General features: G+C 46.7%; 3 protein-coding genes across 4 annotated transcripts; 2 read left to right on the top strand and 1 right to left on the bottom strand.

Moving 5' to 3' along the window:
- Positions 1-53,481: 53,481 nt before the first annotated feature.
- On the top strand, positions 53,482-55,842 carry HSD17B10 (hydroxysteroid 17-beta dehydrogenase 10; the record flags this gene model as incomplete). The annotated part of the gene is made up of 6 exons (XM_080719191.1): positions 53,482-53,508; positions 53,850-54,014; positions 54,855-55,019; positions 55,155-55,283; positions 55,373-55,481; positions 55,652-55,842. The coding sequence occupies 6 exons, from the start codon at positions 53,482-53,484 to the stop codon at positions 55,840-55,842; spliced, it is 786 nt and encodes a 261-aa protein (XP_080575317.1).
- Positions 55,843-56,279: 437 nt separating this feature from the next.
- Positions 56,280-67,218, bottom strand: RIBC1 (RIB43A domain with coiled-coils 1; the record flags this gene model as incomplete). 2 transcript variants are annotated; one of them, XM_080719116.1, is made up of 7 exons in its annotated part: positions 56,280-56,361; positions 56,477-56,871; positions 57,404-57,522; positions 62,643-62,987; positions 63,188-63,269; positions 64,376-64,492; positions 67,146-67,218. In XM_080719116.1, 6 exons carry the CDS (start codon positions 64,490-64,492, stop codon positions 56,280-56,282), a joined length of 1,140 nt encoding a protein of 379 aa, XP_080575242.1. The 2 variants fall into 2 exon arrangements, with proteins under 2 accessions (XP_080575242.1, XP_080575241.1); XM_080719115.1 differs by lacking the exons at positions 56,280-56,361; positions 62,643-62,987; positions 67,146-67,218 and having other exon boundaries at positions 56,473-56,871.
- A 351-nt stretch (positions 67,219-67,569) lies between these two features.
- SMC1A (structural maintenance of chromosomes 1A) lies at positions 67,570-113,008 on the top strand (the record flags this gene model as incomplete). The annotated part of the gene is made up of 25 exons (XM_080719058.1): positions 67,570-67,678; positions 75,115-75,303; positions 75,410-75,522; positions 76,480-76,683; positions 77,000-77,238; positions 77,889-78,147; positions 78,237-78,377; positions 80,058-80,140; positions 80,250-80,457; positions 83,895-84,080; positions 84,163-84,342; positions 84,434-84,580; positions 84,675-84,812; positions 85,804-85,924; positions 86,029-86,131; positions 90,655-90,796; positions 95,350-95,495; positions 95,566-95,719; positions 98,156-98,266; positions 109,810-109,966; positions 110,589-110,743; positions 110,854-111,005; positions 112,089-112,158; positions 112,426-112,536; positions 112,925-113,008. The coding sequence occupies 25 exons, from the start codon at positions 67,570-67,572 to the stop codon at positions 113,006-113,008; spliced, it is 3,702 nt and encodes a 1,233-aa protein (XP_080575184.1).
- Positions 113,009-142,500: the final 29,492 nt, after the last annotated feature.

The following is a 142,500-nucleotide window of genomic DNA, read 5'->3' as shown; positions in this document are numbered from 1 at the left end:
ACCACCAAAAAAGAAAAAGAAAAAAGAAAAACATTGGTATTGATAGGTTCACATATATATGTGCATAGGAGTTTGAACTCCACTGTCTACCTTTACTTTCTGAGGCTGGCTAACCTCACTTACCAAAATAGTCTCTATTTCCATCTATTTTCCTACCAATGACATCATTTTTTAAGGCTCAGTAAAATTTAATTGTGTGTGTATGTATATATATATTTTTTTTTTCAGTACTAGAGATTGAACCCAGAGGCATTCTACATCCGAGCTATACCTCAAGCCCTATTTTTTTTTACGATACTAAGGGTGGAACCCAGAGACCTTCTACCACTGAGCTACACCCCCAGTGCTATTTATTTATTTATTTATTTATTTATTTATTTATTTATTTAATTTGTGGTACCAGGGATGGAACCCAGGGGTATTCTACCTTCGAGCTTCACCCCTAGCCTTATTTTTTATTCTTTATTTTGAAATGGCATCTCACTGAGTTGCACCTTAGTGAATTGCAGAGGGCCTCACTAAGTAGTAGCTGAGGCTGTGCATAAACCACGAACCTCCTGTCTCAGCCTCCCAAGTACCGAGATGATAGGCATGTGCCACCACGCCCGGTGTCAAGCCCTATTTTATTTTTATTTTTGCGGTATCAGTGATGGAACTCAGAGTCATTCTATCTCCCTACACCCCTTGTCCTATGTATGTATGTATGTATGTATGTATGTATGTATGTATGTATTGGTGGTACTGGGGTTCCTGGAAGCCCTTCTACTTCCAGGCTACACTCCCAGACCTATTTTATATTTTTTTTGGAAACAGGGTCTCCTAAGCCAGCGAGGCTGGCCTTGAACCAGCGCGATTCTCCTGTCTCTGCCTCCCCAGCACGGGGATTAAAAGCGTGTGCCACCACACCTGGCTATTATTTTTTATTTTGAAACAGGATCTAAGTTGCAGAAGGCCTCACTAAGTATCTGAGGCTGGCCGCAAACCTGCAGTCCTCCTCCCAAGGACTGAGAGTACAAGTACGTGCGACCATGCTCAGCTTTATTCTTTTTTTTTTTTTGCGGGTCTAGGGATGGAACCCAGGGGCATTCGACCTCTGAGCGACACCCCCTGCCCTAGTTTTTATTCTTTATTTTGAAACAGAGTCTCACTAAGTTGTGAAAGGCCTAAGTAGCTGAGGCTTGCCGTGAATCTGTGAGCCTCCTGTCTCAGCCCCCCAAGTACTTTGATTACAAGTGCGCACCTCCACACCTGGCCCATTTTTTATTCTTTACTTTTATTTATTTATCCTTTTATGGTGCTTGGGATTGAACCCAGGAGCATTCTACCTCCGAGTTACACCCCCAGCCCAAGTTTTTATTCTTTATTACTATTATTATTATTATTATTATTATTATTATTATTTTCCAGGTCTGGGGATGGAGCCCAGGGGCATTCGATCTCCCAGCTACATCCCCTGCTCTATTTCTTATTCTTTATTTTGAAACAGGGTCCTCACTAAGTAGCTGAGGCTGTCCACGAACTGCAATCCTCAGGTCTCAACCTCCCGAATGCTGGGATTACAAGCGTGCGCCACCACGCCCAGCTTTATACTACAGATTTTTTATGATTTTATACATCTTTTTATGTTTTATTTTTTAAATTTTTATGTGGATCATATTGAAATTGGCATACATTCAAACTGTGCTTGGTGCCCTCTCCCCTCCACTTCTCCTTCCCCCCCCATAAGATAGTTTTCTTTCTTTTTTTTTTTTTGTGGTCCTGGGGTTCCTGGAAGCCCTTCTACCTCCAGGCTACACTCCCAGGCCTATTTTATATTTTTATTTGGAAACAGGGTCTCTTAAGCCAGCGCGGCTGGCTTCGAACCTGCGCGATCCTCCTGTCTCCGCCTCCCGAGCACGGGGATTACAAGCGTGCGCCACCACGGGCGGCTTCATACGATAGTTTTCTAACCCATTTGTCCATCATTTGGCTCTTGTGAATTTGGCTGCTATAAACATGAATGTGCGTGTATCATAATATTTGCCTTTGATTCCTTTGGGAAGATGCCCAGGAGTGGCACCGCTGAATCATATGGTGCTTCCATTTGCTTTCCTCCGAGCACCCCCCACACTGCTCTCAGAGGCTACACTCATTTTCAGTCCCACTAACAGCAAAATGGGGTTCCTATTTCCCACACTTGTTATTGTTTGAGGGTTGGTTTTTTTTTTTTTTTTTTTTTGGTGGTACTGGGGATAGAACCCATTCCATACCTCCCAGCAGTATTTTTAATTCTTTATTTTGAAACAGGGTCTCAGTGAGTTGCAAAGGGTCTCACTAAATAGCTGAGGCTGCTGCAAACCACGATCCCCCAGCCTTGGCCTCCTTTAGTAAGTTTTAAAGCCCATTGTATATTTCATTTCTTTTTTGTGGTGCTGGGGATGGAACCCAGGGGCATTCTACCATCAGGCTACACCTCTAGCCCAATTTTTTATTCTTTATTTTGAAACAGGGGCTCACTAAGTTGCGGAGGGCCTCACTAAGTAGCTGAGGCTGGCTGAGAGCCTGCAGCCCTCCTGTCTCAGCCTCTCAAGTACTGGGATTACAAGCGTGCACCACACCTGGCTCAAAGCTCTTCTATATTTTAGATATTAGTCCTCTATCAGGGGAATAGTTGCTAAAAGATTTTTCCCATTCTGTAAGCTCTCTCTTTAGGTTCTTGATGGTTTCCTTTGCTGCAGAGCTTTTTAATTTAATTCCATTTATTGATTCTTGTTTTTATTTCCTGAGCTTTGGGGCTCTCTTTAAGGGAGTGTCTACTGGTATCTCTATGTAGGAGAGTTGGTCCCTATGTCTCTATGTCTTCATCTGGTAATTGCAAAGCCTCTGTTTTTGTTTTTGTTTTTCAGTACTGGGGATGAAACCCAGGGGCATTCTACCTCTGATCTTCACCCCCAGTCCTATTTTTTATTCTTTATTCTGAAACAGGGTCTCACTGAGTTGCAAAGGGCCTCACTAAGTAGCTGAGGCTGCCTGCTAACCCAGATCTTCCTGTCTCAGCTTCCCAAATGCTGGGATTACAAGCGTGCGCCACCATTTCCAGCTTCTCTTTTCTAATTTATAGGTCTTTTATTCATCTTGAGTTGACTCTTGTAGAACATGAGAGATTAGGCTCCAATTCTGTTCTTATTCATGTAAATAATCCGTTTTCTTAGCACTATTTGTTGAAAAATCTGTATTTTCCCCAGTGTTTTCGGCACTTTTGTCAAAAATCAACTGGCTAAGCCAAGCATGGTGGCGCACGCTTGTAATCCCAGTACTTGGGAGGTTGAGACACGAGGATCACAGGTTTGCAGCCAGCCTCAGCTACTTATGATCTATGCAACTTCGTGAGACCCTGTTTCCAAATAAAAAATAAAATAGGACTGGGGGTGTAGCTCAGATGTAGACTGTCCCTGGGTTTCATCCCCAGTGATACACACACACACACACACACACACACACACACACACACTAGCTATAAGCATGAGGATTTTTTTCTATATCTTCTAGTCTTTTCCATTGGTCTATGTATTTGTCCTTGTGCCAATAACATGCTTTTTTTTTTTATTTCTATAGCTCTGTAGTATAAGTTAAAGTCAGGTACTGTGATGCTTCCATTGTGCTGCTGCTTCTTTTTTAATTTTATTTATTTATTTATTTATTTATTTATTTGGTGGTACTGGGTATTGCACCCAGGGACATTCTCCTCGAGCGGGTTTCTTCGAAACCCGCATGACTCCGTATCCTTGTTGACTCTGGGCCAAGGATAGTCAAGAGTGCACTCTGGTTATAAGCAAAGCAAAGGGAATTGAAGGCCTTAAATGGCTTCTCACAGAGGCCGGCCTCAGACACTTCGTGAGACTCTTAGCCACTGAGTGGGATTTTGTTTAAAAATAAAATTAGCTGGGCATGGTGGCTGGTGCACGCTTGTAATCCCCGCGCTTGGGAGGCTGAAACAGGAGGATCGCACAGGTTCCAAGCCAGCCTCAGCTATTGAGTGAGGCTCTCGGCAACTTAGTGAGACCCTGTTTCCAAATAAAGTATAAAAAATAGGTCTGGGAGTATAACCCAGAGGTAGAAGAGCCCCTGGGTTCCACCCCCAGTATCACCAAAAATAAATAAATAAATAAATAAATAAATAAATAAATAAATAAATAGGAAGAGCTGGAGGTGTAGTTCTGAGGTAGAATGCCCCTGGGTTCAATTCCCAGTGTCAAAAAAGAAAAAAAGAACGTGAATATGTACAGAAGGGTTTGCGTGGACGCTGACTGGTCAAAGGGGTGGACGGTGCCGCTTCCACATCTTTGCCTGTCCTTCGTACCTGCTTTGTGATAACGGATTTGACTCATCTAAATATTTTTTCTTTGCCAGCTGGAACTGAAGCTTCGCCCGTAGAGGGCACGGGAAAGAAACTGCCTGAAGGGAAGGGGTTTTATTTTCCAGTTCTGCAGTGCCCACTGAGCAGGTGCCTGCAGCACCTGCAGCTTTCTGCAGCATCGGGGGCCTGCAGCACGCAGAGCCTCCCTGGCACCTGGCTCCCGCACTGCATGGTGACCTGGAGCACCCAGAGGCCACAGCTGCCACCCGGAATCCCTCAGCAGATGGGCTAGTAGCCATTTGCTTCTAGCTCTGGAAGTATTGTTTTGGTTTGGGTTTGCAACGTCCCCTCAAAAAAGAAAAAAACTCATGTTTAAAGCATGGTTTTCAGTGCAGCAACGTTCAAAGGTGGGACTTGTCTGGGGGAGGTGGTTCACTGGGGGTGTGATATAGAGAACAACTATTTATGTCCCTAGTCCTCTCCTCTCTTCTCTTCTCTTCTCTTCTTCTTCTTCTTCTTCTTCTTCTTCTTCTTCTTCTTCTTCTTCTTCTTCTTCTTCTTCTCTCTCTCTCTCTCTCTCTCTCTCTCTCTCTCTCTCTCTCTCTCTCTCATCTCCTTCTTGCCACCACGAGTTGAGTAGCTTTCTTCTACCATGCTCTGCTGCTGTGATGTTTCTACCTTAGAGCTGCCCAATCGTGGACTGATCTGAAACCATGGGCCAAATAAACCTTTAAGTTATCTTATGCACTAGTGATATATGCTTATAATTTCATCTACTAGGGTAGCTGAGGCAGAAGGATCCTAAGTTTGAGGACAATCTGGGCAACATAGTGAGACCCTGTCTCCGAATAAAATTTAAAGCCAGGTGTGGTGGTACACACCTGTAATCCCAGCATTCGGGAGGCAGAGACCTGAGGGTCGAGGTTCGCGGACAGCCTCAGCTACATCGTGAGGCCTTTCGCAACTCAGTGAGACCCTGTTTCAAAAATAAAAAGACTAAAAAAAAAAATAGGTATAGGGGTATAGCCTGAAGGTAGAATGCCCCTGAGTTCCATTCCCAGTAACCCCCTCCCAAAAAATAGGGCTGGCGTGTAGCTCAAAGGTGGAATGCTCCTGGGTTCCATCCCTAGTACTGAAAAATAAATTTAAAAATCCAGATAAATAAATAAATAAATATATATAAAACAAAATAAAATTTAAAAAGGGCAGGGGGTGAGAGGCGTGGTGGCGCACGCTTGTAATCTCCGTGCTTGGGAGACAGAAACAGGAGGATCACACAGGTTTGAAGCCAGCCTCTCTGGTTTAAGAGACCCTGTTTCCAAATAAAAATATAAAATAGATCTGGGAGTGTAGCCCGGAGGTAGAAGGGCTTCCAGGAACTCCAGTACCACTACTACTACTACTACTACTACTACTACTACTAATAATAATAATAATAATAATAAAAAGGGCAGGGGTTTAGCCGGTGTGATGATGCACGCTTGTAATCCCAGTACTTGGGAGGCTGAGACATGAGGATCTGGGTTTGTATCCAGCCTCAGCTACTTAGTGAGGCTCTCCACAACTTAGTGAGCCCCTGTTTCAAAAAATAAAAGAATAAAATATAGGGCTGGAGGTGCAGCTTAGAGGTAGAATTCCCTGGGTTCAATCCCCAGCACGACACACACACACAAAAGGCAGGGGTGTTCCGATGTGGTGGCGCATGCCTGTAATCCCAGTTCTTGGGAGGCTGAGACAGGAAGGTTGCAGGTTTGAGGTCAACCTCAGCAACTTAGAACCTGTTTTAAAATAAAAAATAGCTGGATGTGGTGGCGCACGCTTGTAATCCCCGCGCTTGGGAGGCTGAGACAGGAGGATCGCGCAAGTTCGAAGCCAGCCTCAGCTACTTAGTGAGGCTCTCAGCAACTTAGTGAGACCCTGTTTCCAAATAAAACAGAAAATAGGTCTGGGAGTAGAGCCCAGAGGTAGAAAGCCTCTGGGTTCCACCCCCAGTATCACAAACAAACAAACAAACAATCAAACAAAAGGAAGTGCCCTATGTACTGATTTGGAAAGATTTCCAGGGTACATTGCAAATCAAAGACACAGACCAGTGTAAAGAATATACGCTTTGTGAGCCGGGCGTGGTGGCGCGTGCTTGTAATCCCAGCATTCGGGAGGCTGAGACCGGAGGATCGCAGTTTGTGGACAGCCTCCACTACTCAGTGAGGCCTCTGCAACTCAGTGAGACCCGGTTTCAAAATAAAGAATAAAAAATAGGGCAGGGGTATGGCTCGGAGGTCAAATGCCCCTGGGTTCCATCCCCAGACCTGAAAAAAAAAAGAAATATACTCTGTGTGTGTGTGCATGTGCGTGTGTGCATGTGCGTGTGTGTGTGTGTGTGTGTGTGTGTCTGTGTGTGGTATTCGAAATTGAACCTAGGGGCATTCTACCTCTGAGACACACCCCAGCCCTATCTTCTACTTTTATTTTATTATTTTATTTATTTATTTTTTTTGGTGGTACTGGGGTTCCTGGAAACCCTTCTACCTCCGGGCTACACTCCCAGACCCATTTTTTAATATTTTTATTTGGAAACAGGGTCTCGTAAGCCAGCAAAACTGGCTTTGAACCTGCGCGATCCTCCTGTCTCCGCCTCCCAAGCAAGGAGATTACAAGCGTGCGCCACCACGCCCGGCTTCTATTTTTATTTTGAAGCAGGGTCTTATTAAGTTGTAGAGGGCCTCACTAAATAGCTGAGGCTGGCCGCAAACCTGTGGTGCACCTGTATCAGCCTCCCAAGTCCTAGGATTACAGGAGTGCACCACCACACCTGGCTAGGCATCGGAAATCCTAAATAATTGTCAGATTTTTTTCTTTTTCTGTGCCGGGGATTGAACCCAGTGGCATTCTATCTTGGAACTATACCCCCAGTCCTATTTTTTAATATTTATTTTGAAACGGGGTCTCAGTAGGTTGCTGAGAGTCTTACTACTTGATGAGGCTGGCCTCAAACCCAAGATCCTCCTGCCTCGGCCTACCAAGTATTAAGATTATAGGTGTGAGCCACTACACCCAGCTATATGCTGTCTTTTGTGAAGAAAGGGGATATGTATTTGTACTTGCTTGTATATGCATAAGAAATTCTGGACAAATGCACATTGAACAAATCAAGGTGGTTGCCAAAGAAAACCCAACATCATTGGCCTGAAAAACAAGCCCTTTGCCACTAGGCTGTCTCTCTCTCCCTTTTTTTTTTTTTTTTTTTTGTACTGGGGATGGAACCCAGGGGCATTCGACCTCCGAGCTACACCCCCAGCCCTATTTTTTATTCTTTATTTTGAAACAGGGTCTCACTGAGTTGCAGAGGGCCTCACTAAGTAGCTGAGGCTGTCCGCGAACCGCGATCCTCTAGTCTCAGCCTCCCGAATGCTGGGATTCCAAGCGTGCGCCACCACGCCCGGCTTCCGTCTGCCTCTTTGGTACAGGAAATTGGGTAAGTTACTGTTTCCTCATCTACAACACAAGTTGTGAAGGTTCAGTGCATCAACACACACGAAGACTGAGGCCCATAGTTAGCATTCGCTAAACTTTAGCTAGACTGGGTATGCAGCGCAGTGATAGAGCGCAGGCTCCCAATGCATGAGGCCCTGGGTTCGATCCCCGGGGCGGGGGGAGGGATAGATATTAGCTAATGTCTAATGGCTGGTAACTGACTCTGGCTGATCTTTCTACCCATGTCCTCACAGCTCTCCTACAGCTGACTCTCAAGCCCAGCTGCAGTTACAGTCACCTGGAGAAATCTGAAGCCACTGTGCAAACAATATATATCAATGCCTGGGCCCCACTCCCAGACCATGGAAATCAGAATCTCGTGTCCTGGGCGCCGAGCCAGGGCCTCACGCCTGCTGAGCGGGCACTGTATGCTCTATCACCTGCTGCCTACAGGCTAAAAGGTCCTGGGCAGGCAAACAGCTCCAACTTCCCTGGGCTTGCTCTTTCTTTTTCTTTTTTCTTTTTCCTTTTTTTGTGTGGAGGGGGTCTGGGGATAAAATCCAGGGGCATTCTATGTCCGAGCTACACCCCCAGCCCTATTTTTTTATTCTTTATTATTTATTTATTTATTATTATTATTGGTGGTGGTACTGGGGTTCCTGGAAACCCTTCTACCTCTGGGCTACACTCCCAGACCTATTTTTTATACTTTTTAATTTGGAAACAGTCTCTTAAACCAGCGCGGTTCGAACCTGCGCGATCCTCCTGTCTCTGCCTCCCAAGCACGGGGATTACAAGCTTGTGCCACCACGCCTGGTAGCCAAGGCTGTCCATGAACCATGATCCTCAGGTCTCAGCCTCTCAAATGCTGGGATTACAAGCATACGCCACCACGCCCGGCTTCTTTCTTTCTCTCTCTCTCTCTCTCTCTCTCTCTCTCTCTCTCCCCCTCAATCTCCCTTTCTCTCCCTCTCTCTCTGATATATATCTATATATCTATATCTATCATCTATCTATCTATCATCTCACTATGTTGCTGACACTGCTCTCCAACTTGCAATCCTCCAGAGTAGCTGGGACAACAGGTGTGCATCACCACACCTGGCCATTCCAACCCTTATCACCTGCTTCTCTCCACCCGTGTTTGACCACGCCAAACCATCTGGCCTTCTGCAGCTACGCTTCTGCTTCAGTCTCACCCGGCTTCCTACCCCCGAGCTTCAGCCAGCTCTTACTCATCCTTCAAGATTCTGCTGGCCCACGCCTGTAACCCCAGTGATTGGGAGACTGAGATGGGAGGACTGCAGCTTTGAGGTGAGCCTCAGCAATTTAGCGAGTCCCCATTTCAAAATAGAAAATAAAAGGACTGGGGGTAGCTCAGCATGATGGTGCACACCTGTAATTCCAGTTCTTGACAGGTTGAGACAGGAGGATTAGCAAGTTGGAAATCAGCCTCAGCAATTTAGTGAGGCTCTCAGTAATAATTTTTTTTTTTGTGGTACTGGGGGTGGAACCCAGGGGCTTTCTACCTCTGGGCTACACTCCCAGGCCTATTTTTATACTTTATTTGGAAACAGGGTCTCACTAAGTTGCTGAGAGCCTAAGTAGCTGAGGCTGGCTTTGAACCTGTGCCATCCTGTCTCAGCCTCCCAAGAGCGGGGATTACAAGCGTGTGCCACCACGCCCTAACTTCTTAGTGAGACCTTGTTTCTTTTTTCTTTTTCTCTTCTTTTCTTTTTTCCCTCTTTCTTTTCTTTTTTCTTTTTTTCGTTGCGGGACTGGGGATGGAACCCAGAGGCATTTGACCTCTGAGCTACATCCCATGCCCATTTTTTTATTCTTTATTTTGAAACTGGGTCTCACTGAGTTGCAGAGGGCCTAAGTAGCTGAGGTTGTCCATGAACCTCGATCCTCCGGTCTCAGTCTCCCGAATGCTGGGATTACAAGCGTGCGCCACCACGCCTGGCACCCAACTTTTTACTCTTTATTTTGAAACAAGGTCTCACTGAGTTGCGGAGGGCCTCACTAAGTAGCTGAGGCTGTCCGCGAACCGTGATCCTCCAGTCTCAGCCTCCCAAATGCTGGGATTCCAAGCGTGCGCCACCACGCCCGGCTTTGTCTTTCTTTCTTTTTGGGCATTCAAACTCTGAGCTATACTCCCAGCTCTAATTTTTATTTTTAGTTTGAAACAAGTTCTCATTAGATTGATGAGTCTCACTACTTGCTGAGGCTGTCCTGAAACCTCTGAACTACTGTGGTTACAAGCATGTGCTACCACACCCAGTGAGACCCTGTTTCAAACAAAACATAAAATAGGGCTTGGGGTATAGCTCAGAGGTAGAATGCCCCTGAGTTCAATTCCCACTAAAACAAAAAAATTTTTTTTTAATTTTGTGGTACTGAGGATTAAACCCAGGGGCATTCTATCTCCGAGCTACACCCCAGCCCTATTTTTTATTCTTTAGTCTGAAACAGGGTCTCACTGAGTTGCGGAGGGCCTCACTAAGTAGCTGAGGCTGTCCGCGAACCGCGATCCTCCTGTCTCAGCCTCCCAAATGCTGGGATTACAAGCGTGCACCACCATGCCAGGTTCAAAAATATTTTTTTGGTGGTACTGGGGGTGGAAACCAGAGGCTTTCTACCTCCAGGCTATACTCCCAGACCTATTTTATACTTTATTTGGAAACAGGGTCTCACTAAGTTGCTGAGAGCCTCACTAAGTAGCTGAGGCTGGCTTCGAACCCGTGCGATCCTCCTGTCTCAGCCTCCCAAGCGCGGGGATTACAAGTGTGTGCCACCACGCCCAGACAGGCTCAAAAAAATTTTTTTGGGGGGGTTCCTGGAAGCCCTACTACCTCCGGACTACACTCCCAGACCTATTTTTACATTTTTATTTGGAAACAGGGTCTCCTAAGCCAGCGCGCGCGGCTGGCTTCGAACCTACGCGATCCTCCTGTCTCTGCCTCCCAAGCGCGGGGATTACAAGCGTGCGTACCACGCCCGGCCTTCAAAAATTTTTTAAATGAGGTTTAAAATACTTTAAACCAGGTGCAGTGGCTCACATCTGTAGTTCCAGTACTCGGGAAACTGAGGTGGGAGTACCACAGGTTTCAGGACAGCCCTCAGCAATTTAGGGAGACCCTCTGCTATATACTGAGACCCTGTTTCAAAATAAAAAGGGCTGAGAAGGTGGGCCCAGTATGCCGTGCCCAGGAGTTCTGTTTTGCCTGTAGGCAGCAGTGTTTGAGTGTGGGGAGCCATTAAGGTTTTCCCCTAAAAGAATACTCCTGACTGTCCTTTGCCCAGAGTCAATAAGGTTTGGGGTCACGGAAAGTTCAAGGTCTGAGAGAAGCTCAGGTGGGATTGATTGACCTGACCCTTATGCGCACAGGTGGAGACGGCACGAGGGTTGATTGACCTGGATCTGTATGAATAGGACGAGAGTGACAAACCCGGGATCGGTCAGTAGAGATATCGACCCGGGAGTTTACTAGCGATCCTTCCATGATGGAACTAAATATTTTTGAATCAAATTCTTAGAATTGAATTCTTTTCATCCTCACTCCTCTCTTCGGAACCCGTACTTTTGCCGGCTGGCTCCGGCATTTGAGAACACTGAGCTCCAATCCCCAGCCCACCGCCCCCACAGGCTCTGCTTCCAGCAGACCATTTGCCTAGCTTGTGGGGAGCCTTGGGTTTTGGGGGGAGGGGTACTGGGGATTGAACCCAGGGACATTCTACCTCCCAGCCCTTTTTATCTATTTATTTATTATTTATTTGTTTGTTTTGTTTTTCTTTTTGCGGTACTGGAGGTGGAACCCAAGGGCATCCTACCTCCGAGCTATACTCCCAGCTCTATTTTTTTATTTATTTTTTTCTTTCTTTATTTATTTTGGTGGTACTTGGGGCAGAACCCAGAGGCTTTCTAACTTGAGGCTATACTCCCAGACCTATTTTCTATTTTCTTTAGAAACAGGGTCTCACTAAGTTGCTGAGAGCCTCACTAAGTAGCTGAGGTTGGCTTTGAACCAGCGCGATCCTCCTGTCTCAGACTTCCAAGCGCGGGGATTACAAGTGTGGGCCACCACGCCCAGCTTGTTCTTTATTTTATTTTATTTATTTTGGTGGTACTGGGGTTCCCGGAAACCCTTCTCCCTCCGGGCTACACTCCCAGACCTAGTTTTTTATTTTTATTTGGAAACAGGGTCTTTTAAACCAGTGTAGCTGGCTTCGAACCTACGCAATCCTCCTGTCTCTGCCTCTCAAATTTAGGGATTACAAGCGTGTGCCACCACGCCCGGGGCTTGTTCTTTATTTTAAAACAGGGTTTCACTGTGTTGCAAAGAGCCTCGGTAAGTAGGAGGTGAGGCTGTCTTTGAATTGCGATCCTCTTTCAGCCTCCCAAATGTTGAGATTACAGGCGTGCGCCACCACGCCCGGCTTATTTGTATTTATTTTGAAATAAGCTCTCACTATACTATAGCGGCTGGCCTTGAATCTGTGATCCTCCTGTTGTCTCAGCCTCCCAAGTACTGGGATTACAGGTGGGCACCACACCTGGTTAAAGACCTGGGTTTGATCCCCAGTGTGCACGTGCTCATGCACACATTCAGCTCTCCCTGTACACACACACACACACACACACACACACACACACACACACACACACACACCACACCACACACGTATGTGCCCAGTTTGCCTGTAGCCCTCTACTGAAGCTCTCACTTAGCCCCAGCTCCCGCAGGAGAAGGACTGCAATAAAGGAAGGACTTCAGCCAGCGTGGTGGCGCACGCTTGTAATCCCAGCATTCGGGAGGCTGAGACCTGGAGGATCGCGGTTCGCGGACAGCCTCAGCTACTTAGTGAGGCCCTCTGCAACTCAGAGACCCCGTTTCAAAATAAAGAATAAAAAATAGGGCAGGGGGTGTATAGCTCGGAGGTAGAACGCCCCTCGGTTCCATCCCCAGACCCACAAAAATAAATAATAAATAAATAAAGGAAGGAAGGACTTGGGATGTTCGCTGAATTCCATTACCCTGTGGGGGTGGTCGGCATTCCTCAGGAGAACTGCTGCTGTCTCCCCCATGAGGAAGTCCCGATGCCTGAGCACTATGTGCTAAGACTAGAAGGAGCCTCGCTGGAAACCAGAGCAGCACCTCCTTCCTTTTAGTCCATTTCTACTGATAGAATCTGGGCCTCAGATCTCAGGCTGCATTCCATTGCATCGGCGAGCCAGCCCTCCAGGTACGATCTTATTAATGCTAACAAGCCGGCCGCCCCTCAGCCAATCCACTGCCCACAAACGGCTTCGCTTACTCAGTGGGTCGCAGCCAGGCTAGACATTCAGCTCAGCCGGGGAGCTTTTAAACACCTCCTGCTCAGGCCTCCCCGTGGGCCAATCGTTTTAGAACCTCTGGGGGCGGGCCCAGGCATCAGTTTTATGAGTTTTTTTTTTTTGATACTTGGGATATCAGGGGCATTCTACGCCTGAGCTACACCTCCAGTCCCCCACCACTTCCTTTTTGGTGCTGGAGATTGAACCCAGGGGCATTCTACCTTTGAACTACACCCCCAGCTCTATTTTTTATCCTTTATTTATTTATTTATTTATTTATTTTTTGTGGTACTGGGATGGAACCCAGGGGCTTTCTACCTTCAGGCTACAGCCCCCAGATGTCTCTATTTTATTTTTATTTGGAAACAGGGTCTCACTAAATTGCTGAGAGCCTCACTAAGTAGCTGAGGCTGGCTTTGAACCTGGGTTTGAACCTGTGCGCCCCCCCCCCAAGCACTGGGATTACAAACGTGTGCTACCACGCCCAGCCTTTATCCTGTATTTTAAAACAGTGTCTCAGCCGGGCGTGGTGGCGCACACTTGTAATCCCCACACTTGAGAGGCAGAGACAGGAGGATTGGGCAGGTTCGAAGCCAGCCGCGCTGGCTTAAGAGACCCTGTTTCCAAATAAAATATAAATAGGTCTGGAAGTATAGCCTGGAGGTAGAAGGGTTTTATCCCCAGTACCACACACACACACACACACAAAAAAAAAAAAAAAACCACCAATGCCTCACTAAGTAGCTGAGGCTGGCCAGAAGAGCAGTCCTCCTGTCTCAGCCTCCCAGATACTGGGATTACTAGCATGTGCCACCACGCCCGGCTCTCCAGTCCCTTTTAATTTCTGTTTTTGTTTTGTTTTGTTTTGCAGTACTAAGGGGTGGAACCCAAGGACATTAGACCTCTGAGCTACACCCCCAGCCCTATTTTTTATTTTTTATTGAAACAGGGTCTCACTGAGTTGCAGAGGGCCTCAGTAAGTAGCTGAGGCTATCCGTGAACCACGATCCTCCGGTTTCAGCCTCCCGAATGCTGGGATTACAAGCGTGCGCCACCACGCCTGATTTAATTTCTGTTTTAAAAAAACAGGGTCTTTCTAGGCTGCTGAGGGTTTGGCCACACTGCCGAGGCTGGCTTCAATCCTGGAATCCTCCTGTCTCCGCTTCCCAAGTACTGGGATTACAGGTATGTGCCACGGCATCAGGCTCTTTCTACGTATTTCTTTTATTTCTTCTGTCCTACCTCACTCTCTTCCCCTCCACCCTCCGCTCCTTCCCCCGGCCTGCCTGCCCTCCTCTGCCTGCTCCCTGCTGCTGTCGGATGAAGTTCGTTCTTAAACACTGGAGAGCTCCGTGTATCTGTAAGGGCTATCTAGAGCTGTGCGTACTAGCATACACAGGATGAGAAATGACGTGACCCGCTGGAGGGCCATACGTTGTCAATACAGGTCTAAGGTTCAAGACAGGCAAAACAAGACCATGTCATGCTTAAGTCTGTGTCTTATTACCCAGGAACGTGTAGTTCTGGTACTTGGAGGCTGAGACAGGAGGATCGCAGGCTTGAGGCGAGCCTCAGCAACTTACTGAGACCCTGTTTCATGATAAAAAATTAAAAGTTGCAGGGCGTGGCGGTGCACGCTTGTAATCCCAGCATTCACGAGTCTGAGACTGGAGGATCGTGGTTCGCGGACAGCCTCAGCTTATACTTAGGCCCTTTGCAACTCAGTGAGACCCTGTTTCAATAAAAAATAAAAAATAGGGCTGGGGGTGTAGCTCGGAGGTAGAATGCCCCCGAGTTCCATCCCCAGACCCGCCAAACAAAAAATAGCAATGGGCAGGAGCTGTAGCTCAATAATAGAGCACTGGCCTACCATTCACAAAACCCTGCGTTCAGTCCCCAACACTACAGAGAAGAAAAATAAATTTGAAAAAAATATATAAATTTGAAGTAGATATGGTGAAATGTGAAGGTCTGAGAAAACTTGGGAGATGTTTTACATTATTCTCTCTCTCTCTCTCTCTCTCTCTCTCTCTCTCTCTCTCTCTCTCTTTCAGTACCGGGGATGGAACCCGGAACACTCTACTTCCGAGCTACAGCCAGAACCCTATTTTTTACTCTTTCAGAGTCTCACTGAATTGCAGAGGGCCTCACTAAATAGCAGAGGTTGTCTTCGAATCGAGATGCTCCTGTTTCAGACTCCCAAATACTGGGATTACAAGCATGTGCCACCATGCCCAGCCCTTTTTATTTATTTTATTTTATTTTGTGGTACTGGGGATGGAACCCAGGGGCATTCAACCTCCAAGCTACACTCCCAGCCTTGTTTTTTATTCTTAATTTTGAAAGAGAGTCTCACTGAGTTGCAAAGAGGGCCTCATTAAGCATCTGAGACTGTGAACTGCTTATTCTTTATTTTGAAACAGGATCTCACTAAGTTGTGGAGGGTCTCACTAAGTACTGAGGCTGGCCACAAACACATGATCCTTCCGTCTCAGCCCCAAGTACTGGGATTACAAGCGTGCGCCACCACGTCCAGCTAACATAAACATTTTTTAAGGCAAAATAAAAGATATTCTTATCTCAGCCTAGCTTATTTCTATTGTCTATCTGAGATAGTGTCAGGAAAATGATAAATCTGGGAATTGACGACTACATCAAATCCTTTTTGTAACATAGAACATAGACATGTATAAATTGATACCGCAACTCTTTAATCTTTTATCTGACTGTGGAGACATTTTTGAGGACTTTTATTTTTCAGTACTGAGAACTGAAGGCAAGGTGTGTAGAGAAGCATTGTGCCACTGACCTTAAAACAGCCACAAGAAGCCAGGTGTGGTGGCGCATGCTTGTAATTCTAGTACTTGGGAGGCTGAGACAGGAGGATCCATGTTCAAGACCAGCTTCAGCAAGTGGCGAGACTATCAGCTACCTAGTGAGATCTTGTTTCATAATAAAAATAAAAGCTAGGCAGCCAGGCATGGTGGCGCACACTTGTAATCCCAGAATTTGGGAGGCTGAAACAGGAGGATTGCGTTTTGTGGACAGCCTCAGCTACTTAGTAAGGCCCTTTACAACTCAGTGAGGCCCTGTTTCAAAATATAGAATTAAAAATAGGGCTGGGAGTGTAGCTCAGAGGTAGAATGCTCCTGGGTTCCATCCCCAGTACCGGAAAGAAAAAAAAAAAGCTGGGCATAGTGGCACACACTTATAATCTTAGTACTTGGGAGGCTGAGACAGGAGGATCCCAGGTTCCAGGACAGCCTCAGGGAGTAGTGAGAGTCTCATCAAGCTAGTAACAAGGCCTTGTTTCCAAAGAAGAAATAAAATTGATCTGAGGATGCACAATGTCAACTGATCTCAGAGGTACAATATCTCTGATTTCAATTCTCAGTACCACACACAAAAAAGAATGAAAAAATAATAAATAAATAAATAAATAATAAATAGGGCTGGGCGTGTAGCTCAGAGGTAGAGTGCCCCTGAGTTCAACATCTAGTACCACCTCAAAAAAATTAAAAAATAAGCCAGGCGTGGTGGCGCATGCTTGTAATCTCAGCCTTTGGGAGGCTGAGACGGGAGGATCGTGGTTCACGGCCAGCCTCAGCTACTTAGTGAGGCCCTCTGCAACTTAGTGAGACCTTGTTTCAAAAAATAAAGAATAAAAAATAGGGCAGGGGGGTGTAGCTCGGAGGTAAATGTTCTTGGGTTCCATCCCCAGACCTGCAAAAGGAAAAGAAAAGAAAAGAAAAGAAAAGAAAAGAAAGAATTAAAAATAGGCCGGGTGTGGTGGCACACACTTGTAATCCCCGCACTTGGGAGGCGGAGACAGGAGGATCACACAGGTTTGAAGCCAGCGACGCTGGCTTAAGAGACCCTGTTTCCAAGTAAAAAATGTATAAAATAGGTCTGGGAGTGTAGCCCAAAGATAGAAGGGCTTCCAGGAACCCCAGTACCACACACACACACACAAAAAAAAAAAAGAATTAAAAATAGATCTGAGGAGGTAGCTCAGAAGTAGAATGCCCCTGGGTTCCATCCCCAGTACAAAAAAATAAAGTAACTGCGATTTTTCCTTGTGGCTGTTTTGATAGCAAGGAGACTTTTCCTGCTTTTTTTTTTTTGAAGATTTAAAGTTTATTAGAAAGATAGAAATATAGAGGATAGGTACAGCTCCATACCAGACTGGCATGGAGGGGTGACTCGAATGAATACACCCTGCTTTCTTTCCTATTTTGCTTTTTTGCTATATCTTTCTCTCTCTTCCCCCTCCCTCCCTTTCTCTCTCTCTCTCTCTCTCTCTCTCTCTCTCTCTCTCTCCCTCTCGGGATGGAACCCAGGGGCATTCGACCTCCTGCCCTATTTTTTGTTCTTTATTTTGATAAAGGGTCTCACTGAGTTGCAGAGGGCCTCACTAAGTAGCTGAGGCTGTCTGTGAACCAGGATCCTCCAGTCTCAGACTCCCAACTTCTAGGATTATAAACCTGTGCTACCACACTCGACTTATGTTTTTATTTTGAAATAGGATCATGCTAAGTTACTGAAAGTCTCGCTACATTGCTAAGGCTGTCTTGAAACCTGCTATCCTCCTGTCTCAGCCTCTCAAGTTTGTATTCTTTTTTTTTTTTTTTTTTTTTTTGCGGGTCTGGGGATGGAACCCAGAGGCATTCAACCTCCGAGCTACACCCCCTGTCCTTTTTTTTATTATTTTTTATTGGTGCATTGTATTCATACATCATATTGGGGTAAAAAACTTGTGTGTACATACATGTACACATCACCGATTTAACCCCTACCCAATTCCCACCCCATTCCCTCCCTGTCCGTCCTACCCTTGCTTGGCTTAGTGGTTGACTTCGATATGTTTAAGTGCATTGTGTGTTTTAGAGATTTTCCTCCCCCCCTCCTTTCTCCTCCTTTAGGTTGTCTTGTTTGCTCCTCTATAGGATTTCCTTTGTCATCTAGAGTTCCTCCTATGACACATTTCTCCCTAACTCTCACATATTAGGGAAAGCATCTGATTTCTTATTTTTTGTGACTGACTAATCTCACTTAGCATAATGTCCTCCAGTTCCATCCATTTACCTGAAAATGATCTAATTGAGTTTTTTTAATGGCTGAATAAAATTCCATTGCCCTGCCCTATTTTTTCTTTCTTTCTTTCTTTCTTTCTTTCTTTCTTTCTTTCTTTCTTTCTTCTTTCTTCCTTTCTTTCTTTCTTTTTTTTTTTTGGTGGTACTGGGATTCCTGGAAGCCCTTGTATCTCCGGGCTACACTCCCAGACCTATTTTATATCTTTTGTTTGGAAACAGGGTCTCTTAAGCCAGCACGCTGCGTGATCCTCCTGTCTCTGCCTCCCAAGCGCGGGGATTACAAGCGTGCGCCACCACGCCCGGCCACCCTGCCCTATTTTTTATTCTTTATTTTGAAACCGGGTCTCTCTGAGTTGCAGAGGGGCCTCACTAAGTAGTTGACGCTATCCGGGAACCGCGATCCTCCCGTCTGAGCCTCCCAAATGCTGGGATTACAAGCATGCGCCACCACGTCCAGCCCAGTTTGTATTCTTTTTTTTTGTGATTGGAACCCAGGGGCTTTTCTATCTCTGGGCTATACTCCCAGACCTAATATATATATATATATATTTTTTTTTTTTTTAAATTTGAAGACAGGGTCTCACTAAGTTGCTGAGAACTTCACTAAATAGCTGAGGCTGGCTTCCAACCTGTGCCATCCTCCTGTCTCAGCCTCCCAAGCGCTGGGATGACAAGTGTGTGCCACCACACCCGGCTTCAGTTTGTATTCTTGATGATGGCTATTCGTTTTTTTTTGTTGTTGGTTTTTTTTTTTTTTTTTTTTGCAGGTCTGGGGATGGAACCCAGGGGTATTTGACCTCTGAGCTACACCCCCTGTCCTATTTTTTATTCTTTATTTTGAAACAGGGTCTCACTAAGTTCCGGAGGGCCTCACTAAGTAGGTGAGGCTGTCCGCAAACTCCAATCCTCTGGTCTCAGCCTCCCGAATGCTGGGATTACAAGCGTGTGCCACCACGCCCAGCTGATTGCTATTCTAACTGGAATAAAACTAGTAGAGTTGGGTATGGTGAGACACTGTGGGAAGCCATTAAGGTTTTCCCCTAAAAGAATATTTCTGACTCAGCTGACTGTCCTTCGCCCAGAGTCAACAAGGTTTGGCGTCATGGAAAGTTCAGAGTAAAAGGTCTGGGAGAAGATCAGGTGGTGACGGCAGGAGGGTATTGATTAACCTACCTGTAATGTATGTGCTTTGGATTGGTCTTTATTATAGTCTGGTGGTTATAGCGTGAGGATATTGATTGACCTGTAACTGTATAAATACCTCTAGTGAAATAAACCCAGAGGCGGCCCAATAGAGAATAATGACCCAGGAGCAGTCGTCGACCAGCAGAGATATTGACCCAGGAGCAGGGGTTGGCCAGTAGAGATAGTAGGCTGGTGGTCCCCCATGTTAGTATTAAAAAGTTCTTGGAATCAAATTCTTAAATGTTGAATTCTTCATCCTCACGCCTCTCTTCGGAACCCATACTTTTGCCGGCATGACACACACCTGTAATCCCAGTACTTGGGAGGCTGAGACAAAAGGATCGCAGGCTCAAGGCCAGCCTCAGAAGCTTAGTGAGGCTCTCAGAAACTTAGCAAGACTGTTTCCAAATAAAAAATAAAATAGGTGAGACAGGAGGATCACGGTTCAAGGACAGCCTGAGCTACTTCCCAAGGCCCTTTGCAACTCAGTGAGAACCCGTTTCAAAACAAAGAATAAAAAATAGTGCTGGGGGTGTTGCTGGGAGGTAGAATGCCCCTGGGTTCCATCCCTAGTACTGCAAAAAATAAAATAGGGAAGGAATACAGATGGAAGGTAGAGTGTCTCTGGGTTCAATTCCCATCACACACACACACACAAAATGAAACCTTGCTGGGCGTGGTGGCACATGCTTATAATCCCAGCATTTGGGAGGCTGAGACAGGAGGACCAAGGTTCACGGACAGCCTCAGCTATTTAGTGAGACCCTCCGCAACTCAGTGAGACCCTGTTTCAAAATAAAGAATAAAAAATAAGGCCAGGTGCCGAAGACCAGCTCTGGCCAAGTCAGGGGTTCTCGAAGGTGGGCGAGGAGTCGGCGCTCTGAAGGAATGAGAGACAGCCGTTTTCAGATGTGTGACTCTGCCATTCGGAGTCAAAGCTTTATTTTTATATGCTTTTACACAGAAGTATTTGGTATTAACAACTTTTGGCAAAACATGTTTTTACACAAATTTCTCAGCACACTTGGGTACAAACAACTTTTGGCAAAACTCTCAGCAAACACCTGCCCTGATGAGCTCATATGTCATGGTTGGGTAAACACCCGAAGCCGTCCAAATTAACATCATACAATTCATTCTGGTTGCTTAGCCACAAAAGCAATTCTATTTAATATTAACCTAAACAACAATGTAATTCTGCATAGCTGCAGAGAGCATTCACACCCAAGGCTAAAGCAAAAGTAAAAAAAACAAGGGGCTTTCCATTTAAAAGGACACAAAGATTATAAAAGATCTTTAGAGGGCACAAGGCATTTTACTTTTATATTTCATATTTTAAAATACAAAGTGTACAATTTATTTTCTTAAATTCTTTTGATCTTTGGTCAGAAAACACCAAAATGGGGGCCCCACCTGGGCGGGTGCTCCATCACTTATAATAAACTTTAAACTTATCCTTAACTACTAAATACTATACTTACTATTTCTACTTCTAAAATTAACTGCTAATTTTATCTGTTATTTTTGACCACTAGGTACTCTATTAACTTATTCTAACCCAACCACCAAACCAAAACCATCAAACCATACTGAACTTATTCTAACATACAATGTCTACACCAATTTTTCTATAATGCCTATCAGATTGTTTACTAAAAGAATTCTTTTGTGCTTTTGAGGAGATAGAAAGGAAATAGGCAGATAGGGAAAAGGCCTTGGTAGAAAAAAAGCTAATTTTCTGAGTTCCCTGAGGGGCAACAAATGCCTGAAATTCCAAAGGCTCAGGAGATAAGAAGGCCAGAGCTTCACAAAGCCATCCTGAGTTTCCTAATCAACAAACCCACCGAGCAAGTCTGGCATTCCTGAAAGGAGACCCTTCAAAGGACTTGCAAATGTCCTATGAAAATTCTCCTTAAAATCTCAAAGTCACCCTAACCACAAACGGACTTGCAAGTGGTCAGGCATCGGCCAGTCAGATGGCAAAAGGGGGGGGGGGGACTTCCCGCTCGGGACCCCCCTCCCCTTTTGGGGAGCTGTTCTCTCTCTTGCAGGTCATGTTAGCCCTGAGAGAAGGCAGAGTGCATCTGAGGGCACGTGGCTTGGGCGACTCTCGAGTAGTGACCTGAAGGCCTCTGCTGGACATCAAGGCTGGCCAGGCCCCTAGGGGTGACCTGTACCTCTTTTCTGGCAGATCGCGTGGACTCTGGGAGAAAGTAGTTTGCAACTGATGGGCACTTGGCTCGGGCGACACTCGGGTAGTGACCCTGAAGGCAGCTACTGGACCCTGGAGTTCCGACAGCCCTATGGGGTGTTCGGCCACTTTTCTCTATACCCTTCTGGCAGATCGCGTAGACTCCGGAAGAAAGCAGCCTGCACCTGAAGGCAGTTCGGCTTGGGCTACTCTCAAGTATTGTCCTGAAGGCAGCTGCTGGACCCCAGAGTCCCAGCCCCTTTGGGGGTGTTCAGCCACCCTTGCCCCATTCCCTGCTGCTTCCAATAAACCTTTTACTCCCCTTCCTGAGGTCTGCGGGTGTCATTCTTCGTTCTCCATAGACAAGAACTCGCCGGGGTTTTCTCTCAAGAAACCCCCGTTTCACTTTAGTGAGCAGGCACCAAGAAGATCCCTGCCTGCCCGACCTCTGCACAAATGTCTATTTTTGTGCCAAACTCAGTTTTTCTTAACCCTTACTATCCACGCTCCATCCTATATTATTCCTATAAAGGGTGGGGGGCTATGTATAATTAGCTCCGGCCCCCCGAAGTGGCAGCCATGGACGCTGTTTGATCATATAAGCTGACTCAATTAATTCTGCAGGCATCACATCAGGCTTTTTCTCAAAAGACTCAGGATCGCTGGGCGTGGTGGCGCACGCTTGCAATCCCAGCACTTGGGAGGCTGAGACAGGAGGATCACACAGGCTTGACGTCCGCCTCAGCTACTTAGTGAGGCTCTCAGCAACTTAGACCCTGTTTCCAAATAAAATATAAAATAGGTCTGGGAGTATAGCCCAGAGGTAGAAGGCCCCAGTATCTCAAAAAAAAAAAAAAAAAAAGAAAAGAAAAAAAAAGACTCAGGATCTATAAACAACTATAATTGTTTCAATTTCTATTAGCCAGAGTCTTACTATTTGGGACTTTATGAATTTCTGAGCAATTCCCAGGTTTCTTAATACCCTTTTCTTGTACATCTTCATATACAAAGAACAGCATGTCTCACTGAGACCACCCAGATCATTTGGCTTGATTAATAATCCCATTAGAACACAGAACAAAACAGGGTCAATGTGAGCATAGCCATCATCCTCCTGCCTTGCAGGAGTCCTCCTCTGGCTGGGACCCTGCCAAACAGTTTGAGGGACCCCAGGCCTCGCCAGCCGGGCATGATGGCGCACGCTTGTAATCCCAGCCCTTGGGAGGCTGAGACAGGAGGATCGTTCAGGTTAGAAGCTAGCCATAGCTACTGAGGCTCTCAGCAACTTAGTGAGACCCTATTTCCAATAAAATATAAAATAGGGCTGGTGTATAGCCTGGAGGGAAAGCCCCTGGGTTCCACCCCCAGTACCAGAAAAAAAGAATAAAAGAATAGGGCTGGGGGTGTAACTCAGAGGTAGAATGCTCCTAGGTTCCATCCCCAGTGCCACACACACACACACACACACACACACACACACACACACACGAGTGTAGTTGGCCATCTGTATTTCTTCTTTTGAGAAATATCTGTTTATATCAGTTGCCCGATTGTTGATTGTGTCATTTTTTGTTGTTGTTTTAAGGGTTTTTTTTTCTTTTCTTTTTTCTTTTTATTTTTTGGCTGTTGTTGTTTTGTACTGGGAAGTGAACCCAGGAGCATTCTGCCTCTGAGCTACATTCCTAGCCCTATTTTATTTTTTATTATGAAATAAGGTCTTTCTAAGTTTTGGAGGGCCTCACTAAGCTAGCTTTGAACCTGTGATCCTCTTGTCTCGGCCTCTCAAATACTGGATAGGCGTTCACTGCTACACCCAGCAAGGTGTTAAGTATTTTGGGCTGGGCATGGTGGCGCACGCTAGTAATTACTTGTAATCCTAACATTCGGGAGACCAGAGGATCACGGATCTCAGACAGCATCAGCTACTTAGGGAGGCCCTTTGCAATTCAGTGAGACCCCGTTTCAAAAGAAAGAGACTAAAATATAGGGCTGGGGGGGTAGCTCAGAGGTACAATGCCCCAGGGTTCCATCCCTGGTACCGCAAAAAAAGAAAAAAAAGATTTTTGGTTCTTCATATATCCAGGTTATTAATTCTCTGTCAGAGGAATATCTGGCAAAGATTTTCTTCCATCCTGCAGGCACTCTCTTCTCACTCTTGATAGTTTCCTTTGCTGTGTAGAAGTTCTTTAATACCATCCTCTTTATTGATTTCCCATTTTATTTCCTGAGCTTTGGGGGTCTTATTGTAGAAATCTGCCTATGCTTGTATACTGGAGAGCTGGTCCTATGTTTTCTTCTAGTAACTGGAGGGCTTCTGGTCTAATTCTTAGGTCTTTGATCCATTTGGAGTTGACTTCTGTGCAAATTCTCAGTCTAGTTTCATTTTTCCATATGTGCATATACAGTTTTCCCGGCAACATTTATTGAAAAGGCTATCTTTTCCCTAGCATATGCTTTTTTTAAAAATTTTTTTATCTTTTAATTTTTTTACATTAAAAATTTTTTTTTGGTGGTACTGGGGATGGAACCCTTCTACCTCTGGGCTACACTCCCAGACCTATTTTATATTTTATTTGGAAACAGGGTCTCTTAAGCCAGCGAGGCTGGCTCCGAAACAGTGCAATCCTCCTGTCTGCCTCCCAAGCACGGGGATTACAAGCGTGAGCCACGATGCCCGGCTAGCATATCCTTTTAAAAAGCACCTTTGTCAAGGATCAGCTGGCAGTAACTACAAATTTTTCTCTGTATCTTCTATTCTTTGGATCTGAGTGTTTTTATTCAAATACCATGCTGTTTTGTTACTATAGCTCTGTAGTATAATTTGAGATTAGGTAATGGGATGCCTCCTACACGGTTCTTATTGCTCAGAATTTATTTGGCTTTAACTGGGTGCGGTGGTGCATACTGGTAATCCCAGTACTTGGGAGGCTGAAACAGGAGGATTGCAGGTTCAAGACTAGCCTTGGCAATTTAGCGAGACTCTCAGCAACCTAGCTACAGTCTGTTTTAAAATAAAAAAACAAAAAATAAAACCTGGGGTGGTGGTACTCGCCTGTATTCCCAGTACTCCATAGGCTGAGACAGGAGGATTGCAAGTTCAAAGCTAGCCTCAGCAACTTAGTAAGGCTCTTGGCAACTTAGTGAGACCCTGTATCCAATAAAATAAAATAGGACTGGGGGTGTATCTTGGAGGTAGAATGCCCCTGGGCTCAAATCCCAGCACTAAAACAAATAAAATAAATAAAATAAAGGGCCAGGGTATAATTCGGAGGTAGAGTTCCTCTGAGCTCAATACTCAGTAAAACACACACACACACACACACACACACACACACACACACACACACACGGAAGAATTGCTTTGGATATTCTTTTGAGAAATGTCTATCTAGTTCAAATGTCCAGTGTATTCTTCATTAAAAATTTTAGGACTGGGTGTATTCATTTCGAGTCACTTTCTCCCCATGCCATTTTGGCGCCCAACGTCTTGGGGCAACGTGGGGCACGTGGCTCTGTACTTTTCACGGGACGTTTTGGCCTGTGGGTTGGCAGTTTTAGCTCCAGCTGTTGAGCTGTAAAACAACTAGAGAGCAGCCTTTGCATCACGGCATCTCTGAAAGTGAACTCCAGGGCATCTCGTCGGTGGTCCTAGTACCACTGCACCCCAAAAGGTATGTACCTTCCTGGAGCGAGAAGGAGTTCCCCAGAATGACCGTGATCGTCCGGCATCTGGGAGGCAATTCTGGCTTCGTGGGGAACCCCCGACCAAGAGATTAGCCCGCGGTCGAATCCCCTCCAGGAAGAAACCCCTTTAAATAGCGTAGGCTTGTTAGGCCCAATGAGTGCCCATCCATTCTGCCCACATCACAGATGGGACACTTTTAAAAGCCCTTATACAAGGTTAAATCTAAGAGAAATGCCCATGGCCCACCTCCAGAAAAATTCCCAAACAGGAGACACTAGCCAGCACCCATTTCTAAATAGCAGTGAGTTTTTTCCCCCGGCAATGGGAAACAGGTTCTAGGGAAATAAGCTAAAAGAGGGTAAATGGACAGAGAAAGCTCCCCAAACAGGAGACACAAGCCAGAAAATGGTAGTAAGTTGTTTTTTTTTTCTCGGTGGTTAACAACCAGTTCTAGGGAGATAAGCTAGTTTGGTTTTTAGCGGCAGGTTCTAGGAAGCACGGCCATTAGCAACTGCGGCCACGCGCACTTTGTTGGTCACTGTGGCAGGTCGTAGTCACCGGGAACTAGTGGAAGGCATAATGGATAAGCTTTTCCAAAAGCTCAAAAAGAAAGGGGAAAAAAAGCCAGCTAGTCAATCTCAGTTAGCTAACAGCCAGCCTTGCCTCTTCGGTGAGCGGCCGCACCCCGGAGGGATTGCCTGGTTGCAGGTAGCTGGCAGACACAGCTCTGTTGACATAAGAAAGCCCTCAGGAAAGGAAGCCAAAGAGTGAGAGAGCTACTCCGACTTCTTGTCAGCTAGGGATCCTTAGGCAAATTAATGCAGCAATATATTCATCTAGGAAAACTCCAGAGAAAAAGACAGGATTCAAAGGGAAGAAGGCCCAGAGGTAGGGCAGGAGCAAGAGTGGCAAAGCTTCAAGCCTACCCTGTCCTTCTGGTGGACGGCGAGGCCACTCTCGTGGCTCCAGCAACACAGGCATCCCAGCTGGACGCCCCCAGCTGGGCTACTAGCTTTAGGAAATGCAGGAAATTTCATCTGGACAGAGAAGGGCCACGCAGCTCAATTGGACAGGGGAATATGGAGCAAGGGGAAAGGGTGGCAAAGCCCCTTCCCATTTAATACCCTCCCGGTGGGCAGCAAACTGGTGGGAAATGAGGCCACCCTCAAGGCCCCCCACACATACAGGGTGCAGGGACAGGAGGATGACCTTCTGAGCACAAAGTACCTCTCTGTCTTAAGATGAGATCCTACTTCTTTTACTTGGAGCCCCCCCCCCCCCCCAAATGTGAGGATAGACTCCTGGAACTGCCTGGAGGATGGATACCTGGTGCACATGGTTACTGTTCAAATTTAGCCTTTCTTTTTGTGTGTGTGTGTGTATGGGGATGGAACCCAGGGGCATTCTACCTCTGAGCTATACCCCCAGCCCTATTTTTTATTCTTTTTCTTTCGTGGTACTGGGCGTGTAATCCAGGAGCTTTTCTACCTCCGGGCTATACTCCCAGACCTATTTTCTATTTTATTTGGAAACAGGGTCTCACTAAGTTGCTGAGAGCCTCACTAAGTATCTGAGGCTGGCTTCGAACCTGTGCGATCCTCCTGTCTCAGCCTCCCAAGCACAGGGATTACAAGTGTGTGCCACCATGCCTGGCTTATTCTTTATTTTGAAACAGATTCTCACTGAGTTGTAAAGGGCCTTACTAAGTAGCTAAGGCTGTCCTGTATCCTTGAAACATAATCCTCTTGTCTCAGCCTCCCGAATGCTGAGATTACAAGCGTGTGCCACCATGCCTGGCTCCCCAGCCCTATTTTTTAGTTTTTATTTTGAAACAGAGAGTCTTACTAAGTTGCAGAGGGCCTCACTAAGTAGCTGAGGCTGGCCATGAACCTGCGACCCTCTTGTCTCGGACTCCCAAGTAGTGGGATTACAAGCATGTGCCAGCATGTGCAATTTCTATTATATATATATATATATATATATATATATATATATATATATATATTTGTGTGTGTGTGTGTGTGTGTGTGTGTGTGTGTGGTACTGGGGGTGTAACCCAGGGGCTTTCTACCTTTGGGCTATACTCCCAGACCCATTTTATATTTTATTTGGAAACAGGGTCTCACTAAGTTGCTAAGAGCCTCACTAAGTATCTGAGGCTGGCTTCGAACCTGTGCGATCCTCCTGTCTCAGCCTCCCAAGCGCAGGAATTACAAGCGTGTGCCACCACACCCGGCTTCTATTTTTTATTTTGAAACATGGTCTTACTAAGTTGCTGAGGCTAGCCTCAAACCTATGATCCTCCTGTCTCAACCTTCCAAACAGTGGTTTTAAGGTGTGGCACAGCTGGCTTGTCCTCTGTTTTTGTATGTATGTATGTTTGTATGATCTATCATGGTTCTTGGAACAGCAACCTAGCAAGACTCTATTTCAAAACAAAAATAGAAGCTGGGTGTGGTGGTGCATGCTTGTGACCCTAGCATTTGGGAGGCTGAGACAGGAAGACTGCAGTTCGAGGACAGCCTTAGACACTTAGTGAGGCCCTCTGCAACTCAGTGAGACCCTGTTTCAAAATAAAGAATAAAAAATAGGGCAAGGAGACCTGGGGGTGGTGGTGCACGCTTGTAATCCCAGCATTCGGGAGGCTGAGACCTGGAGGATCGCGGTTCGTAGACAGCCTCAGCTACTTAGTGAGGCCCTCTGCAACTCAATGAGACCCTGTTTCAAAATAAAGAATAAAATAAAATAGGGCAGGGGTGTAGCTCAGAGGTCAAATGCCCCTGGGTTCCATCCCCAGACCCGCACCCCCCAAAAAAATAGTGTTGGGGGTGTAGCTCAGAGGTAGAATGCACCTGGGTTCCATCCCCAGTACTGCAAAATAAATAAATAAATAAATAAAACAAAAAATTAAAGGCAGGCATGGGAGCATGCACCTGAAATCTTAATACTTGGGAGGCTGATGCAGGAGGATTGCAGGTTCAAAGTCAGCCTCAGCAAGTAATGAGACTCTCATCAACCTAGCAAGGCCGTTTCAAAATAGGGATGGAGTGTAGCTTGGAGATAGAATGCCCCTGGGTTCAATCCCCAGCAGCACAAGAATGAATGAATGGATGGATGAAAAAATGAATGAATGAGTAAAGCCGGAGTATAGCTTGGAAGTAGAATGTCCTTGGGTTCAATCCCCAGTACCGCAATAAAGAAAAAGAAAAGAAAAGAAAAGAGAGTCTTACCAACTTGCTGAGGCCATCCGCAAACCTGCGATCCTCCAGTCTCAGCCTCCCAAGGACTGGGATTACAGATGTGTGCCATCGTCCAGGCAAAAGGACCAGCCACCACTGTAAGCCACCTCGACTCTACTCTGCGCCAGACTAAACTGCCTTGGGGGCTGCACTTGCCCTGTCTCCCTCTGTGACTTGAAGCCGTCATATTGGGCTTCAGCCCTGTCCCCTAACAGCCACTCCATTCTCTTTTCAACCACAGGCCGCGCTAGAGACACTCCTAGTGTCCGGGAAGCCAGCTGCGATGGCACAGGCAGCGCCATCGCCCCCCCAGGACAACACGCCAGGGTGGGGGAGCCGGGCTGGGGGGCACCGGGCGCATGCGCAGATGCGGTGCACTGCTCTAGGAAGAGGGGGCTGGTGGGTGGTTGCAAGAAGCTGAACCTGCCGGCCTCTGCCCCACTGCCGCCCTCCTTCTTCTCCCTAGGTCTTCCCACACTCACTCAGGTCTGTCTATAGGGGGATCTTGTGCTTGTGCTATGGTCCTTGTCTTTTTTTTTTTTTTTTTTTTTTTGTACTGGGGATGGAACCCAGGGGCATTATACCTCTGAGTTACACCTCCAGCCCTATTTTTTTTTTTTTGTGGTACTGGGTGGGGGGAACCCAGGGTCTTTTCTACCTCCAGGCGACACTCCCAGACCTACTTTATACTTCATTTGGAAACAGGGTCTCACTAAGTTGCTGAGAGCCTCACTAAGCAGCTGAGGCTGGTTTCGAACCTGCGCGATCCTCCTGTCTCGGCTTGCCAAGCGCTGGGATTACAAGCATGAGCCAGCATGCCCGGCTTTAGTCTTTATTTTAAAACAGAGCCGGGCGTGATGGCACATGCTTGTAATCTCCGCGCTTGGGAGGCGGAGACAGGAGGATCTAGCGGGTTCGAAGCCAGCCATGCTGGTTTAAGAGACCCTGTTTCCAAATAAATATATAAAAATAAGTCTGGGAGTGTAGCCCGGAGGTAGAAGGGCTTCCAGGAACCCCAGTATCACCGATAAATAAATTAAAATAAACAAATAAATAAACAGAGTCCACTGAGTTGTGGAGGGCCTTACTAAGTAGCTGAGGCTGGCCTCGAACCTCAATCCTCCTGTCTCAGCCTCCCAAATGCTGAGATTACAAGCATGTGCCACCACGCCTGGCATCCTCAGCCCTTTTTATTGTATATTTTGAAACAGAGTCTCACTAAGTTGCTGAGGCTAACTTTGAATCTGTGATCCTCCTGTCTTAGCTTCCCAAGTACTGGGCTTATGACATATCCTGTCCTGTAGTGCTTTTAAAAAATGGGGAGCCAGCCATGGTGGTTCATGCTTTAATCCCAACCCTTGAAAGGCTAAAACAGGAGGATTGCAGGTTCAAGGACAGCCTCAGCAAGCAGTGAAACTCTCATCAATCTAGTGAGATACTGGTTTTTTTTGTGTGTGTATGTGTGTGTGGTTTTGTGGTACTGGGGATAGAACCCAGGGGCATTCAACGTCGGAGCTACACCCCCCTGCCCTACTTTTTACTCTTTATTTTGAAACCGGGTCTCACTGAGTTGCAGAGGGCCTCACGAAGTAGCTGAGGCTGTCTGGGAACTGCAATACTCCTGTCTCAGTCTCCTAAATTCTGGGATTACAAGTGTGCACCATCACAGCCAGGCTCGAGATATTGTTTCAAAATAAAGAAAAAAATGAAGCTAGGAGGGTTCTTCATCTACTTAGTGAGGCTCTCTGCAACTTAGTAAGACCTTGTTTCCAAAAGAATAAAAAATGGGGCTGGAGGTATAGCTCAAAGGTAGAATGCCTCTGGGTTCCATACCTAGTACTGAAAAAGAGAGAACAAAAGAAAGAAAGGAAGGAAGGAAGGAAGGAAGGAAGGAAGGAAGGAAGGAAAAGGGCTGGGGTTGTAGCTTGGAAGTAGAATGTCTCTGAGCGGGGCGTGGTGGCACACACTTGTAATCCCAGCATTCGGGAGGCTGAGACTTCAGGTGGTTCAAGGACAGCCTCAGCTACTTAGTGAGGCCCTCTGCAACTTAGCAAGACCCTGCTTCAAAATAAAAATACAAAATAGGGCAGGAAGTGTAGCTCGGAGGTCAAATGTCCCTGGGTTCCATCCCCAGACCCGAAAAAAAAAAAAAAAAAAGTATGTCCCTGAGCTCAACTCCAGTACCAAATAAATAAATAAATAATAAAAAATATAAAATGCAATTAAAGCCAGACTAGAGGGAAACAGCATGAATCGGTTGATCTGTGACTCAGAATTCAACTAACCAGAAGAGTTGCTTCTTGGTAGAAGAAAAGCAGTCAGAACTCAAGAGAAGAAAGAGTAGAAACGTGGTAAAATTGGATGCAGCACAGAGAGCAGAGGGCTGGAAAGAGCCCTGTGTGGCTGGCCTGGTGAGCAGAGGTGCGCCATCTTGGCGAGCCTGTGCCAGGGCTGGCAGCTCCTCAGAGACCAACTCTAGCAAAGAAGCAGCATCTCATCAGGTCAGCGACTACAGAAAACTATCACCAAAAGCAATCATACTCCTCTCTGCTCTCCAATACCTCAAGACGCAACTCCCCAGTACACTCCACAAGACGGCCCAGGAAAATCCACCTCATCAAAACTGCTATGAATCTACAGACCAACCAGGCAAATCGCCCAGCGAAATCCTGGGGCTGTAGCTGACCTCCACCTTTCCTGTAGGGACTCAAGGGACACTCCTCAAGCTCCTGAATTTACAAAGTGCCCCTGCGTGGCTACAAGGGCTCGCATAGCAATGAACAGACCAGTGAGGTCTTGGAATTTGCAAATCATCCCTGCAGAGGTGGGAGCGTGATACAGCAGAAACAAGAATTAGCAGACAGTCCCTAGGGATATTCAGGAGGGAGAAACCTCGGAAGGCTACAAACCTAGGCCTGGTGGTGTTGGGCAGTACAGGCACCAAAGCCAGAGGCCAACAGCCTCATTGATCAACCACCCGCAGCCACAGCCGTGATGCTGGGCCTAAATAACTGAGCTACCCAAGCCCCAGGCTCAGAATCACGCCATCTCTCCCTGCTGGAGCTTTGACCTTGAAGAGAGTGGGTGGTCAATGACCAGCAGAGGGTCGCATGGTCACAGGCAGAGGCTAGGAACTCAATAATTTCTCTGCCAGCAGATCTGGTCCTGGCAGTTTGGTGCACCTGATCACAACCGGCAGATCAGCCGTGGGGTCCCTGGACCATCGAAGTTCAGCCAGCCAGGCTGAAAGCTCAGAACAGAGTATTCTCTGGTTCTGTTGAGCTTAGGCCCAGTGGCCACAGAGGCCAAAGACCAGTGCTCTGTAGAGTGTCACAGTTCGCAACCCGTGGAGCGGCAGTGGGTCTCTGGGGCATTAAATTCCAACTAGCGCGCTGGAGGCTCTGAATAGAACATCCTGGTGTCTGCTGGAGTTTGGGTCTGAAGAGCACAGGGACAGCAACCTGATGAGACCCTGTTTCAAAATAAAGAATACAAAAATAGGGCAGGGAGAGCTGGGCGTGGTGGCGCATGCGTGTTAATCCCAGCATTCGGGAGGCTGAGACCGGAGGATGACGGTTCGCAGGCAGCCTCAGCTACTTAGTGAGGCCCTCTGCAACTCAGTGAGACCCGGTTTCAAAAATAAAGAATACAAAATAGGGCTGGGACATAGCTCAGAGGTAGAATGCCCCTGGGTTCCACCCACAATACCGCAATAAATAATAAATAAATAATTTAATGATGGGGGGACGTGCACCAAATACTGTGTGGTTATATGCCGTTGTCAACATGATCCGCATCATGATGTGAGACTATGGTGCACCAATAAAATAAAAATTTTAAAAATGTAATGTTGAAAAAATGCAATAGCCAGGCATGGTGGCACATGCCTGTAATCCCAGTATTTGGGAGGCTAAGACAGGAAGATCGCAGGTTCACCGCCAGCTTTAGCTACTTAGTGAGACCTGTTTCAAAATAAAGAATAAGCCGGGTATGGTGGTGCATGCTTATAAATAATTCCAGTACTTGGGTGGTTCAAGGCTAGCCTCAGCTACTTAGTGAGGCCCTCCACAACTTAGTGAGACCCTGTCTTAAAGAATAAAAAAATAGGGCTGGGGTGTAGCTTGGGGGTAGAATGCCCCTGGGTTCAATCTCCAGTCCCACAAAAATAAATAAATAAGGGAAGGAAGGAAGGAAGGAAGGAAGGAAGGAAATAGGTCTGGAAGCCAGGCATGGTGGTGCACACTTGTAATCCCAGCATTTGGAAGGCTGAGACAGGAGGATTGCAGTTTGAAGACAGCCTCAGCTACTTAGTGAGGCCCTTTGCACCTCAGTGAAACCCTGTTTCAAAATTTAAAAAATTAAATTTTTTAATTTAAAAATTAAAAAATTAGGTCTGAGGGTGTAGCTCAGAGGTAGAATGCTCCTGGGTTCCATCTCCAGTACTGACACACACACAAAAAAATAGGGCTGGAGCTTGGAGGTAGAATGCCCCTCGGTTCAATCCCCAATTCCCAGCCGGGCGTGGTGGCGCACGCTTGTAATCCCCGCGCTTGGGAGGCAGAGACAGGAGGATCGCGCAGGTTCGAAGCCAGCCACGTGCGCTGGTTTAGGAGACCCTGTTTCCAAATAAAAATGTAAAAATGGGTCTGGGAGTGTAGCCCCGAGGTAGAAGGGCTTCCAGGAACCCCAGTACCACCAAAAAAAAAAAAAATCCCCAATTCCCCACCACACACACAGAAAAGAAAAAAGAAAGAAAAAGAAAAGAAAATGTAGCTGAGCGTGGTGGCTGAGCACCTGTAATCCCAGTACTCGGGAGGCTGAGTCAACAGGAGGATGGTAGGTAGGTTCAAGGTCAGGTACAGTAACTTAGCAAGAACCAATTTCAAAATGAAAAAAAAAATAGGTGTAGCTCAGAGGTGAAATGCCCTGGGTTCAATCCCTAGTAACACACACACACACACACACACACACACACACACAGGAATGACTGAGCATCTTGGTGCGCTCTTGTATCACCTGCTACACAGGAGGCCGAGGCAGGAGGCTCACTTGAGCCTAGGAGTTCAAGGGCTCCCTGAACAACATAGCGAGACACTGTCTCACAGAAGAAAGGAAGAAAAGAAGGAAGGAAGGGAAGGAGGAAAGAAGGAGGCTGGCCAGGTGTGCCGATGCATTCCTCTGATCCAGATATTTGGGAGGCTGACCTAAGAGGAGCGCAGATTCCAGGCCAGCCCTGGATACCTTAGTGAGACCCTGTTTCAAACTGAAAAATCATCTCGGGCTGGGCGGAGCTCAGAGGTAGAATGCCCCGGGGTCATTCTCTAGCGCCACACACAACATAAAAAGTATGAGCGAATGACAGACATGATGGCTCTTGGGCAGTCTTATAAACACTGCCATCCATCCAGTCCTTGGCTTCAGAGCAGGTGTCTTTTCTTCTTAACAAACATAACATAAATAAATTAGGAGTTTGCCTCCTGCCCGAATCCCTCACTCAATCTCCAACCCCCGTTTTTTTTTTTTTTTTTTTTTTTGAGCCCAGGGGAGTTTTACCTCCAAGCTAGACCCCCAGCCCTTTTTATTTTGAAGCAGGGCCTCCCACGTTGCTGAGGCTAGCCTCCAACCTACAATCCTCCTGCGTCAGCCTCCCAAATTACTGAGATGATAGGTGTGTATCACCACGCTGGGCTTCCTTCAGATCTTTTGAGGAGCTGAGCCACTTGGGGCTCCATGTGATGGTATATCAGAGTCTCCCCACTAACCTCCCTGCCCCTAACCCCCGTTTTGGGACAGCCTCGCACAGCATAAGTGGCCTGGGGTGGACCACTGAGCACGAGTACTGCTAGGGGTTGACCACCATTTTTTTGTGTGTGGTACTGGGGGTGGAACCCAGAGGCTTTCTATCTCCGGGCTATACTTCCAGACTTATTTTCTATTTTATTTGAAAACAAGGACTCACTAAGGTGCTGAGAGCCTCACTAAGTAGCTGAGGCTGGCTTCGAACCTGTGCTATCTTCCTGTCTCAGCCTCCCAAGTGCTGGGATTACACGCATGCGCCACCACGCCTGGCTGAGACTGACCACCTTTTAAGGACCAGGTGCCTTGCAGACACAGTCGGCTGGGATAGACCTGCTTCCCATTGGAGGAGATTGTGGCTGGTAGACTAGAAGTGACCCTGGCCCCACAGCCCGCCTGTTAATTGATGTGGGCTCTTGAAGCCTCGCACCCGAAGCGGGCGCTCCATCCCGCTAGCCTCCCGTTTCTGGCAGGGATTTTAACTGGCAGTTGCAACTCATCCGGGGGACCCATCAACCCATCTCTCCCACAGTCCTGGATTCTGTTCTGAGTCTTTCTTCTCTGCACCCTGCAGGCATGGGGCAGAAGGGATTATCACACACTCCGTCCTCCCGACCTGGCTCAGAAAATAATCTGCCTCCAGGGCTGGAGGGCTGCGAGGCCCATTGAGGCCTGTGACACCAGCGAGGGTGAACCCTGGGCGTCACCTCGTCAGCGGGGAGGGTGCTAAGGGGTTGGTACGCAGTTGGCTGGAGTTTTCCCCTGGTTGGCGCCCGCCCCCTGCCGGCGGCGGCCGGTACCCCTCGATCCAGCGTCTTCCCCTTCCTCCGGTTTTGCTTTCCGGCTTTCCTTAGGGCTTTCCATATCCACCCTCTTCATCCTTTGTTCCCCCTTTTGTTTTCCTCAAACTCCAAATCCCTAGGATCTGGACCTCTTGATTTTTTTTTTTTTTTTTGCAAGTCTGGGGATGTTCCATCCGAGCTACACCCCCTGCCCTATATTTTATTCTTTATCTTGAAACACGGTCTCACTGAGTTGCAGAGGGCCTCACTAAGTAGCTGAGGCTGTCCGCGAACCCCGATCCTCCTGTCTCAGCCTCCCGAATGCTGGGATTACAAGCATGTGCCACCACACCCGGCTTCCTTTTGATTTTTGAAACAAGGTTTTGCCAAGTTGCAGAGGCTGACCTCGAACCTGAGATCCTTATGCCTCACTCTACCAAGTATTGGGATTCCAAGTATGTACCACCAAGCTAGAATGCTTTACCAATTTTGCCTAGTTTTTTATATTTATTTATTTATTTATTTATTATTTACCTTGTGGTACTGTGGAAGGAACCCAGGGGCATTCTATCTCCGAGCTACACTCCCAGGCTATTTTTTTACTCTTTTTTTTTTTTTTTTTCGGGTCTGGGGATGGAACCCAGGGGCATTCGACCTCTGAACTACATCCCCAGCCCTATTTTTCATTCTTTATTTTAAAACAGTGTCTCACTGAATTGCAAAGGGCCTCACTAAGTAGTAGCTGAGGCTTATCTACAAACCGCGCTCCTCCTGTCCCAGCCTCCCGAATGCTGGGATTACAAGCCTGTGCCACCACGCCCGGCTATATTCTTTATTTTGAAACAATCTCACTAAGTTTCAGAAGGCTTCACTAAGTAGCTGACACTGGCAGCGAACCTGCGATCCTCCTGTCTCAGCCTCCCAAGTACTGGGATTACAAGTGTGTGCTACTATACTCGGCTGTTTTTACTTCGTTCTTTCTTTCTTTTTTTTGTGGGATTGGAGATGGAACCCAGGGGCATTCTACCTCTGAGCTACACCCCCAGCCCTATTTTTTATTCTTTATTTTGAAACAGGTTTTCACTGAGTTGCAAAGGGCCTCACTAAGTACCTGAGGCTGTCTGCGAACAGCGATCCTCCTGACTCAGCCTCCGGAATGCTGGGATTACAAGCGTGTGCCACCATTTTTAAATGAATGGGAGGAACTGTGTGGAATGTGCTTACTCTATCTTGTCTGGAATCAGACGGACATTAAAAGTTGCCGTTGCTGTGCCAGACATGGTGGTACATACCCGTAATCCCAGTACTTGGGAGCATGAGACAAGAGGCTCATGCAATCTCAGCAATTTCATCGATATATTTTTTTTGGGGGGGTTGGGGTACTGGGGTTCCTGGAAACCCTTCTACTTCTGGGCTACACTCCCAGACACCCATTTTTTATATTTTTATTTGGAAACAGGGTCTCTTAAGCCAGCAAGGCTGGCTTCGGACCTGCGCGATCCTCCTGTCTCCACCTCCCAAGCGCAGGGATTACAAGCGTGTGTCACCACGCCTGGCACTGCAATCTGAGCAGTTTAACAGACAGTCTCAGCAATTTAACCAGACCCCCAGGAATTTAGCAAGGCTCTGTTTCAAGGTTAAAAATAATAGAAGGCTGAGATAGGAGGATCACAGGTTCCCAGCCAGCCTCAACAACTTAGTGAGGCCATCTGCAACTTAGTGAGACTCTGTTTCCAAACAAAAAAATAAAGGAGGGTTGGGAGTGTAGTCAGAGGTAGAATGCCTCTGAGTTCCATCCCAGTACCACAAAGAAAAGCAAAAAATAAGATGGGCGTGAAGGTACCTCCCTGTAATCCTGATTCTTTGGAGGTTGAGATAGGAGGCCTGCAGGTTCACTGCCCACCTCAGCAATGTAGCCAGACCCTCACCAACTTAGTAAGACCCTGTTCCAAAACAAAAAATAGAAATGGGCTGGGGATGGAGCTTGAAGGTAGAACTCCCGCAGTTCAATTTCCCAGTACCAAAATAAATAAATAAATAAATAAGCCAGGCATGGTGTTGTATGCCTGTTATCCCAGTGCTTAGGAGGCTGAGACAGGAGGATTGCAAGTTTGAGGACACAATCAGCAACTTAGTAAGGTCTTCCACAACTTAGTGAAACCCTGTTTCAAAATTTAAAAAATGAAAAGAGCTGGAGGGTAGCTCAGAGGCAGAATGCCCTTGGGTTCAATCCCCAGCACCGCCATATATAGATAGATAGATAGATAGATAGATAGATAGATAGATATAGATATAGATATACAGAGAGAGAGTTGAATGAATATGAAAATATGTACATATATATGTTTTAATTGCTGGGGGTTTTTTTCTTTGTGGTATTGAGGATTGAACCCAGGAACATTCTATCTCCAAACTACACCCCCAGCCCTATTTTTTATTCTGAAACAGGGTCTCACTAAGTTGCAGAGGGCCTTACTATGTAGGTGAGGCTGGCCATAAACCTGCAATCCTCCTGTCTCAGCCTCCCAAGTGCTGAGATCACAAGCGTGGGCCACCACGCCCTGCTTCCCATCGTCTTTCCTTTTCTTTTTCTTTTTCTTTCTTTCTTTTTCTTTTTATTCGCGGGTCTGGGGATGGAACCCAGGGGCATTCGACCTATGAGCCACACCCCCTGCCCTATTTTTTATTCTTTATTTTGAAACCGGGTCTCACTGAGTTGCAGAGGGCCTCACTAAGTAGCTGAGGCTGGCCATAAACCTGCGATCCTCCAGGCTCAGCCTCCCGAATGCTGGGATTCCAAGCACGCGCCACCACGCCCGGCCCTCCTCGTCATCTTTCAATACCTCTTTTCTTTTGTAGCTACAGCCATCCTTAGCTCATCTCATCAGATAATGGAATCTTTCTTTTTCTTTTTCATTTATTTCTCTCTTTTTTTGCCACTACTGAAAATCAAACCCAGGGCACTCTACCATTGAGCTACATCCCCAGCCCTCTTTAACTTTTTAAAAAAATCTTTTTGTGGTTCTGAAGATGGAACCCAGGGGCTTTCTACCTCCGGGCCTCACTCCTAGACCTATTTTTTAAATATTTTATTTGGAAACAGGGTCTCACTAAGTTGCTGAGAGCCGCACTAAGTAGCTGAGGCTGGCTTCGAACCTGTGTGATCCTCCTGTCTCAGCCTCTTTTTTAAAATATTAACATGCTGTATCTGATCAAAAAGTTTTCCTAGGTTGCTTGGGCTGGCCTAGAACCTGTGATCTAAGGCCTCAGCCTTCCAAGTACTGGCATTACAGGAGTATGCAACCACACCATCTTTCTTGCTTGCCTTTCTTTCTTTCTTTCTTTCTTTCTTTCTTTCTTTCTTTCTTCCTTCTCTTTCTCTTCCTTCCTTCCTTCCTTCCTTCCTTCCTTCCTTCCTTCCTTCCTTTCTTTCTTTCTTCCTTCCTTTCTTTCTTTCTTTTGTGGTACTGGGGGTGGAACCCAGGGGCTTTTCTACCTCCGGGCTATACTCCCAGACCTATTTTTATACTTTATTTGGAAACAGGGCCTCACTAAGTTGCTGAGAACCTCACTAAGTAGCTGACGCTGGCCGTGAATCGCGAGCCTCCTGTCTCAGCTTCCCAAACACTGGGATTATAAGCATGCGCCACCACGCCCAGCTAACCACACCGTGTTTCTATAATGGCTTCTTTTTTGGAGGGGAGAGTACTGGGAATTGAATATAGGGGGTTCTATCTCCAGGCTACATTCCAGCCGTATTATTTATTTATTTTTTTTTAATTTTATTTTATTTTGCAAGTCTGGGGATAGAACACAGGAGTATTCAGCCTCCGAGCTCCACTCCCTGTATTTTTTTTAAACTGGGTCTCACTAGGTTGCTGAGGGTTTTGCTACATTTCTGGGTGGATGTGTGAACCATAATAATAATAAACCATACTTCACCGGGATGGTACAGGCAGGTGGATGTGCGTGGAGCTGACACTGGACTGATGGCATCGCTTATTGATTCCACCAGAAGAGGCAGGCTGACTGTGCTGTCACTTGTATGCATCCATTCACTCAACAAACAGTGCCCTCCGCCCTGTGCCAAGCCACGTATTTCTTAGCAAGGATACAGAGTAGATCCCCAGTCTCTCAGGAGTGTGGCTGCTGGTTCAGAGGTGGGCTTACGCAGGACGTAGGTCCCTGGGAAGGGATGTCTCATCACTCTGTGGAGCTGAGTTGCCAGATTCAGCAAAAACAAACCAAAAACAAGGTGGCCACAGATTTCAATTTCAGAAGAATAACAAATATTTTATTTACTTAGTTTGGTACTGAAGATGGAACTCAGGGGCCTTCTACCTCTGGGATACTCCATTTTTTGTTTGTTTATTTGTTTGTTTGTTTGTTTGTTTGAAACAAGGTCTCACGAAGTTGTGGAGGGCCTTACTAAATAGCTGAGGCTGGCCATGAACCTGTGATCCTCTTGTCTCAGCCTCCCAAGTACTGGGATTACAAGTGTGTGCCGCCACGACTGGCTTGTATGTTTTTTTTGAAACAAGGTCTCACTAAGTTGCAAAGAGCCTCATCAAACCTGTGACCCTCCTGTCTTAGCCTCCTAAGTACTGGGATTACACACCCGGCACAAATATTGGGGGGGGGGTGTCTGTGTGTCTGTGTGTTTTACTGGGGATTAAACCCAGGGACCTTCTACCTCTGAGCTACATCCCCAGCCTTACTTTATTTTTATTTGGAAACAGGGTCTCATGTCTGACTATTTGCTGAGACTGTTCTCGAAGCTGCCATCCTCCTGTCTCAGCCTCCCAAACACTGGGATTACAGTCGAGAACCACCATGCCCAGCTATACAAATATCTTTAAAGTATAAATATGTCTCAAATATTGCATGGAACAAACTTGTACTAAGACAAGTGCTCATGGTTCATCTTTTATTTTGTACCGGGGAATGAACCCAGGGGCATCCTCCCTTTGAGCTATGCCCTCAGCCATATTTTATTTTTTACTTTTTTTTGTGTAAAGTACTGAGGGTGGAACCCAGGGGCATTTCTACCTCCGGGCTATACTCCTAGACCTATGTAATACTCTATTTGGAAACAGGGTCTCACTAAGTTGCTGAGAGCCTCACTCAGTAGCTGAGGCTGGCTTCGAACCTATGTGATCCTCCTGTCTCAGCCTCCCAAGCGCGGGGATTACAAGCGTGCGCCACCACGCCTGGCTTATATTTTACTTTGAGACAGGATCTCGCTAAAGTTATGGAGGGCCTCACTAAGTTGTTGAGGCTAGCTAGCCTCAAACCTGTGATCCTTATGTCTCAGTCTCCCAAGTACTAGAATTACAGTGCTGTGCCACCTTGCCCGGCCCAAGGACTATTCAAAATTCTGTCTTTCCTTACATAGCTGTCAACTCATTTATCCCAAGCAACCTACAAGGTAATTACTTTAATTATACCATTTTACAGAAGAGGAAACTGAGGCACCAACATTAATTACCTTGTTCAAGTTCATTCAGCTAATTAATGATGGCGTAGAGATTCAAACCCAGGCCTTCTGGTTCCAGAGTCTGTGCTGAGGTCGAGGAGCTGAACTGGGATAATGTTAAGGAGCACCTGGGTTGAGGGAGGGGAAGAGTGGGAGAGGGTTTACACTGGCCAGAGGAAAAGTAGGAAGTGGGATTACCAGGCTTGGTAATTACAGTACTGGGAGGTCAAAACAGGATTGCAGGTTCGAGGACAGCCTCAGCAGCATATCCAGACTCTCAGTAACTTAGCAAAACCCTGTTTCAAAATATAAAGAATAATCCAGGTGTGGTGGTGCCTGCTTATAATCCCAGTATTTGGGAGGCTGAGATAGGAAAATCAAAAGTTTGTGGCCAGCTTCAGCTACTTAGGCCCTCCACAACTTAGTGAGACCCTGTATCAAAAATAAAGAATAAGGCCAGGCATGGTGGCGCATGCTTGCAATCCCTGCACTTGGGATGCAGAGACAGGAGGATCCCGCAGGTTCAAAGCCAGCCGCACTGGTTTAAGAGACCCTGTTTCCAAATAAAATAGTATAAAAATAGGTCTGGGAGTGTAGCCCAGAGGTAGAAGGGCTTCCAGGAACCCCAGTACCACCAAAAAAATAAATATATAAAAAATAAAGAATAAAAAAGTGCTAGGAGCCGGGCGTAGTGGCACACGCTTGTAATCTTAGCATTTGGGAGGCTGAGACAGGAGGATCGCGGTTCGCGGACAGCCTCAGCTACTTAGTGAGGCCTTTTGGAGCTCAGTGAGACCCTGTTTCAAAATAAGGAATAAGAAATAGGGCTGGGGTATAACTTGGAGGTAGACTGTCCCTGGGTTCCATCCCCAGTACCAAAAAAAAAAAAAGGACTAGGGATGTAACTCAGAGGTAGAATGCCCCTGGGTTCCAGCCTCAGTACTGAAAATAAAATAAAATAAAATAAAATAAGGCTAGGAGTGTAGTTCAGAGGTAGAAGGATCCTGGGTTCCATTCCCAGTAACACACACACACACACACACACACACACACACACACACACACACACAAATACTACTTGGGGCTAGAGCTACTCTGTTAGGATTTTTTTCTTTTGCGGGTCTGGGGATGGAACCCAAGGGCATTCTACCTCCGAGCTACACCTCCAGATCTATTTTTTATTCTTCATTTTGAAACAGGGTCTCACTGAGTTGCAGGGGGTCTCACTGAGTAGCTGAGGCTGTCCACGAACTGTGATCCTCCGGTCTCAGCCTCTCAAATGCTATGATTACAAGTGTGCGCCACCAAAGCCCGGCTGGAATTTTTTGTTTTATAATTTTTTAATTTATACTTTTCTTGCTGTATTATAGTCTCACATCATAATGTAGTTCCTAGTGATAATGACACCCCTACACACAGCACTGGGTGGGCTTTCCCCAGGCTGCCCCCCAATCCTCCTTTCTCCATATAGGACTTTTTTTTTTAGTAAGAGAGAAGCCAATTTTATTTGATATAAAGAAGAACTTTTCTCAAAATTAGAGTCATATCCAAAAAATAAACTTGACAATTTATGTTTCTGTGACTGTGACTCAAGTAGTCTTCAAATACAGGTCAGGGGTCATCATATAGGAGAGTGTAATAAATGGCCCCTGACATGAGTAGACTCTCCAGATACCCTCAGTAGGAGAAACATCCTCCTTTGTGACAAGGATTGAAGCCAGAAATATGCTACAGATCTGAAGTCCCATGAGCTAGAAAGCAAGGCAGGGGAGAGCCTTGGGAAGGAGATGCTAGCCTTCCTGGTAACATAGCTGCATTCTAGCATTTCTGGTAAAGTAGGATGAGAGCTCCTTTTTATTTTTAATTTTTTCGGGGTGTTACTATGGTTTCTGGAAGCCCTTCTACTTCTGGGCTACACTCCCAGACCTATTTTATATTTTTACTTGGAAACAGGGTCTCTTAAACCAGCGCGGCTCTCTTTGAATCTGTGCGATCCTCCTGTCTCCACCTCCCAAGCGCTGGGATTACAAGCGTGTGCCACCACGGCTGGCGGATGAGAGCTCCTTTAAGGTTCCAGCTCCATCAACAATTTAGGGACTCAGGAAGTCTTCAAATAATGCCATTGTAGCCAGGTGTGGTGGCACATGCTTGTAATCCCAGGATTTGGGAGACTGAGACAGGAGGATCGTGGTTTGTGGATAGCCTCAGCTACTTAGTGAGGCCCTGTTTCAAAATAAAGAATAAATATAGGGCTGGGGATGTAGCTTGGAGATAGAATGTCCCTGAGTTTAATCTCTAGTATTGCACAAATAAAATAAGTCAAGAGTAAAAAATAGGGCTGGGGGTATATCTGAGAGGTATAATGCCCCGGGTTTGATCCTCAGTACTGCAATAATTAATAATAATAATAATAATAATAATAATAATTTATGATAATAATACTAACAACAACAAAAAACAATAATACCACTGTGATTGTGATCTCTACAATATCAAATAATCTTTGTCCCTACAATAAAAACCAACTTGTTTTAAAATGGTTGGTCTGTCAGATTTTTAAAGCAATCTTATAGAAAATGGAATGTAGGGGACTTCCGGGAAGATGGCGACGGAGAAAAGCGGGGCTTACGAGCCCCACTAACAACCAATCCCTATTACCACAAAACCAGCACCTTTCATAGCCAGAAAACACCATCAGCAGAGAAATAAAAAAGCACCAGGCTCCAGAGAGGAGGGGAACTCAGAATGGAGCTCAGAGCCACAGAGGAGACACGCTGGCCTCATGGCCGAGGACGCGGCAGCAGCGCCTTACTGCTGGCGGCAGCGGCGAGTTCACCGGACAGCTACAGCTATAGACCAACGCACTCAACAGCCCACCAGGCTTCAGAGAGGAGCGGTGGGCAGAGAGCCGAGGTGAGCCGCTGCGGATCAGCCGGGCGGGATTCGGTAGATTTTTCGGCGTAGGGAGCATCTAAAGCTCCCAGGGGCTGGGCTCAGCACACCCTGCAGGGACTCAGAGCGGAGCTCCAAAACAGAGAAGAAATACAGCAGCCTCAGGGCCGAGGGTGTGACAGTGCGCCATATTGTCACCAGGGCGGCAGCAGCGAATTCACCAAGTCCACTACGGCTCCATCTACGCACTCAACAACAGTGAGTCAAATTGTGGCCCCTAGAGGAAAAACCCCAGTACTGACTCCCAGGGACTTGACCCAGTGGGGGAGTGGCGGTAGCAGAGATGTCACACTATAGTCACAACTCCATGCAGGAGAACACCCAGCCTGGCAACCCCCATGGTCTAAAGCATCCTCGATTGACTCCCTGGGTCTGAGACTTTGCGATACAACCCAGTAAAGGAGTAGTGGGGACTGAGATACCACAGACTCAAGATCCAGAGCACCTTAAGTGAAGTCATAGTGACCCAGGGAAGAACCCCGAGAAGGCACAAACTTCTGAAATCATGGGAAAGAGAAATAACAATGGAGCAGTGAATGCCCACAATTCCACAACATCAGAACCTGATAAAAGAGAAATTCAGAGATTTCTAGAAGATCAAATCAGGAAAATAACTGCAGAAATAATAGAGGTGTTTTGAAAAGAATTCAGAGAGAGCCAAAATGAGATAAAGGATGTAATCAATGAAGTAAAGGCCTCAATTCAAAGTATAAACAACCGATTAGACCACATGGAGAATAGAATCTCGCTCCTAGAAGATGATCACTCCAAATATGAACGCATAGTTTCTAATTTAGAAAAAAAATCCGACAGCAGGAATCTGATATTGAAGAAATATGGGTCCATTTTAAGAGAGCTAACCTAAGAATAATTGGAATAGAGGAGGGAAAAGAAAGTGAAACCAAAGGGATCAACAATCTCTTCAAGGAAGTAATAGCAGAAAATTTCCCAAACATAGAACAAGAGGCTGATACACAGGTCCAGGAAACTTATAGAACTCCCTTTAGACAGGATTGGAGAAGAGGCCACAATTGCCACATAACTGTCAAAATGACCAAGGTGGAAGCCAAGCAGAGAATCTTAAAGGCAACAAAAACAAAGAGCCAAGTGGCATTCAGAGGCAAACCAATTAGAATCACTCCAGACTTCCCAAACCAAGTCATGAGAGCCAGAAGGGCTTGGAGTAACATATTCCAAACTCTGAAAGAAAACAACTTCCAGCCAAAAATTTCCTACCCAGCAAAACTTTCTATCAAATTAGATGGAGAAATAAGAAGCTTCCATGACAAATAGAAACTGAAGGAATTTATGTCTTCAAAACCAGCACTACAGAAAATACTCAAAGAGATTAACTACAAAGAAGAAATAGGTAACACACACCAGAACCAGAGAAAAAAGATTTTCCATTCAACAGACAACTAAGATTGACTATCTTTGAAGATTCATTATTTATGTTAGTATTTTACCTATTTCTAAATTGTATTGTTTGCTTTTATTGTTGCTAATTTTTAGGATTTCTAGTTGGAATATTAATATACCTTCAGATATAGCATTTGGAAATATTTTATCCCATTCTATCAGTAACTTTTAACTCTGTCTACATTGTCTTTGGATATACAATATTTTTTTATTTTCTAGGGAGTTTGTTTACCCTTCTATTGCCTGTGCCATTGAAATCATATCCAAGAAATCACTGCCAATTTCAATGTTGTGAGGTTTTATGACCCAGATTTTCTCCTAAAAGTTTATAGTCTTAAGATTTATATTTAGGTCTTTTATCTATTTTGAGTTAATATTTGTATATGGTGTTAGGTAAGGGTCCAATTTTATTCTTTTTCATGTAATTATTATTTTTCAACAATATTCAGTTAAAAGATTATTATTTCCTCCACCAAATGTTCATGGAAACCTTGTCAAAAATAACTTGACAATATATGGAAGAATTTAGGTCTAGGCTTTTATTTAACTCCAATGGTTTATATAACAGTACTACACTGTTTCGATTATTGTAGATTTATATGGTTTGAACTGAGAAAATATACATCTTCTAGCTTTGTTCTTTTTCGAGATTGTTTTGTGTATCTAGAGGCCATATTCCATAGTAGGATAGATTTTCTCTGAAAAATAAATAAATGTGTGATAGTTTCACCTAAAAAAAAAAAAAAGAAAAAAATATTCTCTGGTAAGAAGGAAAGCAAAAATAAATATTGAAATGTTATCTTTAAGTCATCAAAAGCTTGGTATCAGACAAATGAAACTGTTTTGTGAGATTATCATTGTTAATTTTAGATAAATTGCTATAATACTAGATGTCAAACACTAAGCCAAGCATGGGAAGGAGGGATGGGGAGGGAATGGGTGGGGGCTAACTGGGCGATATGTGCATGTATGTCTACAAAAGTTTTTTATACCATTATGATGTATGAATACAGTGCACCAATAAAAAAATGTAAATTAAAGTAAAAAAAAGATTTTAAAAAAGTGAATGGAAGAAGTGGTATCTGAAAGGAAATATACCATGTAATGTGTGCATGTATGTTTGTATTACTTTGAATTTCATCATGATGTATAATTACATTGCACCAATAAAACTGTGTGTGTATATACAAAAAAAGAAAAGAGGACTTCCGGGAAGATGGCGACCGAGAAAAGCGGGGCTTAAGAGCCCCGCTAACAACCAATCTCCATTACCACAAAACCAGCGCCTTTCATAGCCAGAAAACACCAGCACCAGAAAAACAAAAAAACCACCAGGCTCCAGAGAGAAAGCGGACTGAGAACAGAGCTCAGGGCCACAGAGGAGACACACGCGCCCGAGAACGCGGCAGCAGCACCATACTGCCGGCGGCAGCGGCGAACTCAACGGACGGCTACAGCAAGCCGAGGTGAGCCGCTGAGGAACAGCCAGGCGGGATCTTTCAGCGCAGAGAGCATTTAAAGCTCCCAGTGGCCAAGCTCAGCACACGCTGCAGGGATTCAGAGTGGAAATCAAAACCAGAGAAGAAAAAATACGCCAGCCTCACGGCCGAGGGCGTGGCAGAGGCGCCATATTGCCACCGGCGGCGGCAGCAGCAGTGAATTCACCGAGTCCAGTACAGCTACATCTGCGTACTCAAGAACAGTGAGTCAAATTGCGGGCCACAGAGGAGAAATCCCAGTACTGTACCTCCTGGGACTTGACCCAGTGAGGGAGTGGTGGTGGCAGAGATATCACACCATAGGAGAACGTGCAACCTGGCACCCCCCCATAGTTTAAAGCAGCCTCTATCGACTCCCTGGGTCAGAGACTCTGTGATACAACCCAGTAAAGAAGTAGTGGGGTCTGAGATAATACAGACTCGAGATCCAGAGCACCTTAAGTGAAGCCATAGTGACCCAAGGGAAGAACCCAGAGAAGGCACAAACTTCCGAAACCATGGGAAAGAGCAATAACACTGGAGTAATGAATGCGCACAACCCCACAACATCAGAACCCGATAAAACAGAAAATCAGAGATTTCTAGAAGATCAAATCAGGAAAATAACTGTAGAAATAATAGAGGTGCTTCGAAAAGAACTCAGAGAGAGCCAAAAAGAGATAAAGGATGCAATTAATGAAGTAAAGGCCTCAATTCAAAGCACAAACAACCGATTAGACCACATGGAGAACAGAATCTCGCTCTTAGAAGATGAGCAATCCAAAAATGAACGCATAGTTTCTAATCTAGAAAAAAATATCCAACAGCAGGAATCTGACATTGAAGAAATATGGGCCCATCTTAAGAGAGCTAACCTAAGAATAATTGGAATAGAGGAGGGAAAAGAAAGTGAAACCAAAGGGATCAACAATCTCTTCAAGGAAGTAATAGCAGAAAATTTTCCAAATATAGAGCAAGAGGTTGATACACAGATCCAGGAAACTTATAGAACTCCCGTTAGAGAGGATCAGAGAAGAGGATCCCCACGCCACATAATTGTCAAAATGACCAATGTGGAAGCCAAGCAGAGAATCTTAAAGGCAACAAAAACAAAGGGCCAAGTGACATTCAGAGGCAAACCAATTAGAATCACTCCAGACTTCCCAAACCAAGTCATGAGAGCCAGAAGGGCTTGGAGTAACATATTCCAAACTCTGAAAGAAAACAACTTCCAGCCAAAAATTTCCTATCCAGCAAAACTTTCTATCAAATTAGATGGAAAAATAAGAAGCTTCCATGACAAACAGAAACTGAAGGAATTTATGTCTTCAAAACCAGCGCTAGAGAAAATACTCAAAGAGATTAACTACAGAGAAGAAATAGGTAACACTCACCAGAACCAGAGAAACAAGATTTTCCATCCAACAGACAACTAAGATTGGTTATCTGTGGAGATTCATTATTTATGTTAGTCTTTACCTATCTCTAAATTGTATTGTTTGCCTTTATTGTTGTTAATTTTTAGGATTTCTAGTTGGAATATTAATATACCTTCAGATATAGCATTTGGAAATATTTTATCCAATTCTGTTAGTAACTTTTAACTCTTTTTACATTGTCTTTGGATATACAATATTTTTTTTTATTTTTTAGGGAGTTTTTATATTCTTCTGTTGCCTGTGCCATTGAAATCATAACCAAGAAATCACTGCCAATTTCAATGTTGTGAGGTTTTATGACCCAGATTTTCTTCTAAAAGTTTATAGTCTTAAGATTTATATTTAGATCTTTTATCTATTTTGAGTTAATACTTGTATGTGGGATTAGGTAAGGGTCCAATTTTATTCTTTTCCATGTAAGTATTATTTTTCAACAATATTTAGTTAAAAGATTATTATTTCCACCACCAAATGTTCGTGGAAACCTTGTTAAAAATAACTTGACAATATAGGGAAGAATTTAGCTCTAGGCTTGTATTTAACTCCAATGGTTTATATATCTGCCTTTAGAACAGTATTACACTGTTTCAATTTTTGTAGCTTTATATGGTTTGAAATCAGAAAATATATATCTGCTAGCTTTGTTCTTTTTCAAGATCGTTTTGGGTATCTAGAATTCATATTCCATATTAGGATAGATTTTTTTTTCTGAAAAATAAATATATGAATATATGATAGTTTCACCTAAAAAAAAACAGAAAAAATATGCTCTGGTAGGAAAGAAAGCAAAAAGAAATATTGAAATGTTATCTTTAAGTTATCAAAAGCTTGGTATCAGACAAATGAAACTGTTATGTGAGATTAACATTTTTAATTTTGGATAAATTGCTATAATACTAGATGTCAACCACTAAGCCAAGCATGGGAAGGAGGGATGGGGAGGGAATGGGGTGGGGATCGGGTGGGGGCTGACTGGGCGATGTGTGCATGTATGTCTACAAAAGTTTGTATCCCACTATGATGTATGAATATAGTGCACCAATAAAATAAAATTAAAAAATTAAAAAAAAAAAAGAAAAGAAAAGAAAATGGAATGTAGCCGGGCGTGGTGGCGCACGTTTGTAATCCCAGCACTTGGGAGGCTGAGACCTGAGGATCACGGTTCGCGGACAGCCTCAGCTACTTAGTGAGGCCCTCTGCAACTCAGTGAGACCCTGTTTCAAAATAGAGAATAAAAAATAGGGCAGGGGGTGTAGCTCAGAGGTAAAATGCCTCTGGGTTCCATCCCCAGACCAGCGGAAAAAAGAAAGAAAGAAAGAAAGAAAGAAAGAAAGAAAGAAAGAAAGAAAGAAAGAGAGAAAGAAAGAGAAAATGAAATGTATGAGTTTTGTTAAAAGTGTTTTCAGCTGGGCATGGTGGCGCACGCTTGTAATCTCCGTGCTTGGGAGGCTGAGACAGGAGGATTGCACAAGTTCAAAGCCAACCTCAGCTACTTAGTGAGGCTCTCAGCAACTTAGTGAGACCCTGTTTCCAAATAAAATATAAAAAATAGGTCTGGGAGTATAGCCCGGAGGTAGAAAGCCCCTGGGTTCCACCCCCAGTAACACACACACACACACACACACACACACACACACACGTATGTGTTTTCTAGCCGGGTGTGGTGGTGCATGTTTATAATCCCAGCATTTGGGAGGCTGAGACCAGAGGATTGTGGTTCCCGGACAGCCTCAGCTACTTAGTGAGTACCTCCGTAACTTAGTGAGACCCTGTTTCAAAATAAAGAATAAAAAAATAGGATACTTACCTGGCAGGGGAGATACCATGATCACGAAGGTGGTTTTCCCAGGGCGAGGCTTATCCATTGCACTCCGGATGTGCTGACCCCTGCGATTTCCCCAAATGTGGGAAACTCAACTACATAATTTGTGGTAGTGGGGGACTGCGTTCACACTTTCCCCTGAACAAAAAAGAAGAAAGAAAGAAAGAAAGAAAGAAAGAAAGAAAGTAAGAAGAGAAAGGGGAAGAAATTAAGAAAGAAAGAAAGAAATTAAGAAAGAAAGCCAGAAGTTTAAAATTTGAAATGGAAATTAAGGGTAGTATTTATGAGGAAGTGCCAATTACTAAATCATTTCTATTTCTCTAGAGAGGGATCATTATACTTACATGGGTTCACTAGGTTGTTGAGAGTCTTGGTAAATTGCTAAGGCCGGCCGTGAGCCTGCTATTCTCCTGTCTCAGCTTCCCAAGTACTGCCATTACAGGTGTGTGCCATCATGCTTGGCTTCCCAGTACAACATATTATTTATTTTTATTTTTTTATTTTTTGGTGGTACTGGGGATGGAGCCCAGGGGCCCTCTACCTCTGGACTACACTTCCAGACCTATTTTATATTTTATTTGTATACAGGGTCTCTTAAGCCAGCTGAGGGTGGCTTTGAACCTGCGCGATCCTCCTGTCTCAGCCTCCGAAGCGCGGGGATTACAAGCGTGCGCCACCACGCCCGGCTTGCCCAGTACAACATATTAAAAGAATAATAATTTTTGCAGTGCTGGGGATGGAGCTCAGTGCCTTGCTCATGCTAGTCAAGTGCTCTTACTGCTCAGCTACCTCCCCCGGCCCTTTTATTTTTATTATTTTAGAGAGGGCCTTGTTAAGTTGCTCAGGCTGGCTATAAATTTGTGATCCTCCTGCCTCTGCCACCCAAATAACTGGTATTACAGGTATGTGTCACCATGAATTGTTAAAACATTTTTTAAGAAGCTCCTATTTATTGCTGGATGTGGTGGCGCACGCTTGTAATCCCAGCATTCGGGAGGCTGAGACAGGAGGATCGCAGTTCAAGGACAGCCTCAGCTACTTAGGGAAGCCCTTGGCAACTCAGCAAGACCCTGTTTCAAAATAAAGAATAAAAAATAGGGCTGGGGGGTATAGCTTGGAGGTAGAATGCCCCTGGGTTCCAGCCCTAGTACTGCAAAAGAAAGACATAAAGAAAGAAAGAAGGAAAGAAAGAAAGAAAGAAAGAAAGAAAGAAAGAAAGAAAGAAAAGCTCCTATTTAGCTGAGCATGGTGGTGCACACTTGTAATTCCAGTATTTGGGAGGATCTCAGGTTTGAGGACATCCTCAGCAAGTGGTAAGACTCTCATCAACCTAGCGAGACCCTGTTTCAAAATTAAAAAAATAAAATAGAGCTGAGGGTGTAGCTTGGAGGTACAATGTTTCTGAGTTCAATCCCCAGTACCAAAAATAATAATGATAAAAATAAGGCCGGGCGTGGTGGCGCACGCTTGTAATCCCCGCGCTTGGGAGGCAGAGACAGGAGGATCGCGCAAGTTCGAAGCCGCTGCACTGGCTTAAGAGACCCTGTTTCCAAATAAAATATAAAAATAGGTTCGGGAGTGTAGCCCGGAGGTAGAAGGGTTCCATCCCCAGTACCACCAAAAATAATAATAATGATAAAATAATAAAAATAAAGATAAAATAAGGCTAGGGGTTCAGCTCAGAGATTGAAAGCACCTGGGTTCAATCCCCTGTATCACATACACACACACACACACACACACACACACACACACCCCTACTTAATGAGCTGAAAAAAGACTCCTTTGTATTGTAGAACTAAGAACATCCTTGAGACTTCAGCATGCTCAGCCTTAAAAATTTCTGTATGTCTAATTGTATTTATTTTATGTAAATAAACTAGAACAATTATATAAGTTTCTGTGATGGCTGTAGATGAAAATAAGTTATGATCTGGCAAAATAAGTGGATTTCGTATCTGTTCCATAAAAAAAAAAAAACTAAAAAGGGTGGGGGCGTACCTCGGAGGTAGAATGCCCCTGGGTTCCATCCCCAGCACTGCAAAAATAAAAAGTTGATTTTCCTATGCCATGCTTGTCAGCTAAGAAGCAGGAGAAGGTCTGCTCCCAGACAGAGCTGTGAGAATCCAGGAGGCAAACCCAGTTTGAACAAGTGCCATTGTACTTCTGAGCTACACACCCCCAGACCTATTTTTTTTTGTCTTTTTATGTTTGAAACAGGGTCTCACTAAGTTACGAAGGGCCTTGCTAAGTAGATGAGGCTGGCCACAAATCGAGATCCTCCAGTCTCTGCCTCCCAAATGCTGAGATTACGAGCTTGCGCCACCGCCCGGCTCACTCCTACCCTTCTGATTTTTGTATTTTGAAACAGGGTCTTGTTAGGTCAAACGTCGAGAGTAACCAAGCTGGAAGAGGATGTGGGAGCAAAATTTCATGTGGATAGCTGCCAGAAGATGGGCTGAGGCCCAAGTGGCTGTTCAGCAGCAAAGGACAGGGTGGAGAGCTGTTTATAGGAGAGGGGCCCGCAAAGTCCCAGGTGGTCTGCAAAGCACTGGAAGCTGCACTTGTGAAATCAGATAGGGTCGGTTTCGGTGGAACCAGGTGAGGTAGGCTGGTCTGGGGCTTTAGATTATCTTTAAAACAGGCCCCTGCAAAGAAACTGGAGAAACTGGACAAAGGGCAATTGTCCCCTGGGGGAGACGGGTAGGAAGTTGCTGCAACCATTTATGACATTGGGCTTTATTGTGATCAGATTACATTGTCCGCACCGCAGTGGTCGAAGTTGCTGAGGGTCTTACGAAGTTGCTGAGGCTGGCCTCGAACTTGTGATCCTTCCAACTTACTCCCGCCAAGTATTGACGTTAGAGGTGTGCACCACCGTGCCCGGCTAGGCACGAAACTTTTATTATTTCTCTGGGTATCCCCAGTGCCTTACAGAGTCTGGCATATAGAAGTCCCAAATGGCTTTGCTTGCTTGCTTTTTCCGGCACTGGGGCTGGAACCTAGGACATTCTACCTCCAAGCTCTACAGCTCCTACAGCCCTATTTTTATTCTTTATCTTGAAACAAGGTCTCACTGAGTTGCAGAGGGCCTCACTAAGTAGCTGAGGCTGTCCATGAACCGTGATCCTCAGGTCTCAGCCTCCCGAATGCTGGGATTACAAATTTGCGCCACCACGCCCGGCTCTATTTTTAGATTTTTTTTTTTTTTTTTTTTTTTGCGGGTCTGGGGATGGAACCCAGGAGCATTTGACCTCCGAGTTACACCCCCTGCCCTATTTTTTATTCTTTATTTTGAAACGGGGTCTCACTGAGTTGCAAAGGGCCTCACTAAGTAGCTGAGGCTGGCCGCGAACCGCGATCCTCAGGTCTCAGCCTCCCGAATGCTGGGATTACAAACGTGCGCCACCACGCCCGGCTTCAAATACTTTTCTACTCTAAGACCTTTTCTGCAGAGAGAGGACTCACTTTCAATCCCCACCCTCCCTACCCCACGTGGAGCTGGCCCGCTAACCCCGCAGTTAGCGGGACCAAGGGGGTGTGTTGATTTTGCGCTGCTGCCATTGGGCTCTTTCTCGCAGTGAAAAAAAGTCTCTGTAAATGCCTGATAAGGACTTCGCCTTTGCGCCAAGGTCCGGGAACTGCAGGCCACGCCCCCGCGTCTCGCGCGGCGGACGTCCCAGCCCGTAGGCTCCGCCCACTCGCCCGCCCTCGACCAATCAGCAAGCGTTTGTGAAAAAGGACAAAAAGCCCTCCAGTGGCAGAGCCGGTGCAAAATGGCTGCGGCGTGTCGAAAAGTGAAGGTAGATTGCTCCTTTCCTCTAAAAAACGCCGCGCTCCGCGGGCTGGGATGGCGCGCGGCCGGGAACTGGGGAGAAGAGATTGGTGACGGGAGAAAGACTCGTGCTTATTTGGGTCTGGTATTGCAGCTGTTGGGCTCAGTAAAGTGAAAGGCAGCATTCCGTTGCATGTGTATGTGGGGTGCAGAACCGCTTTTCTGGGGATGAGACACCCCCCAGGTCTCTTGATTGAGGAGAAACACATCTGGGCCACGCCCCCTCCCCCGCAGAAGTGTGGAGAACCGGCAGGTGAAGGGGTGGGGTGGTCTGCACAGCGCAGCAGCTGGTCGTGTCCCTCTCCACAGGGCTTGGTCGCACTGATCACCGGAGGAGCCTCGGGTCTTGGCCTGGCCACGGCGGAGCGACTGGTGGGACAGGGGGCCTCTGCTGTGCTTCTGGATCTGCCCAACTCGGGTGGGGAGGACCAGGCTAAGAAGCTAGGAAGCAGCTGCGTGTTTGCCCCAGCCGACGTAAGTGGTGCTCTCCCGGGTGGGCACGAGGTCACTAACACTTTTCTGGGAACCCATGGGGGTCGCTTCCAGAAAGGTGTCCTCTATGGGGGTGATGAACCCATTACTTCGTTCCTTATGACCTGAGCCTTCAAGCACTGTGGGAGTACGGTAAGGATTCCCTAGCCAGGTGCAGTAGGCACATGCCTGTAATACTAGTGGAAGCTGAGATAGGAGAATCGCAGGTTCGAGGCCAGCCTGGGCAACTGAGAGAGCCCTTCAGCAACTTAGCAAGACCCTGTTTCAAAATAAAAAGGGAAAAGCAGCTGAGAGTGTAGCTTAGAGGTAGAATGCCCCTGGGTTAGATCCCCAGTACCAAAGGGAAAAAGAGGATTCTATAAAGCCAAGATTCACTACATAGTTTGAAAATGCGTATTGTGCCCTATAATCTCACATTTACAAAGTTGATAAACATTTTTTTCTATGAAACAAACCACAGAAAGTAGAGCCTGATGAAATAAATCATCTTAGCAAGTAGAGGCACAAAAAAGAAGCTAGTTTATATTCCTGTCACAGAGTCCTGAAACAGGTTTGTTAATACTCATCCACGGCAATTGAGAATCACCAGGAGTATCTGGATTTATCAAAAGAGGGTATTAGACTTAAAAACTGTTTTGCTACATGTCCCTACAGTACCTAACGTTTTCATCTTCACCCCCACTCTTCCAAAGTTTTCCCACACCTCTTTCTCTTGGCCTCTCTTTGGTCACACAGCTCTGTTCTCACCCAAGGACTGGGCCTCCTCTGCCCCAGGCTCAGTGGTGAGCAGTGAACACCTGTCCTCCACTTCTTCCTTTGAAGGTGACCTCTGAGAAGGACATTCAGGCAGCCCTGACTCTAGCAAAAGAAAAGTTTGGCCGAGTAGATGTGGCTGTCAACTGTGCAGGTATTGCAGTGGCCATTAAGACGTACAACTCAAAGAGGAAGGAGTCCCATGCCTTGGAGGAGTTCCAGCGAGTTCTCAATGTAAGTCTTTAGCAGTTTTCTAGGGGTGGGAATGAGAGCTATCTGTCTGGGGATACCCTCAAAGCTCTCAGGGAACAAAGGGCAGCCTCTGCCTCGGGCCCCACACCATACCATGTCGCTCTGCTCGTCCTCCAGGTGAATCTCGTGGGCACCTTCAATGTGATCCGTCTGGTTGCTGGTGAGATGGGCCAGAATGAACCAGACCAGGGAGGCCAGCGTGGGGTTATCATCAACACTGCCAGCGTGGCTGCCTTTGAGGGCCAGGTGTGTGGGCGGGTGCCTTCGAGGCACAGGTGTGACTCCTCTGAGGCTGAGTGAGGCTTTCCCAACTATGACCTCCACTTCTTTTCTAGGTTGGACAAGCTGCGTACTCCGCATCCAAGGGGGGCATAGTAGGCATGACGTTGCCCATCGCTCGGGATCTGGCTCCCATGGGCATCCGAGTGATGACCATTGCTCCAGGTACATGAACCCCTCTCCCCACCATCTCTGAGATTGGGTGGGGTCTCTGGGAGGTCGAGAGGGGACGGTATCTACCACCTAAGCGACAACAGCCTCCCATCTTGGGCCCTAGGAGGGTACCATGACGTAGGGCTAAGGTGAGGACGCAGCAGTGGGTCTCTCTTGTCTAGGTCTGTTTGGCACGCCACTGCTGACCAGCCTCCCAGAGAAGGTCCGCAACTTCCTGGCTAGCCAGGTGCCCTTCCCCAGCCGACTGGGTGACCCTGCTGAGTATGCTCATCTGGTTCAGACCATAATCGAGAACCCATTCCTCAACGGAGAGGTCATCCGGCTGGATGGAGCCATCCGCATGCAGCCCTGAAGGGAGGAGGAGTGTGCCCCTCTTCCCCCAGGGTACTGTTGTCCAGCTTGGGAAGGAAGCTCGGTCACCATTTCGTAATGCTGCCCACTGGTCACCCTCTGTGCCTAATAAAGTCTTTCACGCAAGATGTGGGCAGTGCTGTGTGCTGGGGGTCAAGCAAGGGGAAGAGAGGCGAGGGCTCTGACTAGGCTAGATGCTCAGAGCCTCAGGGGGAGGGGAGGCAGGCAGTACCTCTTCTGTTTATTTTGGTGTGTATGCACTGTTATAACACATGGCCTTGATTTTAGGGAATAACTTTATTACCTAGAGTGGAAGATGGGGGTATTGTCTTAGCTCTCTCCCGCTGGGAAATAGATGGGGAGGTATGTAGCACTTCTTTAGACTCCTAGCCATCTATGAACTTAATTGGAGAGACGGGAGAGATGACCATCCTGAGCTCAGCGGCTGCTGGTGTTGAACTGGAGATAATAATCAGCTGTAGGCTGGTTGGTGTAGATTAATGAATTCAGATAATTCTGGCTGTAAAAGAAGTCCGGAGGCCTCAGTGGATGTGCTCGCCCTCCCTCCCTGGTCCTTGCCATCCCTCCTGACCTCCCGCGGCCTTCCCGACCGGCTGCCAGCCCCGAGAACTCACTGGGCTTTTTGCTCACTGGCGAGGTGCTGGTTGAAGGAGCCTAGCCCCCTCCGGAATTCAGCACACAGTTCCCTCTCCTGCTCCTCCAGCTCCAGTGCCGCCTGAGCCAGCTGTGTGCTCTGGATCTCCCATTTTTTCTCCAGCGCCTGCTCGGCCTGGCGCCTCGCCTCCTTCTCCCGCCACTGTGCCTCCTGGACTTGCCTGATGGCAGATCGCTGCTCAGGGGTCATGCCCTTCCAGCAATAAGTCAGGACCCGGTGGGGAGCCATGGGGTGTTGGGCGACACGGGGGTTCTCAGTGAGTAGGTCACTGGTGACCTGGTTCTGGATCTCCGTGAAGTTGGCCTCCTGTTGGCGCTGATACTCGTGGCGCTGCCGCTCGGCCAGCTCAGCTGCCTGGTGGGGCCCCCAAATGTTAAGTGTTTGGGTGCCCAACCTCAGGGAAATCTAAGCTTCAGGGGTAGGAGAAACAGGGCCTTACCTACCCCTCCATCTTGGGGAAAGAAGGAAGAGACACTGCATGGCTTTTTTTTTGGTGTACTGGAGACTGAACCCAGGGGGGTCCTACCTCCGAGGTAAAACAGGGTCTCACTAAGTTGCTGAGGCTGGCCTTGAATCTGTGATCCTCCTGTTTCAGTCTCCCAAGTTCTGGGATTACAGGCCTGTACACCATGCATGGCCTTTTAATTACCTGAATGGTTGGGGGGTAGAAGGGGCAGGGGACTTCTCTGTGCCCAGGACTAGGGATGAGAGAGCAGTGTTCCATTCTCAAATTAGCCTGCACCTGGATGTGGAAAGGGGTGACTCATGGCAGGTTAGAGAGGGGTGACGTAAGTGGGTGGGGGGTCACCAGGAAGCTGAGGATGCTTGCTGGTCCTGATGTGAGGTGCGGGAAGGGGATCAGCCCTGGGGTTTGGGAGGGCCATACCTGAGCTCTGTTGGCATTGGCCGCAGCACACCTCATGCTGATGCGACAGGACTCCTCCAGTTTGGCAAGATGGGCGGCCTGCATGTCCATGGCTATGCGCAGCTGGTCACTGAGCATATCTGAATAGAGAGACACGGCCTGCTCCGTTCCTGCTTCGCTCACTCCGCCATTTCCACAACAAGCTTTCTGAATGCATATGTGGTATGGGAGGGGATGGCGTCCAAGCTCTAAGGATGTGGAAGGAGCTACTCTCTGGGGGTAGGGGCAGCCAAAGCGTGGCAGCGGGTTACAGTGCAGCTCTGCCACCTCTGAAATGCGTGGCCCTGGTAAACCGTTTCATCTCTCTGAGCCTCGGGATTAGGACCATGTGTTGGGTTCTGTCCCCCGGTCTACTAAGGGAGCCAAGTGAAACAGCTAATGAGACCACAGTCTGGCAGGGACAATAGCAGAGATGTGTGTGGGTGTTATGAAGGGTATGGGGACTGGGGATGGAGCTCAGACCTACTAGAGCATGTGCTTAGCATGCGCAAGGCCCTGGGTACAGTCAGCACTCAAACCAAACCAAAGGAAGAAACATGAAGTCAGCTCTGTGCATGGGAGGCTGAGACCAGAGACGGCAGGTTTAAGGCTAGCCTCGGCGACTTAGCAAGACCCCTGCGATCCTCCTGTCTCCGCCTTCCGAGTACTGGGACTACAGGCATGTGCCACCATGCCTGGCTCAAGGCCCTATTTAAAAATAAAAAGGGCTGAGGATGTAGCTTGGAAGTAGAATACCCCTGAGTGTAACCCCAATATAAATAATAAACACAGAGCATTTTGCATAAGGCAAAACGACTAAATAGCTTTCCAGGCTGCGGGCACAGCTCAACTGGACAGTTTTCCCACTCTAGCCACACACTGATCTCCTTTTCCTAGGACCTGGCAGGCACTGGTGATTTGAAAGGTGAACAGTGCAAGTAGATAACACATGGTCCTGTCCTTGAAGGGCTTCCTTTAGAGGGGAGGACATGACCATAGATAATATCATAATAGTGGCTTTTCTGGGTGATAGGGATTATTAAGTTCTATTTTGTGGTACTGGGATTGAACCCAGGACACTACCACTGAGCTATATTCCTAGCCCTCTTTAAAAGTTTGAAGCAGTGTCTCATGAACTTGCTGAGTCTTGCTAAGTTGCTGAGGCTGGCCTCAAACCTGTCACCCTCCTGTCTCAGCCTCCCAAGTCCTGGAATTGTAGGTGTGCCCTACCATGCCCGGTGTATTATCCCCAATTTTTTTTTGTGGTACTGGGGATAGAACCCAGGGGCATTCTACCTCTGAGCTACGCCCCCAGCCCCATTTTTTATTCTTTATTTTAAAACAGGGTTTCACTAAGTTGCAGAGTGTCTCACTAAATAGCCGAGGCTGGCCGTGAACCTCCTGTCTCAGCCTCCCAAGTACAGGGATTACAAGCATGTGCCACTATACCTGGTCCCAGTTTTTTTTTTTTTTTTGAGGGAGTACTAGAAGTTGAACCCAGATACCTTCTACTCTAAGCTCCACCCAGCCCTATTTATTTATTTATTTATTTATTTATTTATTTATTTATTTATTGGTGGTACGGGGGATTGAACCCTTCTACCTCCGGGCTACACTCCCAGACCTATTTTATATTTTATTTGGAAACAGGGTCTCTTAAGCCAGCGAGGCTGGCTTTGAACTCGCGCGATCCTCCTGTCTCTGCCTCCCAAGCGTGGGGATTACAAGCGTGTGCCACCACGCCCGGCTGAGATTTTTTATTTTGAAACAAGGTCTCAAGTGGGCATGGTGGTTCACACTTGTAATCCTAGTACTTGGGAGGCTGAGACAGGAGTTTCACAGGTTTGAGATCACCCTTGACAATTTAGTGAGGCTCTCAGCAACCTAGTGACACCCTCTTTCCAAATAAGAATTAAAATTGGTCTCAGAGGTAGAACACCTGTAGGGTCAATTCCAAGTACCACATAGACATAGACACACACAGACAGAATCAAGGTCTCAATAAGTTGCTGTGAGACTTTGCTTAATTGCTGAGGCTGGTCTCAAATCTGTGAAACTCCTGTCTCAGCCTCCTGTATTACAGGCATGTATTACTACATCCGACTACCCATGTGTGTGTGTGTGTTTGTGTGTGTGTTAGTTACTGGAGATTGAACCCAGGTGCATTCTACCTCTGAGCTACACCCCTAGCCCTTTTGCTGAGGCTGGCCTCAAACCTGTGAACTTTCTGTCTCAGCCTCCCAAGTACTAGGATTGCAGGTGTGTGCTACCATGTCCGGCAATTATATTTATTTATTTATTTGTGTTTATTTATTCTACCTCTGACCTAAACCTCCAGCCTGGTTTTATTTTGATGTTGAAACAAGGTCTTGCTAAATTGCTGAGGCTAGTCTCAAACTTTGTGCTCCTGTCTCAGCCCCCAAGCACTGGGATTACAGAAGAAAAAACAAAAATCCACCGTGTGTGAGCCAAGTGCGGTTGTAATTGCAATACTTGGGAGGCTGAGACAGAAGAATTACAGGTAAGCCAGGCGTGGTGGCGCAGGCTTGTAATCCCTGCGCTTGGGAGGCTGAGACAGGAGGATTCCACGGGTTCGAAGCCAGCCTCAGCTGGCTTAAGAGACTCTGTTTCCAAATAAAATATAAAATAGGTCTGGGAGTGTAGCCCAGAGGTAGAAGGGCCCTGGGTTCCATCCCCAGTACCACCAAAAAAAAAAAAAAAAAAAAAAGGATTACAGGTTTTTGGCCAGCCTCAGCTACTTAGTGAGACTTGTTTCAAAATAAATAAAATAGGGCTGGAATGTAGCTCAGAGGTACAATGCCCCTGTGTTCAATCTCAGTACCACCAAAAGAAAAAACAAAAACAAAAACCTGGGTGCGGTACTGCATGCCTGTTATCTCAGTACTTGAGAGGCTGAGGCAGAAGGATCCCAGGTTCAAGGCCTGACTCAGCAACTTAGTGAGACCCTGTTTCAAAATAAAAAAATAAAATAGGGTTGGGATTGTAGCTTGGAGGTAGAATTCCCTGGGTTCAATCTCCAGCACTACAAAAAAAAAAAAAAAAAAGACAAAAAGCTGGCTGGAGGTATAACTCAGTATTAAGACATATGCTTAGCATGCATGAGGCCCTGAGTTTGACCCCAAGCACCCCAAAACATTAAAAAAATTTACAAAAAGCTGGGTGTGGTGGCACACACCTGTAATCACAATATTTGAGAGACTGAAACAGGAGGATCCCAGGTTCAAGGTCAGCTTCAGCAAGCAGTGAGACTCGCATTAACCGAGTGAGACCCTGTTTCAAAATAAAACACATTAAAAATTATTTTTTAGGGCTGGAACTATCGCTTGGAGGTAGACTGCCCATGGGTTCAATCCCTACTACTACTACTACTACTACACACACACACACACACACACACACACACACACACACACACAATGAAGAGCCTGAGGCACAGAAAGCAACATTTCCTTGCCCAAACCAGCTAGGAAGCAGCAGAGCTGTTAGGTATGTGTGTACCTGAGGCTGCCCCAGGTAACAGAGTGCCAGGCTCATGAACAGCAGGCACAGTACATAAATTCCCAGAGTCAGTGATACCAGGCCTGGTGAAGAGCCATTAGGCTGATCTGGTGGGCAGTAGAAGAGGCAGGTGTAGTTTGGGGAATCAAATAAAAGTAGGGACAGTGGAGCCGTGGTGCTTGTAATCCCGGTGTGCTGGAGGCTGAGACAGGAAGACCGCAGGTTTGCAGCCAGTCTTAGCAACTTAGGGATACTCCAATCAACCTAACGAGCCCTTGTTTCAAAATATAAAATGAGCCAGGCTTGTAATTCCAGTATTTGGAAGGCTAGGACAGGAGGATCCCAGGTTCACAACCAGCCTCAGCTGCTTAGTGAGGCCCTCTGCAATTTAGTGAGACCCTGCTTCAAAGTAAGACAGGAGGATCGCACAGGTTCGAAGCCAGCCTCAGCTACTTGGCGAGGCTCTCCGCAACTTAGTGAGATCTGGTTTCAAAATAAAGAATAAAAAATAGGGCTGGGAGTGTAGCTCTGAGGTAGAATGCCCCTGGTTTCAGTCTTTAGTACTGCAAAAACAAACAAAATAATAAACAAAAAAATAGGGCTGGTGGTGTAGCTTGGAGGTAGAATGCCCCTAGGTTCCATCCCCAGTTCTGCAATAAAGTAAAAAATGATACATGAAAAGGGCTGGGGGAAGTTGGGCATGGTGCTGCATGCCTGTAATCCCAGTATGTTGGAGGCTGAGATAGGAGGATCGCAGGTTTGCAGCCAGCCTCAAATTCTCAGCAATCTAGCAAGACCCTGTTTTAAAAAATAAAATAGTTAAAAGGGTTGGGATATAGCTTGGAGGTAGAATGCCCCTAGGTTCAATCAATCTCAATCCCTCCCTCCCTCCCTCCCTCCCTCTCTCTCTCTCTCCCTCCTTCCCTCCCTCCCCTATTCTCTCTCTCTCTCTCTCTCTCTCTCTCTCTCTCTCTCTCTCTCTCTCTTTCTCTCTCTCTCACACACACACACACACACAGCTGGAGGAGCTGGGTGTGGTAGTGCACACTTGTAATCCTAGTACTTGGAAGGCTGAGACAGGATTGCCAACTTTTGGCCAGCTTCAGCAACTTCGTAAGACCCTGTCTCAAAATAAAATAAAAAGAGCCGGGGGCATAAGTTGGGCATGGTGGTGCACCCTTGTAATAACAGTAATTGGGAGGCTGAGATGGGAGGGTTGCAGGTTCACGGTCAGCTTCAGCAACTTAGAGAAGCCCTCTGTAATTTAGTGAGACCCTGTTTCAAAGTAAATAAAATAGAGCTGGGGGTGTAGCTCAGGGGTAGAATGCCCCTGGTATCACAAAATAAATCCCCAGTGCCACAATATAAATTAATAAATACGAGCTGAGGGTGTAGTTCTGAAATACAGTTCCTTGCGTTCAATCTCCACAACGAGGACTATTACTACAAATAATAATGGTGATGAGGGGGGCAATGGAAGTGCTGGGAGGGGCACAGTGATTTTTTTCTGAAAAGGGGCCATAAACCAATAAGCTTGGGACTCTCTGAGCCACACTGCCAGTTACTGAAGGAGGCTGGGGCCTGACAGCTCAAACCTACAGCATCTGCCCAGTAGGTGATGACGGCCTACAGAGTCTGGCTGCGGGGCGCTGTTCCCAGCTGAGGACAGCTCCCTGCTTGGCTGTAGGGCCTGGCCACTCACCTGTACCTTTCTCCTCGGCCCTGATTTGCTGGCGCTCCTGCATCTGCCTCTCCAGGTTGTACCTAACCTGCTCCTGCTGTATTCTCAGGTACTCAGCTCTGTCCAGGTCCTCCCCAAAGAAATACTGCATGCTGGCTGGGCCACAGAAGGCATTGTTGTTACTGAAATAGCCTGGAAACTCGGGCTGGAGTTGCTCTGGATCGCGAAAATCAACATTATATCTGTTTTTGAACTGCTGTTTCTGCTCCCGAAAAGCCTGGATTTTCTTGGCCATGCGACGTGACCGTTCTGCCTCTTCCTTCTCGAGCATCTGGGCTACCAGATCATACTGCGCCTGCTTGGCACCTGGGGGGATGGGCGTGGACATGGAGAAGGCACCCCAGGAGGGTCAGCACCCAGGCAACATGGCCTCTGTTCCCAAGGACCATCTGGTTGGTCTCACTCCCCCGGGATCCCGGGCTCCACCCACAGACAGAACTGCCCCGCCTCGGCCCACTCTCGCTCTTGCTTTAACACCTTCTTTGGCCCCAGCCTTGGGCATTTACCATAAGCCGCATCCTTTTGGCGCTCCGTTGCCTCCCGGAGCTTTTTCTCTTCTACCTGCTTGTTCAGGGCTTCAACATCCACCTGGAAAAAGAACACAGAACATCCACCTGGATCCCAAAGAAAGGAGCTACATCAGGGTAGGGGCCCAGCTGGGGCCTGGATCCTCCTACAGCTCCAAGCACCTACTGCATAAGGTCCAACCTCTGAGCATGGCTTAGAAGAATGTCCGTGGTCCAGCCTCCACATCCTTCCTTCTCCAGCCTCATCTTTACATCTTCTTTCTGTCTCCCCTCATACAAATCTTAGGAGCTGTACTTCCAGTTCCCTGCACATCTTTTATTGGGGGAGGGTATGGGGATTGAACCTAGAGGTATTCTACCTCCAAGCTACACCTCCAGTCCTTTTTATTATTATTTTTTGTGGTACTGGGGATGGAACCCAGGAGCAGTCTACCTCTGAGCTACAACCCCAGCCCTATTTTATATTCTTTATTTTGAAACAGGGACTCTCTGAGTTGCAGAGGGCCTCACTAAGTAGCTGAAGCTGACCACGAACCTGTGATCCTCCTGTCTCAGCCTCCCAAGTACTGGGATTTGTGTGTGCATTACACCCGGCTTATTTATTTATTTATTGCGGTACTGGGGATGGAACCCAGGGGCATCCTACCTCAGAACTACACTCCCAGCCCTATTTGTTATTCTTTTATTTTGAAACAGGATCTCTGAGTTGCAAGGGGCCTCACTAAGTAGCTGAGTCTGTCTGCAAACCACGATCCTCCTGTCTCAGCCTCCCTAATGCTGGGATTACAAGTGTGCGCCACCACACCCAGCTTATTTTCATTTTTGAAATAGGATCTTGCTGAGGCTGGCCTCTAGCCTGTGATCCTCCTGTGTCAGCCTCCTGAGTACTGGGATTACAGGCATGAGTCACCATGCCCGTCTAATAGTATTTCAGGCATATATAATCCCAAATATTCTTTAGGACTTTTTTGGCTCCATATTTCCTGTCTCAAGAATGAGGCCATACGGCCCAGAGCTGACCAGAAAAGAGCCTCCCCTTTCTTTGTATCTAGCTCTAGGGCCCGCTTGAATATGGGAAGGGCTATAATGGACAGTATTCCATTCCATTCCAGGCACAAGAGTGAGGTGACCCGAGTCCAGTGAAATAACCCCCCACTGCCCACTCACTCCCATGACTCGGTTCCGCACATTGAAGAATCGGCTTTGTCGTTCTTTTTCTCGATTTCTTCTAGCCTCAATGGCTGCCACCTCTTTGGGATCTGAAGACAGGTCTACTTTATACATCTAAAACAAAACAAGGGGGAAGTGGAATGGCCCATCAGTGTTGACAGCCATCTGTGACAATATCTCACCTCCATTCCTTCCACCTTATGACAGCTCACCAGTTACCGATTGCTACTGATGTCACTTACAAATAGATTTTATAGCTGTCTCTTCCATCTCACCTGTCACCACCCTAATTCAGGCCTCGCGGTCTGATGACAGGCAATGTTCCCAGGAGCCTCCTAACTGGTCCGCTGCTCCGAGGTTAACCTCTTTGCCCTGGCTGGCGGAGCGATCTTTTCAGAAAGCGAATCTAACGGTGACACTCCTCAGCTTAAAACCTATGTATTTTATGGATTGAACCCAGGGGCATTCTACTTCTGAGTTATACTCTTGGTCCTTTTTATTTTTTTATTTTGAAATAGGATCTCGCTAAGCTGCTGAGACTGTCCTTGACCCTGTGATCCTTCTGTCCCAGCTTTCCAAGTAGTGGGATTACAGGCGCGTGTCACTTGTAATGAGGTGCTAATGAGGTTTCATATCTTTTAATGTGTTCGACCATTTTTGTTCACTCTGTAAAGTGCCAATTCATATATTTTGTGTGTGTGTGTGTGTGTGTGTGTGTGTGTGTGTGTGTGTGTTTAATCTTTCAGTTTCTTTTGGCCGTAGGGATTGAACCAAGGGGCACTCTATGTCTGAGCTATACTCCCAGCTCTATATTGCTGAAGCTGGCCTTGGACCTACAACCCTCCAAAATACTGGAATTATGGGCCTGGCTTAAGTTTTATTTTTTAACTGATACACAGAGCTATAAATTTATACCTATTTATGGGGTATCATGTGGTGTTTCAAAACATGCATACATTATGTAATGTTCAAATCAGGATCTATCCTCTCAAAGGCTTATTTTTTTCATGTATTATGGGGACTGAACCCAGGGGCACTCCACCACTGAGCTACATCTCCTAGGGTCTCACTACATTTTCTAAGGCTGGCCTCAAACCTCCAATCCTTCTGTATCAGCCTCCCAAGTACTGGGATTGTAGGGGTGTGCCACCATGCCTGGCTAAATCTCTCTAAATCCAGTTTCTTCCATCTTTTTCTGTAGCAATTATAGTGAGCTGAGTTGTTCGTCCTGAAGTGTCCTAGTTTCTTAAACCCACATCATTCTGGCTCTCATCCATTCCATTCCCCTCAACTCACCCACTGCCCCAGCTCAGACATCCTTGTGTGTGTGAGGGGGGCATTGGGGATTCCATCTGTGGGTGCTCTACTTCTGAACTATAACCTCACCCCTTTTTATTTTGAAACAGGGCCCCACTAAGTTGCTGAGGCTGGCCTCTTCAGCCTGAGATTCTCCTGACTGAGCCTCCCACTTACTGGGATTACAGGTGCCTGGCTCAGACTGCCCTTTTTATTGTTTTGGTACTGGTAATTGGTCTTCATACACGCTAGACAATTGCTCTCCCAGCCTCACTGACTGCTTTTAATTTCTAGGTCTGAAAATGGCACCAACTCCTGACCACAGTGTGAGGTCACAAAGGTAGACATTTAAGTCATGACCTAGCCGGGCGTGGTGGCACACACTTGTAATCCCAGTACTCGGGAGGCTGAGACAGGAAGATCGTGAAGCCCTCTGCAACTTAGACCCTGTTTCAAAATAAAGAATAAGAAAACAGGTCTGGGGGTGTAGCTCAGAGGTAGAATGCTCCTCGGTTCAATCCTCAGTTCTGTAAAAATAAAGTCATGATCTTAGTAATGAGCAGGTGTAAAGAGATAGATGGTAGGGGGATGAAAGTATGATGAGGCTTTGAAAAGGTAGAGAACAGCCATGGTGGCGCACGCTTGTAATCCCGGCATTTGGGAGGCTTGAGACAGGAGGATTGCAGTTCGCTGACCGCCTCAGCTACTCACGGGAGGCCCTTTTCCAACTCAGTGAAAACCTGTTTCAAAATAAAGAATAAAAATTGGGCTGGGGATGTAGCTTAGAGGTAGAATGTCCCTGGGTTCCATCCCCAGACCTGCAAAAAGAAAAAAAAAAGAATAAAAATAGGGCTGGGGGTGTGGCTCGTAGGTAGAATGCCCCCGGGGTCCATCTTTAATGCCGCAGAAAAGAAAAAAGTAGGGAACTGGATAGAGGTGCAGGGAGGGGATCAGAGGAGGAAGGAGAAGGAAGTGGAGAGGTGAAGGGCAGAGAACAGAGACGGAAGAGGAAGAGGGAAGAAGGGGAAGGTGGCCGAAGTAGAATGGGAGAGGCGTAAAGGATGAACGTGGAAAGCACTAGCTTCGGGACCCTGGCTCCTAAAGGTTCACACAAAATACCTTTCTCAGTAATGAATCCCGATTTCGAAGCTCCTCGGTTGGATTCGGGCCCGAGTCTGTTCTTGGATTACAGCTTCAGTCTCTGAGCTCTGCTTGGAGGAACAGGAGGGAAACAGTATCTGAGGCCACTGCCCTCCCTAGCTTGTACCCCTGTCCACCTTCACACTCCATCTCGCTTCCAATGTCACCTCAACCAATGGGCAAAATCTGAGCTCTTTTAACACTGAATCCTCCCACCCTCCCTTCCTTCCCGTCCAGCCCTCCGCTGTCCCAGGTCCTTCCAATTCCCACCCCGGCCTGGTCCAAGCCTTCGGGCTGGCCAGACTAAATAAAGTCCCAGCAGAATTCCCACCTTTCACTTGCCCTGAGGGGCATAGCGTGGCTGTGACTTTCTAACTTGTCTCGGCAAGCGTGGGCTCAAGAGCCGCCTGCCTCTTCGGATCCCGAAAGCTGTTAGGAGTCCTCAGGGCAGCCACGCCTCTTTAACCGCTGTAGGTGCGGTCTGTGGTTGCCACGCAACAAGAATGGGGGGCGTGTCCAAACGCCAGCCTCACGCTCGCGCCCTGGTAACGGATCACCAAAAAAGTCACGTCCGACCGAAGTTCCCGCCCCTGGTTCTCGCTCGGGACGTCAGCCGGAAATCCCGTTCAGCCCGGACTTTTTATCGCGAGATTCCCCCTCCGCCCGGCCTGCACTGCGGCGTTTCCCGCGCGGGCTACCCCGGTTCCCAGGCGTACGGCGCGGCCTCTCCCAGGGCCGCCCGAGCCGCCGCAGCCATGGGGTTCCTGAAATTGATTGAGATCGAGAACTTTAAATCGTACAAGGGTCGACAGATTATCGGACCATTTCAGAGGTTCACCGCCATCATTGGACCCAATGGCTCTGGTGAGATAAACCCGGCTGCGGCCCTACCCACATCCCAGCTAGGACCCCCTATCCGGCACCGGAGTAGTACAGCCCAGCCCATGCCACCTTGAGCGTTGGGAACCCTAGAGAGTTCCTTGCCCCTTCTGGAACAGGGGTTCGGCTCCAGCCCGCCCTACCCGCTCAGGTGCTCTGACTTGAGCCCCTTCCCGAGGTGTCAGTTGCCCGAGTTTTGTGAGGTCCCCGCTCTGGCCCCAGTGGTACGGGCCGAAGGGTACATTGTCCCGCCCACTGCCCCCTCCCGCCAAAAGAGGAGCGTCCCGAGCCAGCTGCCAGCTGTCGGCTTCCTGCCGCGCGGCACCCCGCCAGTCTGGCCGGTTTCAGCTTCCTAGCCTTGTTTGACCCCTCCGGAAAATGTGGGACGGCTCCGTGACTCTGCCGCGGCCTCCGATCCCAAACGGTACACTTGTGCAGCCCGGCGACCCCCAGCCCCACTTCCCATTGGTACGCTCTAATCCCTTTCTTTTTTACTCGAACCCGGAGGCGGCACTTTTGAATTTCGGACCCTGCTCCCAGAGTCTTCAGAGTTCTTGGAGTCCCGACCCTTCACCCCAGAGATTGTAGCCTGGAACTCGCCCCTTTCCTACCGCGGAAACCGTCAAAAGCTTGAACTCCTTCGCCCATCAAATTTGTTGAATGCTTTGATGTTTATCCGTTGTTGTTCAAGTTGTGCAAACAGTGGAGGATAGAATATGAGCAAGTCTGTGCTCCCGGGAACTTATATCCCAGAGGGGAATGTAGACAAGGAAGGAGGAAGAACGTACTTTTTAGACTGTCACAAATGCTGTGCAGAAAACGGGACGGGATAGAATAGCTTGGCCTGTGTCTTTAGATAGTTCATATTGTGTGTAGGGGAGGGGGTACTGAAGAATGGACCCAGGGAATTGTACCCCCGAGCTGCACTCACGTTCTCAGCCCTTTATAAAACTTTGTTTTGAAACAGGGTCTCACTAGGTTGCCGAGAGTCTCCAGGTAGCTGAGGCTGTCCGCAAGCCGGTCTCAGCCTCCCGCCTACTGGGATTACAGGCATGCACCACCATGTCTGGCTAATAGTTCATCTTAACTCATTTTAAATGATACCGGCTGGATTCTTTTCACCTAGTCTCAAAAATGGTCTAATGGGAGAGATGTTCTAGCGGAATCATCCTCTAGCCCTGGAAGAGCCCTTGCTGTGAAATAGCTCATACTGATGCCTTCCCTGGAGTCTTGCTGGTACTTCAGCAAAGTCATTCCCTGCTGTGGGATTAGTCCTGTGTGTTGTAAGGTGTTCAGCAACCTCCACGGCTTTTGCCTATTAGATGACAGCACTCCCAACCCCCAGGTATGACCATCAAAAATGTCTCCTGAGCCAGGCATGGTGGTGTATGCCTGTAATCCCAGCTACTCGATGGCCCGAGGCAGGAGGATAGAAGGCTCATAGCCAACCTGAGCAATTTAGACCATGTTTCCAAATAAAAGGGGCTGGGGATGTAGCTCAGTGGTAGAATGGCCCTTGGACCTCTTGGGAGTGAGTGACAGAGAGAAAAGAAAGGGAGAGAGCCCAGCGTGGTGGCGCACGCTTGTAATCCCAGTACTTGGGAGTCTGAGACAGGAGGATTGCAGGTTTGAAGCCCGGCCTTGACAATTTCGTGAAGCTCTCCACAACTTAGTGAGGCCCTTGTTTCCAAATAAATAAAATCGGGCTGGGGGTATAATTTGGAGATAGAATGCCTCTGGGTTCAATCTCGAGTACAGAAAGAAAGAGAAAGGAAAAAATACCTCCAGACATTGCTAAATTTCCTGGCTGAAGGGCACAGAAACATCCTCCCTCCCACTTTGTTTCAGAACCCTTGGTCTAGAGGGTTCCTGCTTGGAGTTCCACCCAATTTCCTCGGGTTTTGGTGTCACGATCCAGGTGGGAAAAGCCAGGTGGCATCTCTTGGCATCCAGCAGCCTTGGCCCTGGTAGATCTATATATCCAGCTGTTCTGAAAAGGCTGCCCACCCTGGCTCCCATTCTTCGAGGCCCATCTCTGCAAGGCATTCCCTGACTTCCCCGTAATGAATCCCTCTCCCTCTCTGGTACACAATACACTCGGGACACATTAATGTTTCTTTTCTTCTGTATTCCTGGTGTTTTTGTATCTTCATCACTGATCTATGCGCACCCGACAGGAGACATTCCTTGAAATGTTTTATTGGTGTACAGCTCATACTGTATATTGTAAAAATGTTCGCAGTATTGAATGCTTGTGAATAAAAAGGCTTTTGGTTGTGAGGTGTTTCTGTTATCCCTGGAGATCAGGGGAGAAGCCCAAAGGATGGAAATTGGTGCCTTCAAAGACTGACGTCTGGTTTGCATGAAGGGCTGGACGGTGCTGCTGAGATGAGGGAGGCAGACCTGAGTCGAGACTTGTGTCATTTATTGATGGGCTTGTGCCAAATATTTTATTGGGGCGCTTCACATTTCTTTTCTTTTTTTTTTTTTAAACGGGTCTGGGGATGGAGCCCAGGGACAATCGACCTCCGAACTACACCCCCTGCCCTATTATCCATTATTTATTTTGAAACCGGGTCTCACTGAGTTGCAGAGGGCCTAAGTAGCTGAGGCTGTCTCCGCCTCCTGAATGCTGGGATTACAAGCACACCACCACCACGCCCGGCTTTATTTTTCTAAACATTCTTAGTGCTGGGGATTGCCGAGGGCCACACAAATGCTAGGGAAAAGTGCTGTACTGTTGAGTTATATCCTCAGCCCTGGGGCTTTTTACACTTGAATTCTCATACTGACCGTAGGTGAGAGAAGGCATTGGCTGTTTTGTACGAGACTGAGGCACAGAGGTGTAATAACTTGCCCCTGGTTCTTAGAACCAGGCTCAGAACCCACATCTACCATACTTTAAACGTGCTCCCGCCACTCCACAGAGAAGTACGTGCTAATCTGGCTTTAGACCTGTTAATCATGCTTTTTCATTTTTGCAGGCGAGGGGATGGAATTTCCAGCTAAGAAATAGTAAAAATAGGGCTGGAGGTTCAGTCGTAAAGTGCTTTTGGGACATCGGCCTAGAGCTTGATAGGCCAGCACCACAAAAGGAAGGAAGGGCAGGGCAAACAAGGAAAAGACTTGGTAGAACCAAGATCAGAACCTGGTCTGGGTCTGTTTTATTAAAGCACGACCTCTGCTTGCTTGAGTGTGTGCATGCACTGGGGATTGAACCCAGGACCATTCTCATGTTAAGTGTGCGCCTGGCCACCGAGTTACACCTGCTGAACTACTCAAGGTCTTAATCACTGTACTGCCTCCACGAAAGGGACGTTCTTCTGGTTGGGTGGAATGGCATTGGAAATCAGATCCTCAGTTCCGTCATATAACATGTTTTGGGGAGGGGGCTTGAGATCAAATTTAGAAAACTATACCTCTTTCACCCTCTAACCCCAGTCTGAACTTTTAAAAAAAATGTCCTAGTTTTCGGTTCCAGGATGAAGAAAGCAAAAACTCCACTGCTGAAAACATAACGGCTCTTTATGTAAAAAATCTTATTTATTTGTATAGCTTACACACACACACACACACACACACACACACACACACACAAAAGATACACCATTCAGAAAATTGCAAAGGATATAAAGTAAAAAGGAGACTCCCTTCCTTGTCTTGGCTACTTAGTTTCCTTCATGGAAGCAATTACTGTTACATTGTTTACATTTTTATTGTCTTCCTAAGTGTTTTACTCCCCCCCCTTCCCCAGTACTGGGGATTTAGCTCAGGGCTTGGACCTTGCTAGGTAAACATCCTACATCCCCAGCCCCCTTTCTAAAAAAATTGAGACAGGATCTCACTAAATTGCCCAGGCAGCGTGAACTTGGAATCCTCTTGGCTCAGTCTCCTGAGTAACTGGGATTGTAGGAGTGCACTACCATGCCTCACCCCAAGTTTTTTATTTTGGGGGGGTAATGGGGGTGGAACTCAGGAGGGTTCTACCTCCGAGCGACACCCCCAGCCCTATTTTTTTTATTCTTTATTTTGAAACAGGGTTTTACTAAGTTGCAAAGGGCCTTACTAAGTAGTTGAGGCTGGCCTCCAACCTCAATCCTCCTGTTTCAGCCTCCTAAATGCTGGGATTATAAGTGTGTACCACCACACCTGGCTATTGCCCCAAGTTTTTATTGTGAAAATTTGCAAACATGTTGAGTGTGATGGCACATGCCTGTAATCTTAGTACTAGGGAGGCTGAGACAGAAGGATCACAGGCCTTGTTTCCAAATAAAAAATAAAATAGGTCTGGGGGTATAGCTCAGAGGGAGAATGATTTAATTCCCAGCATCACACACACATAAACACACACACAAAATGGCAAATATGTGTGTTTTGCTTATTAATTTGAAAGTAAATTACAAATTTATATTTCCCGCCTAAGTGCTTTAGCATTCACCTATGAAAAATCTTCATTCTCCTGTATTACCACTATTCCATTATCACAAATAAGAAAACTAACTTCCTCATGTCGTCAAGTATCCATTTTTATGGTACTAGGATCAGAATCCAAGGGTCTTCTACCTCTCTGCTATGCCCCCAGCCCTATCTTATTTTTTATTTGGAAACAGAGTCTTGCTAAGTTGCCGAGAGCCTCAGTAAGTTGGTGAGGCTGGCCTTGAACCTGTGATTCTCCTGTCTCACCTCCCAAGTACTAGGATTACAGGTGTACGCCACCATGTCATGCAAATATGTAGATTTTATTCAAGCTTTTCTAATTGTTCCCCCAGATCTCTCCCCTCTTTGATACTGGGGATTGAACCCAGGATATTCTACCTCCAAGCTACACCCCCAGTCCTTTTTTTTTTTTTTTTGGTGGTACTGGGGTTCCTGGAAGCCCTTCTACCTCCGGGCTACACTCCCAGACCTATTTTATATTTTTGAAACAGGGTCTCTTACGCCAGCGCGGCTGGCCTCGAACCTGCGCGATCCTCCTGTCTCCGCCTCCCAAGCGCGGGGATTATAAGCGTGCGCCACCACGCCCGGCCAGTCCTTTTTATTTTTTATTTTGAAATGGGGTCTCTCTAAGTTACTTTGGGTTTCACTAAATTACTGAGGCTGGCCTTGAACCTGTGATCCTCCAATGTCAGCCTTTAAAGTATTGGGGTGACAGGCATACACCACTACATCCATCTATGTCTTCTTTTTAAACCAGTGTCCAATCAAATTTGGTGTACTTTCTTTTGCGGTACTAAAGATGGAACCCAGGGCCATTGTACCCTCTAAGCTACACCCCTAGCCCTATTTTACATTCTTTTCTTTTCTTTTTCTTTTTCTTTTTGCAGTATGGGGGATGGAAGCCAGGGGCATTCTACCCCCAAGCTACACCCCTAGCCCTATTTTTTATTCTTTATTCTGAAACAGGGTCTCACTGATTTGCAAAGGGCCTCACTAAGTAGCTGAGGCTGGCCGCAAACTGTGAATCTCTTGTCTCAGCCTCCCAAGTACTGGGATTACAAGCGTGCACCACCACTAGTTTAGTGGTGTACTGTATTTTTTTTAGGCTTCAGTAGTCTGTGTTCTGGAATGATTTTCCTAACCTTCCTGGTTTTTTCTTTTTCTTTTCTTTCTTTTTTTTAAAGTATAGGTTGAACCAGGGGTATTCTGCCCTATTTTTTGTTTTTAACTTTGGAACAGCGTCTTGCTAAGTTGCTGAGGCTGGCCTCAAACCTGTGATCCTCCTGTCTTAGTCTCCTGAGTGTTGGGATTATAGGTGTCCCCCACCTCACCAATTATAACCTTTATTTTAGGTAGATAGGCAGTGTGTGTGTGTGTGTGTGTGTGTGTGTGTGTGTGTGTGTGTGTGTGTTTTGCTGGGAACTCAGGGCCTTGTGCATACTAGGCAAGCACTCTACCTCTGAGCTATGCCCCCAGCCCAGGCTTTTTGAAAGGATCAGGTTGGTTAGTTTTCTTGTAGAACATTACACATTCTGTGTTCTAAGGTTACCTCAGTGCTATCATTTACCAGGTTCCTCTATCTGCTATATTTCTTAGAAACTGGAATGAAAGGCTTAACAGCTTGTTTAGATTTGGGTTAATTATTTTTGGCAAATTATTTTATAGCTGATACTGAGTGCTTCATATGTCATAACTGGAATGTAAACTGTAAAAAAAATTGTGGTAAATACATATAAAATTTACCAGATTAACCACTTTTTTTTTTTTTTTGGTGGTACTGGGGTTCCTGGAAGCCCTTCTACCTCTGGGCTACACTCCCAGACCTATTTTTATATTTTTATTTAGAAACAGGGTCTCCTAAGCCAGCGCGCGCGGCTAGCTTCGAACCTGCGCGATCCTCCTGTCTCCGCCTCCCAAGCTCGGGGATTACAAGCGTGCGCCACCACGCCCGGCTAACCACTTTTTTTCTTTTTTTTTTTTGCGGGTCTGGGGATGGAACCCAGGGGCATTCGGCCTCTGAACTACACCCCCTGCACTATTTTTCATTTTTTATTTTGAAACAAGGTCTCACTGAGTTGCAGAGGGCTTCACTAAGTAGCTGAGCCTGTCCGCGAACTGCGATCCTCTGGTCTCAGCCTCCCAAATGCTGGGATTACAAGTGTGCGCCACCATGCCCAGCCAGATTAACCACTTTTAAGCATATGGTTCAGCAGTGTTAAGTATGTTTACATTCTTCTGCAACAGATCTCCAGAAATTTTTTATTTTGCAACACTGAAATTCTTTACCCATTAAAAACAAAAAAGCCTCTTATTTCCCTTTCTCCTCAGTTCATTTGTTTGTTTTTACGTGGTTGAAGTCAAACTGTACAGTTTTACTTTTTGATGATATTGGAGATTGAACCCAGTACCTCTCAGCCCTGTTTTTTATATTTTATTTTGAAGCAGGGTGTCACTAAGTTGGGGAGGGCTTCATTACTTAGCTGAGGCTGGCCACAAACCTGCCATCCTCCTGACTCAGCCACCCAAGTATTGGAATTACTAGCATGCGCCACCACCCCAGATTACCTTTTTTTTACTGATTGATTTTTGGTGCTGGGGATTGAACTTCGGGGCATCCTATTTATGAGATACACTCCCAGCCCAATTATATTTTATTTTGAAATAAGGTCTCCTTAGGTTGATGAGAATCTCAGTGCTTGCTGAGACTGTCCTCAAATTTAGGATCCTCCTGTTTTAACTTCCCAAGTACTGGGATTATAGATGTGTGCCACCATGCCTGCCTTGAGACTTTTTCCTAGGCCTTTAACCTATAGCTTTGCTTGGGTCCAGTTTCTGTGAAGGCTGATGACTATTCTCACCATCCCTTAATTTAAGCACTGGGTGATTAAAAGGCATTTCTGTTCCTCAGTGTCTCTTTTTTTGTTTCTTTTCCCCTTCCCTTCTTCCTGACTTTCCCTCCTCTATGTTGTCTCCTCCTCCCTTAGGTAAGTCAAATCTCATGGATGCTATCAGCTTTGTGCTAGGCGAAAAAACCAGCAACCTGAGGGTAAAGACCCTGCGGGACCTGATCCACGGAGCTCCCGTGGGGAAGCCAGCTGCCAACCGGGCCTTTGTCAGCATGGTCTACTCTGAGGAGGGTGCTGAGGACCGCACCTTTGCCCGTGTCATTGTAGGTGGGTAAGGCTGGTCGGAGGGCGCTCCTCGGGTTCTGGGAGGTGGTAGACTTGGTGGTGGGATGGTAGAGAGGCCTGATCCTCACCGACCTGTATTGTCTCATAGGGGGCTCTTCTGAGTACAAGATCAACAACAAAGTGGTCCAGCTCCACGAGTACAGTGAGGAGTTAGAGAAGTTGGGCATCCTTATCAAAGCTCGGAACTTCCTCGTCTTCCAGGTGGGCCTCTAAACAGTTCCTGGCTGTCTGCTTTGTGTGAGCCCCTGTCACATCCCCGCTGGACCTGCTCTGTCTCAGGCTTCCTCCTCTCTCCCTGTGCTCGGAACACCTTCCGGAGTGGCCTTCTTGATCCCAGGCTGGCCCTTCCAGTTTATCCGCAGGCCAGGTTCATCCTAGAGGACACACATCCGTTTCTTTCCCATTTTTTTTTCATAAAGCATCTCAGTGATTCCTCTTTGTATTATGATGGTTGTCAAATTGCAGTCCCTAGACCAACAATGTCAGCACCACCTGGGACTGTGTTAGACTCCATTTCAGACCTGTGGATGAAGAGACTGGGCTGGGGCAAAGCGCTCTGTATTTCACCAGGGACTCCTGGCCATTACGCTGCCTGCTGAGGTTTGAGAATGATAGGCTTAGGCTGAAACTCCTAAGCTTGTCATTCAGGAAGCGCCACCAGCCTGAGGAAGCCTTTTGCTGTTCCCCAAATTCACCTGCTCTCTGGCTTGAAAGCCTTTGCATATTAATTTTCTACATGGAATAACCTTTACTTTGCTTTTGTGTTTTGAGGTGCTAAGGATCCAACCTAGGGCCTCACACATGCTAAACAAGCATTGTACCACTTAGCTACATTCCCAGCCTCCTCTCTTTCCTCGTGAGGTTTTGCCTATCTTCCCAAATCATCTTGGATGTCAACTTTGGGAAGCCTTCCCAGATAGACACCCTTCCCAGTCTCCCACCCATCAAGCTTCATTTAGTCCTTTTTCTGTTTTTTGCTCTGTTGCTGCACCTATCACGTTGTGCTATTTTGGAATGTGTCCCCAAAGCCTGGCGTGAAATGTGGTGCCAGTTGGGAGGAGCGGCCTCAGTGAACTCTTTCTGAATGGATGAGTGGGAGTGTCGAAAGGAGCCGAGCTGGCTAGGGTCTAAACGGGAGAGTGTTTTGACCTTTGCTAGGGTGCCGTGGAATCTATTGCCATGAAGAACCCCAAAGAGAGAACAGCTCTATTTGAAGAGATCAGTCGTTCTGGGGAGCTGGCCCAGGAATATGACAAGCGAAAGAAGGAAATGGTGAAGGCTGAAGAGGACACACAGTTCAACTACCATCGCAAGAAAAACATTGCGGCTGAACGCAAGGAGGCCAAACAGGAAAAGGAAGAGGTGAGTAAACCGGGCGTACGGCTCATGCCTGTCATTCCACTAACTGGGAGGCTGAGACAGGAGGTTTGCAGGTTTGAGGCAAGCCTTGGTAACTTAGACCCTGTTTCAAAATAAAATAGGGGCTGGGGGTGTAGTTCAGAGGTAGAATGCCCCCGGTTCAATACCTAGTATCACCAAAAGAGAGTGGGGAGGGGGGTAGGTGGTGAGAGAGAGAGAGAGAGAAGAGCTAGGTGGTCAGGCCGCATTTTGGCTCTGAGGGGCCAAGCTGGAGCCAATACCTTACTGACACGCCTCTGTCTCCATCCTCTTTGCATAGGCGGACCGCTACCAGCGCCTGAAGGACGAGGTGGTGCGAGCGCAGGTACAGCTGCAGCTCTTTAAGCTTTACCATAATGAAGTTGAAATCGAGAAGCTCAACAAGGAGCTGGCCTCTAAGAACAAGGAGATCGAGAAGGACAAGAAGCGCATGGACAAAGTAGAGGATGAGCTGAAAGAGAAGAAGAAAGAGCTGGGCAAAATGATGCGGGAGCAGCAGCAGATCGAGAAGGAGATCAAGTAAGAGGCAGAGCTGGACCTGCAACTTGTGGGAAGCCAAGAGGCTGTGCTCTTCCCTAGTCTCTGCGAGAGCCCGGCGTCCTTACCAGCTTCTCTCTCTCCTCTGGACTTTTGCTTTGGCCAGAACTAGGCATTTCTTGACTTGCACTTAAGAGAGAGAGAGAATATTGAAGTCCTCGGGCTCTGGGTAGGCCGGGATGCAGAAGAGGGAGGACTTGACAGGGGTGGCGGCCATGCCAAGTGAGAGGACGTGACAGGAGGCTCAGCCACCGGAGTAGTGAGAAGGCTACGCTGGGAGAGGAAAATCGAAGCTAGAAGCTTAGAAGGACAGAAATTTGACACGGTTGGATCAGATGAGAGGGCCACTCAGTCAACACAGGTGTCCTTGCAAGTTGTAAATGAGGGGGCCTGGCCTCCCGAGGATTGAGGCCGGGAGTAGCTTTGCCTCGGGGACTGGCTAGAATGCCGTGCTGAAGCCGTGGGTTGCAGGGAGTAGTCACACTGCCCCTTTTTAGAGGATATAGGGGGTATCAAGCCCTTGCTCTTTTAGGTAATTCCCTGAGGTTGGCCGAGGGGCTCAGACCCCCTTTTCGTTGGAACCTTTCACTCGCACAGTGTTGACTGGTTGTCCCTTTCCTCTCTGGCAAAAGGGAGAAGGATTCAGAGCTGAATCAGAAGCGGCCTCAGTACATCAAAGCCAAGGAGAACACCTCCCATAAAATCAAGAAACTGGAAGCAGCCAAGAAGTCTCTGCAGAATGCTCAGAAGCACTATAAGAAGCGTAAAGGTGACATGGACGAGCTGGAGAAAGAGATGCTGTCAGTGGAGAAGGCCCGGCAGGAGTTTGAAGAACGGATGGAAGAGGAGAGTCAGAGTCAGGGCAGAGACTTGACCCTGGAGGAGAATCAGGTAAGCCCTGGAAGAGGTTGGTGGGGAGGAGATTGCTGGGCTGACTTGGGCTGATTTAATCATCCTGTCCTTCCCTGTCCCTAACACAGGTGAAGAAGTACCATCGGCTAAAAGAAGAAGCCAGCAAGAGAGCAGCCACTTTGGCCCAGGAGCTAGAGAAGTTCAATCGAGATCAGAAAGCTGACCAGGACCGCCTGGATCTGGAAGAACGGAAGAAAGTAGAGACAGAGGTGAGCAAGCGTTACACGAGCGCAGCTGGGCGTGGTGGTACACGCTTGTAAATCCAGAACTTGGGAGGCTGAGATTGGAGGGTCACGGGTTTGAGGTCAGCTTTAGCAACATAGCAAATCCCTGTCTCAAAATAAAAATATAAAAAGGGTGTGTGTGTGGCTTGCAGATAGAATGTCCCTGAGTTCAATCCCTAGTACCAAGAGAGAAAAAAAAGAATTTCAAGATCATGGCTAGCTCAGTGGCACGGAACATGCTTAGCATATGTGAGGCCTGGGTTCAATTCCCATAATGACAGTAGCTAACATCTATTCAGCACTTCTCAGTATGCTGGCACTGTATTTGTCTCTATATTCATTCATTTCAATTATGACGACCTTTTTGGGATAGCTATTCTTATCCCCACTTTACAAATGAGGACACTCTAGCGCAGAGGTTTATCTGAGGCCATGCAGTTATTTAGCAGGAGAACCAGGATATGAACCTGGGCAGTGTAACTCTAGAGTTCACATTCTCACCAAGTATACTTTACTTACTGGCTTCTAATAGCAGTCGATGAGGATGAAAATGATGACAGAAGGTCGTTGTATTGCCCCAGGAGCTTGCAGTGTCCCAGGCATTCTGCTAGGCATTTCTTCTAAATATTTAAAAGAGGATCCAGGGGCAGTGGCACACACCCATGATCCCAGTACTCAATGATACAGGAGGATCACAGGTTGCAGGCCAGCCTCAGCAATGTAGCAAGACCCTGTTTCAAAAGAAAAAATAAGCCAGGCTTGGTGGCACATACTTGTGATCCCAGTACTTGGGAGGCTGAGACAGGAGGATCACAGGTTCAAAGCCAGCCTCAGAAACTTAGGCCCTCCACAACTTAGTGAGATCTTGTTTCCAAATAAGAAATAAAATAGGCGGGGGGCATATCTCAGGTAGAATGCCTCTGAGTTCAATCCCCAGTGCCACTAAAAAAAAAAAAACAGAAAAAAGAAAAGAAAGAACAAAAAAGGGCTGGAGGTATAGATTGGAGGTACAATGGCTCTGGGTTCAATCCCCATGGCCAAAGGTAAATAAAATTGGGTCGGGCGTGGTGGCGCACACTTGTAATCCCTGCACTTGGGAGGCAGAGACAGGAGGATCGCGCAGGTTCGAAGCCAGCCTCGCTGGCTTAAGAGACCCTGTTTCCAAATAAAAATATAAAAATAGGTCTGGGAGTGTAGCCCAGAGGTAGAAGGGTTTCCAGGAACCCCAGTACCACCAAAAAAAACAGGTAAATGAATTTAAAAGAATGTGGTAGGCATTAATGTTAATAGTTGCCCTGTATTAACTACTTAATGCGTAGTCCGTGAAGTAGAAACTACCCCAATTTTATAGTTGTAAATACAGGTCCAGAAAGGCCCGTGAAGCTTACTTTGCCTCGCTTTGAGCCTCCGTGATCCGTGGGGAAGCCTGGGCTGGGTGCGACACATAGTGGGAGGTCCCGGATCCTTGGGAGGCGTCCGTCGCTTAGCAGACCATACTGGACTCTGTCGGTGCGTCCGCTTGTGTAGTGGGCCCCCGGCATCAATGGCAGAGTGTCTTGAGCTGTTGGGATCTTGGGTGAACGGGAACATGGAAAGGGTAAGTAAGCACCGTGGTCCTGGAGTTAACTGGCTCAGCCCCTGGTGATGGACTCTTTTGTTACCTAGGCCAAGATCAAGCAGAAGCTGCGGGAGATTGAAGAGAATCAGAAGCGGATTGAGAAGCTGGAGGAGTACATTACTACTAGCAAGTATGTGGCTCTGCCACCTCCGCCTCGCTGCCGCACCTGTCCTGTCCCTCTTCAGGCAGGACGCTCGGCTCCCCCGCCAGGGCGACTCCTGTGTCCTTTCACCTTGTAGGCAGTCTCTGGAGGAGCAGAAGAAGCTGGAGGGCGAGCTCACGGAGGAGGTGGAGATGGCCAAGCGGCGGATCGATGAGATCAATAAGGAGCTGAACCAGGTGATGGAGCAGTTGGGGGATGCCCGCATCGACCGCCAGGAGAGCAGTCGCCAGCAGCGAAAGGCGGAGATCATGGAAAGCATCAAGCGCCTGTACCCTGGCTCTGTGGTAAGACCGCAGAGGGCCTCTTCCCGAGCACTTCGCTCGCCCTTTTGACTTGCCCAGCAGCCCTCTGTGAGCACGGGTGGTTAACCCTACTGTTATGGTTGGGGAAACTGAAGCTCACAGAGCTTTAGTGACTTGCCCAAAGAAGCACAGCGTATAAGTGGAAGAACTGCAATTCAGACCCATTTTGTCCTGACCCCTAAGCTTGTGTTCTTTCCACCGTACCAATTGCGTCTTCCTGAAGGGGTTGTCTTGTGTCCGCTCCTCTCCGTGAGGGGGGGGGGGGGAGTCTTTGGAAGCAGAGGGACCATGGGGCTGGAATTACTCTTCCAAGAAGTAGCTCTGTGCCACCTTCTGTTTTGTTTTGTGTTTTGTTATTGTCTTCTGTTTTGTTATACTGGGAATTGAAGCCAGGGATGTTTTTTTTGTGGTACTGGGATGGAACCCAGGGGCCTTCTACCTCTGGACTACACTCCCAGACCTATTTTATATTGTATTTGGAAACAGGGTCTCACTAAGTTACTGAGAGCCTCGCTAAGTAGCTGAGGCTGGCTTCGAACCTATGTGATCCTCCTGTCTCAGCCTCCCAAGCGCGGGGATTACAAGTGTGTGCTACCATGCCCGGCTAGGAGGTGTTCTTTTTTATTTGTATTTGTGATACGAGGCATTGAACCAGGTGCATTTTACTTCTGAGCTATACCTCAAGCCCTATTTTTTATTCTTTTTGTGTGTGTGTGGTACTGGGAATGGAACCCAGAGACTTTCTACCTCCAGGGCTACACTCCCAGACCTATTTTTATATTTTATTTGGAAACAGTGTCTCAATAAGTTAGGGAGTGCCTCAGTAAATAGCCGAGGCTGGCTTCGAACCTGCACAATCCTCTTGTCTCAGCCTCCCAAGTACTGGGATTACAAGCATGTGCCGCCACACCCGGCTGAACCCAGGGGTGTTCTACCTCTGAGCTATACGCCCAACCCTTTTTATTATTTTACTTTGAAAGAGGGTCTTGCTAAGTTGCTGAGGCTGGCCTTGCACCTGAGATCTTCCCATCTCAGCCTCCAAGTACCAGGGTTACGGGCATGTACCACGATAACTGGCTTGTGCAGTTTTCTGGTTTAGCTCCCCTGGTATGTACCAACTAGCTATTAGCTTTTAGATACATCCTGGGCTTTATCGTATCTCTTGGCTTCTTTCACTAAATTCTGAGTTCCCACTTCCCTGAATATTTGTTATCCCTCTAAATCATAGATTCCCAAATATATTGGCTTTCTGTCCTTTTTAGAAAAAAAGTACTCAATGCCCCCCTTCTCAGATGCTTCCCCTATCCCTTAATTTTTATTCAGTGCCCCTAATTATACCCAGTATTACTATTTCAGTCTCTCCCCCAGGGGTGGTTTTGTAGACCAGGAATCTATCCTCTGTATTATCCTGTTCCTGGGTTCAACTTAGTTCAGTTTCACAAATATTTCCTGATCATGCCTTTAGGCACTGCTGGGGAAATAAGTATGAATTAGAGTCACTCCCTTCCCTTGAAGTCTTACCCTCTACCCAGTAGTTCTTAGGGAACCATGCCTGTTTTTGGAGGCTGAGGAAAGGGAACTGGCAAAGAGATTTATTTTGCTGGGTTTCGACGAAAATTTAACAGTGTATATAATGTATCCGACATAGTGCCTTGGTGGCAGTGGTCTGTGAAATGGTGAAAGCAGGGTTGGGAAAGGTGATTTTGATAGACACGATTGCCAAAAGTCGTTACTTGGAAGCTAAGATAGCCTTTCTTCAGAGTGTGGGGGCTGTGTTTCTCTTTGAGACAGGACAAAACCAAGGTACTTTTCTTTCTCTCCCACAGCCAATTATAGCACTTCACTTTTGATACCCAGTGTTTGGGTTTCCCACACACCCCAAGCAGTTCTCTAACAGATACCAGCTGGGTTTCTTACAGTTCAATTAAATTCGGACACTGTATACCTGGAGGTAGCATCACATCCTGCAAGCTACGGGCTTGGTCCTGAAAGACTGCTTCCCATTTCTGATGCCAGTTGCAAGCTGCGGGTTGGGACTTGTGGCTCTGACCAATCTGTTGGGCTCCCATGATCCCCTCCCTGGATTTCGTTGATTCTTTGGAGTAGCTCACAGAACTCAAGGAAATAGTTAGGTTTACCTGCTTGTTAGAAGGGATTTACAAAGGATTTGGATGAAGAGCCGCTTGGAGGTGATGCCTAGGGGGAGGTCTGGGGAGAGAATGTGGAGTTCCTATGCCCTCCCAGGCACACCGCCCTCCAGGTACCTACTCTTGTTCAGCCATCTGGAAATTCCCTGAACAAGGGCCTTTGGGGTTTTACGGGACTTTATTACATAGGCAAAATTGGCTAGATCATCGGCCATTGCCAATCAGCCCAACCGTGGGTCCCTCTTTCCCACCCCGGAGGTTAGAGTGTGGGCCTAAAAGTCAAAACCTTCTAGTCTTGCCTTGGTTTTGGTAGTGACTAGCTCCCATATTCAGGGTATCTAGGAGTGGCCAGTGATCACTTAACTCATTGTTTTCACTGTATTTTTGAGCTGCAAGTCAAGAACTATGGACTAAAACTAAATGTACATTGCAAAATATCACAGCACACCCCTGATCTTTGAGCAGGAATCCCTTGCAGCGAAGCAATCACATAAGTCAAAAGATACTGGCATGTTACTAGAGTAGTCTATCATCATGTCATATGAATATGTCTACTGGGATGAGCTGCTCAGGTTTGTAGACTTCCATTTAGTCTTGTCGGGTTCCAAAAATAGAAAACCTATAACTTCACCCGTGCGGGCCTCTGGTGTGGTTGAGCTGAGAGACTGGGTCATCTCTTGCTCTGAGCCTCTGTTTTCTTGGTGTTAGAGATGGAACCCAGGGGCATTCTACCTCTGAGCTACACTTCCTGCCCTCTCTTATTCTTTTTATTTTGAAACAGGGTCTTGCTAAGTTGCAGAAGGCCTCACTAAATTGCTGAGTCTGGCCACAAACTTGTGATCCTCCCGTATCAGCCTCCCCTACTGGGATTCCAAGTGTGCAGCACCACACCTGCTTTCCTCTGAGCCTCTTCTGAGGCGTTAATGTACTATTGGGTTTCCCTCATGATGTAACTCCTTTATTCATTCCATTACTCTCCTTTTGTTAACCCAAACTCCTAACTTTTCTACCTTTAGAAGAAACACTAGGATTGACCAGTGTGTTGGGCAAGATCTCAGGCAGCACTGCCAGTCTAGCAAGTACTTCTCTCATGTCCTTGCCCTTTCCCATAAGGCAGGCTTACACTAGCTGACCAGTTTGACCAGTAGGCAGTATAGTCGCACTCATTTCTCGGAGGTTTTAGTCTGCCTTTCTTTCTGAGCTGATAGTTGAGATTCCTGAGGCAGCTCCCCAAAGCCTCATGCTCTGGTTATCCCTTCTTCCTTTGCTCAGTATGGCCGCCTCATCGACCTCTGCCAACCCACACAAAAGAAGTATCAGATCGCTGTGACCAAGGTTTTGGGCAAGAACATGGATGCCATCATCGTAGACTCAGAGAAAACAGGTCGGGATTGTATTCAGTACATCAAGGAGCAGCGTGGGGAGCCTGAGACTTTCTTGCCTCTTGACTACCTGGAGGTGAGACTGCGGTCAGGGCAGTGTTGGAGGACCCTCTTCCTAGCCCTCTGTGTTCTGCCACTTACCAAGCTTCTCTTCACAGGTGAAACCTACAGATGAGAAACTCCGAGAACTGAAGGGGGCCAAGCTAGTAATTGATGTGATTCGCTATGAGCCTCCTCACATCAAAAAAGCCCTGCAGTATGCCTGCGGCAATGCCCTTGTCTGTGACAATGTGGAGGATGCCCGCCGCATTGCCTTTGGAGGCCACCAGCGCCACAAGGTATGGACTCCCTCGCCCAGGTTGGAGCAGGACAGGTCCAGTCCTGGAGATTCCTGTGTTCAGCTTCTCTTCTTCTCCCTACCATGTATAGACAGTGGCACTGGATGGGACCCTGTTCCAGAAGTCAGGAGTCATCTCTGGTGGGGCCAGTGATCTGAAAGCCAAGGCGCGGCGATGGGATGAGAAAGCAGTAGACAAGTTGAAAGAAAAGAAGGAGCGCTTGACAGAGGAGCTGAAGGTAAGCCCGGGCAGCACTGGTCCCTGAGCTGGGCGTCTTGAGACCAGGTGGGCCACCTTCTTATCACCTAGCCCTTCCTTCTTCTATCCTTCAGGAGCAAATGAAGGCAAAGCGGAAAGAGGCAGAGCTGCGACAGGTGCAGTCTCAGGCCCACGGACTGCAGATGCGGCTCAAGTACTCACAAAGCGACCTCGAGCAGACCAAGACACGACATCTGGCGCTGAATCTGCAGGTGGGGCCTGGCCTTCAGCCCTGTCACCCAAAGGCCATCCTCGCTTTCCTAGGTTGGGTATCTCTGAGGATGGGGAACTTGTTTCTCTCCTCTTGGTCCCATGGCCTAAGTCAGACAGCCAGGGGCTCAGATGTTGGCTCAGCCATGTGTGTAACACAAAACAAGTTATTGAACTTCTGTGTCACTTTTCCTATCTGTATAAAATGGTAATTAATATCTACTTTATAGAGTCACTGTAAAGGCGGAATGAATTAATACCTATTACATGTTTAGGCCAGTAGGTGCTCAGTTAACATTAAGTACTATTATTAGCATAATTCATTCAACAGATATTTGAACTTCTAAAAGTGAATCAGAGCCAGGCGTGGTGGCGTATGCTTGTAATTCCAGTACTTGGGAGGCTGAGATAGGAGGATCATAAGTTTGTGGCCAGCCTCAGCTACTTAGTGAGGCCCTCCACAGCTTAGGGAGATCCTGTTTCAAATTAAAGAATAGAAAATAGGGGTGGAGGTATAGTTCAGAGGTAGAATGCCCCTGGGTTCAATCCCCAGTACTGCAAAAAAAATTTTTTTTAAATGAATCAGAAGCAAACTATAGCCATTTCCATCCCTGCAGGTAGTGGTGCTGTTCTAGGTATATCAATGTGGTTTTTGATTACTGAGTGCTTCCTCAATTTACCTTGGAGGTGTTCTATGTACACAATTACCCTGGAGTGTGTATATGTACACAATTTTGCCCTTCTCTTAAATCTGAATCCTGTGACATGTATGACTACAGGGGTTATAGTTAAAGGATTGTGGACCTGTGACTAAGGATGCTTTCTCTGTGCCTATTCCTGTGGATTGAAGCTGACTGAACCAGAGGCCGGGGAGGAAGTCATTGGGGTAGCTCCAGTAAGAGACGATAGAGACTGGACTAGGGCCAGTGCAGTCAGGGTAGCTCTTTTCCTCCAAGGTGTCTGGTCTCTTGTCTTCCAACCCATCACCTATAGGAAAAATCCAAGCTGGAGAGTGAGCTGGCCAACTTCGGGCCTCGCATTAACGATATCAAGAGGATCATTCAGAGCCGGGAGAGGGAAATGAAAGACTTGAAGGAGAAGATGAACCAGGTTGGTAGGGGTGAGCCACGCTGACATGTGCATCAGGGCAGGACTGGGGCCGGAAACAGGACTCTGACCAAGAGGTCCTCCGCCCACCCTGCTTCTCCCCTCAGGTAGAGGATGAGGTGTTTGAAGAGTTTTGCCGGGAGATTGGAGTACGCAACATCCGAGAGTTTGAGGAAGAGAAGGTGAAGCGGCAGAATGAAATCGCCAAGAAACGGTAGGCAGAAGCACTGGTACCAGACGCTGGGATGCCCTTGAGCTGCCAGCTGACATGCTTGAAAGCCAGATGTCATAGGCATGGACCTGCTATTACAACCATAATAGCTTGTTGTGGGTAGGCATCAAAGAACAGGAATCAGAGCAGCCTTATGACAGGATAGTGGGTAAAGTTGGTTTATTTAGATTAAAATCCTAGGTCTAGCTAAGAATGGTGGCACATGCATGTAATCCTGGTTCTTGGGAGGCTGAGACAGGAGTGCAGGTTCATAGCCAGCCTCAGCAACTTAGTGAGGCCCTCTGCAACTTAGACCTTGTTCCAATAAGAAATAAAATAGGGTTGGGGGTGTAACTGGAGGTAGATTGCCCTTGGGTTCAATCCCCAATATCACACACACACACACACACACACACACACACACAATTCTAGCTCAGTAACTTATATTTCTCCGTTAATGACTTGACCTCTCTAAGTCAAGTCAAGGATAATAATACCTATCTTGTGTGTTGGGAGGATCAGATGAAATAATGTTTGTGAAGTATTTATTTGTTTATTTATATATTTATTTATGGTACTAGGGTTTGAACCCAGGGGCATTCTATCTCTGACTTCCAGCCCTATTTTATTTTTTATTTGGAAACAGGGTCTTGCTAAGTTGCCGACAGCCTCACTAGATTGCCAAGGCTGGCCATGAACCTGTGATCCTCCTGTCTCAGCCTCCCAAGTCCTGGGGTTACAGGCGTGGGCAGTCACGCCCGGCGGCGTAGCTTTTCTTTTGTCATGATGATCCTCTTGGGAAATGGGGTGAGGAAAGAAGTTGTAGGCTGGAGGAATAGCCAGAATAAAACAGGCTTTTCTTTCTTCCTCACTTTAGTTCATTCACTCAGTCAGTACACTTTACCTGAATATCTGCCTTGTGCTAGGTGTTGGAGGGGCACGGGGGAAATGCAAGTAAGACACAGTCTGTTGAAGAGGTCACTTCTTGGACTCTGAATTTCAATCAACGGTTTACCTAGCCCTTCCCTAATATGGTGAATATGAATTATTCTACCCCAAGCCAGGCTCAGATGACGCAGAATTGAATCAAAGGCTCTTTTTTCTTATGGAACTTACAGAGTACTTGGGAAAGCAGGCAGATCAACAATTTCAGAACGCTGTGATTGATGGTGTCATTGAGATAGATATAAAATACAGAGGAAAATTTTCAAGGAACTACAAATCAATAAGAGTTTGAAAAATAAAAATAACAAGAAACCCAGTAGAATAATGGGACTTCAAGAAGAGCTAACAATTGTAGGAATTGATGTTCGGCCTCTTTTTTTCTGGTGTGTGGGGGGCATTGGCAATTGAACCCAGGGGCTACACCCCAGCCATTTTTTTTATTTTCAAAGTCTCAGTAAGCTGTTGAGGCTGGCCTTAAACCTGAGATCCTTCTGTCTCAGTCTCCCAAGTATTGGGATTACAACACTGTACCACCACACCTGGTGGATGTCCAATCTCTTAATTAAAGGAATTCATGTTAAAAACAAAGTATTTGCTGGGCATGGTGGCGCACGCTTGCAATCCCAGCATTTGGGAGGCTGAGACAGGAGGATTGTGGTTTGCAGACAGCCTCAGCTACTTAGTGAGTCCCTCCACAACTTAGTGAGACCCTGTTTCAAAATAAAGAATAAGAAATAGGGCTGTGGGGGTAATTTGGAAGTAGAATGCTTCTGGGTTCCATCCCCAGTACCGCAAAAGAAAAAAAAAGTATTTGGTGAAAAGTCTGTATATGTCTGTCTCAGTATATGAAGGTTGCTCACATGTGTGCGCACACACAAACATGCACACATTCACACTATGAGGATATATTTTATAGAGCTTTGCCATAGGATCACAAAGAGACATATTTAGGCTGGGCATGATGACGCACACCTGCAATTCCAGTACTTGGAAGACTGAGACAGGAGGATCACAGGTTCACGGCCAGTCTTAGCAGTTTAGTGAAGTCCTTCGCAACTTAGGCTGGGAGTGTAGCTCGGAGGTAGAATGTCCCCGGGTTTACTCTCCAGTGTCTCTCTCTCTCTCTCTCTCTCTCTCTCTCTCTCTCTCTCTCCCTCTCCCTCTCTCTCTCCCTCTCTCTCTCTCCCTCTCTCTCTCTCTCTCTCTCACACACACACACACACATACTTAGGCTTGTTCATCTTGGCTTAATGTATATTAGTGAGATACCGGTGGCAATATAGATGGCCATCACTAGTCAAAAGTGTAAGTTAAATGTAATAAACGTACAGACTGTAATAGTGTGGAGCAGTTCAGAGCAAGAGTAGACTTACAGCCGGTAACAGGGATAAACTATAAGCCTAGCATTGACTGAAAAGATGAGAATGAAATAACAGCACGCATTTGTGAAAATTAAAAACATTTTACAAGGATGTCTATTTCTGACGGTGTGTGTATGTGTGTGGGAAGGTAATGAGAGAGGACATTGGGGATTAAATTGAAGGAGACAAGGGAAGGGTCTTGCATAGATGGCGATAAGCGTGTTACGAGTTGTGGAATTTGATGAACTCAACTCTGCAGCCGAATTTTAGAGAAAGGAAGGAACCCAGCAAAGCATAATCGAAATTAAGAACCTGCTTCTGAACCGCCAAGAAAGGCTTTACAGAAGAAGGAATAGGGAACTGGAGACCTGAGGGGAGAGTGGGATTTAGGCAGCCAGGGAACAGTAGCAGAAGAGAGTTGAGGCAGAGAGAGCAACATGCTTGGAGATGAGAGGAGCATGTCTCATTCTGGTTAGTAAGTGTTTCTGGATGGCTAGAGCATAAAAACAGGGTCAGAAGGAAGGTGGAGGTGGTGGGGAGGTCAGCAGGGGCCAGATAACAAAGAGTTTCATGAGTCATACTTTGGAGATTGGAATTAAAATTGCAGAGTTCAAAATCAGAGTTAATTACATTCCATTTGGATTATAGTGACTAATAGGTTTAAGCTGCTAGCATGACATCTGGCAGCATCTGTTAGACCATATTAGGGACTGGAGGGGCAACTGGAAGTTAGCTCTGCCCGGCCTGCTGGTGTCCATGTACTGGATACATAATATGAGTTTCTAAAGAGACGGGGAAGAGGACAGTATCAGGAATCCAGTATTTTCTCCATGTTTTGTACTAACCAAGCTCTACCCCTTAAGAGATTCTACAATCTCAAAGCAGTGATTGGGATGCTGGTATTGATGAACTGAGTACCACCAGTATATCTGGCCATGGTGATGAGAACTAAAATGTATAGCGTAGTTACTCTGTGCCAGGCATGGTTATAAGAGGTTAGTAAATATTAACTCAGAGCCAGGTGTGGTGGCGCATGCTTGTAATCCCAGCATCTGGGAGGCTGAGACAGGAGGATCGCAGATTGGGGACAGCCTCAGCTACTTAGTGAGGTACTTCCTAACTTAATGAGACCCTGTTTCAAAATAAAGAATAAAAAACAGGGCAGGGGGTGTAGCTTGGAGGTCGAATGCCCCTGGGTTTCATCTCCAGACCTGCAAAAAAAAATACATACATACATACATACATACATATATATATATATACATATATATATATATATATATATATATATATATATATATATATATGTGTGTGTGTGTGTGTGTGTTAACTCAGTAAGAAAATCTCAGCCAGGTGTGGTGGCGCATGCTTGTAATCCCAATACTTGGTGGGAGGTTGAGACAGGAGGATCAGAGGTTCACGGCTAACCTCGGCAGCTTAGGCTTTCTGCAACGTAGTGAGACCTTGTTTCTAAATAAAAACTAAAACAGGGCTGGGAGTGTAGCTTGGAGATGGACTACCCTCTGGGTTCAATCCCTAGAACCTCCCCCACCCAGAAAAAAAAGAAAGAAGAAAAAGAAAATCAGTAACTCTGAGGAAAGTACTATTATTATTTCCACATTCTCTGAGGAATGGAAAATATAATAAAACTAAGTTGCCTGAGACCACATTACTAGTAAGTAGCAGTGTTGAGACACCAACCCTCTTAATCCTCCCCATTATATTGTAATGACAATATACACAGGAAAGAACCCAGGTTTTGGTGTTCGACTTGATTCCAATCTCATATGTGCAATTTACTAGCTGTGTGGCCTTGAGCAAAGTCTTTTACCTCTTGGCCTAAGTTTCCACTGTTTGTGAAATTAGGATAATAATGCATACCTGTGGAGCTGTTGATTAGAGGATTAGAAATAATATGTGTTAAGTACATAGAAGCTTAATAAGTAGGAATTAACTAGAGCTGGTGGATGCACATGGACCTTTTTATGTATCCTTCTAGGAAGTTGGGACGGTGCTGGAGTCTCTTGTTTGAAGGGGTATAAATGGGGTTTGGTTTGGACTCCTGTCTGCCTTGTGCCATGTCCACAGGGTTGAGGAAATCAGTTGTGCAACTTGGGGACAGTTTTATGCGAATATGGGTGGCTGAGCTGATGGCGAGTGAAATTCAGCAGTAACTCAGAAGTCCTGAGCCCTGGACCTAGTTTCCCTTTCTCTCCACAGTTTAGAGTTTGAGAATCAGAAGACCCGCTTGGGCATCCAGCTGGATTTTGAAAAGAACCAATTGAAGGAGGACCAGGATAAAGTCCACATGTGGGAACAGACTGTGAAGAAGGATGAGAATGAAATAGAAAAGCTCAAGAAGGTAAGGAGAGAGCAAAAAGACAAAAAGTGCGGAGGAAAAGTTGGAAAGTCGTTTATAAATATCTAAGTTAATATGAAAACACTAAGACCTATATAAGGGAAAATGGGTAAGTAGCACAAACAATTGAAGAGACTCATGTAGCCCATAAACACATAGAAATAATTTAGCCTCACCAGTAATCAAAGAAATACAAATTAAAGCAACAATTGGTATAACTTGTTTCTTACCATATTACCCAAGATTTAAAACAAAACCAAAAAAACAATACCTAGCTGGGCGTGGTGGTGCACGCTTGTAATCCCAGCATTCGGGAGGCTGAGACCGGAGGATTGCGGTTCGCAGACAGCCTCAGCTACTTAGTGAGGCCCTCCGCAACTCAGTGAGACCCGGTTTCAAAATAAAGAATAAAAAAATAGGGCAGGGGCTGTATCTCGAAGGTCTAATGCCGTGGGTTTCATCCCCAGACCCACAAAAAATAAAAAAAGAAAGAAACAAGGTCTTACTAAGTGGCTATGGCCTTCAGCCCCTCCCAAATACTGGGATTATAGGCATGTGCTACCATGCCTGGCCACTGACTCTTTAAAACACAACTGATCCTAAGATCACTAGTGTTGTCTTAAATCCTTAATGTTACTTAAATATATACTTAGAACACTTACCCAAGCCAAGCGTGGTGGTGCACGCTTATAATCACAGTATTTGGGAGGCTGAGATAGGAGGATCTCAGGTTTGCGGCTAGCCTCAGCTACTTAGTGAGACCCTGTTTCAAAGCAAAGAATAAAAAATAGGGCTGGGAGTGTAGCTTGGAGGTAGAATGTTCTTGGGTTCAATCCCCAGTATTGCAAAAACACAAACAAACCCCAACCACTTAATCAAAAGCCAAGATAAACTTCCAAAACATACTAGCGAAATGAGTAAAACAGTGGAGCATGGTGGTGCACGCTGTAATCCCCGCATTTGGGAGGCTGAGACAGAAAGATCGCGGTTCGAGAACAGTCACAAGCTACTAATGAAGCCCTCTGCAACACAGTGACCCTGTTTCAAAATAAAGAAGAAAAAAGCCAGGCGTGGTGGCGCACGCTTGTAACCCCCGCGCTTGGGAGGCTGAGACAGGAGGATCGCGCAGGTTCGAAGCCAGCCTCAGCTACCTAGTGAGGCTCTCGGCAACTTAGTGAGACCCTGTTTCCAAATAAAATAGAAAATAGGTCTGGGAGTGTAGCCCGGAAGTAGAAGGCCTCTGGGTTCCACCCCCAGTACCACCGAAGAAAATAAAAGAGTAAAACACAGTTTTGTTTTGTTTTTGGTACTGGGGATTGAACTCAGAGGCATTGTAACTCTGAGCTACATCCCCAGTCCTTTTTTATTTTTTGTTGAGAAACAGTCTTATTAGGTTGTTGAGAGTCCTGCTACAAGTTACTGAGACTGATGTTGAACCTGTGATACTTTTCTCTCAGCCTCTCAGGTACTGGGATTACAGGTGTGTATCCCCATACCTGGCTAATTTTTTTTAAAAAGTAACAAATGAAGCCAGATGTGGTGGTGCACGCTTGTAATCCCAGTACTTGGGAGGCTGAGACAGAGGACTGCAGGTTTGTGGCCAGCCTCAGTGATGTAGGCCCTCTGCAACTTAGTGAAACCCTGTTTCAAAATAAAAAAATAGGGCTGAGGATATAGCTCAGAGGTAGAATGCCCCTGAGTTCCATCCCCAGTATCAAACACACACACAGAAAAGTAGCAAATGTACTTTTAATTGATCTCATGTAAAACCTACTCAGTGAAAGTTAATTGTTTCAGCCGGGTGTGGTGGCGCAGGCTTGTAATCCTTGCGCTTGGGAGGTGGAGATAGGAGGCTTGCGCAGGTTCGAAGCCAGCCTCGCTGGCCTAAGAGATCCTGTTTCCAAGTAAAAAATGTATAAAATAGGTCTGGGAGTGTAGCCCAGAGGTAGAAGGGCTTCCAGGAACCCCAGTACCACCCAAAAAAAAAAAAAAAAAACCAAGCATGGTGGCATACACTTATAATCCCAGTACTTGGGAGGCTGAGACAGGAGGATCACAGGTTCATAGCCAGCCTCAGCTACTTAGTGAGGCCCTCCGCAACTTAGTGAGACCCTGTTTCAAAATAAAAATAAAATAGGGCTAGGGGTGTAGCTTAGAAGTAGAATGCCCCTGTGTTCAATCCTTAGTACCACACTCACAATTTTTTTTTTAAATAAAAAGGGCTGGGGATGTAGTTTCAAGTTAGAATGCCCCTGGGTTCAATCTCCAGTACAAACAAATGAATCAGTAAAAATCAATACAGCAGCCAGGCATGGTAATCCTAGCATTTGGCAGGCTGAGATGGGAGGATCGCGGTTCGAGGACAGCGTCAGCTACTACTTACTGAGGCCCTTTGCAACTCAGTGAGACCCTGTTTCAAAATAAAGAATATAAAAGAGGGCAGGGGTTGTAGCTCGGCGGTCGAATGTCCCTGGTTTTCATCCCCAGTACCGCCAAAAAAAAGCAATACAGCAAATGATGTTGCTTTGCTGAAGCCCAGTCACTTCGCAGTGTAACAGTATCCATGTCACCATATCATGACTCATTTCCTCACACCCTTCCTCTTCGGTTTTCTCTTGGTTTGAACACATCATTTGATTCTGAGGTCTGCCTGTGTTTGCTTGTTTGTGTGTTCTCTATATTAATCCCTGATGATTAAGGTTGTCCTCTTTAGTGTGATTGTAATCTTAAATGCAATTGCAGATAGGGCAATAAAATCTTGTGGTAGAACTAGACTTCCATCTAGATGACCCAGGAGAATGCGTCTATGTGACATTTTGACTTCTGACTTTGAAATAAATTTCAATTTAGCAGAAAGTTGCAGAAATAGTACAGTAAGCCCTCAATGTCCACGAGGGATTGTTTAGAGGACTCTCCTTCATGGACACAAAAATGTGAGGATGCTCATGTGACTCATATAAAATGGTATATTATTTGTACCTAGTTTGTACACCTCCCGTATACTTTAAATCATATATAGCACAATGTAGACACTATGTAAACAGTTGCTATAGTTTAATATTAGGGAATAACAAGAAAACTATCTGTACATGTTCAGTACATATATAAGTTTTTCCCAAATATTTTCAATCCATGATTGGTTGGATACAGAACCTGTGGAATCCAAGGGTCAACTGCCAAGAGCTGTGTGTCCACCAGCGAGAAGCTTCAGCCACCAACATGTTGCCGCGCTTACTTTTGCATTCTGTGTGTGTTTATTACTTTTTACGAGCCATTTGAGAGTAAATTGCAAATATGTTCCCCTTACACGACTTAAGGTCAAAATGAAAACAATTCTCCCTTTAAGAAATCAGAACATCACTGTGATTTATATTTAAAACGCACCAGTAAAAGCATGAAAAGAAATCAGAACATTATGAGTGCAATTCCATTTGGCTGAGTACTCTCTATTCTAGTCCCCTCGTTCTTTTCAGAGGTAATTCCAGGTTAATGTGTGTTCTTTCAGACTTAGGGATTTACTCATAGAAACATATAGCATTGCTTGTGTGCCACCCCCCACAGACTGCTGAGAACTGAACCCAGGGTCATTCTACCTCTGAGCTACATTCCCAGCCCTTTTTAGTTTTTTGTTATAAAACAGGGTCTCACCGTGTTGCTGAAGCTATCCTTGAACCTGCAATCTACCTGTCTCAGCCTCCTAAGTACTGGGATTACAGGTGTGTGCCACCACGTCAGGCCTGTGTGGGTTTTTATAAAACGTGTTACAGTACACAAAATTTTGATTTTAAAAAAAAAAGCTCAAAGCCGGGCGTGGTGGTACACGCTTGTAATCCTTGCGCTTGGGAGGCTGAGACAGGAGGATCACACAGATTCAAAGCCAGCCTCAGCTACTTAGTGAGGCTCTCAGCAACTTAGTGAAACCCTGTTTAGGTCTGGGAGTATAGCCCGGAGGTAGACGAGCCCCTGATTTCCACCCCCAGTACCACCCAAAAAAAAAATCTCAGCCAGGCGTGGTGGCGCACGCTTGTAATCCCCGCGCTTGGGAGGCTGAGACAAGAGGATCGCGCAGGTTCGAAGCCAGCCTCAGCTGGCTTAAGAGACCCTGTTTCCAAATAAAATATAAAATAGGTCTGGGAGTGCAGCCCAGAGGTAGAAGGCTCCTGGGTTCCGTCCCCAGCGCCACCCCCCAAAAAAAAATCTCAAATATAGCATTAAGTTAAAATGTAGACTTTTAATTACAACATACTCTCAACTGTGTTAAAGCTGTTTCTGAGTAAGACTGGGCAGGGGTTAACTGGTTAACTGGTTATCTCTGGTGGAATTATGAGTAGCCCCCCCCCCCCCCGTTTGTTCTTTTTCTATACTCTGAGTTTTTCTATAGTGGGCAACTTGTACAACTGGGGGTGCGTGTGGGAGGAAAAGCAAATAATTTGGAAGAAGATAAGAGAAGGCTGAGGGGAGGTGGGGGTGGATGCAGAGCTCCTGGAGCTGAGTGGTGGGCGCGCAGGGAGGGGGGCGGGCGCTCAGCTCTTGTCTGTTCTCCTTGCTGGGACCAGGAGGAGCAAAGACACATGAAGATCATAGACGAGACCATGGCCCAGCTGCAAGACCTGAAGAATCAGCACTTGGCCAAGAAGTCAGAGGTGAACGACAAGAATCACGAGATGGAGGAGATTCGGAAGAAGCTGGGGGGCGCCAACAAGTGAGTGGCTCGGGGCGGGGCGGGGGCAGGGCCGCCAGGCTGGGCTCACGCAGCTCCCTGGCCTTTGCAGGGAGATGACCCATTTACAGAAGGAAGTGACGGCCATCGAGACCAAGCTTGAGCAGAAGCGCAGTGACCGCCACAACTTGCTGCAGGCCTGCAAGATGCAGGACATCAAGCTGCCACTGTCGAAAGGCACCATGGACGACATTAGTCAGGAAGAGGTGAGTGTCGCCACTGGGGTGGCCACGCGATGACGGGGCGGGGAGGACAGTGGCTGAGAAAGGCAGAGGGGAGAGGGTGGCAAGGGGCAGTAAGAGGGATGGACTCAGGAGAGATGAGGCGTGGTGATGGCAGGGGAGGCAAAGGGACCAGGCACTGTGAGAGCAGAGGGGAGCTGCAAGCCAGTGCGCGGCGAGAGGCTTGAGCCAGGAAGCAATGGTGAAGAATCCTTTCCTTTTTTTTTTTTTCAGTACTACAGATTGAACCTAGGGATGCTCTGCCACTGAGCTACACGCTAAACCCATTTATACACATATACATAGGACTGAACCCAGGGGTGCGCTACCACTGACTTCCATCCTCAACCCTTTTTATTTACCTTTATTTTTAAATTAATTTATATTGGGGGGGACTGGGAGTTGAACCCAGGGGCAGTCTACCTCCAAGTTATATACCCCTCAGCCCCTTTGATTTTTTATTTTGAAGGAGTCTCACTAAATTGCCAAGAGTCTTGTTAAGATTGCTGAGGCTGGCCTCAAACCTGTGCTCTTCCTGTCTTGGCCTCTGAAGTACTGAAATGACTTGCATATACCACCAGGCCCAGCTTCATTATTTTATTATTTTTATTTTGACGAAGTCTCACCAAATTGGCTGGGCTGGCCTTGAATTTGCAATCCTCTTGTCTCAGCCTCCCAAGTACTGGGATTATAGGTGTGTGCCACTGTGCTGGGCTGAAGTATTCATTAACTTTATTTATTTATTTTTGTGGTACTAGAGATTAAAACCAGGGGCATTCTACCTCTGAGCTATTCCCAAAGCCCTATTTTACTTTTTTATTTTGAAATAGTCTCATTAAGTTGCAGAGAACCTCACTAAGTTGCTGTCTCAGCCTCCCGAGTACTGGATTACAGGCATGCACCATCATACCCTGCTTATATTCATTAATTTTAACAACATAAATATGAGCCGTGTGTGATGGTGTGCACCTCTAATCCTAGTACTCGGGAGGCTGAGTCAGGAGGATTGTAGGTTTGTAGCCAGCCTCAGCAACTTAGTGAGCCCCTCCCAAACTTAGTGAGACATTATTTTTTTAATATGCTTTTATTGGTGCAGTACAGTCTCACATAATTTATATTTATTTATTTTTGCAGTACTGGAGATGGAACCCAGGGACTTTCTACCTCTAAGCTATACCCCCAGCCCTATTTGTGTGTGTGTGTGTGTGTGTGTGTGTGTAGTACTGGGGATGGAACCCAGGGGCATTCTACCTCTAGCCCCTAGCCCCATTTTTTATTCTTTATTCCGAAACAGGTCTCACTGAGTTGCAGAGGGCCTCACTGAGTAGCTGAGGCTGGCCATGAACCGCGATCCTCCCGTCTCAGCCTCCCATGCACTGGGATTAGAAGTGTGCACCACCATGGCTGGCTTTCACATCATCATTTAAATCGTGTTGACGCGACATACATGCACAACAACCTTGTTTCAAAATAAGCAATAAACCAGGCATGATGGTGCATGCCTGTAATCCCAGCTGTTGGGAGGCTGAGACAGGAGGATGGCAGGTTTGAGGACAGCCTCAGCATAGAGTAAGAACTCTCACTATCTTAGCAAGACCCTGCTTCTAAATAAAAATAAAATAGGGCTGGGAATGTAGCTCAGAAACAGAATGCCCCTGGCTTCAATCCCCAGTAAAAAAAAAAAAAAAAAAAAGACCTAAATTATGTTAGCTCCAGCAGATGATGGATATTGTTTGGAGTGGGATGTGAGGAGCATTTTGCTAAGAGCAAAGGAAGATGGGAAGCCAGGGACCAGGCATAATAGCTTAGCTGCAGTGAGGGAGGTTGGCCAGGAGAGGGTTGGCTAAGGGACATTAGCAATGCAGAGGTGAGGGAGCTTAGTGCAGGAAAGGGAGTGACATTGGCCAGTAGAGGGGTCAAAGCATTTTATCCATTGAAAGTCGAGGTCAGTTGCTAGGGGATGGGGAGCATTAGCTGAGAGGAGGTTTGTGTGTATCTTGCCTTATGGTTGATAATGCGCCTCCATCTCATGTGTCCCTCCCTCCCTTTTCCCAAGTAGCATTTTAGTTCAAGCTAGTAACACTATTTTGAACGCTGGAAATGTTCTGGGCATCATGGTGACTCGTGACATAATTACCTCTAATCCTAACCACAGTCCTATGCGGCTGTGTCCCCACATTACAGATGGTCCTCGGGATCCGCGTGTGCCTTCCTGAGGATCACACTCTTAGTGAGAGGTAGAGCCCAATTTTCAAAGCTCCACTCTCTCTGCCTGCAAAGCCTCTTCCTTCTGCTCCAGTGCCTTCTAGGGAGATGCTTCTTCAAAGACGCTGAAAACTTCAAAGCAGCGCCCTGCCTCCCACGGGAGGGACACTCTAGTGGCTAATCTGCTTCCCCTAACTTTCCCTCTTGTCACTGCAGGGCAGCTCCCAGGGGGAGGAGACAGTGAGCGGCTCCCAGAGAACGTCCAGTATCTATGCGCGAGAGGCCCTCATTGAGATCGACTACGGCGACCTGTGTGAGGATCTGAAGGTAAGGATCAGCCATGGGGCCAGGCGCATCTTCCCAGCTGTCCCGGGAGAGGGCCAGCCCGTCTGGGTCCTTGTGAAGACTGGCTGCAGAGAGCTGGCAAGAGGGGATCGAGCTGTGAGCCAGTGTCTCCCCCTCACGTGTACACGCAGACACTGTGTGTCTTCCACCCTGTACGCCCAGTTGCTTCTGTCCCTGCTTGCTCCTGTTCACCCCCTGCCATGTCCGTACACATCTAAGCTCAGATGCACACACAGAAAAGGCTCTGGAGAGTGAACAGATTGGCCGCAAGTGTTCCTCAGGGCTCTGTCCCAGGTGATCTCCTCACTTGGCAGTCTTTCCTTCTGGGAATCTCTTTTACTTCCCCTGTATCAGCTGCCTTCTCTAAACTAGGCCCCACAGGCTACCTCAAACCCCGCCTCCTCCCCAATCCGCTCCGCCCCTTCCATCCTGGGTGCCCCGGCTTGCTCTGCCAGAGCCCAGCATCATGTTGACTTCCCTCTTCACGTAGACATAACAAGCCCTTAATTCTTCCTAACTCTCTACTGAATTCTCTTTTGTTTCTGTTTGCACCATCTCTGCATGGCGGGCCACTTTGTAGTTGTTTCTCTTTTTCTTTTTTGTGGTACTAGGAATTGAACCCATTCTACCTGCCAGCTATTCCCGTAGCTAGCCACCCCTCCCTCCCTCCCTCCCTCCCTCCCTCCCTCCCTCCTCTCTTCCTTCCTGTTGAATCCATGGATATTCTACTTCTGAACTACACCCCAGTCCGAGTCTCACTCCTTGCTGAGTCTTTCCTCAAACCTGCGATCGTCCTGTCTCAGCCTACCAAGAACTGGGATTACAGGCATGTGCCACCGTGTCCAGCTAAGGGCGGGCCACTTTACATCTTCCATAGACTCCTGCAGGAGCCTCCTAAATAGTTGCCGATACTTTCCAATTCATACCTCATCATTATCCAGGAGGACTTCATTTTTTAAAAAAAAGTTTTAATGGAAATTTTCAAACATAAATAGAAGTAAGAAGAATGATATAATGAACGCCAGGCACCCATAACCCAGCTTCAACAGTTAGCAGCATATGGTCAGTCTTGTTTTTTATACCCCCTACCACCACCATTGGACTATTTTAAATCAAATTCCAGACATTTTTGTTGTTTTTGCGGGTCTGGGGATGGAACCCAGAAGCATTTGACCTCCGAGCTACACCCCCAGCCCTATTTTTTATTCTTTATTTTGAAACAGGTTCTCACTGAGTTGCAGAGGGCCTCACTAAGTAGCTGAAGCTGTCCACAAACCGCTGTCCTCCTGTCTCAGCCTCCCGAATGCTGGGATTACAAGCATGTGCCACCACGCCCGGCTTCAGACATTATTATATATGTAATTACCTCATTATGTATCTCAAAAATATCAGGACATTCAAGCAAATATAAGCACAAAATTATACGAAAATTACATTATTCTGTAATGTCTAATATTCAGTAAGTGTTTAGATTTACATTTTACTCTACCTTTTTTTCTCAGTTTATATATTCAAATCAGGATTAAGTCAGGTGTCTGTGTTAAAATTGGTTGCTGCTAGTCTATAATATTTTCTTAACCTTTTAAATTTTTTTTTGTGTGTATGTGGTACTGAGGATTGAACCCAGGGGCATTCTACCTCTGAGTTACACCCTCAATCCTTTTTATTTTTTGTTTTGAAACAGGGTCTTGTTCGGTTGCTAAGAGTCTCACTAAGTTGCTGAGGCAAATTGGTTTTAGCAGCTGTTGATAATCGTTGCCTAGATCCTGTCAAGGGTTACAAAGTGATCATTTTCCAGTTTTCATTCCTGCTCCATTTATTCATGAGAATTATAAGAACTTTCCCATATCACCTCTTAAGTTCCCAAGAAATACAGTAGCCCCCCTTTATCCATAGTTTCATCTCATGAAGTTTCAGTTACCCCTGGTCAGCTGTGTTCTGAAAATACTAAGTAGAAAAATCCCACAAATCAACAATTAAGATGTAAATTGTACGCCATTCTGAATAGGAGATGAAATCTCACCTTCCTGCTACATCCTTGGGGACAGGACACATTCCTTTGCGCAGTATATCTACACTGTATGTGCTACCCGCACACTGGTCATTTAGCAGCCACCTTGGTTATCAGATGAACTGTGACTGCGATTAAGTAACTCCTGTGTGGTACCCTGACGCCGCATCACAATGTCTATCGACGCGCGTCACTCACCTCGCTTCATCTCATCATGTATCAGCCCACGTCATCTCGAGGAGAGAAGGGTGAGCACAGTCCAAGAAAATATTGAGAGAACAGCATAGCAGCGCACACCTGTAATCCCGGTACTTGAGAGGCTGAGGCGGGAAGATCACACGTTCAAAGCTATCCTCGGCAGCTTAGTGAGCCTTTCAGCAGCCTAGCAAGATCCTATTTCAAAAACAAATAATAGAGTCAGGCATGGTGGCACATGCCTGCAATGCTAGTACTTGGGAGGCTGATACAGGAGGATCGCAAGATCAAGGCCCAGCCTCAGCAACCCAGCGAGGCCCTGTTTCAAAAAAAGAAAAAGAGCCGGGCGTGGTGGCGCACGCTTGTAATCCTAGCATTTGGGAGGCTGAGACAGGATGGCGGTTCGCGGACAGCCTCAGCTACTTAGTGAGTCCCTCTCCAAGTCAGTGAGGCCCGGTTTCAAAATAAAGAATCAAAAATTGGGCCAGGGGTGTAACTCGGAGGTAGAATGCCCCTGGGTTCCATCCCCAATACCACCAGAACAATTTGTTTTTTTTTTTGTGAAAGAGACCACATTCCCTTAACTTTTGTTACGTTCGATTATTTGTTTCATTATTGGTTGCTAATCTTTTACTGTGCTTAACTCAAATTATTTACGAATTGTGCTTTACTTATGATACACTTTATCACAAGTACATGTTGTTAATGCGTGTATATATACATATATAAAACAGCATATACAGGGCTCATCACTCTCTGGTTTCGGGCATCCACTGAGGACCTTGGAACTTCTCCAGTCTGGTTAACAGTTGGCGTAAGAAAGCAGGCTCGGACAAGTATTTAATCCTTTCCTGTAGTTTGCCAGCTTTCAGAGTGATGAATTGGTTACTGTTACCTTTGTAATCCTCAAAGATGACCAGTGAGGTTTTCATTTGTGTTCATTATCAACTTAAATATTTTTAGATGTATTTTCATGTTTCCATCTGTTGTAATAGTTATTTTTCTTGTTGCTCATATTGTCCCATTCTTGGCCAATGGGAGCCACTGCGAGTTGATTTTTGTTGTTAATTTTAGATTTTTTTTGGTGGTACTGGGGTTCCTGGAAGCCCTTCTACCTCCGGGCTACACTCCCAGACCTATTTTTTATGCTCCTTTTATTTTTTGGAAACAGGGTCTCTTACGCCAGTGCAGCTGGCTTCGAACCTGTGCGATCCTCCCGTCTCCGCCTCCCAAGTGCGGGGATTACAAGCGTGCGCCACCACGCCCGGCTAATTTTAGGTTTTTATTTTGGAAAATTTCACATGTGGTAGTAAAATGCTCCTTCATGTAGCTGTCAAAAGTTCCAATGACTCAAAGCTCATTACCAAACTTGTTTTCTCTGTACTTCAACCCACTCTCTTATGAATTCTGGACATTGTTTTATTCCATTTGTTAATGTTACACCATTTTATCTTTAAAGGAGATAAACATTCTTGAAATAATTAGAACGATTATTACAGTTCTAAAATAATAGTTCTTGGCCTGGGGTGTGGCCCAGTGGTTGAGCACTTGGTTAGCATGTTTGATGCCTAGCACCTAAAAAGGACAAATAATAATTCCTTAATAAAATGATTGGTGGGCCTGATTGTCTCACACACATACTTGCACATCCTTTTATTTTTCAGCACTGGGGATGGAACCCAGGGGCATTCTACCTCCAAGCTACACCCCCAGCTCTATTTTATTTTGAAACAGGGTCTCACTAATTTGTGGAGGGCCTCCCTAAATAGCTGAGGCTGGCCATGACCCTGCCATTCTCCCGTCTCAGTCCCCCAAGTACTGGGATTACCAGTGCACGCCACCATGCCAGGCTTGAATTGGGAGTCCAATAAGATGTTTGAGTAATAGATAAGAATAGTTGATAAAGCCATTGTTTGATTTGACTTTTAAGTCTCATTTAATCTGTTGGACCACCTTGATCTGTTTTTAATTTTCTTTGCAGTATGTTTTTGTTCATTTAAGAAATTGATCATTTCTCATAAATGATTTTCCACATCTATAGTTTGCTGATTGAATCTAGTAATTTTTAAGCTATCCTTCCAAAGCAAAACAGAACAAGACAGTTCTAAACTAGGTGTGGTGGCACATGCTTGCAATCCCAGTACTTGGGAGACTGAGACAAGAGGATCACAGATTTTTTGAAGGGGTACTAGGGATGGAACCCAGGGACATTCTACCTCTGAGTTATTACCCCAGTCCTATTTTTTAGTCCTTTTATTTCTTTCTTTCTTTATTTTTTTTTTTTTTTTGCAAAAATGGGGATAGAACCCAGGGGCATTCTACCTCTGAGCTGTACCCCCAGTCCTATTTTTTATTCTTTATTTTGAAACAGGGTCTCACTGAGTTGCAGAGGGCCTAAGTAGTAGCTGAGGCTGGCTGTGAACCGTGATCCTCCTGCCTCAGCCTCCCAAATGCTGGGATTATAAGCGTGCACCACCACACCCGGCTGTCTTTTTATTTCTTGAAACGGTCTCACTAAGTTGCGAAGGGCCTCACTGAGTAGCTGAGGCTGTCTGGGGACCACGATCCTCCAGTCTCCACCTTCAGAATGCTGGAATTACAGGAGTGTGCCACCACGCCCGGCTAGGATCGCAGATTTGAAGACAGCTTCAACTACACAGTGAGACTCTTGGCAACCTAGGGAGACCTTGTTTCAAAACAAGAGCATAAAAAGGGCTGGAAATGTATCTCAGAGGTAGAATGCCCCTGTGTTCAACTCCTAGTATTACCAAAAGAAAAAACACACACGATAGTTCCACCATTCCCTGTAGTTCCTGCTCATTTTAGCTCATCTTTGGGCAATGGCAACTCATTCAATACTCCAAACCAGTGATGTTCAATAGAGATAAAATGTGTTAGACTCTGTTTCAAAATAAAAAATAGAAAGGGCTGGAGGTGTAGCTCAGAGTTAGAACATACTTGGGTTCAATCCTCAGTACCTGCCCCCATACACACAGTGTAACCTCATGTGTAATTTAAGATGTTCTAGTAGCCATATTTTATTTATTTGTTTTTTTAATACTGGGGATTGAACCCAGGAGCATTCTACCTCTGAGCTATACCCTCAGCCCTGGTTTTTTTTTTTTTTGTAATTTTGAAACAGGGTCTCACTAAGTTAATGAGGGTCTTGCTAAACTGCTGAAGCTGGCCTTGAACCTGCAGTCCTCCTGTCTCAGCCTCCTAAGTACTGGGATTACAAGCATGTGCCACTACACCTGGCAGCAGCCACATTTTATAAAGAAAAGGGTAAATCGGGCGTGGTGGCACATCCTTGTAATCCCAGCATTCAGGAGGCTGAGACAGGAGGAGCGCGGTTCATGGCCAGCCTCAGCTACTTAGTGAGGCCCTTTGCAACTGAATGAGACCCTGTTTCAAAATAAAGATTAAGAAATAGGGCTGGGGGGGTGTAACTAAGGTAGAATGCCCTGGGTTACATCCCCAGTAGTGAAAGAAAAAGAAAAAGGGTAAACTAGGTGTAGTGGCATATACCTGTAATCTCAGTACTTGGGGGGCGGGGACAGGATCACAGGTTCAAGGCCAACCTCAACAACTTAGCAAGACCCCCATTTCAAAATAATAAAATAGGGTTAGGGTGTAGCTCAGAGGCAGCCCACCCTTGTTTTAATCCCCAGTACCATAAAAAAGGGTAAAAATAATTTTCATACTATAATATTTAACCCAGTTTGTCTAAGAACATCATTTCAGTGTGTGAACATTATGAAAATGACAATCATCATCATGTTTTAGACAGGGTCTTGTCACGTCGCCCAGGCCAGCCTCAATTTTCTGGACTTAAGTGATCGTCTTGCCTCAGCTGCCCCAGTAGCTGGGACTGTGGGCATATACCAGGACACATAGCTTTAAAAATTATTGATGAGATATTTGACAACCTCTTTTTGTACTAAGCCTCCAAAATCCAGTATGTATTTTACACTTACAGCACATCTCAGTTCAGATGCTAAAATTTCCTCAGAAATACTTGATCTGTATTTAGATTTCCTAAAATTTACAGTTGAAAAAGGAGACCCATATACCCAAGTTGTTCCAAATATACTTAAAAATTTTCCAGTAACTGAATTGAATATATGGTTTTCAATTTAAATGAGCTAAGATTCCATAAATTTAAGACTTTCTCCTCCATCACACTAGCCACATTCACGGGCCCAGCAGCCCCATGTGGCTAGTGGTGACTGTACTGAGCACCGCAGGCCTGCAGGCTTGATTAGATTGAAAATTCGGGGTTGGTGGGTTGTGGTCGCTACTACTTCCGGCGGTGGTGTTACCATCCGAAGATAATGTAATGTTTGGTTGTGGGTCTTTCTGCATGACTTGTAGCCTTGAAGGGCATTGCTTAGATCCTAGTTCATCGGGAGTTGCTAAATGGTAGTCTTTTTCCAGCTTTTTTATTTTTTTGGTGGTACTGGGGATTGAACCCAGGGGCATTCTGCTTCTGAGCTACACCCCCAGCCCTATTTTTATTTTGAAATAGAGTCTCACTAGGTTAGTGAGAGTCTCACTACTTGCTGAGGCTGGCCTCGAATTTGTGATCCTCCTGTCTCAGCTTCCCAAGTATTAGGATACAGGTATGTAATAAGACGCTCGGCTCTATCATTTCTTTATTAGCTCAAAGACATAGACTCTCTTCATTTGGTACCTTGTGTACAATTTGTATAGGAAAGACAGGACATATGTCCTTCTTTTTTTCATCAATTTATAAGATAATGAGTTAGAGCTAGGCATGGTAGCACATGCCTGTAATCCCAGGAACATAAAAGGCAGAAGAATCACAGGTTTAAGGCCAAGATTCTGTTTCAAAAATAAAAAGGTCTGGAGGTGTAGCTTAGTGGTAGAGCACCTCTGAGTTCAATCCCCAGAACCACAAAAATAAATAGTGAGTCATTTCCCTGGCATTTTCAAGATATGTCTGTTGAGTCGTACATTTGGTGTGTTTCAGTTCGTTATGACCCTTGGTTCTCAGGTTGTCTGTCTTTGGCCAGTGGGAATGCACCCCAATTGGCTTCTGAATCATTTAGACCCAATCGTTGAAGTCTTTGTCATTTTCCACGCTTCCAGATATGTCCAGGCTCATCCTCTGTAGTTTTGTTTTCTTCCTCTGTACTTTTCACCCAAACCTGGAATCAGCCTTTTCTTCAAGAAGCTCTGGCTTTTTTTTAGTGGAAAATTCTATTATTTAGCAACTACCATCTGGACACTGAACTGCTGGTTTAGTTAGCACTTCTAGAACTTTTCAATAGATTGGGCTAACAGATGCGCGCGCGCGCGCGTGTGTGTGTGTGTGTGTGTGTGTGTGTGTGTGTGTGTGTGTGTGACTGGAGATGGAACCCAGGGGCCTTTTTACTTCTGGGCTACACTTCCAGCCCTATTTTTTTCAATTTGGAAACAGGGTCTCACAAAGTTGTTGAGAGTTTTGCTTAGTTGCTAAGGCTGGCCATGTGTGTGTGTGTGTGTGTGTGTGTGTGTGTGTGTGTGTTACTGAGGGTGGAACTCAGGGGCTTTTCTACCTCGGGGCTCTATTCCCAGACCTATTTTTATACTTTATTGGAAACAAGGTCTCACTAAGTTGCTGAGAGCCTCACTCAGTAGCTGAGGCTGGCTTCGAACCTGTCTCAGCTACCATGCCTGGCTCGTTTTGTGTGCGTGCGTGTGTGTGTGTGTGTGTGTGTGTGTGTGTGAGTCTAGAGATGTAACCCAGGGGCATTTGACCTCCAAGATACACCCCCTGCCCTAATTTTTATTCTTAATTTTGAAGCAGGGTCTCACTAATTAACAGAGGGCCTCACTAAGTAGCTGAGGCTGTCCGCGAACCGCAATTCTCCAGTCTCAGCCTCCCAAATGCTGGGATTACAAGCGTGCGTCACGCCCAGCTCTAAGACTGGCTTTGAACCTGCAATCCTGTCTCAGCCTCCCAAGTACTGGGATTATAGGCATGCACCACCACATCCAACTTAGATGCATGCTCTTATTTTGAAGGAAAAATGCATCATGAGCCAGGTGTGGTGGCGCGCGCTTGTGATCCCAGCCTTTGGGAGGCTGAGACAGGAGCATCACAGTTCTCAGCCAGCCTTAGCTACTTAGTGAGGCCCTTTGCAAATCAGTGAAGCCCTGTTTCAAAATAAAGAAATAGAAAAAAAATCAGGGCTAGGGGTGTGGCTCAGGTTCCATCCCAGTACAAAAAAAAAAAAAAAAAAAAGTATCATGATTCATATTGATACTATCAGTTGAAATTGTAATATGCAGTTTAACGTTGATTTTATGTTTGAGTCTCCACTTATTCATACTGGAAAAGTTTAGTTCCTAGCAACATTTAGCAGTATTAGCATAACAACATATTTACTATATCCTACTCTTAAGATTTTGAAAATCACAATAAGATGATATTAGTAACTATCTAATTATTGAGTATGGTTTTAAAAGTTGGGCGTGGTGGCACACTCTTGTAATCCTAGTACGTGGGAGGCTGAGACAGGAAGATCACATGTTCGAGGACAGCCTCAGGAATTTAGTGAGGCCCTCAGCAACCTAGTAGTAAGACCCTGATTCCAAATAAGAAATAAAATCAGTCTAGGGGTGTAGCTCAGAGATAGAGTGTCTCTGGGTTCAATTCCCAGTACCACATACACACAAAGAAATGAGTGTAATTTTAAATGTTTAAAGGTTTACTTGAGGTTCTTGCCATTAAGCTTATTGGACATGTATAATTATGTTCCTATTTTAACATAATTCAAAGGAATTCTCTTGAGTATTGAACAAACTTAATATATAGTTAGGGTTCTTGGTTTTGGTTTATAAAGATTGCATTTTTAGCATTTTGATTTATTTTTCATCTTTAATTTTGAAATGTTTCAAACGTATAGAACAACAAATACCCAAATGCCTTTCACGTTAGATTCACCAATTAATATTTTATCACATGGGCTTTCTCTTTTATTTCTCTTCCCTCCCTCACTCTCACATGCACACGTTTTTGTGTTTTTGCCGAATTTTTCGAAAGAGGTACAGACCTCCTGATATTTCTAAATACTTTAGCATGCCAAGAACAAGGCATTCTCAGACATAACTACAGCTTCCTATTACACCTAAGAAAATGAATTATTATTTCATATTTACTGTTGAGTGCATTTAAATGCCCCTGTGTGGTCCAAAAGTGTTTTCCTAACTGGGTGTGGCGGTGCATGCCTGGAATCCCAATAATACATGCTATCGGTATTTTGAAGGCTCCATGTGACTTGCCTTGGAAAAGGACCCACATTGTGGATGTTTTGGTTTCTCTTTGGTCCTCTTTAATCAATTTTTCCAACCCTTGTATCTCCCATAAATTGGAGCTTTGATCTAGTCTGGAGACTCAGTAGATTGGGGTTAAATGTTTCTTGGCAAGAACACTGGTGGCCAGGCATGGTGATGCATACCTGTCATCCCAGTGTTTGGCAGGCTGTGTCAGGAGAATTACGGCTTCAAGGTCAGCCCAGCAATGGAGCGAGACTCAGCAACCTAAGCAGACCCTGTTTCCAAACAAAAAAGACCCCGGGTTCAATCCACAGTACCCTCCCCACAAAAAAGAGCAAAACCAAACTGCATCGATTATAAGTGTATGTTACGCCGGCTCTCACCAGGAGGGCCGTCATGCCAGGATTTGTTCATCGTTAGTGATGCTGAGTTTGATCCCATCGTTAAAGAGACAATTGGCAGGTCTGTCAGCGCTAAGCTACCGGACCTTCGTCTTCATTAACGAGTAATGTTTACAGTGATGCCTTGGCATTTTGTGAGTGTCAGGTTCCCCAATATTTTTTTTTACCCAGTGATTTTCATGTTTTGAATTTAATTTTATTTTGTAATTATATGACATCTTCATGTGGTTCTTAAATCAAAAGTATGAAACAGGGTATATGAAGTGAGCTTTATCTTTCTTTCTTGTCTCTTTCACCTGTCTTTTACAATTAGGTCACCCTTTTAATTAGTTTTTGCATTATCCTTCTGTTGTATGTTTAAAGTACAACTGTATTTGCATGCAAATATATTCATGTTCCTTCTGCCTTCTCTTAGATAAACGATACTATATTATTGTGTACTTTTCATATTTCACGTAACCTGGAGACTCTTCTACACCAGTGTATAGAGAACTTCAAAAGGGCTTTCTAAAATGTAAATGTGTTCATGTCGTTCTTGTTCTTAACTCATTCAGTGATCTCCCTTGGGATCAAGTCTAAACCTTGTAAGGCTTCTCATAATCTGGCTTCTGCTTGTCTCTCCGGTTGCTTCTCTTCCTGAGCTCTTCTCCACCCACTTGTATGAGTGCATGAACACACTCGGGCATGCACACACATAATCGCTGCTACTGCCATATTGATGTTACACATGTAATTGCTGCTACTGCCATATTGATTCCTTTTTAGCATTTGAAGTTTATTAAAGTTGATTACTCTTGAATTGCTTTTAATTCAATGAATTAACCATGAGGAAATTCCCTGGCTTTTGCTGGTGGTACTTTCAGCACCACAGAAGGTTATTCCTTCTCTGGTCCTCAGCCATTCATCCCCTAGGCCTTCGCTTACCCACATTCCCAGAAGCCCTCCTTGGCCCCAGAGTCTGAGTTGGGTGCCTTTCTTATTCACAGGTCCGGCCGCCTGCTTATCACTGTTTCATATTTATCCTGCAGTATTTGGATTATTTACTTCTACGCATTCCTCTCTTAGCCCCCTGAGCTCTGTGAGCACAAGAACCATGGCTCACAGGACATGTCGGGTCCAGTGCTGAGCCCTTGGTAGGCATTTAGTAAATAGCTATTGACTAAAAGTAGCAGGAAGGCCCAGGCCCAGACATGTATCTAGAAGACCTAAAATTTACCTCCCGTGGAATTTGCTCAGGTAGAGTGATCCCAGCAGAATCTGAGTTGCCTCGGTTATCAAGGAGCTATACGTCAAGTCCATAGCGGCCTATGTGGGGGCCTCTGGGTCACCGTGGGATGGTGCTGTCTCATGGCCTGGGCTGAGAGCCAGAAAGGGGCACCACCAGCTGCTTCTTCAGAGACAAAGAGGTTGGCAGGGCCTGGGGGAAGGGCTAGAGATGAGAAAGCTGCATCAGCCTGTAATTTCCAGGGCTGGTGGGGACACTTAGCAGGGGTAGGGTCAGGTAGAGGAGCTGAGCTGCGGAAGAACTTGCCTTCTGCACAGGAGCAAGCGCCTAGACCCCACTTGGCCAGCCCCTCTGGGGGGTTCTGGGTGCGGGCCGGGCCCTCGTTGATGGCGCTGGGCCTGGCTTGCAGGACGCGCAGGCGGAGGAGGAGATCAAGCAGGAGATGAACACACTGCAGCAGAAGCTGAATGAGCAGCAGAGCGTGCTTCAGCGGATTGCTGCCCCCAACATGAAGGCCATGGAAAAGCTGGAAAGCGTCCGAGATAAATTCCAGGAAACCTCAGATGGTAAGATTTGCGTTTCTCCTAGGCCCTTAGGTGAGGGCACAAGCTGGAGGTAATCTGAGGGCCTACTCTTATAACACAAGGGCTGCTGTTTGTACATGTGTTCTTACTTAAAACTCCCAGGCTCCCTTAACAGAGTGGGGACTATCACGCTTGGATTTCTTTTTTTTTTTTTTTGGTGGTGCTGGGGGTGGAACCCAGGGGCTTTCCACCTCCGGGCTATACTCCCAGACCTATTTTATATTTTATTTGGAAACAGGGTCTCACTAGGTTGCTGAGAGCCTCACTCATTAGCTGAGGCTGACTTCGAACCTGCGCAATCCTCCTGTCTCAGCCTCTCAAGCACGGGGATTACAAGCGTGCGCCACCACGCCCAGCTCACGCTTGGATTTCTGCCAAAGGTCCTACACACTGGTGTTTGGGTGATGGACTAGTTCCTCTAGACTATCCAATGGCCAGCCTACTGGATACAGATCCTTGTGAGGCCCTCTTCAAGCATCCCTTTCCCACTGTGAGATGTGCCTGCTGTGGACGGTCATTTGCTGGGCATTTCTTTCCTGGGTGTGGCCCTTAGCCCCAGCAGGGCCCAGGGTCCTCAGGAGTCATCTGTCCTTCCCTCTGGCAGAATTTGAGGCAGCCCGGAAACGAGCAAAGAAGGCCAAGCAGGCATTTGAACAGATTAAGAAGGAGCGCTTCGACCGCTTCAATGCTTGTTTTGAATCTGTGGCCACCAACATCGATGAGATCTACAAGGCTCTGTCACGTAACAGCAGTGCCCAGGTAGGCCGGAGGCCCTGGCCTAACTCGCTCCTGCCATCTGCAGTCGCCCTGCCCTCTAGGCTTCTCGTCTTCATGCCCGTCCAGACCCTGACCCGTGTGCCTTCCCTTAGGCGTTCCTGGGCCCTGAAAACCCTGAGGAGCCCTACTTGGATGGCATCAATTACAACTGCGTAGCTCCTGGCAAACGCTTTCGGCCCATGGACAACTTGTCAGGAGGGGAGAAGACCGTGGCAGCTCTGGCCCTGCTCTTTGCCATTCACAGGTAGGAAACCCCCCCCCCCCAGGGCATTTGGCGGAGAGACAACTGAGACCACTGGGGACTCGGGTCCAAGGATATGCAGAGATCTGCAGAGGTGAAGATACTCTGGAGGCATCTGAATTGCATCCCTGTCTAACACAGCACGCCTGGCCTTGTGTTCCCTGGCTCTGTCTTTCCTGCATCCACCCTCATCCACTGAGCTTGTCCTCGCTGGCTCCCCACATGTTTTCAGTCTAGGCTTTTGCTCACATGGTTGCTGGCTACTAAGTCCTTTTCATGCAAATCCAGCTTAACTGGCACCTTCCACCTCTTCACACCCCCTCACTCTCCCCTTCCTCTACTGTGCTCACACCCTGCCGCCTCCTTCTGAACACCGGGAGCACTTGAGTCTGACCCCTGTCTAACTTAGTGCCTGACTGTTCAGCGTCATTCCACGGGCATTTCTTGAGTGCTACTCTGTACTAGACCCTGTGCAGGGCTTGGGGACACAGATGAGTCAGACCTGGTCTCTGGCCTAGAGGAGCCCACAGGCTAGCGGAAGCCAGACACAAAAACAGACAGTGCACTAGGTGCTGAGAGCGAATGAGCATGGGTGCTGTGGTGCCCAGCAGAGGGACACCTAGCCCCGTCCGGGGGAGGGTGTGGGCGGGCTGGGACAGGCTTTGCAGGGCAGGTGGTGCTTGGACAGGAATATGGAGGATCAGTAGGAGTTTGCCCAGGAGAGCAGCAGGCCTTCTAGGCAAGGAGGCGTGGCAGGGCGTGGTGTGTGCTGGGGTTGGCTGGACCTCCAGACAGCTTGGGCAGTATGGCCAGAGGCGAGGGGAGCGCTGCCTTCCTAGCTGGTCTAGAATCTCCCAAGAGGACCATGTGTTTCATGGTTCTGCAGGGTCCTGGAGTATAGGGCTGGGCGTGGAGGAGGGCTCAGTTGACTTATTGGCTCTTAGGAGCTCAGGCAACAATGGGACTGAGTCTTTTAGTCTCTGGTGAGTTGGAGGGGAACTGGCCTGGTTGATGGGCCCTGGGGCTGCCCCACCCTTCCTTGCCACCCTCCCCTCAGTACCGGCTCACCTACTGGTTCCCTCCCAGCTACAAGCCAGCCCCCTTCTTCGTCCTGGATGAGATTGATGCCGCCTTGGATAACACCAACATTGGCAAGGTAGGTGCAAGGAAAATGGGACTTGGGAGGGAGGCCCCCAAGTCGGGGCTGGGTTTCAGGGGGCAACTTGAGCGCGCCCTAGCCCTTCCTGCTGCCTGCTCTGTGCCCAGGAGGCTGAGTCCAGGCTCGTCCACATCATGTGGTGGTCAGTAGCCTTCTCAGTCTCTCCCTCCCCCAACCCCACACCCTCTGCTTACTGCTTCAACTGGAAAACAAGGGAGTGTTGGGGCTTGCGCCCTGCTAAGTGCCCGGCGGCTCCTCCCACAGGTTGCAAATTACATCAAGGAGCAGTCTACTTGCAACTTCCAAGCCATCGTCATCTCTCTCAAGGAGGAGTTCTACACCAAGGCTGAGAGTCTCATTGGAGTCTATCCAGAGGTAGGGTGGGGCTGGCTCAGCAGCCGGGCCCCCTCCCTGCCGGATGCCCCAGGGCAGGAAGGGCCCGCGGCGGTGGAGGGTTGGGGGGGCACCGGGCGTCAGGTCCTATGGCCATCTGGGCTTGGTAGAGCATCGGGCCAGGCCCTGGCACTTGGGGACAGGTGGAAAAGCCAGGAGAAGTCAGCCAGACAGGAGAAAGGAGGGAAGTGCAGAGGTAGGCAGGGAGAGAAGGCAAGGGGGACGGACCACATCCTCACACCCAGGGAGAGCCATTGCTGGGCCTTGGGCAGATATGAGGGAGGAGGGTTTAAGGTCCCTGGTCCTGGGGCATCAGACCCCTCTTCATTCTCTCCTTACAATTTTCTTTTCCTTTTTCTCTCTCCTTCAGCAAGGGGACTGTGTGATCAGCAAAGTCCTGACCTTCGACCTCACCAAGTACCCAGATGCCAACCCTAACCCCAATGAGCAGTAGCAGTAGTCCTGCCCTCGCACCCCGTCCGGATCCCTAAGCTGACCCTCTCCCACTCTGGATATTTGGCTCCCAACCTTCCCCTCCCGCCTGGCCCTGTTTGGTGTAGTCATAAGATTTAAGCACTTCTATCAAGCACGAAGAGGAACAGAGGTGGTGTTAGGTCTGGAGCAAAAATTCCTGAGCCACAGGGAGCATCCTGGCCTCTGGAAGGAGGTGCTGGGCTGGGCTGAACTGAGCCGAACAGGGCCATCTGTCATCCCCACTCCTGGACCTCCCGCTCACCGCCCGTCATCATGGGTCCCTTGGGCCCCTTGCCCATTGCGTGTGTGGGTATGTATGTGTGCATTGTGTGTTCACCTGTGTGCATGTGGGTGTGTTTGCATAATAATAAAAGATTGGAGACCTGTTTTAGAAGGAGCCTAGGCTGAATTTGATTCCAAGAAAGCTTAGGATGACAGCACCCCAATGCTGGGCAAAGATTTGGGACCTCATAGGAGTCTTAGGCAGTCGCTGGAAACTGCCCTCATTTATTCAATCATGTACTCATTCATTCATGTAATTATCAAACACATAGTGAACGCCCCCCATTTGTCAAGCCCTATGCTTAGAATACTGAGCTTGAATCACACAACGCTCTCTAGCTTCCTGATAAGGACATGGCAGTGGGTTCATGAATTACTGCGGCTAGTCAGATGTCATAAGTACTTTGAATCTGAGAAGAGGATGATCACCTCCAGGCTTCCTGGAGAAGGTCACGTTGGAGCTGGAGCGTGACATTGGTAGGATTTGGTCAGGCACTAGGGACAGAGCATCTGCTCTGGGGACAGACAGTTACAGGTTCTGGTCCCACTTTTTATCACTTACTAGTTTGATGTTGGATGAGTCATTTGACCTTTTTGTGCCTCGGTTCCCTCGTGTAAAATGGGGCGAATGATATTACCTACCTCATAGGATTTAACGATGTCAAACTCCACTGGAGGCCTTATCCATGTGTGGAGCCCACTTGGTGCCGACCCCTCAGAATACAAACCTTATGCCTGGACCCTTGAGGGCTTCTGATCCCAGCTATTAAGGACAGAGGGAGCCTCCAAATCTGGGAGGTGCTGAATGCCTTGGTCACTGGGAAAGTTCCAGGGCACCAATGGGGTTTACTTGGCAAGTGAAGGGCCTAAGGAAGCCCATGTATAGCTGGGTGCCTGTGCCCCAACGTGGGTTGTGAGGAACTAGGGGAGAGGTAGCCTGGGCCACATCTCAGTCTAATGTGTGAGGTTCCCGTTGTGACCGAGCCTCATTAGCTGTAAGGACTGTAGAGGCAGCAAAGCCCGGTGCGATGAGTTGAGCCTTCACTCGTTCGTGTATCATCACACTTGTCTCATCCTAGTCTGTGTGTTGCTCTTTTGTTTTTTAAAGGTTAAGTCAGAACTGAGGGTGTAGCTCAGTGGTAGAGCGTGTACTTAGTACGTGCAAGGCCCTGGGTTCAATCCCCAGCTGCAAAAAAAAAAAAAGACACCCCCCCCCAAACTAACTAGGCAAGTAACGCATGAACCCATTGTCTTTTAAAAATCAAATTGTTGCAGATAAGGGTAGCCTCATTCTACTACCAGCCAACCACTCCCTCTCCTCCTCCCCTCTTAACTGCTGTTATGTTTATTGTACTTCTATCTAGACTTTGTTTTAATATTTTTCTGAAAATATTGTACGTCTAATGCAAATGGTATATCGAATTGTTCTCCAATTTGCTTTCTCTGCTTAATAATGTTTTTTGAGATTTGTGCATGTTGCTAAATAGATCAATTCGTCCTTTGTAATTGCTGTGTAGATCACCATCATGTGACTCTACCGTATCTTATTTACTCATTTCTTTGGTGATGGACATTAAGACTGTTCTCAGTTTTTATGAAATTATAAAATTCTACATAGGAGCATCCTTATACTCGTGTGAAAGTATGTGTGTATAAGTTTACCTAGGATTGATTCCTAGAAGTGGAATTGCAGAATCATAGGATATTTATATATTTGTTTCTGATAGATATTTCAAATTGCCCTCCTGTACCATTGACTCAATATTTTTCTTGAGGTGATCTGAGATCTTACATTGTTTCCTAAATCAGTCTCATCAACTAAGCACTGATATCCATGAAGTCACGGGTTTGATGTGCTAATTATGTATTTTTTTCTAATACATATTAAAAGGCATGACTATCTAAACAAACGAAATTTGTCTGTGTTCAACCAAAGAAGTTACATTACCACCAGTGGTTCACGTGCCATAATTTGGCAAATGCTGACGCAGTTTGGGGTTAGACATGGCTCAAATCCTCGCTGTAGAAATTTAGGCACATTACTTCACTTCTGAGCCTCGGTTTCCTCATTTTATCAAAGGAGACAATGAGCACCCACCTTGCAGCAGCGAAGGGAAGAGTAGGTGAAATGTGTTTAAAGCAATTTAGCTGGCGTGTCCAGATCACTATAGCTTCTGAAAGGTCTCGATGGCTGTTCTCCCTGCTTTTCAGATGAGGAAACAGGCCACAGTAGGGTTGTTACCCACCTTCCGGATAACAGCGTGAGCTTGAGCCCAGACCTTCTCGTTCCTTCTTGTGCTTTTTTCTATCATAAAGGTAGTTATCAACCTTGTCTGTACATCAGAATCATTTGTGAAGCTTTCCCTTTTTCAACAATCAAAGCAATATTATTATATACAGGTGAAAAATAAATAGTACCAAAGGGCTTGTAACGAAAAGCATCAATTCCCTGCTGCACCCCCACACCCAAAGGATGTGGAGCTCTTTAAAAATAAATTGCTCGAGTCCCGCCTCTGGAAATCGGATTCAGTAGGTGTGGATAATAACCTGGATAGCTAACCCCTACCTCGCAGGCTAGAAAGGATTACGTGAGCTGCCTGGGCAAAGGCCCTGGCATACAAGTGCTACAAAAGAATTTCAAGGTCTTAGTAAGTCCAGGGGCTCGGGAAAGCGAGATGATTTGTCCAAGATTGCAGTGGTTTAGTGGCAGAGCCTAGCGTCCGCCCGCCACTCGTTCCTCCCGTGCCCACCGCCTCTTGTCACACATCAGTAAAGGCTGTGCTCCAGGCAGGGCAGGCACCAAGGACGAGTGCGAGCTGAGTAGGATCCCTGAGGCTTGTTGGAAGAACCAGGTTGGCCCTTGTGCCCTGGGCCTGGTTGCTCGGGCCTAGGCAGTTGAGCGCTCAACAGAATCTTCCTTTAGTTGGGCACTTGGCTCTGGAAGCCAGGCCGTCACGCACTGGGAGCTCACTGTCTAGTTGGGAGGCAGCTCGTAAGCTAGCCGTTAACCAGCCAGTGTGTTCAGCTCTCTGACGGGCACAGCAGGAGCATCTGGCCTAGGGAGAGATTTGGGGAAGGTCTTCCAGGTGACAGCTGATGGGCCGTTAGGAGTCAGCTAGCTGTGGAGGTAGAAGGACGTTTCGGGTACTGGCAACTGCAGGTACACAAAGACCTGAAGGCGAGGAACTGCGAAGCACTCAGGAATGCTGAGGCACACAGACTCCTGGCATAGGGAAAGAGCAGTAAGAAAAGCTGGGGGTGCTCCCAAGTTCACGCTGGAAGAGGCTTCGAAGTACCCGGCCAGAGGTTGGATTTACCTTGTGGGACAGTCTGTAGTTCTCAAACTGGCTAACAGCAGGAACACGCAGGCCATCATGGGCCCAGTCTCAGCAGTGTGGGTGGGGCTATGGAATTTCAAGGCTAATACAGGTCACCACGTGACAAAGCGCCTGCACGTCTGAGAGCCGCAGCTTGAAGGCGGGGTCTATGCGGGGGTCTACGGAACTGAGTTTAAGCAAATGTGAATTTAGCCTGTTTCTGGCCAGCCAGCTGGGGTGGAAATAAATTAGATGTTCATGTCATATGCACCTGTGTCCTGCTATTCAACTTCTCGCCCTGTATTTTTTAAAAATATATGAATTACCTTTTGTCTTGCTGAAGAAGCTGTAAGTGCCACAAGCATGGGCGTGGGGACGTCTTACCTGCTGGTATATTCCTGCAAAAAGCACAGTTGCCTGACAGAACGGGTACCTGATAAACGTTTTGAATGAATGAGTGCATGAACAAATGCATTTGTGTGTGGGAGAGAGAATGGAGATCAGGAAACTCTTGGGAAGGCCATGAGGCCAGTTCCAGGGCAGGGACGATAGGAACAGCCTGTGTGGAGGGTGACTGAGAATAGAATGAGTGTCCATGAATAGTCAAGATCCCTGCCCTATCCCAAGTGTCTGTTCCCTCATCCATCTCCGAATCAGCCTCCTCGCAGCCTCCTCAGCACCTGGAACTCCTCCCTCAAGTCAGTTAAACATTCCGTGTGCCGTGCGGTCTCCCACTCCCCCACCCCAGCCACTGATTCATTCATCCATCCAGTGCGTGCAGTGAGGCTCCTCCACGCCAGGACTCCGGCTCCGTCTTCCTACCTCGAGATTTGTTGAGGGCTTTCCCAGATTTGTATCCCTTATCCGATAACATATAGTGAGATGCCCAGCACGTCAGATCTGGAAGGGAACTTCGAGACTGCCCACCCCCTTCCGAGGCCCTCAGAGGGGAATGAACTCCCTAAGGTCCCATTGCCGGGAATTGTTGGAGCCAGAATTAAAATCCAGGTTCCCTTTTCACATCACCTCTGAAGCCTTGATCTTGCTCTATCTCATTGCAGACCAAGACAGGCAGAGGTGGTCGGGGAGAAGGTGGAACTTGGGTTGAGCCTTGAAAGCCAATGTCCTGGACAGGCTCGACAAGATGCTGGCCAATTACACTGCCCCTTTCTGGAAACCCCCAGCAAAACGGCCATGTCTGCCGTCCCTTCTAAGGGCTTTCTTTAGCATATGTCGCCATACTCTGTAGCATGTGACCTCGGTCCTGGCCACCTCTTGGGGAGTATCTGACTGCATAGCTAATCTGTAGACTGGCCAGCAGCCTATTAAACGGCCTGGTATAGGGATCCCACCTCCTCTGGGTGGCACATATCTGATGGCAGATGCGTCAGGATGGCTGAGTGTGAGTTGTTCAAAAGAGGTGAACGATCATTTAGAACTGAGTGAGGCACAAGTGGTGGTGTCAGATGCGGGGCGGCCAGAAACTAAAAGAGCAAAAGCAAAGAGAAACCGGAAGGCGGCGCAAGACACGAGATCAATTTGTTCCGGGAGTTCATGGAGCCACAAGGGTAACACCCAAAGCCATGAAACAGCGAGGCCAAAAGGATGCAGAAGCCACGAAGCAGTAGGAGCCACGTTGTAGCAGGAGCGACAGGGAGCAGAAACCAGGAGACAAGTATGTGAGATCCCACTCAGCAGCAGGCTTGAACGCCCGAGACCCGTGAGATGGCAGAAGCGCCCAGGTGCCTGGGCCTCGGGGTAGCTGGAGGCATGCGGCGGCGAGACAGGAGGGATGGAAGAGGCGGTGGGAGTTCCCAGGTGGCGAGCAGAAGCTGAGGATTCCTGGGACCTAAAGCCCCAAGAGCCACAACGCTGCAGGAGTCCGGAGGCAGCAGCAGCCATGGGCTAGCAACGAGGGGCGCGGACAGAAGTTAGCGCGTAGCAGTCGGAGAAGTATAAAAACGGCCAGAAAGTATTTGAGTCACCATTTTGGGAAGAGTGCGACGAGGCCTTGCAGCTGAGGGGTGACGAGCCAGGCTCTAGAGCTCCTTTGGATCATGCACCATTTTCAAGTTTCTGTTCTTCGGTGAGACTGCCTTTGTAGCTGTTCTTGTCTTCCTTGTTTCCCTGTGCATGCTTTTGATAAATCCCATCACTACGCCGAGCGTGTCGTTGTTTCTTGCGATTGAGAAGCAGTCAACCCCAGCGGAGAGCAGGGCACTCCCTGGTGGGTCTGAAGCGGGGCACAGAGGCGAGAGTCCATTCCGTCTTCGTGCCTTCACTGGCCCGTGCGCTGTTCATCCGCTTCCTCACTGGCTTATTTTTCTCGTTCACGGATCTCATCATTCATTCGTTTATTCATATACGAATGCATAACTCATCCATGTATTCATTCATGCAGTATTATAAGCATTTACTCATTCATTAGTTCTTCCCTGGATCCACTCACATCAGTTTTTCCATCCATTCCTTCTCCAAGCATATGGAGCTCCTGCCCCGGGTCAGGCCCTGTACTAGGTCCAGGGGATATCACGTACCCCCAGGCCCTGCGAGAACTCCCAACTGAGTTGGGGACTTGAATAAATGAGCAGATAGATGCCCCGAGAGCGGCAGATGATCCGGTGGCAGCCTGGACGAGGCAAAGCGTGTCGAGAGCCTTGGCTGGGGCGGTTTGGAGGAATGGCTCGGGAAAGCCTTTCTAGAGGAGGGGGTAAGGACTAAGCCTCAAAAGAAGAGTTGGTATTTACTACACGAGCAGAGAGGAAGGGAAGAGCTGCCCAAGCAACCTTCTATGAAGAGGGGAAAACCGTATAGATTCAGAAAGGACTGGTATGATCTCATCCAGCGGAGGAAGGGCTGGAAGGCAATCAAGTGTAGTCTTTTTTTTTGGGGGGGGTACCAAGGATGGAAACCAGGGGCCTTCTGCCTCTGGGCTATACCCCAAACCTTTTTTATTTTATTTGGAGAGAGGCTCTCTCTAAGTTGCTGAGAACCTCACTAAATTGTCGAGGCTGGCCTTGAACCTGTAATATTCCTGGGATTATAAATACCACACCAGGCTTCAAGTCGAGTTTGTAGGAAAGTTTGTGGCAGGGGAGTGATAGATTGGTATATTAAGAATATCACTCTCGGGCCGGGCGTGGTGGCGCACGCTCGTAATCCCAGCATTCGGGAGGCTGAGACCGGAGGATCGTAGTTCTCTGACAGCCTCAGCTACTTAGTGAGGCCCTCTGCAACTCAGTGAGACCCGGTTTCAAAATAAAGAATAAAAATATGGGGCTGGGGGTGTAGCTTGAAGGTCAAATGCCCCTGGGTTCCATCCCCAGACCTGCAAAAAAAAAAAAAGAAAAAAGAAAAAAGAAAAAAAAAAAGAATATCACTCTGGTGGCTGGTGTAAAAGGGTTGGGGCATGAAAAATACCTAAATAATATATGTGAGGGAAATAATATATGTGTCATAATTAACAACATGAATGAGGACTTACAGGAGCCCTTGAGGAGGGAGAGAGGAGTCTGTCTTACCAGGGGACACGGGAGACTTTTGGAAGAGGTGGATTTCTTTTTCTTGTACTCTTTTTTTTTTTTTTTTTGGTACTAGGGATTAAACCCAGGGGCATTCTACCTCCAAGCTATACCCTAGCCTTTTTGTTTTGTTTTGAAACAAGGTCTGGTTAAGTTGCTGAGAGCCTCACTAAGTAGCTGAGGCTGTCCTTGAACCTGGGATCCTCCTGTCTCAGCGTCCCAAGTACTGGGATTACAGGCATGTGCCATCATGCCAGACTCAAATGAGCTTTAAAGAATAAAGAGGATTCCAATTGGTGGAGATTGGGAAGGGCTTTCTAGGCTGAGAAGACAAGAAATAAGAAAGTCAGAGTAAATGCACATGATTGGAACAGGGGCTTTATTCAAACGTGAGACTGCAAAGTTACCCAAATTTTATTCTATTCTGTTGCAGTAGGTCTGGGGGGATTTGCAGGGGGATCTTCAGGGGCAGGATTGTCTGTTTTTTATGGGGAATCTTTTTTGTACTAGGGTTTTTTGGAGGTTTTTTGTGGGTCTGGGGGTGGAACCCAGGGGCATTTGACCTCTGAGCTACACCCCCTGCCCTATTTTTGTATTGTTTATTTTGAAACCGGGTCTCACTGAGTTGCAGAGGGCCTCCCTAAGTAGCTGAGGCTGTCCGCGAACCGCGATCCTCCCGTCTCAGCCTCCCGAATGCTGGGATTACACGCGTGCACCACCACGCCCGGCTTGTACTAGGGTTTGAACTCAAGTATGCTCTACCTCCAAGCTACACCCCCAGCCCTTTGTGTGGAGGGCTCTGGGAAATGAACCCAGGAGCATTTGACCTCTAAGCCCTTTTTACTTTTTGTTTTTAAACATGGTCTCACTAAGTTTCGAAGAGTCTTGCCAGATCTTGGAACTTCTATCCTCCGGTCTCAGCCTCCCAGGTACTGGGATTACAGGCGTGCGCTACCATGCCCAGCTCAACTTTGCTTTTCAAATTAACGTTTTCCTCATATGTTCATTTTAAAATAGAAGTAAGGCATGCATGTTATTTAGACACTCAAATCAGTAAACTCAAATCAGTACAGAAGGACTTAACAAAAAGCAAGAGTCCACTGCCCCCACGCATTTCCACCCCCACTCTCACTTTTGGCATCCACTTTCAGCTATGTCTTCTGATTTTTATCTCCATACCTAAATAATACCCTATGCTGGCATTTTTTAATTTTTTTGCGATACTGGAGCTGGAACCCAGGGGCATTCGCCCTCCAAGCTATACCCCCAGCCCTATTTTTTATTCTTTATTTTGAAACCAGGTCTCACTGAGTTGCAGAGGGCCTCACTAAGTAGCTGAGGCTGCCCGCGAACCGCGATCCTCTGGTCTCAGCCTCCCGAATGCTGGGATTACAAGCCTGCGCCACCACACCCGGCTAGCATTTTTTAAAATCATCAACTTCAGACATTACACATTTATGTCCCCTGTGACAGATACGGATTTATATAATTTACATAAAGTTCAATTCCTAGCATTCCTGTTTTTTAATATAATTTGTTTTCTCTACTGACTAGCTTTCTAAATTTAAGTAGCAAAAAAAAATAAAATTTAAGTAGCACCTTTATTTTTCCCATGCACTAGACCCATTATTTATTTATTTATTTATCTATTTATTTATTTTGGTGGTACTGGGTGTGGGACCCAGGGGCTTTTCTACCTTCAGGCTATACTCTCAGACCTTTTTTATACTTTATTTGGAAACAGGGTCTCACTGAGTTGCTGAGAGCCTCACTAAGTAGCTGAGGCTGGCTTCGAACCCCTGTGACCCTCCTGTCTCAGCCTCCCAAGTGCTGGGATTACAAGTGTGCACCACCTTGCCAGGCTCAGCCCTATTTTTATTCTTTATTTGGAAACAGGGTCTCACTGAGTTGCTGAGAGCCTCACTAAGTAGCTGAGGCTGGCTTCGAACCTGCGCGATCCTCCTGTCTCAGCCTCCCAAGCGCGGGGATTACAAGCGTGCGCCACCACACCCGGCGAGACAGCATTTCTTGACCAGAAAGAACTTTGTCAGATAATAAAATATTCTTTCTTTTTAGCCATTTCCCCAACTGTTAACTTCCCAATTTTTGTCATCTGTCCTTTTATATTGTCAAAACTGATAACATTTAGGCCGGGCGTGGTGGCGCACGCTTGTAATCCCAGCATTCGGGAGGCTGAGACCGGAGGATCGCGGTTCGCGGACAGCCTCAGCTACTTAGTGAGACCCTCTGCAACTCAGTGAGACCCGGTTTCAAAATAAAGAGTAAAAAATAGGGCGGGGGGTGTAGCTCAGAGATCGAATGCCCCTGGGTTCTACCCCCAGACCCGAAAAAAAAACAAAAAACCTGATAACATTGGATTCTGTTCTGTAGTCATCTTGTTTTGTTTTTTGTTGTTGTTTTGTCTATAGTTTGCTTCTAAATATTGAAAAGCAATAAACATCTCTAGATATCAATATGACTGAGAAAATCTTTCTTTGAGAGCCAAACTATGTTTGTCATTTTCTTTCTTGAAGCAAATTTTCCCTGAACTTTCTAATTCTTCTCTTTCTTTTTTACTATCATTTTTACTGTATTGTGTAAATCCTCCATTTTTCTTTTCAAAATCTCCATTACGCTGAGAATTAGACCAAGCCTCCTTTTTGCCCCTCAACCCCCAGGAAACCTTCTTCCTGGAGCCTTTTATCCCCCTTTTCATCTAAGGCTTGTGTAGCTGTGATTGTGGGATTTCCTTTCGCTTCTTTCCACGGTTATGTCCACTCTTGACTAGTTCCTAATGGCTTTTGTTTGCTTATTTTCCCCGTTGACTTGAAAGAGCACATCCCTTTATTATTATTTTTTTTGTAATCATACATCACATTGGAATACAAGACTTGAGAGGATATACAAGCACACATCATCCAATCAGCCCTCATCCAGCCCCAACCCATTCCCTCCCCCTCCCTCGATCCCATGCTTGTTTGGTGATTAACTTTGATACATTTGTTCATGTACCTCCTGCGTCTTAAATAGGCTCCATCCTCCCCTATTCCATACCCTCTGATTGGTCACCTTAGTTGCTTCACTATAGGGCCCTTTCTATAGCTCGACCTCTTCCCGTTGCCCCTTTCCTCCTAGTTCTTGCTGATTAGGGGAAGCATCTGGTTTTTATTTTCTGAAGAGCACAGCCTTAAGTACGTTTCTCAGAAAGGTTATATAGAAAGTTGGCCTCTTGAATCTGCATACCTGGAAGTATCCTTAATCCCGCCACACTCCTGTATATAAAATCAGAGGCTCACGATCAGCTTTCCACGTAACTTTGAAGGTATTGCTCTACGTTCTTCTGGAATCCAGGTTTGATGACAAGAAGCCTGGCTATTAGTCTGAGTCTCGCCGCCTTCTAGGTAACTTTTCCTATCACTTTATCTCCTCTCCTCTCAGAACACCACGCACATAAGCGTTGGGTCTTTTCAAATAGCAACACAGGTCCTATGTTCATTATTTTTCCCATTCTGTTTTTTTTTTTTATTTTCCAGATTGGATTATTCTAATGGATCTATCTAACTGATTCTTTCCTCTGTCCTTTCCATGTTGCTGTTGGCCCACCCATTGAGGTTTTTATATTTTCTTCTAAATTTTCCACATGTTTCTTCTTTATTTGCTTCTTTGCAGACAGTTCCCACTTTTATCATTTGTTTTCATTTTTTATTTTGAAACAGGGTCTCCCTAAGTTGCAGAGGGCTTTGCTAAATTGCTGAGGCTGGCCTCCAACTTGTGATTCTCCTGTGTTAGCCTCTCATGTATTGAGATTCTTAATTGTTGAGACAATTTCTTATGATGGTTCCTTGAAAACTCTTGTCAGATGGTTTTAATATCTTTGGCAGCTCAGTTTTGGTGTCTATTGAGTGTCTATTGCACGTCTTTCTCATTTAAGTTGAGATTTTCCTGGTTCTTGATATGATTCTGAGTGATTTTCAGCTGAAACCTAGACATTTTTTGTATTGTGTTATGAGATGCTGGATACTTATTTATTTTGCTGTCCTGGGAATTGAACCCAGGGTTTTGTGCAGGCTCACCAGGCTCTCAACCGCTGAGCTACACCTCGCGCTTCAGACATTGATGGTATTTTTTTCCTTTTATGGTACTGGGGATTGAGTTAAAAAAAAAAAAAGGGCGGATGTTCTAGCACTGAGCTGCATCCCTAGCCCTTTATTTTGGTGATACTGGGGTTCCTGGAAACCCTTCTACCTCCGGGTTACACTCCCAGACCAATTTTTAAATATATTTTTATTTGGAAATAGGGTCTCCTAAGCCAGCGCGCGCGGCTGGCTCCGAACCAGCGCCATCCTCCTGTCTCCGCCTCCCAAGCGCGGGGATTACAAGCGTGCGCCACCATGCCCGGCCTATCCCTAAGCCTTTTAATTTTTTATTTTGAAACAGGGTCTCCCTAAGTTGCAGAGGGCTTTGCTAAATTCCTGAGGCTGGCCTCCAACCTGTGATTCTCCTGTGTTAACGTCTCACGCATTGAGATGACGGGTGTGCATCACTACACCCAGCTCCAAGACTCCGGATCCTGTTTTAGTGTTCCTCCTCAGACACCACACTCGCAATGGAGGTGTGCCTCATTACTGCTGGGTGGGTGTAGAAATGCACGTTCCCTGCTCAGTCTCCGTTGATGCTGTGGGGGGGGGGCTTTCCTTGTTATTCCTAGGTAGGAGCAGGAGCTTCAGCTGCCCGAGCAACCTCTGACACCTCCTCAATGGAAAGAGAAGAGGGGCAATCCATTACGGACCGGGTAGTGGTGCTCGGGATTGAACCCAGGGGCATTCTAACTCTGAGCTACACCCCCAGCTCTATTTTATTTTCATTTTAAAACAAGGTCTCACTAAGTCGCTGAGACCGACCTCGAACCTCCTCCTGTGTCAGCCTCCCAAGCACTGGGATTACAGGTGTGCACCACCACGCCCCGCAGGGCTCCCTTCTTGGCCTTTGCTGGTAACGTGGGGGTCAGGTCACAATTTTCTTCTGTGGTGTTTGGCTGGAGTAGAGTAGTTTGTTATCGAATTGATAGCTTCTCTGACCATAAGTCTGGGATATCTGGAGAGAAAAATTAATTCAAGGAACTCAACACCATGTCCCTTCTCTGCTATCACGTCCTCTACCCATTTGCCACCATCTCTCCACCTTCCAAGACTCTACTTAGGTTTATGTTCAAAGATTTTAGCTGAAGCCGGGCGTGGTGGCACAGGCTTGTAATCCTAGTGCTTGGGAGGCTGAGACAGGAGGATGGCAGGTTCAAGGCCAGCCTTTTAGCTCAGTGAGGCCCTCTGTAACTTAGTGAGATCCTGTTTCCAATTAAAATATAAAATAGGTCTGGGAGTGTAGACCAGAGGTAGAAGGCCCCTGGGTTCCATCCCAAGTACTAGAAAAAAAGAAAGATTTTAGCTGTACTTGGTGGGAAGAAAGGGGGAAAGTACTTCTACAGCACCCACTTCCTTTCCTATTATTATTTGGTGTTCTAAAATTTCATGATTATGTGTTTAGGTTTGGGAATCTTTGGGGGAATAACTGGGGAATATTCTCTTCTCTTTCTCTCTCTCTCTCTCTCTCTCTCTCTCTCTCTCTCTGTGTGTGTGTGTGTGTGTGTGTGTGTGTGTACTGGGGATTAAACCCAGGGACATTGTCCCTGTGAGGTAGACCCCCAGCCTTATTTTTTTATTTTGAAAGAGGGTCTCACTAAGCCAGGCATGGTGGGGCACAGTTAGAATCCCAGTACTTGGGAGACTGAAACAGAAGGATTGCAGGATTGTGGCCAGCCTCAGCAACTTAGTGGGCCCTCTGCAACCTAGTGAGACTCTGTTTCAAAATAAAATTGAGATGAGGTAGAGCTCAGAGGTAGAATGTCCCTGGGTTCAATCTCCGCATATGAAGGAAGGAAGGGAGGGAGGTCAGTCTAAGTTATCACACACTAGCCTTGTATCTGCAATCCTCCTGTCTCAGCCTCCCAAGTACTGGGATTATAGGTGTGTGCCACCACAGTCAGCTCCAAGTATTTATGTTCTCTTTTCCTTTCTTATAACATCCTGTTCTTGTTTAATAGGTGCACTGTCATCCTAAATCTCTGAGAATAACATAGGTATTCTCATATTTCCCTCTATTCTTTCAAATATTTATATCATTTGGGAATATTTTCCCTTGTTTGCTTACTTGGGTCCCTTTCTTTTATTTTGCAGTCTTTCCTCAAAGAAAGTCTGGTGATCTATAGTTGTTTCCTGATATTTAAAAATGTAGCAGAGAGCCAGGCATGGGATTACCCTTGTAATCCCAGTACTTGGGAGGCTGAGACAGGAAGATTGCAGATTCGTGACCTGCATCAGCTATTTAGTGAGGCCCTCCACAACTTAGTGAGACCCTGTTTCAAAATAAAGAATAAAAAAAAAAGAGTGCTGGGGATGTAGCTTGGAGGTAGAATGCCCCTGGATTCAATTCTCAGTACTACAAATAAAAATGCAGCGAGGACAATCTCACTGGACGCTCCGTGTGTTATTAGGGCAGTGCTAGGTAACTAGTGGCTACCTGTAGAATAGTTAGAGAAGAGCTGATTGTTCTGCTGCAGAGTCCCCGAGTACCAGAATGCCAGGATCTTTTCTCTGGATTGTTCAGTTTCCTTAGAAAAGAACTCTCTGGTGCTTGCCTCATGGATAGACACCCGGCTGCTGTGAATTGTGCGCTAAGGGGCGGGCGGATGGTTTGATATACAGCCTTCCCACTAAACTGCCCGCTCTCAGCCCCACACCTCACTCCCGCCCCTTCATCATGCCTGACATGGTCAGGGCCCGAGACTCCAGGCTTCTGCACAGAAAGAGCAACAGACCCCTCAGAGACGTCGCCTCCATTCGTGCCCCAGGCCGCGGCTTCTCCACCTGCTGCACCGTCACCACCCCTCGGCTCACTTCCCATCCTCCAGAAACCTGTTGAAATCTCGCTTTTGCCGATGGACCTGCCCTCACTCTCTTCATCATTGTGCGTTTATACCTTTTTTATTATTATTCCTCCACAATCAAGTTAGCTGGATACCAGGACGGAGTGGACATGGTAAGCCTGTCATGTCGACCTGGAAATCTACTATTCTACTTTTAACTATTTTTTGTTTTCCTAGTAATTATCTTCATATCTCTAAAGAATATATGGATTTTCTATTTATCAACTGATTTATCAGTTTTACTCACTGTCTGTCGACCTCCTGCTATTTATGGCCCCCAGCTGCCTGCAATCCAGCCATAGCCCCCGTTAAATATCCTCTGCTCTTCATCGCTCTGCCTTTAACTAATAGACTTACTTTCTCTCTTTCTGTCTCTTGATTTCTGTCATTGGTACTTTTAATTTTATGCTAACAAGAGTAATAATATTTACGTTCTAAGTATAGATAAGTCATTCATCCTTTGCTGACAGGTCAGTTGAAAGTCAATGAAGTGTTTGTGCGATTATGTAACTACCGTTCCTCCAAGATCCAACCAGTATAAGTACTTCTTTTCTTATACCGCTTTTCCCCCTGTAGTTTTTAATTGCCTTTATTTTTGCCCTTGAATTGTCTGACTTTATCACCTCCTTAAGTTATCCTGAATTCTCAAGGAAAGTATAAGATCCTTCGGATCCTTTTTTCCCCCAGATACCTTCCTCCTGAAGCCCTCCGTCTTTCTGCCCCAATTCGGACTGATTGCTCTGTAGGCCTGCGGCACAGCTGCCGTCCTGGGATGTCCCTCCGTTGCTCTTCTGGGTTGGATCCACTCTATCTTGGACCCTAATGTTCCTCTTTCTTAGTTTATTCGTTATGGTTGTTTTCCAACATCCATTCCACTCCTCCCCATTGTAGGACAACTATGCAATCCGAGCGGGGTGGACGCGGCCACCAGCTCTAGATACAGGCCTTCACTCATGTCAACTGACCTGAGCGATTTCATCCCCCGCCATGGCGGTGATGGGCTCAGGGATAACCCGGCCACAGTGAGGCTGACGATTTTTGTTCAGCTTTTGAGGGAGGAAGTGGCCCGTGTTCCCTGTATATGAACAAAGAAGCACATGGCTTTCTCACTGTTGTCAACCATCTTGTGAACATGAAGGATGCTTACCTGCGGGTGGAGCCAACAAGTGGAGGACGCAGAGCCAGGAGAATCGGAGGAATGGGGCCGTATTCCAGATCATACCGTGCCTGAAGTCGCCCTGCCTGCGGAACTCCTCAGTTAAGTGAGCAGTGAATTGCATTTGCTGCATAAGCCAGGTGGAGTTGGGCTATATGTTGCTTGAAAACATCCTAATTGATGTTTTCGGTTGTTCCCGTTTGGAAAGGAGATGAATGCACGTTCAGTGATATGTTACCACTATAGTTGCTGAGGCCGGCTTCAGACCGGCGATCCTGCGGTCTCCGCCTCCCAAGTCCTAGGATTACAGGTGCGCCTCCACACCTGATGAGAGATTTTTTTCAACTGCTAATAATCAGAGAAATAGAAATGAAGATAACGGTGAGAATTCACTAGAATAACGGTAACGTATAAGCCGGGCGTGGTGGCGCACGCTTGTGATCCCAGTACTTGGGAGGCTGAGACAGGAGGATCGCAAGGTTGCGGTCCACCTCGGCTGCTTAGTGAGGCTCAAGGCAACTTAGGGAGACTCTGATTCAAAATAAAGAATAAAAAAATAGGACTGGGGGTGTAGGTCAGAGGTAGAAAGACCTTGAATTCAATCCCCAGTACTGAAAAGAAAGATGGTAACATGCAGAAATTTAGATATCAAGTGCTGATGATGATGAGAGGAAGAAAACCATGGATAGGAGGTATGAAAACTGGTCTAGGCGTTATAGAAAGCACTATGGCAGCAGCTCATGAAATTAAGTATGAGCCGGGCGTGGTGGCGCACGCCTGTAATCCCAGGACCTGGGAGGCTGAGACCGGAGGATTGAAGTTCCAAGATCTGGCAAGACTCTTCGAAACTTAGTGAGACCATGTTTAAAAACAAAAAGTAAAAAGGGCTTAGAGGTCAAATGCTCCTGGGTTCACTTCCCAGAGCCCTCCACACAAAGGGCTGGGGGTGTAGCTTGGAGGTAGAGCATACCTGAGTTCAAACCCTAGTACAAGCCGGGCGTGGTGGTGCACGCGTGTAATCCCAGCATTCGGGAGGCTGAGACGGGAGGATCGCGGTTCGCGGACAGCCTCAGCTACTTAGTGAGGCCCTCCACAACTCAGAGACCCCGTTTCAAAATAAAGAATAAAAAATAGGGCAGGGGGTGTAGCTCAAAGGTTGAATGCCCCTGGGTTCCATCCCCAGTACCACACACACACACACACACACACACACACACCACAAAAAAGAAATTAAGTATGTGTAGCCAGGCATAGCGTGCTCTTCCATTATCTCAGCACTTGGAGGCTGAGACAGGAGGATCACAAGTTCTCGGCGAACCTCAGCAACTTAGTGAGCCCTTGTTTCCAAATAAAAAATAAAATAGGACCGAGGATGTAGCTCAGGGGTAGGATGTCCCTGAGTTCAATCCTAAAAAAAAAATAATAATAATAATTATGTGTATACCATACAATTTAAAAACCCTATTTCTGAGTGCATATTCCAGAGAAATTCGTAACGTAAGTCTTAAAGAAATACAGTTGTATTTTATTTCAGCATGTCTGTGGTAATGAGGATTGGAAGAAACAAGGTGTCCATGGCTGTAGGTCTAGATAAGCCACTGTGGTATATTCATAGAATGGGGACGTATCAAAAGCAGTAAGCTAGATTACACATGGGCGCACGGGTAGATCTCCCCGGCCTGGCACTGCATACTTTCTTGGGCATGCAGATACCCAACTAAACATGCGGAGCATGGGTTTAAAGGATATATACATTAATTGCAACAGAGACACTCACTTCAGATGGGCAGGAGAGTAGAAGCGAGGACGGGGACCATTGGGGGAAAATTATGGTACAGTGAGGGCAGGGACGCCTTCGCTCGCACGGGCTGACGACGCACCGCGAGCTGGAGACGGGGACTGAGCAGCCCGTGGGCGGCCGCAGACGGGGCAAAGCGACAGACGCGCAGAGCTGGGCAGCGCGCGGACGGGGCGAGTGGACTCTGGCGGCCTCTCCCGGGCTGGGCTGCCCCGCAGTAGGACCTCGGCTGCGCTCCTCCGCCTCGCCGCCTGCTTCCCGCCCCACTCACTCTCGCTCGCTCGCGGATTCTCTAGACTGCGGTGAGCCGCCCCGCAACCTCCCGACACATCCTTCTCTGCCGAAGGTCACTAGAGTCCATTTCTGTTGCTCGCATCCAAGAATCCTGACGGATGCGGCATGCTTTCTGTTGGAGGGTGTCCTCGACTAACTTCTTCAGAAAGGTAAATGTGGGGCTCTTCGTAGGTCTAAAAATGCAGTTGGTGTTTTTACTATCACATGCCAGTGATAGTTTGGTTTTAGAAATCTATATTAGACATAATTTCGCCCGTGAACTTTGAAGGTATTATTAATTTTCACACTTGGTGTTTCTGATTAGAAGTCAGATGCTAGTCAGGTGTGATGGGACATGCCTGTAATGCTAGTACTTGGGAGGCTAAGATAAGAGGATTGCAGGTTCGAGGCCAGCCTCAGCAATTTAGCAAGACCTTGTTTCAAAAAAAATAAAAACTAGATCCTTTTGGTTCATAAGTGTGATGATTGGGTGTTCATGCATTTGTGTGAAAAGTGCCTCCTTTCCAAACCTTGTTATGCTGTTGGCACTTTACCCATCTGATGTGAAAAAAAAAAAAATAAAAATCTGGGCATGGTGTCATACATTTGTAATCCCAGCATTCAGGAGGCTGAGACAGGAGGATCCTGGTTCGCAGACAGCTTCATCTGTTTAGTGAGGTCCTTTGCAACTCGGTAAGATGCTGTTTCAAAATAAAGAATTTTAAAAAATAGGGCTGAGGGTGTAGCTCAGAGGTAGAATACCCCTGGCTTCCAACTCTAGTACCGCAAAAAAAAAAAAAAAAAATTTGCTGAGGCTAGCCTCAAATCTGCAATCCTTCTGTCTCAGCCTCCCAAGCACTGGGATTTATAGACATGTGCCACTGTGCCTGGCTCCATCTTTATTTTTTAATTCTATGTTCTGGTACATTTTTACTGTATCTTCTATTGGGTTTTTAAATTTTGGCAGTCATTTTTAATTTCTAAGCACTCTTTCTTATTTTCCAAAGGTGCCTTTAAAAATATTTTAATTGACACACAGTACTTGTAAATATTTATAGGGTACAGTGTGGTATTTCAATGCATGTATACAATGTGTAATGATCAGATCAGGATAATTGGCATATCCGTCACCTCAAACATTTATCATTGCTTTGTGTTGGAAACATTCAAAATCTTCTCTACTAGAGATTTTGAAATATACAATTAAATGTTGTCAACCATAGTTACCCTACTGTGCTATAGAACATAAGAATTTATTTTTCTTATCCACCTGCACCTCTGTACCTGTTAAATCATCCTCTCTTCATACTACGCGGCGCCCTCCGCCCACTCCCAGCCTCTGGTAACCCAGAGGTGCTTTTTTCATAGCATCCTTTTCTTCATGCTGTATTAGATGCAACATCCTCCGTGTATGCGCTTAATAGAACTTCATTGGAGCCATGGGGGTAACAGAAGACAATTATCTGGCCAGAAAGGAAAATTTTCAATGGATACCATTTATTACCTCTATCACCTCTCCAAGGGATGTCACTTACCCTGGAAGGGGGGGCTGCCTCTGTGCCTTCCCTTAGCCCCTAGCCTGATATTCTGTGTGGGAGAGACAACCTTTCACCAACTGTATGGTTTTGGCTATGTGCTCCTGCCTACACCCCAGAGCTCACGCTCACGCCTTGGCCTCAGAGAAAGGAGGTCAGTTTTCACCGCCCCCCCCCCATCTACACCTAGACTGACTGTGTTTCTTGCTCCAACAGAACACCTTACATATTTATTCTTTTTAATTATTTTTTTGGTGGTACTGGGAATGGAACCCAGAGGCTTTCTACCTCCGGGCTACACTCCCAGACCTATTTTGTACTTTATTTGGAAACAGGGTGTCACTAAGTTGCCGAGAGTCTCGCTAAGTAGCTGAGGCTGGCTTCGAACCCGCGCGATCCTCCTGTCTCAGCCTCCCAAGCGCGGGGATTACAAGCGTGCGCCACCATGCCCGGCTGTATTCTTTTTAATTTAATTGTTCCTTTTTTTGCTACTGGGGGATTAGACCCAGGGGCATTCTATCTCTGAGCTACATCCCGGGCCCCCCCCCTTTTTTTTTATTTGGAAAGAGGATCCTGCTAGGCTGTTGGAAGTATTGCTTACTGGCCAAGGCTGGCCTCAAACCTCTGTTCCCTCCGTCTTGGTCTCCCAGGAATTGGGATTCCAGTGTGACCATCACGCCCGGCTGCGCATTCACTTGCAGATTCCCGGGACACTCTCCTGTCTGCTTCACCGTGGTGACCTGATAGCCACGGCCCACACGGGATGATTACAGTTAGCCAGCAGCACATTTCACAGAATGGATTGCTTATAAAGGTCAATTAACAATATCTGTCATGGAAGCAACACTCTAGCCTCATTCCTCTTTACGATGTTTACTCCGACAGGAGCCTGCACGTCTCCTGCTTTGGTCCCAAATGAGCAGGTTCTGCGAGCAAAGGCCTGGGCAAAAACGTCTCAAGAACAAATGATAATTTTCAGTGACAGTCCAATTGAAACCCATGCTTAGGATAAAAAATTCACTCGGTGGAAACATAACACTGTGAAGCCGCATTCAGATGATCTCACTGCACAGAACGGTTAACATTTTAATCATAGTGGCTAATATTTGCTTACTCTGTACCAGTCATTTGAATTACTTTCATTTCATAAAGAAGGAAAGTGAGGTTCCCAGGTGTCATTTACCCAGGGTCACAGAGCTCATAAATGGCAGACAGGAAATTGCACCAGGCCTGTCTAACCACAGCCAACCCAGGTAACTGCGGCACAGAGCTGTCCTGCTTTCCTCCAGCCACATTCAGATCCGTGGTGACAGAACAGCCCGACTGGCAGGCGGATGCCTAAAACACCTTAGTCCCAGCAGAGAGCCTATTGTGGTAAGTGTGCTTCCACGGCGAATTGACGGCCTCTGTTCTGGACACACAACTATTACTAGCTTTAAATTTTTAAAATTATTTTTATAGATATCATGACACTTTATTTTGCATTTTTATTTTTTATCAAAATCATACATACACAAAGTTAAAAACTAACTGTGTAAGCCAGGCATGGTGGCACACGCTTGTAATCCCAGCGCTTGGGAGGCGGAGACAGGAGGATCGCACGGGTTCGAAGCCAGCCTCTGCTACTTAGTGAGGCTCTCGGCAACTTAGTGAGACCCTGTTTCCAGATAAAATATAAAATAGGTCTGAGAGTATAGCCCGGAGGTAGAAAAGCCCCTGGGTAGGCCGGGCGTGGTGGTGCATGTGGAGACAGGAGGATCGCGCAGGTTCCGTGCTGGCTTAAGAGATCCTGTTTTCAAAAATAAAAAAAGTATAAAATAGGTCTGGGAGTGTAGCCTGGAGGTAGAAGGGTTTCCAGGAACCCCAGTACCACCAAAATAATAATAATAATAATAATAATAATAATAATAATAATAACAACAGTGTTAAAGGATGCCAAATAAAACCCAACAAGATTCTGTCCCTCTCCTTCGGGCCACAGGTCTGGCTTCCTAGAAACGGCTGCCTTAACAATTGCTGGGACCCTTTCTTCCGGCCGTTACCACGGCTGTCCCACTCTCTTGCCAGCTCCCGCTCAGGGCAAAAGAGCCAGACACTTGCTCAGCCTCCCTTGCAGCTAAGCATGGCCAGGTGACCCAGCTAGGGCCAATGGGATGTTTGCTGGGCGCCTTCTAGATGAGCCTTTGCTTTCCTGAGCAAAGAGACACACGAAGCTTAATTCTGACCCCTTCCATCTCCTTTCTGCCTGGAATACAGTCGTCCTGCCTGGATCCACGACAGCATCCGGTGACCATGAGACGAGCCTGAGGATGACGACAAAACATGAGGGAAGAAAAGGTCGGAAGGAGTTCGCATCTTCATCAAGCAGCTGGACCTATGCCACACTTCCTGGCCATTGGAAAAGCAAATAAAGCCATATGTGTTTAAGCTACTATCAGTTGGGTTTTTTTGTTGCTTTTAGCTGAAAGATTTCTTTTCAGTACTGGGTATTGAGCCGGGCTTGGTGGTGCACGCTTGTAATCCCACAGGTTCGCGGCCGGCCTCAGATACTTAGTGAGGCTGACTGCAACCTGAGGCCTTGTTTAAAAATGAAGAATAAAAAATAGAGCTGGGGTGGATCTCAGAGACAGAATGCTCCTGCATTCGATCCCTATTTCCGCAAAACAAACACAAAAACTGGAGATGGAGCCCACGGCTAGGCAAGTGCTCTGCCACTGGGTTATTTCCCCAGCCCTTTTCATTTTTTAAATTTTGAGACAGGATATTGCTAAATTACCCAGGCTGGCCTCAAAGTCGTGATCCTTCTGCCTCAGGCTCCTGAATAGCTGGGATTGCTTTTTTTTCTTTTCTTTCCAAAACTGGGGGTTGAACCCAAAGGCAGTCTACCTCCAAGCTATGCCCCCAGAATGATTATTTATTTATTTATTTATTTATTTATTTATTTTGGTGGTACTGGGGATGGAACCCCTCTGCGTCTGGGTTACACTCCCAGACCTATTTCATATTTTTTATTTGGAAACAGGGTCTCTTACGCCAGCGCGGCCGGCTTCGAACCTGCGCGATCCTCCTGTCTCCGCCTCCCAAGCCGCGGGGATTACAAGCGTGCGCCACCACGCCCGGCTCCCCCAGCCCTATTTTTTATTCTTAATTTTGAAACAGGGTCTCACTAAATTGCAGAGGCCTCACTAAGTAGCGAAGCCTGGCAGCGAATCTGCCATCCTCCTGTCTCGGCCTCCCGAGTATTGGGATTAAAGGCGTGTGCCAACATGCCTGGCTTCTTTTTTATTTTGAAATAGAGTTTTGCTAAGTTGCTGAGTCTGGCCTCCAACCTGTGATACTCCTGCCTGAGCTTTCCGAGTACTAGGATTACAGGCGTGCGCCACCACGCCTGCGTCCCTTCTTTTTTATAACAAGTTTAAATCCTAATTCCTAGTAAACCAGTAGTCACTACCCAGCCAAGAAATGTGCTATAATTACCTGTATTGTGTTTTGTGTGCATTCGCATGTGTGTGTGTGTGTGTGTGTGTGTGTGTGTGTGTGTGTGGTTGGGGGATTGAACCCAGGGGAATTATACCCTGAGGTACACCCTCAGCCCTATTTTATTCTTTTGTTTTGAAACAGGGTCTCACTAAATTGTGGAGAGCCTCACTAAATTGCTGAGACCGTCCTTCAACCCGCAATCCTTCGGACTCATTCTCCCAAGTACTGGTAATACAGGAGCGCACCACCAACGCCCAGCATTTTCTGCATTTGCTTTGGTTTTCCTGAACTTAATAATTTCCAGGTAGTTTTTTTCACTTGCACCATGCCTGGCCTTAGTTCTCCCATTTATTTAATCCGTTTGCTTATAATATATATATATATATATATATATATATATATATATATATATATTATATGTATAATATATGTTTTATATATATATATATATATATATGAATGTCTAAACTTACCAGCCCATTGATTAAAGAAGAAATCAATTTAAAAAGTTGATTGTTGATTGAGCAGGGCGTGGTGGCACACGCTTGTAATCCCAGCATTCGGGAGGCTGAGACAGGAGGATCGCGGTTCACAGACAGCCTCAGCTACTTAGTGAGGCCCTCTGCAACTCAGTGAGACCCGGTTTCTAAATAAAGAATACAAAATAAAGCTGAGGGTGCAGCTCGGAGGTAGATGTCCTGGGTTCCATCCCCAGTACTGCAAAAAAAAAAAAAAAAAAAAAAAAAGCTGATTGATTTGGAGTCTTGTTTAAGGAACAGGGTTTGTCAATTCCGTCATTAGACTTAGGTTTAAGGTGGTTGATCGGGGACCTGCACATTCTGCTGGGAGACCTCTAAGTACAGGAAGGGAGACCTTGGCTCCAGCACTGTTGTATTTCTTTGGAGACCTCTCTGATATTTTGCCAGTGTAAATATTCGGCTCCTCTGATTCTTTCTTTCTTTTGTGGGGCTGATTGGGATTGAACCCAGGGGCATTCTACCTCTGAGCTACACCCCCAGCCCGTTTTTATTTTTTCTTTTATTTAGAAACAGGGCTTCACTAGGTTGAGAGTCTCACTACTTGCCGAGGCTGTCCTCCAATCTGTGATCCTCCTGGCTCAGCCTCCCCGAGTGCTGGGATTACGGGTGTGTGCCCCCATGCCTGGCTGGCTCTCGTGATTTCTACCTGTGAGCACAGGGAAGGTTGAGGGGAGATGTGAGGGGGAGGTCATTGATTCCAGCACATTAAATCATTCCCTTTGAGCTTCTGCCCTCAGGACGCTCTCCTGTACCTCTCCAGGGCTTTGCAGGGCAGACCAGCTTTGTCCTGCTGGAACCCTGCCCAGGGGTGGACTTTGCCGATGCTCTCCCCGGTCTGCTTTTCTCAGTTGCCACCCCTCCGGCCCCTTTCTGCTTGCTAGAAAATTGTTCACCGCTGATGGAACTCGTTCGAGCTGGGCATTTACACCCTCGATTCCTTTGCTCTCGTTTTATGGGGGCTCAGAAATTAGAGATGGTGAATTCCAGCTTCTTGAATGGAAGTCCGAATCTGTATTTCTAACTGCTCTGAAAGTATATGCACCAAGTGCGTAGACCAGCGTCTGGAAACCACTGGCGATGGGAAAAAGCCGAGGTTTGGGAAGCTTATGGATCTGAGGGGCTTTTGTTTGTTGTGTTGCTGGGGATTGAACCCAGGGGCAATCTACCTCTGAGCTACACCCCAGCCCCATTTTATTTTTTGTTTTGGGAGACCTCTAAGTACAGAAAGGGAGACCTCTGTTCCAGCACTGTTTTATTTCTTTGGAGACCTCTCTGATATTTTATCGGAGTGTAAATATTCGGCTCCTCTGATTCTTTCTTTTATGGGGTTGATTGGGATGAAACAGGGTCTTACTAAGTTGTGGAGGGTCTCACTAAGTTGCTGGGACTGGCCTCAAACCCGTGATCTTCCTGTCTTAGCCTCCCAAGTACTGGAATTACAGGTGTATACCATCACACCTGGCTTTGTTTTTGTTTTGGTACCAGGGATTGAACCCAATGTCTTTGTATCTCCAAGATGCACCCCTAACCCTTATTATTTTTTTTTAATTTTGAAACAGGATCTTGCTAAATTGCTGAGGATGGCCTCGAACCTATGATTCTCTTGTCTCAGCCTCTCAAATACTGGGATTACAATACTGCACCCAGCTGAATTTGAATTCAATTTTTTTTGGCACTAGGGATTGAAAGCAGGGACATTCTACCTCTGAGCTACACCCCTCCGCCCTATCATATAATTTTAAAAATTTTGAAACAGTCTTGCTAGGTTTCTGAAAGTCTCGCTACATTGCTGAAGCCGTCTCCAACCTGTGATCCTCCTGTCTCAGCCTCCCAAGTACTGAGATTACAGATGTGCACCACCATGCCCAACTAGAGTTTGAATTCAGACTCTGACATCCTCACATCCACGAGCCTCAGTTTCCCCCTCTATAACATAATGCCCTGGGTAGAATACAGTCCCAGTTAGAATAGAAGTGCCAACCTGATAGAATTTTGGGGAAGCTTTCCTTAGGTACTCTATGTAAAGCATCCAACACAAGGCTTGGCAGACAGTAGGTGTCAAAAAAAAAAAAATAGGAGCGATCACTTTTTAATGGGAGCTAGTGGGAAATGTGATTGGAAAGAATTGAATGGGGTTTCCGAGGGCCTGGACTGCCAGGACTTATTCTTGTAACACTAAGGAACCTTGGCAGACTTGGCAGCAGGGGATCGGATTGATCCTAAAGAATTTGGATTGTTTCCTCAGTCTGGTGGTAGTGGGGTGGGGAGAGCGAGGAGCTCTTGGCCCAGCAGCTCTTGGGTTAAAATCTTCGTCTGCATCTGAGTTATTTGTAACCCGTTGTCATGGCAACGGGTTTGGCAAGCGAGCCAGTGCTGCAAACTCCTGACAGTGGGGAGGGGAGGGCAGCCGAGAAGACGGGGAGATTTGGAAGGGGGTTCGTCTGTGACCAGCGCCTCGCCTTCCTCTGATTTGGCTGAAGCTTTCAGCTGGAGATGAGGGTGAGCATCCTCTAGGGAGGATCACTGGATGTTGGAGTCTCTCTTCCCCAATCTCCTGATATTTCAGATGTGAATATAGGCCAAGAGAGGTCCAGCAGCCAGCTCAAGGCCACACAGCAAGTCCGACTGAGACAGGACCGGACTTTTTGTTTGTCTTTCTTTTCTTTTTTTCAAGATAAGATCTCACTACTGATGTTGCCTGTGCTGACCTGGAACTCCTGGGCTCAAGCGATCTTCTCGTCTCAGCCTCCCGAGTAGCTGGGACCGCGGGCGCGTGCCACCATGCCCAGAAGGACTTGACTTTTTAAGCAAAGGTTCAGGGTCATAGAACTGAAGCATTGCACACATGATGGAAGCCTCGGGAAACATAATCCACCTCTTCACCAATGTACACAAGTCTTTTTGTTGTTCATATGGGAAACCTGGGACCAGAGTGGTTTAGAAATGACTTCACATGGTCAGGCGTGGTGGCGCATGCCTGTAATCCCAGTACTTGGCAGGCTGAGACAGGAGGATCACAGGTTCGAAGCCAGCCTTGGCAACTTGTGAGGCTCTCAGCAATCAACTGAGACCCTGTTTCCAAATATGAAATAAAAAATCAGGCTGAGTGTGTGCCTCTGGGTTCAATGCTCGGTATCCAAAACAAAACAAAAACAAACAAGCAAACAAGCAACAACAAAAGATTAGACACAGTCATTACACGTACACTTGTAAGCCCAGCATTCGGGAGGCTGAGACAGGAGGATCGTGATTCATGGACAGCCTCAGCTACTTAGTGAGGCCCTTTGCAACTCAGTGAGACCTGGTTTCAAAATAAGGAATAAAAACTAGGGCTGAGGGTATAGCTCAGAGGTAGAATGCCCCTGGGTTCCATCCCTAGCACCACACAAAAAAAAGAAAGAAATGACCCAACTTTACGTAGCAATTTTGATGCCGACTTGAAATCGCAAGGCACAGGCCTCAGGCCTCGCAGGCCGGGGCACTGCGGAGGAAGTGAGCGGCGGCCTGGCTTTCACAGCGCCGAGAAGCCCCTCTCTGCTGTCCGCCAAGATAGGGCCTCCCCGGGGGAAGACCGAGTAGACGGCCTTGGCCTCTGACGCCCCAAATCCAGCTCACGTCCTCGGGGCACATCTGCCCTCCCCACAAGCCTCCTTCCTCTCGCCCGCGCGTGTGTCCTCCTGCCTGTGGCCTAACTGTCGCACAGATGGCAGCCCAGGCCCGCCACCACTGCGGCCCAAACACACCGCCACGGCCTCCTCCTCCCAAGCACCCACAGGGCGAGGCCCTTCCAGAACGTTCTCGCGCGGAATTCAATCTCACAATTATCTGTCTCCCAGTTCATTTTTTGTATGGTACTGGGGATAGAACCCTGCGGCCTTCTACCTCTGGGCTACACTCCCAGACCTATTTTCTATTTTATTTGGAAACAGGGTCTCACTAAGTTGCCGAGAGCCTCACTAAGTAGCTGAGGCTGGCTTCGAACCCGTGTGATCCTCCTGTCTCAGCCTCCCAAGCGCGGGGATTACAAGCGTGCGCCACCACACTTGGGGCTTCTATCTCCCAGTTCAGCAGGTGGAAACCTAAGGGACCAGTGACAGGTAACATGGCCCAGAGTTGCGTGGCCAGGGGCAGGCCGAGTCCCTCCTTCTCTAGAAGGACACAGCTGCCCACCCTATCTCAGACTAACTTCTCTGGCACTTGTGTCTTACTCACCCGGAAACTTGTGCAATTCATTTCCTCTGTGTTCTCTGTCTTCTGAGCAGCCTCCACAACTCCTGCTCCCCGTGGCTGAGCCCTTCCCAAGGCCGGGTGCTTTCCTGCTCTGTCCTCTCGCTCACTCTCCGCCAGTGGCTCAGCGCCACCCTCAACCTCCCTCACAGGCAGTAGAGCTACTTACCCGCTTCCAGTCCGGCCACCTACAATCTGATGCCCCGCACACAGAAGGGAGAGAGAGCGCTGACACGAAAGCCACCACGCCTTCTCCTTCGGAGACACTCATTCTCCACGGGATAAAGTTCTAGATCCTTCTTTGGAGGTTAAGATGCTCCACAGTTCTGGCCCCTGCTACCTTCTCAAGCCTCCTCTCTCGCCACCCTTGGCCCCTGCTGTGCTCTGACTACAGAACAAACAATTAAGGGATTCCTAGAATGTACCAGGAATTAATTCTCCTTCCTTCCTACCCAAGCACATTCTACCTCCAAGCTGTACTCCTAGCCCTTTTAAAAATTATTTTTATTTTATTTTCTGGTGGTACTGGGGATGGAACCCTTCTACCTCCAGGCGATACTCCCAGACCTATTTTTATATTTTTTATTTGGAAACAGGGTTTCTTTTTTCTTTCTTTCTTTTTTTTTTTTTTTTTTTTTTTTTTTTTTTGGTGGTACTGAAGTTCCTGGAAGCCCTTCTACCTCCAGGCTACACTCCCAGACCTATTTTTACATTTTTATTTGGAAACAGCGTCTCCTAAGCCAGCGCGCACGGCTGGCTTCGAACCTGCGCCATCCTCCTGTCTCTGCCTCTCAAGCGCGGGACAAGCGTGCGCCAACACGCCCGGCTGGAAACAGGGTTTCTTTTTTTCTTTCTTTTTTTTTTTTTTGCTGGTCTGGGGCTGGAACCCAGAGGCATTTGACTTCCGAGCTACAACCCCTGCCCATTTTTTTTGAAACAGGGTCTCACTGAGTTGCGAAGCGCCTCACTAAGTAGCTGAGGCTGTCCGCGAACCGTGATCCTCCTGTCTCAGCCTCCCGAATGCTGGGATTACAAGCGTGCGCCACCACGCCCGGCACTCCTAGCCCTTTTTAAATGTTGAAACAGGACCTTGCTAAATTGCTGAGGCTATCCTCAATCCCGCAATCCTCCTGTCTCAGCTTCCTAAGTACTGGGATTACAGGCATGTGCCACTATGTCGTGCTAGGATTTCTCTTTTCTGGGCATAAACGTTTGTCTTCGGCATGGAAGGCCTTCCACACAGTCTCCCCCAACCCGGGAAACTCAGGTACTCAAGTATCACTTTACCTACCCAGCCCACCTGGGTTTGCAAGTTGGATGGGATCCTGTCTTCTGGGCTCCCAATGGTCCCCAGAGTTCCCCTGCACCCTGTGAACCTGTTGTCTGGGGCTCTCTAGCCTATCAGATTAGGAGCTCACGGAGACAAGGACTCTGTTTCCAGGAAAACCCACCTCCTGACCTGTCCTAGAGGAAGGCTCAGAAAATAGTCATTGGATGAATCCAAGTGGTTAAATTACAAATGAAATTTGGGTTCAACCAGGCAAGGTGGCAGTAATCCTCGCATCTCGGGAGACTGAGGCAGGAGGATCACAAGTTCAAGGTGGCCCTGGGCAAGTTACTGAGACACTGTGTCAAAAACCTTTTACAAAGGGCTAGGGATGTAGGAGCGAGAGGATGGAGGAAGAGGGAAGGAAGGAAGGAAGGAAGGAAGGGTAGGTTCTGGAAATGTGGGAGAGCATATGGCCCTCTGCCGCCTGCTGAGGCCCTCCATAACTTAGTGAAACCCCCTTCCTTCCTTCTTCTTGTGCTGGGGATTGAAACCAGGGACATTCTACCTCCAGGCTATATCCCCAACCCTATTTTTTAGTCTTTATTTTGAAACAGGGTCTCACTGAATTGCGGAGGACTTCACTAAGTAGCTGAGGCTTGGCCTTGAACCTGTGAACCTCCCATTTCAGCTTCCCTAGTACTGGGATTACAAGGGTGTGCCACCATGCCCAGCATGAAATCAAGGGCTGGGGGTGTGGCTCAGAGTTAGAATGCCCCTGGGTTCAATCCTCAGCACACACACACACACACACACACACACACACACACACACACACACACACACATCTACTGGAGGATAAATAAAATGAGAAAGCAAAAGGAATCTAGAGAGAAGCCTTTAATGAACTCATGATGATAACACGCGTGAGCGGAGGAGAATGAGTAAACTCACCCTCTGCCCAGAAGTCTCCAATTGACAAAATAAACCTCATCCCCCCACAGTAACGCATGCTCCTTGACGAAAACACATCCTACCCAAACACGGCCGGCATGAGCATGTTGGTGTGCCGGCCTTCACTGAAAGCCTAAATAGCAT

This window comes from Muscardinus avellanarius (genome assembly GCF_963383645.1).
Source record: "Muscardinus avellanarius genome assembly, chromosome: X".
NCBI lineage: Eukaryota > Metazoa > Chordata > Mammalia > Rodentia > Gliridae > Muscardinus > Muscardinus avellanarius.
Note: the sequence above shows the minus strand (reverse complement) of the source record. Positions and strands in the feature narration are given on the sequence as shown.